The following is a 112,500-nucleotide window of genomic DNA, read 5'->3' as shown; positions in this document are numbered from 1 at the left end:
GAAGGTCTCTAACAATACAAATGATGTATAATCACTCAGTTGGGAGGGGATGTTTTAGGCTTTTGTTAGCCAGTCTTTTTCAGAATAAATGTTTTTCAGTGCTATGGGGTCATCCCGGGTGCAGCGTGATATATGATTTCTGCGAGCAAGGAGGCAGTTCTAATGGCCTTCGGAGATTCCGAGATTTGGGATGATTAGCAAAAGAAGGCTTTTTGACTATGCAAAATCAGTCAGGATAAAGTTGCCGCTTAGCGCTCTATACCATCTCCAAATGCTGTGTGCCCACTTGCGTACTTTTGGAAATGAATGTTTTACGCACAGGATGTGCCGCCACAGGTGTTTGTTATTGCATTATATGAGCATCTTATTCACTCTTGTAGCTTGTGTATGTCGTCTTTTGTGGGTCACTGTGGACAAAGGCGTCCTCTAGGTATTTGCAGTGAGATTTAGGCCATACGATGTGTGATTGCTTTTTCAGATTCAATTATTTCATTTACCAAGAGCATTGTTGTGGCAGCAAGTGTTTGTATAAAGGCCAAGATTTATCTTCGCTAATGGTAAGGTTATATCTGAATTATTGATTAGTTAGTGCGCCTTTAGCGCAGAGAAAATGGACTGGTACAGGCATTTTCCGCTTTGTCATTTATTTATATCTCGTTTAAGAACGCACACACGCGTCGTTGGAAATAGCATCTCGACAAAACTCAAGGACAAAACATGTTTCAATTGAACAGCATGCGATAATATTTCTTAAAGTAAGATTTCACTTGTATCGGTTATCAGATGCTCATAACATGAGATGTGGTTCTAACAGCTGCATGATTTCAGTGTCTGATGAAGCATGGAGTGGAGTTTATACTGGTACTCGCTGTTGCATTGCAGTGACAAGACTCGGCCGGAGAGCAAACACCTGCACTGAGAATGGGACAAGCCCAATGCCACTGAATCCTTCCGTTCAGGTCCTCGGTGTGTGCGGCCGTGTGTGTGTGTGTGTGTGTTTGCTTCTCCCTCCCTGTGTCTTTCACGGGCCGGTGGGGAGGGTAGAGGGGCTGGGTGGGTGCTTGCATTGTCACCGCGCGAAGGTCAGCCCTCCACCTCCACCTTCTTTTTCCCTGCTATCATTTCTCTCATCTTTGAGCATGAGACAATCTGTAGCTCTTCACTCCCCCGCCCGCAGCCCTTCAGCTCCCCTCTCCTTTCAGCCCCCCCCTCCCCTCTCTTGTCCTCTCCTCCGCAGCCCACCTCATCCACACACGCTCATACCCTCCTCCTCCCCCTCTCTCCCCCGCCTCTCTCACGTTGCCATTGACATCCAGCAATTGGTCTACAGAGTCGACAGCCGAGTCACGCACGACGTAAACTTTTCACCCCTCAACTCTGTGACCCCGCTCCTCTCCACACAGCCATTCTAACGAGGATAGATACACCTCCATTGCCGCAGGGTATGCGTCTATAGGAGCGAGAAGACGTTACAGTTACACGGCTACACTCACGGCCATTTCGCCTTCTGCTACGAATTACTGCCCTTCATCTCTGTTACTAGAAAGAGGACACGAGCAAGATTTCCGTTGTGTGTCGTTGTCCTCTCCTCTAAAAAAAACCTCTTGCTCTTCCTCCACCGACTGATTATGACTGAATTCTTACACTGCTACCACTGCGAACTGTGAATCAAAAACGTCTTCAGCTACGAGAAGCATAGACATATTTCCCATTGTTCCGGGCGCCGAGTGACCAACAGCATGGCTGCAGGAAGGTGAGGCTGCTCTGCAGGCGGCAGTGGAGGCTCCTCGGCTGGGAAGTTTGGTCTAAAGCGGGCTCTGCTGGTCATATAGGAGCGTTGCAGTCACTTCTTTCTCCTCTTCTCCTTGCCAAAAGGGCGAAGTCGAAAACGAAACAAACTGGTCTTATTTAGCTCTGGTGGCCTCGGTTGCACGTCTTCGTCTCCAATGATTAAATGTGACAATTATTATCACTTCATGGTCATATCCATGGATATAACACCTTGCCACCGATGCTTATATTCAAAATGTATACCCTTTTTACGCATGCAGCCGTGGGCTTGTAATTAGTCGTACAACTGTTGTAGCTTATGTGTGTATTTTGCCATGTCTACATAAGCCTCAAAAACCGACCAAAACCTGCGGGGAAATTTTAAGTAGGCCTAGTTTAATTGGTTTAATTAATTTAATTAATGTAAGGCATGAACCACAACTCATATACCATACAAAGGCCTAATTATTCCACCCTCAACCAAAAACAAAACCTGAAATATATTATTATTATTATTATTATTATTATTATTATTATTATTATTATTATTATTATTATTATTATGTGATTGTACTTGCACCTGCAATATTATTATTATTATTATTTTCAAGCCAATAGTGTAAAGCATTCATCATCAATAACAACTATGCCACTGTATTCCCGTCCAAGTGATCCATGACTACAAGTAACCACATAAGCTAGAATTAGATTAGAAAGATAAAAATATATATATAAGATAATACGAATGCAATTTAATACCATCAACAAGGTACATTGAGTGGTGTGGATTTAATCTACAAAGATTTGGGAATGTGTGGCATTAATTAGAAAAAAACAGTGCAGTTTACACGCGACAAAGGAAATGGGTGAGATGGTTATCTGGGTATGGGTATGGCGCGCAGTATGATATTATTGGGGATGTTTTTGTTGTCCTTCCACGTGCATGTAACGCTGAGCGAATCGGAAGCAGAGGAGGAAAGAGAGAGGAGTAAATAAATACATTTTCCGACAGGCAGCCTCCCTTTCTCCCCCCTGGACGGATAAACATCGACCAAGTGATGAGCTCAGCTCGCTGTTTTGCGGGAGCGCGTGCGCCGAGCCGGCCGCGCGCGTCTGCTGACCTCCGAATGCACCCGAGCTCATGCATAATGGATGAGATATACGCGCGAAGATTACCCCTATCAATATGCACAACACATTACGAGGTTGAAATGGCAATTTAAACGTCCGAAACGGTGGCATAAAAGTCTGTTCGATCTGTCCCGGAAATTCTAAGCTACATCAAGTCTTTTTTTTTTTGCCTGACCGAGCCATACTCATTTCATATAACAAAACATTGAATCCAGACATTGCGGTCGCAGACCAATGTATTTTTTCGATATTTTCCACAGGTATATTCTGCTCTGGCTGTTTACAATGCTGACAGGATACAGTGGAAATAGACAGGGGCAGCCGAGCAACACCTCAACAACTGCTGACGTGAAAACACAGTAATACCTTTTCTGTCCAATAAATTCGTTTCTCCCGAGTGTGACAAGCATTCTGCGCAAACACAGGTCACCTTTCGGTGTGTTCCCAGAGAAAACGGTGCCATACCTGATCCCTAACCCACCCAAGTTAAATACAGTCTGACGCACAAACACACCTTACATTGAAAACACCGTCGCCTAGTTACTCGCCGACACACCTAAAACACGCCTGAATGGGACCGGTGAGCTATAGATTCAGGCGCACAGGCAGAGCTAGTTTTGTGTAAACGCGTGCAGTGTATGGAGAGCGAATGACCTCCAGTAGCGACTCCAAAGGGCCTATAGTCAAGTTGGTAAGAGTGGACTTTGAGTCAAGGCCCTAATCCGCCCCTCCATATCACTGACAAAAGGAAAAACATGAGAAAGTATAGAACGCGATGCCCCCTTTCGCATGCAGAGATTTGGCTTCCTGTTTACCCCGTGGAACTTCCTCATTCTATCACACACACACACACACACACACACACACACACACACACACACACACACACACACACACACACACACACACACACACACACACACACACACACACACACACACTTTCGCGCCCTCTCCCTTTCTCATTCACGAGCCCTCTCTCCCTCACACACACACACCAAACGGTTATTAAAACTGGTTATCATTTCGATATTTCTATCAGGCTCATTTCAGGGTACACTGTACCAAATTTACACAATATTGGAATAACTGATTTAAACGAGGAAAGCGTATTTTTTATTATCACAAAATACTGTGTGTGTGTGTGTGTGTGTGTGTGTGTGTGTGTGTGTGTGTGTGTGTGTGTGTGTGTGTGTGTGTGTGTGTGTGTGTGTGTGTGCGAGCGCGCGCGCGTGTGTGTGTGTGCGTGTGCGTGTGTATGGGTGCGATAGTGCGGTCACACGGCAGCCGTAAACTCTCTCTGACCCCAGCAAAGATGAATTGATTTATTAGCAGATGGTACCACGTAAGATTAACCCTACATGCATGCCGTGTCCCTTGGACTTGTGGACTAGCCAACACTCAATCTCTACAAATGAGCAACAAATGCAAAAGTTGTCACATCGAATGTGTGTTTTAAATACACGTTTTGTGGTATGTTTCCGTACATATTTATCCTTTTTGATTATTTATTTACAGGCGTATATTTGTGCGCGCTGTGTGGTAGGTAACTCGCAGAATGCAAGGAAATTAGCAGCAAACGAAAAATGGAATACAAAATAATTCCAAGACATGTCCTTGCTTCTAGATTATGAGAAAGAATATAGGCGCAAATACATAAAAAGGCGGAAAGATGGTGCACAACGAAATGAGAGGAAAGAACGAGAAAATGAAATAGAAAGCTCTGTGCGTAAGTATGGTTGCTGTATTTATGTAATGGCTTGTAGATAAGGGAGATAAGCTAGTGAGGGCTGGCCGATAGACAGTGTGTGTGTGTGTGTGTGTGTGTGTGTGTGTGTGTGTGTGTGTGTGTGTGTGTGTGTGTGTGTGTGTGTGTGTGTGTGTGTGTGTGTGTGTGTGTGTGTGTGTGTGTTTGGCCGGCCTTGTTCGTCTGGCTCATAAAAGTGGCGAAGGGGAAACCACAGACGTTCACCCCCCACACTTGTTGTTAATGTTGGATAACATTAATAGTCAGTACAGTGACAGTCGTCTGCTCTTACCACTGCATGGTTAGCACTGGAGGAGAGGAGGGCTGTTTCTGAAGAGGACTCTCTTTACGCGGCCGCAGAGTGCAATCTAATGATATACACTTCCTAACTTTACACTCCCTCTGAACTCGCCACGTCCTACACCTAAGCTTTATGATGACAAAAGCATTAAACAGTTTATGATAACTGTAATTAAATCATATACAGCCCCAGTGTGATCTGTGGACGCCTGTGCTAGCTTCTTTGCCTTTATTCTATGTGCCTCAAACGGTGAGCTTTCTTCTCGCGCACTGTAAAACAGTTCCATTATTGCAAATGTCGAGTGTGGCTGAATCCAGTGTGTTGTTATTCACACGTTTCCCGTTTGGAAATACTTGGGCGGAGTTGGAACAAAGATGTGCTTGTCGCGTGTGTGTGTGTGTGTGTGTGTGTGTGTGTGTGTGTGTGTGTGTGTGTGTGTGTGTGTGTGTGTGTGTGTGTGTGTGTGTGTGTGTGTGTGTGTGTGTGTGTGTGTGTGTGTGTGTTGTGGTGAATCTGAGAGGGGAAAGTGTTTTTGTGTGCGTCTGTGAAGAGACTGTAAGGAAGTAGCCTAATTTGCAAAGACTGTTTTATTACTCTGCGAAATTGCATTTCAATAACTTCAGCCAACAGCTAAAGAAATTCTGTCAACAACACAAACACATCGAACTTTCTAATTAACCTTGCTTCTAGACACAACACACGCTCTATTCACCATTTCAGGAGACCAAACTACACGGATAAAAAGCAAGCTGAGACAAAAATGTTATATTTAATCACATTAAAATCTAAGTGATACAAGTGTTACTGAGCTAGTATTCCAAAGGTGTCTCCAAACGCACAGCCCACAGTGTAGCCGCCAAATCACCAAACGATGGGACATGGGAAGGATGTGAAATATTATCAAAGAAATATGAGGATTGTTAGCTATTTTGGTGATTGCGCTTGACATTTCAGATATTATGTTATGAATGGAAGAAAGAACCAATGCCGTCTGCGAATGAATCATGTTAAAACACACAGCCAAGATATGATTACGCACAAGTCAACAGGCCAGAGCGAGGCACGCCAAATTTCGCCATTATATGGGCGCACATAATATGCCTACCTATCCTATTATTTCACTTAATTCAGCCTGTTGGTTTATATCCAAATGTGCATGGCTCTGTACATGGCTCTGTACTCAGTAGACTTGCAGAACAGCCCTCTTCGAACAGTGACAGTAGACTAGAATTAATTGACCCCCACTATCTGGCGCGCACTGTCCCTCTCTCCTCGCAAGATCGCCCTGAGAACGAGTGACCGAGCAATAGGCTTAATCTGGACTTACTGTGTGTATGCATAATCCATATTCCATATTTCCTTGACAGAAGAAGCCAAAGCAGAGAGAAGACATAGCTGGAAGCAAGCGCGGGCACAGCAGTGGCCTAGCCGACTGCTCTTACCAGCACAACTGACCCTTTAGAATCCCTTCGAAGCAGTTAAACCGTCACTTGCATTCTAGAATGTGAAATATATAGTACATTGTCAACTCCCCAAAACCATAAAACTAACTTTATGGACCCCACGTGACTTTTGAGAGCCAGTAAGGGGTATCTGTCTGTGGCCTGGGCGATTTTTACGATCTAACTTCAAGATAAAATGCTCATCCGTTTGACATGTAAATGTCATAGTGACTTTTGGTATAGTTTGGTGAAAAGGGAAAGCGGAATTGCTAAAGGCAGGCGACAAAGCGAGTCGGGCAGCTAGTCCACCATGACAGGATTCTTACACAGCTCTCAAAAGTCGTCTAGACTTAGCCAAAACCACTGGACACACGTTGGTAAGTTTAAGAGTTCGGTGTCTGTTTGTTTACTTGGAATGAGATGTAAATGCTATCCGGGAGAGGCCGTCTGACTGATAAACATGGACATCACGTCTGAGCTAATTCTGAGTATTTTATATTTTGTTTGTTGGGGGGAATCCCCTGGCGTGTTTTGTAAACATAACTTAAGGTTTTTTTGTTTGTTTCTGGCTGTGGTGGTCAGTTGCGTTATTTTTGTCGCGTTGGGTGCTGGGCATTTGTTGTTGCGCATTTTACGCATAAGGCTGTCATGTTGTATAAGTTTTATTTTTCTATGACTACATTATTCGTAAGAGTCTGTGTGTAATCTTAAAGAATTTAGAAAAGCCTACCACTCCAGTGACTTAATTGTGCGAGGATGTTACAAGACAGTTTTAACAATGTTGAGACAAATCGATAGTTGATTATTGTCGAAGTGGGGTTGGTGGTCGCATTTACCTCGGCGAGGAAGTTGGCAGTGTGTGTCTGAGATGCGTTTGACCCACAGATACCCTGGTCATCGGGTACACTGCGAGGTCACCCATACCAAAATGCAACAGAGGCGCACCAGTTTGTTGGTCTGAATATGATGAACTTTATTTTTTACTCCAATTGAAGCTACAAACAAATACAAAAAGCGTATTGGCAAAATGCGTACAGGCAGTCGGACAGAAGTTGCGAATTCTTTCAGCTTTCACACATTTGCCATCCACTCTGCCTTCTACGAAGAGCTAATTGGTCACATTAAAAATGTCTAATATGTACATCCTTGTTGGAACATAAACATGGTCCAATAATATACAATTACATTTGTTTGAATATAACTATACACATATATGAACTGAAACAGCGAACTCTATGTACAGGTTTTCCCCTTTTGTTTTCTCTCCAAAACAAAATATTGAAGGATTTGAGCATTATGACGAGAACCTAAAGGCATTGTGCAGACAAATAGTTGGTAAGCATGAGGGTGGGGGGCATGAAACACACTGGGGGGGTCTGCAGAGGCAAAGCAAATCACCACTATACTACAGCTTCACTTCATATGGGGCAGAGGCAAGTCTAACTTGTAAACTTAAAAGTATACACTTGTTATAGATCGTAAATAAGTTATAACATTTAAGAGCTGCATGCTAACTCTCGAGAAAGCATTTAACATAGCACTTGACACATAAACAATATTTATAATAACAAGGACATCAGGCGGCATTGGATATCTTTTTTTGCTTTCCTTCCTGTCGAAATAATAGTCACCATAGTATTAAAAACATCAACATATGAACGCTAACCTTTTTTTTATTAATTATAACAGTACCACAGTAGATTTTTTTTAAGTTGCCTAAAACATCAACATGCCGAAAAGTGCCGCACTGAACTGGACTCTGTAACTGTATCTTGAAATCTATTTTATGTTTTTCATTTTTTGTTGTATTATCTTATACCCTTTCAAACAACTCAACGATGATTTTGTACGGCTGCTACTAGGGCTGGAAGGCGCTACCTGCAGTAGCCAAACTCATGCTCTTCAGCTTATTGTCCTTCTTCCATTTCATCCTTCGATTCTGGAACCAGATCTTAATTTGCCGTTCTGAGAGGCAGAGCGCATGGGCTATCTCTATCCTCCTCCTGCGGGTGAGGTACCTATTGAAATGGAACTCTTTCTCCAGCTCTAGCGTCTGGTAACGGGTGTATGCGGTTCGGGCCCTTTTTCCGTCTGGTCCCGTCATATCTACACAGCATCAACAAAAAAACGCAAGGGGGAACAAGCGTTAGAGATGTTTGCAAGGGATATAGCAGTCAGTGAAAAAGCAGAGAACCACAAACAACTTGTTAGCATGCATACATTTAACACACATACACACATTTAGAAGGCACACACGAGAGCCTCGCTCTTGGTTAGGTTCCTAGCCTGACATTATGAAGTAATGGGCAGGGGTAATTGTACTCACATATCACGCTTGCTGCTGCTACCACTACTAGCTTTATGGTTGTTTATCCCCGAATCCTTTTGAGGGAAACGCATTCCTTTGGAGGTGCCTCGATGGTTTTTACACTTTACTATTGTGTCCCTTTCCACAGCCTCCGTTTCTAATGTTTTCTCTTCACCCCCTTCAACTTTTTTCTCACCAAGTCGTTTTCATACCTACTCGTTTTATGACCCGTCTTCGTTTTATTGCCCCCTAGCCTAATCAAGTTCCCACACGAAATAAAGCTTAACTTTCCAAAGAAGCAACTTCTAAGCCTCACTATCCCGTTGTCCTTTCTGCCACCCCACTGCCATTCCCTCGCCCACAGTTTGTAAGGCTCCACATTTGAAAGATTTATGGCGCTTTCACGGAAATTAAGACACAGGCTGAAACACAACTTCTATTTGTTTTTAGCACGAGAAAAAATAAGGTCACGGTGCAATAATAGATCAGAATGCACAAACAGTATACATTGAAATACAAAACTGGCTTGTACCATGGCTTATGTGCAGTTTCCGCATCCAGGGGAATATCTGCGGTGTCTGGCCATCGCTCGACGCCGACGAGGTTGAGGTGGCTGTGGACTCCTGCTTCTGCTGCGTCCGGGGAGCGGGGTTGTTTGATCTGTGGCTGCTTTCCTCGGTCTCGGAAGAAACACTAGCCTCGTCGATTTCTGTGAAATGTGTGCTGCTGTTGTTGAGGTTACTGGCCGTCGTGGAAGCGCTCTGGTCGGAGGGGGGCGAGGAGCTTTTGGATCCCAGGCTCTCGCTGTTGGTGCAGGGAAGGGGCTCCGCGGAGGCGAGCGAACAGCTTGACGGCTGCCGAAACCGCGTCTCCGGGGTCGGGGACTGGAAGCCCCGGGAGTTATCCCCAACAGCCCCAAAGTGGCCCGTGTTGGTTGAACGATTGACGCTTAGGTCCATCCCATTGTAGTTGTAGCCGTAAGAGCCTGAATGCATGGTGCCCGAGTCCCTGTACGAAGCGTTCATGGCGCTGCCGCTAGTTCCATAATTTAGTAACTGATAGTCGGGGCCATTTGGGTAGCGCCCTGAGAACGAGTTTACAAAGTAAGAGCTCATTTAGGTTGTTTTAGAGGGCTTGATTTGTAGATCTTGGTCGTTATAACGCTGTGCTTGACGATTTATGATGTATTAATGAATTATAGCAATGCACTGTACTTCGTTTTTGCTATGTATGCGGCCAAATATGGGGGTGGGGGTGCGTTTCGGAATCACGTGCTTTTGTTGACCAGTCGTAAATTCTCACTGATGACTTCAAGAGGTAATTCATGCTCTATGGTTACAAATGATGACGAGATGGGAGTCGTTAGGCTCGAGTCAACGTGTGCCTCCCCACTCCGAGGAGTGCTGGCGTTGGCAGACAGCGTCACCTACTGGACATAGAAGAGTTTGCAAGAATAAAATGTTTCTCCAAGTGCCTCTGCTCGTTTTGTGCAAATTTCCTAAGATAATAAAAGCTATTTTTTAATCACAGTTATGTTTCACTAGTCGCGACCACAGCACCAATAATGACATATAATGACCACATTCTGGTTGGCTTGTTGCGGATGGCCATGGTCATGATTATGATTATATACACATCTGAGGGAAAAATATCACATTCATAGTACTGATAATATCTGTTTAACCACCCCTGGGGAACTGAAATATCCTGTAACAGCGCATGTTTTTGATTTAAAAAATACAAAAACAACAAAATACAAACAAGGATGGATACCATAGCCTATAAATGCCCATATCTTTTCTATGGTGTAAAATAGTGTTCATTTACAGATTGGAATCGTCAATATTCCTACTAATATCAGCAGCAGTATGAACATTCATTCAACATTCATCAATATGGCAGTGCTTATTTTTAGATCATTGCAATGGCAATGGGCACGCAGATTATGATGATTGTTAGCCATGCAATTTCCAAAACCCTAGACGGCAACGTGGATGGCATTGTTATGGGGACGCAAACAAATTGCCTCGTCGTGTGTTTTGTGACAAGGGTTTCAGTTGCGCTTTGACTGCATTTACATGTGGACTGACATTGTAGGTGAACATTCCCGTCTAGGCCTCAGCTACAGGCTGCAAACGTTTGGGGCTGACCGTGGAACGCAGTGCGCTGATATATGGTGTGGCCTGATTTACGGTTTGTTGACACAGAGACATAACTTACTCCATGTATGTGCGCAATAATATGTAAACTTCCATTCTGGCATTGGACTCCTTGCTTAACTTATGATATTCTCGACAAAGAGAGGAGTAATGTGTCTGTGTCAGAATTTCATATCAGAACATATTTTTGAATTTGTGTAAGTTTGTCAGAGCAATACATGTCCACGAATTGGCTCGCTGAATTCAAGTTTCAACATGACATCCCTATACACAAAGAGAAGCTTTAACATTTCAGGATTTTTTCCACACTTGACACACCAGTTTTTGGCATTATTTGTAGTCTATGTGCAGTGTTAGTGCGTAACCATACCACATGATTGGTGAACTGGGTACGCATCATCTCCAACAATGACTAGGGTGTTGTATCTTACACAATAGCAATTTTTCCAGATCTTAAAAAAACACATGTGGCAATACCTCCTTTTAAAGAGTATTCGTTTTTCGTCCACATTCAGACTGTTAGCATGCAGGCTAGTGTCTCTACCTGCTGGCATCAAGGGGGGACCCTTCGGCTACTCAACACCTTGGAGAGAGTGTCCGGCTCGGACAGGTCAACTTTCTCCTTGTGTCATCAATTAAACTACCCACGAGATGGCCACTGACATTTTTGGCCTCTCTGCCCCAATTAAGCTAAACCCACACAACGCTGGTGCCTCTATAGACCACTACACCCGGGTGTCACTATTTTTTACAATAATGTCTTGCCCTGATACAATGTCGTAGAAATATAGAGCAATTAAGTAACTCATGTTGTTTGTTACAACTAAGTAGCTTATGTTGCTCGATGATTTCTCAACATCTCCGTGATTGGCGCTTGACATGTCACTGCATTTACAGAAGTTTTGGATTTTGGTTCCTGCCCACAGAGCAGGTGTGGTTTTTTTGTTGTTGTTTTTTACAGCAAATATCAATTGCACCCATTTTGCTCTCTAAGCAGTCTCTTTCTTGGAAAAGTACTGTCAATTCGCAGGTATCAAATGTTCTCTGCGCATAGTTATTGTCTATGAAGCCCGTACACCTATTGTTGTATTTCTGTCACTTTTGTCGTGGGTCAGGCGGAACCTTTGGGAAACTATTACAAACGTGTTAAACCACGGAGGAAATGGAATCCATTGGTTTGTACAATGAGCATTTCTTTTTTATTTTAATACATCTTAAATACGAACACGAATATGACATATTCAAATAGCTCGTTAAACACAGTCATTTTCCTTATAAGACTTCTAAGACGCGCGTACGAAGAAACACATTTAATCGGTATTCAGCATTAATTATACAAAAGGATAAACATAGAAAATAACAGCAACAATTAAAAATGCAATATTAAGATGAATCCTGGAATGCTACAACGAATTTACCAACACAATTTCACTGGTGAGAACGTTTACATACGAAGGAAAGGGAAAAGTTTTCAGTTCTTTCATGAGAGAGAACTGGTGTGCCCTCTCTGCTATTTTTCAATCTACTGTCCTTTTTTGTTATTCTGTCCTCTTCTCCTCCTCCTCTTCCCCGCTTGTCTGGGAGGAGTTGATAAGTTTGTTTTCCTTTTTCCACTTCATCCTCCGGTTTTGGAACCAAATCTTGATCTGGCGTTCTGTCAAGCAGAGAGCGTGCGCGATTTCGATGCGGCGCCTCCGAGTCAGGTACCTGTTAAAGTGAAACTCTTTCTCCAGCTCCAGCGTCTGGTAGCGGGTGTACGTCTGCCGACCCCTCCGGCCAGGGTTACCGAAGGCGCCTATTCAGAAAAGAAGAGAAGGGCAAGAGAAAGCAGACCATTAACGTCCACGCAGTGTTTATTACAATGACATATATGAGAACAGGCGAATAGCTGCAGGGGAACATCATGAGTGCCTCCTCGTGAGCCTCGGACATATATAATGAGAACTATATGCATATTATGCTCTTCATGTTGTTGGGCTCAACAACAAGTAGCCCATACATTCAGCTGCGTTGCTGTACTGTACTGTACTGTGCTGTGCTGTGCTTGTGCTGTGCAGGAAAAAGATGGGGTAAAATACTGTTTAAAGTGTGTCTACAGCTTGGGTATCCAAACCTACCCAAGCAGAACAGAGGACAACAAACGTTGACAATTTAACAAATGATGAATTCTATTTGTGTCCACACGCACTTTGGCACAGAATTTCGATATAGACCATCCTATCAAAGTTCACATCCGTGCATAAATCTGCAGTGTCTAGTTACAGATTGGACATCTGACACAGTGTTCCGGCACTAAGGCTCAATATTTAAAGAATGGTCAGGGCTCTTCTATCTAGCTTGGACATCAGATCCCATGTACTGACCACCTCCCTCGGGGAATGTGTACATTTAAAACACCCACCAAGAATTCCAATAAGTTCTGATGATTATATAGACTGATGACATAAAAACAGCAAAACGTCTAAGTAGTCTGTGGACACAAAACGCGTAATTTGCTCTGTATGTGTGTTGTGTACATGCGATCATACTTTAATATGGATTAGCATAGTGTACACGTGTTCCTTGGCATATTAATTTCTCTGTTATCATATAGACTTGACGGGCTGTGTAGAATTGTTACTTAGCTCCACATATCGCTATCATGAAGTGTATTTGTCTTGTGATTGCTCCTGTACTTGGTGTACAACAGGGCGGCAACAGAGGGAGAGCTTGTCAAAACAACAATACGAGCCATTTTGTGATAAGAGAAATGATTGGAGTCAACAGCCTCGCCGTGGTTAAGCGGGGTTGTACTCTGTTCTTGTTGCCTTTAATCTACAGCTTGATAGATATGAGCCTTGCGGCAATTAAACTCCTCTTTCAGCGCTAAATGAGGGAGAAAGTGCAAATCTTGTCCGGCCAGTGTAAAGTGTTGGGCAGACGACGTGTCTGCGTCTGAGTCCTGCCTGTTTGTTATGGAGCAGCACAGGCGACATTATTTTCCTACTGTAAGGGCTTCCGGCACTGTACAGTAGCCTAGGCAGCAGCGGCAAGTCACGTATCAGGCAAGTGAGTCTGTGTGTGAGCGCATGTAAACAGCAGCCCCACCACAGCAGCTGAAAAACTTGACAAAACAAAGCTTGGACTCACCGTTGCACGAGTTCATCCGCTGCATCCAAGGGTAGACTGGTACCGACGGCTTCTGCTCGTCGCTCTCGACGAATAAGCCCTTGTTGTGTGTCCCCGTGCAGTCCGTCTTGCGGTGGTCCTGGCTTAGGACAAGAGAATGGTCTTCTATACTGGCGAGAGCGCACGCGGGGTCCTTGTCCCTGTAAAAGCCAGCTGCTGCATAGTCGCACGCACTGGCGGTTGAGGAGCGGCTATAGGCACCATTCGTCTGCTGGTAAAAAGAGGAAGAGTACGCCTTCTCTTGCACGCTGGAAGCTCCATAAGCAGCTCCAGGATAGTGTCTTAAAGGATCGGTGTATCCGGAGGAATATAACGGTATTTGTCCCAAGAAGGACTCCTGTCCACCAGCCAGAGTCACTGGGAAAGTTGAATTTACAAAATAGGAACTCATTGGGAGGGCACTGTTCTTTTCCTGGGTTTATGATTTGTTGTGTTTTATAGTCCAAGTGGTTTAGCTATTAGTAGTTTATCGGAGATTGGGTTTTAGTTGAGAGGGGGGGTGCTGGGTGGCGAAGTGCCAGTGTGGGACAGAGGGAAACTGTACCATCTGACCAGACGCTGACCAATCGCAGAAGCCCTCGCCTGCAAAATAGCACCCTTGAGGGGGCTGTGATTGCATGCGCCGGGGGACCCCGGCGCGAAGCCCTGCGATCGCCTTCTCTTTTTTTCATGCCCTCTCCGTTGCCTCTCCTTCCAATAAGATTGCGCTATGCGAATCGCAATGGAATCTTAAGACACTAAAATTGAATACATCGACACTCTCTTTCTCCTTCTGTTTTGGCGGTGGTGCGCTCATGTTGCCAATATGCGCCACGGCCTAAGCCCGTCAAACAAAACCCAACACATGAATGGCCCTAAATATGTTGAAGCTATCGAGTTTCAAAACATGTCAAAGTATAATTTCAGAATAATAAATATCTGTGCACGTACATGCAATAAATGGATACATACAATGTAAAAAATGTGTTTCGCTTTGTTGGAAGCAGTTTCTGTGTGGATACACGTTATATCAGTGCTTACCACATTATTCTATGGTGCTCAGAATGGCACCGGAGATATCACTAGTTGCTTAGAAACACAAGTGTGTCTCTGAAATGTAAGATGGCTAGCAACAGGTAGTGTAGCGTACCGAGCGTGTCCATTTGGGTTTTATTTGATCGTAACTGGCCATCACCACCTGCGTGCAGTGCACCTCACATGTGACATACAGCATACTGTAATTATCAGCTGAAATGATCTGTTCATTAATTCTACACAAATGCGCGGTGTCTGTATGGTGTGTCCGAGCGTGTGCGTACGCGAATCTGAGTCTTGAGTGTTGACCCCATGGCTTTGCATCGCCATAAAAGTTACTTATTACAGCAGTTGTTTATCCAAAGCATCTATTTAGACACACGGCTTCCTCAATACGTTTCATAGCGGCCTTTTGCTCGAGAGCGCACGTGGAATTATGGCCCTATTCCTAATGCCCTTTAACGACAGCCTTGTGGCTAAAGAGAACATCTCCACTGACTTAACATGGTACCGGTTTCACTTTTTATTCGGCCCAGTTTTTCCTTGGATGCTGGATAGCACGGGTAATAGCGCTTAGTGTAACAAGTGGATTCCAAACTTTGTGTGTGCGTGTTTGGTGTGTTGCTGGTTTGCTTCCTATGCGGCGAGGATGCTGCATTTCCTTCAGCCCCGACTGCTTTTGTGCAGACGGGAAACTGCCATTGTGTGTCTGGAAGAGAAAGCAAGCAGATTTGCTATTCAAAGGCTTGGATAATTATTTATTAGGAGGGCATGCGCGCTTTGAAAGTCCTATTCAAAGCGGACTACTCTGAAGTAAAACAAAACACGGTGCCTGTTAACTGAAATTATATTATCTGTATGCATTTAACTTTCCAGAATGTTGTGTATGCTTTTGCGCCATTAGCACGCGTCTCACATTTGCCTGTTTTATATTATCTGTTTCAGGTAAGGCTCGGGTTTCCTGCATGGAAGGCTCGCCATAAAGAATGAAAAATCCCAGTCCCTTCTTCTCCTCCAACTCGCGTTGGCTGCAATAAAAGTGCTCCAGAAATACAGTTGAGAAATGACCCCGGGGACAGTAAATCACGGGCCAGCAGCAGCACAGGACCGGTGGAGCAGGAGCGGAAACCTCAGCAAAAGGCAGCTCGAGGAAGAGCAGTGTGTGTGTTGACTCAGTCTGCGCGAGAGGAAGCGAGTGTTAGACACTTTTGTCAAGTGCACTGTAACTACTAGCCTCTCCAGTGAGTCTGCCCACGATACTGCTCATGTGTGAGTACTCGTATTACTGCTAAAAAGTTTGTCTAACAAAATGTAAATATGAATCTGTTGTGCTACTTCTTTTTACTTGACATAAATGCCATACCTGTAATTACTCTACTGCACATAGCTAATGTATTTTCAGATCACAGAACTATAATACAAGTTTAGCTTCACAGCTACATAGAATATTTGTGGAATATTTGCACGTTTACAGAACTGTAACTTTATTTAAGAATTGTGGTGTGCACATATGTAATATTTGTAAGGCTGTCAATAAACAATTTTAATTAAAAGTTTTCCCTGACAAGAGTATGTGATTTTATGTGGGTTAAACACTTCTAGTGTAAAAAATAAAATCCCATCTGTGTGATAATTATTGTGAACTGGTGAAATGAGAGTGGTGGATAGACGCAGAAGCATACGGCCTGAAATAAATTCAAATTTAACAGAAGTAATTAAAGAATGTATTTGTTTAAATCATATCAATGTCCTACTTTTGAAAGTGCCATTTGGTTTCATGTGGGAAAGATCAAATCTGTTCAAATGCTATGCGCAAAGGCGCACGAGCGTCATTAAGTGTTTTACCCGAAAAGGCATCAAAGTGTGGAGTGCACATGATTTTCACATTAAACACATCAATGTAAAGGAATATGGTGTGTTGATATAAAATTATGTAATCTAAAAAATACAAAATTTGACGTAACATATCTATTGAACGTTGTTGTTATTCATCTGTTTGTTGCGTTTCCAAATCGAAAATTACACTCTACCTATCCAACATTATCACCATACCTCACAATGAACACCGCATTGATTTTAAAGTTTGGTAAAGGTAATAGCACAATATTATATCATATATTCACTCTGCCAGACACAGACTGCGGCTACTGTTATAGGATGGCTTTAAATAATTTAATTAGTGGTGTGGGCTGTAAAGGTAAAATAACTTATGGCCAGCGCTGCGCTCTTCACGCAGGAGAAACAGTATACCCCGCCGCCATTCCACCGTGCGCCATGAAGCTTATTCCCCTCCGAAATTTAACACACAAGCTTCTCCTTTTCCACTTTCATTATGGATAATATTATTGATAATTAACACCACACTAAGGCATATTTTGCATGTTTTAAAGACGCTAATTTCTGTGCTTATTGCAAAAATGCCCCAGCCTGTTACATGCCTGGCCCTCAGGCTGTTTGTGTTTTGTGTAGACGGGCTTTCTAATAATCGCATTATCCTCGCACAAACCAACTTCTTTTCTGGAGGAAAGTAAAGACAATCATTAACTCCAAAAATGTAATCTGACTATTCATTATCACTCATGAAATGGTAAAATTATCACACATAATGTGACCATAATGCGAGCAAATTATGCAAATGTTACAACAACTGCTCTGGCAAATGTGTTCCTTCGGAAGTGTGCAGTAAACGCGCAGGGTGGCGCGGCGTCTCCAAACTGGGGCCAGATGCTAACTGTAGATTACTTTCAGCGTGTAACCTGACCGAGCTGCACATGAAGGGCAAGTCTTAGCACACAGCCCGGGCCTCACTACCGCACAGCCTGCCGACCAGCTAGCCCGTGTTCACCGCCTCTGCGCTTTGGAGAGGTCCGAAGGAGAGGCGCGTCAGTGCGACAAGCCACAGCACTGCTTCGGTTGCTGAAGGCCCTTGGCATGAATTTGACAAGAAAACAAAAAATACATCATAACATTAATAGACGTTTCCTGGAAGGAAATAGAGAAATGGCTTCCATTGGAAGAGGAAGTGTGTGTGTGTGTGTGTGTGTGTGTGTGTGTGTGTGTGTGTGTGTGTGTGTGTGTGTGTGTGTGTGTGTGTGTGTGTGTGTGTGTGTGTGTGTGTGTGTGACGCCTAGATCCATGCAGGTTGGCAAACATGGCGCAGAGGCCTGCACGCCTGAAACAAAAAGTGCAATAACCTTGGAGCGGTCATCTGCTGGGCTCGGTTTTTCTGGGGGGGAAATGGAGGATGCACGAAATCTGGGGCCTGTAGGCCCGATCTGCTACGTGTGTGCCACAAATCTCTCCCGAACGCAGGCACTTCAAAGCGCACTGGCGCTCGGCAGCCAAGAGAATTTACAACCTCTGCATTCTTTTAGGTTGGAGTGCCGCAGGGTCGGCCGCCCCTCCCTGCCTTCCTGTTATCTCCAACCGCAGTGCCTGTGTCTGTGTGCCTGTGTGTGTGTGTGTGTGTGTGAGAGAGAGAGAGGGAGCTTTATTGCGGGCAACATTGCAGAAAGGTTCTATTAGCATTCGAATATCGCGTTTCTGCTGGCCTGTGGGAAAGTGGGCCTAGCTAGCAATACATTACGCCCTCCACCTCTGGCGTACACGGGCACACGCAAGCAGGCGCGCGCCCATTACGCATGCCCACGTAGGTAACAAGGCTGAAGGTAGGGAGGAAAAATACACGTAGACAAATGTAGCTCCAACAAATATCACGCACACGCATAAATACAAGCACACACACCTCAACCCCATGAACACAGAGGCATAGCCAGGCACACAGGGGTGTCAGGGGCGCGCAGTCTTTATTTTTCTGCTGCAAAGAACGCTCCTGACGCTTTGGAGACGCAGACACTAGATGGCGCCAGAGAGCCTGGAATGAGCCGAGGCGACCTGAGGTGGGCCACATTGCGCCACTACTGGCTGCATGATCAAATCAACAAACAGCACAGCACAGCGGATACTGCAATAGAGCCCTCGCCTCATCACGTTTAGCCTGCGTAATTAAAACGACAGAATGGCAGCATTGACACCCAATCCAATCCACAAAAACAAAGATGCTTTTACAGGGGGAAAATCGAGAATGAACAAAATAGATATACTGGCCAGGCTTTTGCCAGATAGTTGCTATAGCTTGCTAACATTGATAGTTATATTTTAACTGTATCGAATGCGTTAGGGATAAGGGGAATATAGTCTAGAAGGTTAACGCCAATGCACCAACTACACGTTGACATAGACAAAGGCACCCATGGACGGACAGACAAACACATAGCCAGACAGATGGATATCATCTCCCAACATACAATATTATATTATATATTGCTTTTCCTGATATTTCAGTCCACCGTGAAGTGAAGGTAGTCTGTTCAGTGTTTTGTGAAGTCTCTGTAAATCTATGGTGGTTTTATTGGCTGCAGAAGGTGTTGGAGTCTTGGGCTAACAAATGGGCTCCAAAGGGTGCGCGCGTGTTCCAAACGCTCAGCAGACTGGCCGACAGGAAATGAAAGGGGAAATAAAGCCCTAAACGTCCGAGAGACCCTCGCCCAGCTGTACACACATGCACAGTCTATTATGGGATGCAAGAGGGGGATGAAATTTGGGGGTACAGAGAGCAGGGGTGTTGAAATGCGTAATGAAAGGTTTTGAACTAAAAAAAATGACGTTAAATATAAGGAGTGCTTTGCTTTTGTCTAAAGTCAAGGAATCCATCTTAGAGGCTGGGCTTGGGTCAGGTTCTTCCGCCGAGCAGCCTACAGCAGGCGGGTGGAGGAATGTCGCAGAGCAGCAGCGTGCGTCCTGATTAAGAACAGCACGTAAGAGGTGACCCCGCACAGAACTAGCTCGGTTCCCATTGGCAGCCCCGGAGCTCCGTCAAAAACCTCAGCTTCATCGATGCTTACTTTCATCCACCTCTTTGCTACACACATTTTTCCATCTACAACAACCAAGCTGTACAAAATCGATTAGCAGAATTCCATACATTGGTCCCTGACTCCGTTACTTGCGGTCAGCAGTTGGCCACATACAACAGGTAAAGAAATCCATCCTCGGTCCTAACAAATGCATTGTATTAAATAAATGCCACGACGGCGAGACACGTGCTGATCAGGCTTAGTCGTCTACTGTAGTAAAATTAGCTCCAACTGTGAAAGAGCACGGTTCCGAGTCCCAAAAAATGAAGCAAACGCCAGATAATGACAGCACGCCTTACCTTTGTTGATAATTCGTCACCGAGTCGGTGGACAGCCCAAGCCTCGCGCCGCTGGCAGGCGGGCGTTCCCGGAGCTCTGTTCGGTCCCGCCATTAGCTCGCCAGCCACCGTAGTGTCAGTGAAGCCACCACAACCGCTTTCCACCTATTTCTTCCACTTTAGTGTATTGGAGATGGATCCCCGTCTGAAAAATTAGATGGGATCGACAGTCTGTCCAGTATCTCACTCAGTCAGTCAGTCTCCACGGCAGCGGAAATCCCAATCACAGGCACATACACATTAGCATAGCTGTGCGTAGGGAGGCTGGTCCTGCGGTGGGCTACGGCTTCCAATACTTACCGAGCTACGCGGTTTGTCTCTAAATGGTTATTTTGATAAAGTTCTAACAGCATTTTCTTCTCAGAAGCTTGAAGGAGCACAGTGTTGCAACAGAAGGTGCGGCGGCCAAAAGAATGCTGCAATATAACCACTTGGGAAATCATAAAAAGTTCATGTTCACGGTTAGCCGTCCACATGACCATCCTCGGCCAATCCCAGGACCCAGGCACTCATAAAGTTCTATCACAAAGTTGTAAATTTTCATAAAACAACAAGGAATTTATTGCATTTCTTCATGACTGCTTTAGCAGCAGTGGTTCTTCGTCGCCATCTTTTCACCTACAAAACCGAGGGAAGATTTGGAGTATTTTTCACGTGTTTGACGTAAGATCTTTAGATGTATTTGTCTATGATCTGTCCTAAGCCGAGGGGTACACGTGTTGTTTTCTTTTATGTTTTTGTAGGCTTGTAAAAGCTTTAGTTTGATTTCAACCGCACCCCTTTAGCAAATAGAATCTATCTTGATGACGACAGTGAAAGAAAGAGTGCTGTATTTGCATCCGAATGCAAACCGCAAGCTCTATCCTGTAAAAAAATAAAATAACTGTGATTTCAGATTACTGCTTTATTGATACATGACAATACATTTTTACCATTATTCGCTTTGCATGTATAAACGTAAAGCTTGTTTAAGTCTTAGTATGTATTCTTTGTGACCAAAAACGAATTTCTGATAGCTTATTTGATCCATGGCGACATGAAGGCCTTAACCTATATTAGGCTATGTATGCTATTTTCAGGTTTGGTTAAAATTGCCTACGATGAAAACGATGTTTTGCAAAATAACATTTACACAGAGAGCATACGTTTAGGTAGATCTTTTAATGCACCTGTAGGCCTATCAGAGGGCAAACTAGCTATTGCTTTTGGCTTAGAAGGATAGATGGAAACTATGGCGCACACCCAAACAATGCCCATGTTTCTTGAAATAGAATAAGGATTCCTTAGTAGTCCATGTCCAAATGCATTATTGAACGAATTGAAATTTGCCAACTGCTACTATTTAATGCTCTGGAAGTCCAGATTTCCATCAACAATGAATATGGAGTCCTGCATTTCGCAATGCGACAGTGAAGATCCGCATTGCCGTGAGCATCCCAACGAATAGTATACTGTTTGTAGTGCTTTTAGCCTCGCACCGTTTACAGCAAAGCCATATTTTTTGGTCACCACACCCATATATCGGACAGTGGGGCCTGTTACTGAAAGAAATGGTTAATTTTTAAGCCAGAACGGAAGGCGCCATTGTTTTGGCAAATCTGAGAGGGCATATGGACAGACTTTGCGTCTTTTCGGTTACTGGTAAAAGCACGTTTCCCATTCTGTTGATTTTTTTCAGCTTTTATGGTGGTTTCCGGCATTTCATTGAGGCAATAAAGGCATTAGTTGTACCCTGCTTGTGTCACTGTGCTCTTCTTCTCCGTCTGGGGTCAAAATCAGTCCATGGTGGAGACACAGGCCGCAAACATATCCAAAGAAGGCACTACTACGACAGACTAACTACGCAATGCCTGAAAACACGATGCTTTGATAGGCTATAACTGTTTATAAATGTGCTCACAGGTCAGCTGATCGAAATTAGCAATAGCTGATAAAGGTCCGCGGCAGAATTTCCGACACACTCTCTCGATGTCTGTGAGCTGTAAACAAAAAATAAAACTAGAAATAGGCCTACATTATTTTAAGCACTTTTTTTTGCTTCAGTTGCCTATTTTCAGTCTGTTTTTCCTATACCTTCGTTAGGCCGCGGTGCTGTGTGTGGACAGGATACGATATTCTACTTTATAAGTAGGCATATAGTCTATATCTTAAAATATCAATGAAATCTTAACTTCAGATACTTTCAACACTTGGATGGTTGCGCTTATACTTTTATATTTTTATTTACTTATTCGTTTCAGTAAAGGTTTTTTTGCAACGCACAGTGACTTTTAAAAACGAGACCCCCTTTATATAATAATAACAATAATCATAAAATAAGAGCACAATATCCATTATAATATTATTGGCTTAGATAATTTGTCTGATCAAAATATAAATGCTATCTGAAGAAAAGCGCTTTGATAGAAACAAACACAATTCATTGGTACACAAAAACAGATTTGTTAAGAGAGTAATGCAGTACAGTATAAAATGTCCCTTTTTCCACATCCCAGAGCACACAACTATTCTACACAATAATAAACACAGCATCGAATGAGTTGTTTTATAGGACATAGGCTATATGTGCAAATCCAAACATATACCTCATCACTGCTCACAAAAGGCTGCGGCACTTTAACCTGCACAGCTCCGAAACACCTAAGGAGATTTTATTAGGTAGTATGATTGTTTTTTACTCAGTGTTGCACAGATGGAGGTGAAGTAATTTTCTCCATTTATATTTAGAGTTTGTCTGGATCCCCGCTCCATGCGCCCACGACGCGTCACCACAGCCGTCACTCTTCCTCATCCTCCTCCTCGTCGTCCTCCTCCTCTTCCTCTGCGCCTGTCGTGCCGGTGGTGGGAGAGCTGGACTCCGCCGTCTTGTTCTCCTTCTTCCACTTCATCCGTCGGTTTTGGAACCAGATTTTGATCTGACGTTCGGTGAGGCAGACAGCGTGCGCTATCTCGATGCGCCTCCGCCGGGTGAGGTATCGGTTAAAGTGGAACTCTTTCTCCAGCTCCAGCGTCTGGTAACGGGTGTACGTCTGCCGGCCCCTCTTTCTGTCTCCACCTGTCAAAAGAGCAGTACGCACACGGAGAAGACGGGGTTATTACATTTACAAAATGTAGGCTATACAATAGTCCTTCATAGACTCGCCAACAGAACCATGCTGACCAGTGTCACATCCATTGGTGTAGGAATGCAGGGGCCTTCGGCATATTAAAGCATGAGAATTGTACCAATAATTAATACGCCGTTCGCGCCATGCCACTGGTGACTGAGTGCAACATATTTTTGGATTTATATTAAATTAAAACCAAACCTATGGTAGAGAGCCATTGATTTCAATTTCGACGCAGTCAGATGATGTGGACAGAGTATAGCAGAGGAAGCATCAGAAGACCAAATATAGATATAGGCCTACGTTTCATAAAGGACAATAGGGGATAGTCTGTTTTTATATTTAGCAAACTGTTTTCGATTTTGTTGGCTGATATTTTTTTTTTTTTACTTAGGCCTATTGGCCACCTAGCCTACTACCCTACCACAGGACATAGGCCTACATATTCGCGGGGATGCAAGCATTTTGTTATCTTCGACTGAGAATTAGAATTGTTCTTCCATGAATTAAAGACTTTCTTTCGAATAAGTCACACGCACCTTTTTATTCAGTGGTAACTGTTGGTAGCATTGCGCCACACAGCACACTCACATAAAATAATAATAAAAAACCCTATTGAACCCAACATTATTAAATGTAGGAAATAAAATCACCATTTGTAAAACACATCTCTGGTCTCTTTTTTGGTGTCATTGTATGATTTTGTGAATCTTATAATTCAAATCTGTGTTGTGTAAAGGCAACCAACCAATAGTGCTTTAATCAGTACTCTAAAACAAAACACACCTCTTGCCAAGTCTAAAAATACCCAACAAACACCACGCGAAACAAAGGAAAGAAAAAGGAAAACAAGTTGACGTGAGAAAGGGAATAAGGCGAGGGGAATGGTGCTTGGCACACAACCACTGCAGAGGTCTATATGAACTTGGCTAGTCTCGGCCTGAACATACATGTAGAGGCAAAGTCATCCGTGAACCCTAAAAAGGAGCAGAAAGGGGAGACTTCTGCGATGTTAGCCAAGCAAGGCAGAGGAGGTGTGTACTCATATCACGCACAACGCCATTTTTGTTGTGTGCAACTGTGTACAATCTCTGTTGCTGTTCTTTTTTTGCACACAGCTGTGTGGTCCTAGATTCCTCTCTAGCTTTTTTGTAGGACACCAAACTCAGATGAGACAGAAATGCTACAACACTGTGTGTGTGTGTGTGTGTGTGTGTGTGTGTGTGTGTGTGTGTGTGTGTGTGTGTGTGTGTGTGTGTGTGTGTGTGTGTGTGTGTGTGTGTGTGACAGAGAGAGAGAGAGAGAGAGAGAGAGAGAGAGAGAGAGAGAGAGAGAGAGAGAGAGAGAGAGAGAGAGAGAGAGAGAGAATTCTTTCTGCTATTCCCCATCCATTAGTGTCTGAAATGTAGAAGGGTGAAAGTGGACAGTACTGTGGACAGGCCAGAGAAGAGACCAAAAGAGCGCGACAAAGATGGCTTTGTGTCGCCAACACTGCCCCAGTAGTGCCCAGGCCTCACTGAAGGAAGACAGAAATATATAAAAAGAGGAATGTGTATCTGACAGACATTCTATCTCTCCCGTACAATGCTTTTAGTTATTTGCGTCTTGGAATTGGAAGTGTGGGTGGCTTCATGCTGGCGGGCACGAGATATAGCGCGCGTGGGCTACATGCGCGTGGAGGACAGTGCACTGCGCACAACATGTGAATGGTTTAAAAGCAAGAGCGCGCACCGTCGGTGTTGAGGGTGTCACTTGACATCCAGACGCGGGCCTTGCTCTTTAAAAACACACCTAGATCCGAGAGCTCGACGCGCCGACAATTTTCCTTTACAACTGGAGCGTCATTTGTCATAATTGAGCGCGCGCACTTGAGATAAGACTGCTCCGATTAAAAGCTCGTGAGTCCACATCCATCTTACAGACTAGGGGCTCGCGTATAGGAAGACGTTGGTTTGTATATTCATTTTTTATTCTCTGGTCAAGTAGTCTGTCGACAGAAACAAAATATTAGCCCTATCCATCTCCTGGCTGCGCCAACATGCACTGTAACTCCAACCCGTTCAAAATGCAGGTCGCATAATTCCTATCCTCCTACCCAGTGGAATGGCCTAGCTTGTGTGTGTGTGTGTGTGTGTGTGTGTGTGTGTGTGTGTGTGTGTGTGTGTGTGTGTGTGTGTGTGTGTGTGTGTGTGTGTGTGTGTGTGTGTGTGTGTGTGTGTAAGTGTGTGTGTGCCAGACAGGGATGTGGGGGGAGATAACTGCTCATGAAGTTCACATTTCAGTCAGTAGTAAATGTCTCCAGTGTAGCCACTACTACAGCCTGCGAGTTTGTATTTCTGCTGGCCCATCCATCTCCATATCTTTAGGGCGAGACTTCTCACTAAATCAGGCTTCATTTCACTACTACAGGAGTAGTGCGCTGTGCGCTGCAACCCACTAAAATGCCCAACAGAGAGAGCCAGCCAGACAGAGACGGGGATAGTATAGGCCACGGATAACCCCTCTCAACCCTGCGCGCCGCTGTTAAGATCCAAAAGAAAGCGCGCTAATTTCACAAATGCGTTTCCTCAAACAACCTTGAACCGGCTGCCAGGAGTTTACAGTATTACATGAATCAACAAATACCTGCTTGTAAATGTCAGGCGCTGCCGCTAATTAGAAAGTATCTCTTTCAGAAGTGGCCGGCTGTGTTGTTCTATTTTGACGCCGGCGGCTAACAAGGGTAGCGGTGGCGCAGGGCTGACGGGTGATGGATAGGGGAGCCGCTGCTCTCCTCAGCCCCGGCCTGGAGTGAAAATCATTACGCAAAAACTTGTCAGCTACTATTTCACTGAACCTGCTCCAGGGAGACAGCAGCCACATTACTACAGGCTAAGAAATCCCGATGGGTTTTTACTTGAAGGCCTATCTCGTGTGTGTGTGTGTGTGTGTGTGTGTGTGTGTGTGTGTGTGTGTGTGTGTGTGTGTGTGTGTGTGTGTGTGTGTGTGTGTGTGTGTGTGTGTGTGTGTGTGTGTGTGTGTCAAACTCAAGCTTTAATGACAGAACATATCCACATAGGTACAAGGCCAGATCACAAACATGTTCTCTCTCTCTCACACACACACACACACACACACACACACACACACACACACACACACACACACACACACACACACACACACACACACACACACACATGCCGATGCATATTTACGCAAATGTATCTGATCCTGACAAACACTCATCTTTCATGAAGCCTAATTTTGGTTGACCGCGACTCACACTCTCTTAAACTAATGAAGAGTCATCACAGTCATTGGTCATTGGTGATAATTCTTGACGCGGGCCAAAGCACAGTAGGAAATTTTCAAAAAACAAACAACGTGAAGCATTCCAAATACTTGTCGATTCCAAAACGGTTGAACAAAGAAACAATTAGACCTACAACTCTTCCAGTGGAGTATAACTTAGCCCCATATTCCCATGCTCCAACTTTGCAAAGTTGGGACAGGTTTATATAACTTTTGTATTATAGCAACGATCCCTCTTTTGGACACCAATGGATATCCCGACATTTTAATTTATGGCTTTATAGCGGCCATATAGCAATAAAAATAGCTGCGAAAGCAAAACACTGTCCAGAGACGATAAGGAAGTTAGTCTTCCACTTCCCTTGGAGTTTGTCAAACGCACTTTAAGGGAAAAAACAAATTAGTTCTCAACTCAACTCTCTGCACTTATCAAAAATAATACTCCGACACACCTGTGCTTCTCATCCATGGGTAGATTCTGTAGTTGTCTTCGTCTTCCTGGCTGCATGTCCGCTGCTCTGGCTTACTGCATCCCCCGAGTGCCTTGGACGGATCAACGGCGCATCTCGATGCCAGCCCAGGATACTCAAAGGCGGAGCAGTGCATGTTCAGTGGGCCGGTGGCGAACCCATAGCCGGCGGTGTACGCGCTCTGCGTCTGGCTGGACAGTGGCGCTCCGGTGCTGTATACGGCCGGCAGTGTGGAGGCTGAGGAGGTAGAGGAGAAGGAAGCACCGCCAGGACAAGAGCCATAACTGCTGGCTCGCTGGGAACTACTGGATGCGAAAGCGCAAGAAGTTTGCTCGGGGAAAACCCCACTTGGAAACATCGAGCTCGCCGTTTGATATTTGGAAAACAACGCATTCGCATAATACAACGAACTCATAATTTGGCCAGTGATTTGTTGGCCAGAAGGTTCAAATGTCGTTTTTACGAGGTCGTATGATATATTGCAGAATTACAGTCTAGATTTACACCAAAAATCACCCCTTTTTCCTAGGGGGCCACGTGACGGACAACACGTGACGCATGGTCCTCCAATGGAGGCAATGCTTCCCACAGACCTTCTAATGTGGAAAAAGTGCACAGCACTGGCCATCCACATAAAATACTTTAAATTATTCACTCACAGACAAAGGTACGTCCACTCTACCCAAACTAACATAAGCGAAAAAACACAATCGATTGAATAGATATCTTCTATAATCACCAGCTGCACAACCAGACAATAAAATACCTACAAACGTTTAAAGGTTATCTGCAAGTAAATATGAACTTCCATATATTAGCAGCGCTTCTCTCCGCTCGATTGACACCTCACAAATAAGAGGAAGAACCCAATTTGCTTCTCTATCGACCCTAGAGGAGTCTTTAGGGGTGTGTTTCCATGTAGCAAGCAACCCTTGTCCCCCCACCTTTCAGTCTTTCTTCTTTCACTGACTTGTATGTCCCTGTCCACGGTCTGGATACCCAGGCAGGGGTGCCTGTCCTTACACGCTGTCTCCAATGTTTGCGTCACAACTTCGTTATTTCCCCTAGAAACCATATAATGTGGAATTTAACGCCCAAGCTGCGAAGCAACAGCCCGACTACTTGTTGTGCGCGAAGTCGTTTGCGCAATTTACAACAACCCAGTGTCACAAAATTAGGCATCATGATGTTTCAGGGCTTCTAATGTGAAAAGGTGTGAAAACGTTTATGATTTGATGTCCTCTCACAGCTTGGGGGTTTCAGCCACATTTTATGGACAGCAGCACATGAGGGGAAACTCGGTGTTTTATATGAAGTGACATCAGAGGCCTAATATAAATATCTCTTCAGAGTCTACTCCGAGTCTACCTCAAGCCATAATGTCAAGCTGTCAGAGTTGTTACGAGGCGTTTAAATTGCGGTCTAACATGTCATTTTCGTTGCTTCCACTTCTTGCGCTCAGTTGTAAATTTTAAACATAACCCATATGGCTCGAGCCCGCGCGCTCCCCTTTAAACGTAATTCTTACTGTTATAAATGAGGCTGGTGACAAAATGCTTCCAGACTAAGACGGGTTGTGACGTCTGATAGTTTTCTGAGTGAAATGTATGTTTGTGGTTGTGACTGTATTGGTCGTGAGTGTGTCATATAGATGGCTTAAAGATGACAGAAGAGGATCCCCTTTTCCGCACCTTCTCAGGAAATGAGGCGGACACCTGTGATGTCATGGATTCTCGCTTGTAAACTTTATTGTGCCCCCTCTTCCTCCGCTCCCCCTCTCCCCAGCTTAGACAATAGAACAAAGTGATGAAGAACAATAAAGCATATCATCAAGTCCTCATAAACTAATTCACGAGTACAGTACACATTCTGTTTCACAGTTAAAACGAGGGGTCACGTGACATCATTTAGGGTACTTTTATTCATTTTTTTATTTTTATTTTTTAAATTCATTTTCTTCAACTGTGCGCATGCTTACCCGAAAAAGGAAGACAACAAAATACCATCAATTAAACCAAACTAAGAGTGGACAAGTGTAAAAGAGAGGAAATCTACGGCATAAATAGGCAGTTTCATGTTGTTGGAATTACTCTGCTACGTCATCATAACATATAGGCTACGTGAGGACAGTCATAAGTGCACCATTTAACTTAAAAGTCTGTACAGCTGCCAATTAAATTGTTAATGACAATAGTCTAACAACATAAAATCTTTTTTTCCCACGATCATTGTTCCACAAAGTCAGGAATCTATCTTAGACACTAGGCCTATAACATTTTGTGAATGTCAGGTAAAAAGTAGGCTAGAAATGTTTGACCCCTTCCTGCCATCATGATTTTGTGGTAAACACAACATGTTCATGTTTATCGTCCTGTCAGACGCCATGTGAGGCCATCTTGTCGATTGAAACATGTAGTGACCACCAGAAGACTGTCACGTTTCCAACACCCCAATCCCCCTCAACATCCAGAACCCAAATGTCTCTTTTTTGCGTCCTTCTTCTTTTGTTACATCTGTTTAGCTTTGTCGCCATCCTCCTCTCCAGACTGTGATCCAATGCCCAGCTCCTTTTCCCTCTTCTCCTTCTCGATTGCCTCCTGTTCAGATTTGCTGCTGGGAAACTTGTCCTTATTGTTCTCCTTTTTCCACTTCATCCGCCGGTTCTGAAACCAGATTTTGACCTGCCTCTCGGTCAGTCCCAGGGCGTGCGATACCTCGATGCGACGCTTGCGGGTGAGGTAGGGGTTGAAGAGGAACTCCTTCTCCAGCTCCAGTGTCTGGTAGCGGCTGTAGGTCTGGCGGCCTCGCCTCCGTCCGGCAGCTACTGGCGAGAGAAACACACACACATGAGCCTGAGATGTCTGCATGACCCCACCACCACCACACTGTATCCCGCTCTAACACTGGGCGCCATGGTTTAAAATAAACAGTGAGGCAAGTGAATTGAGATGGTATGTAAAAGAGGAGAGACATTTCTAAGGCAGGGGCAGTATGCCCACTATAGACAACTGCTAATACGCCATACTCTTGTTGGGCGCTCTGCCTTCATCCTTTGATGTCGCTGTGCGCTAATGTTATGTCAGCCTAATATACGCCGATGAGATATTACGTATAGGCCAAGTGACAAGTATATGAAATGAACTGTAGTGTTTATATGCACAGTGTTTGCATAACTGCTCTCCCTCCCTCACCTCCGTTCACACACACTCAACGCATTAGGCGACGGCCATAAACCATAACCTGTGTGAAGCGGCCACCTTGTAGCGAAATAATCCCCGCCATCACTGCAAGTCGTAAAAGCCCGCAGTAAAACTTTGACCAGGGTGAGAAGTGAGGATTCAGCTGTCGGCCAGTGCCTCGCACATTGGAGAAGCAGGAGGAGAATGGAAGCTTTTTCTCTTCCCACCTTCTCAATGCTCTTCTCTGGCCGGGTCGTTAAACTGTAAAGTGATTCACAGGTTTTGGACACCATAAAACCATAAACTACCGATTGCCCCTTCTCTTTCTCTCCCTTTTTTTGCCTCACAGGAAATGTGGCTTTATGACTCCAAAAGCATTGTTTTGCAACGCGCAAACTTCCCAAACCCAGCACTTCTTTTAAAACACACGCAACGAACAGAACTCATCTTTCCGCTGTGCCAGGCAGCTGTGGCTGCGTGCCTGGGCTATGAGGGCTCACCTTGTGGCCGCATCCACGGGAAGAGTTGCGTCGGCGAGGAACTCTGGTCGGTGCTCTCCGTCTCGTCTCCCATGCCAGCCGCGGCCAGCTTGCAGTCGCTGTATTGGACCAGGTCGGCGTCCTGGGCACCGAAGAGTGTCTGCCTCTGGAGGGCATCGTAGCTGTAGAAGTTGCCTGGGTCTCCATGGCATGTGACGGCACACGGACTCTGTTGGTAGGGGGTGGCAGACAGCGTGGACGCGCCGTGGTGATAGAAGTCCTGTATCTGGGGAGCGTGTTGGAAAGTTGCTCCGGTGCCTGGTCCATATACCACGGTGGGTCTACTTCCAAGGTCCTGTGCAAAGCCACACTCGTAGTAGTTGGGGCGTAATGTGTCGCCACTTTTATATTTCGAAAACAGAGAGTTTACAAAATAGGAACTCATCTTTGTTTGACGACGTTGCTGCTGGTGTTGTTTTGTTGTTTGTTGTTGTCAGTGATGATGAGGGTTATGACTCTGGCTGTGGACGAGAACAACAAGGCTCGGCGAAGCTCGAGAAGAAAAAATAGACCATGCGTGGCTCTCCAGAGGTGAATGTATATTTTAGCCGCTTTGATGCACTCTTTTGAAATAGTCGCGTTGTACTATAGCAGCCACGCTCAGATTCCATGCAAAGCGCGTCGGCAGTGTTGCTCCTGCATCACAGTTCCGGTACAGGCTGCCAGTTCACCAACACTTTTCCGTGATTTACTCCGCAGCAAATGAGTTGTTTCATATTTTGCCGTGTCTTTTCACCATCATCTGCATCTATTACCCGCTCCTCGTCCCATTGGCTTCCTGCATCCCAGCACGGGCACGGCTCTCTGTGCGAGACTCTGACATGGAGCGAGTGAGAGAATGAAAAAGAGAGGGAAGACAGGGAGGGAGAGAGAGAGAGAGAGAGACGGAGAGGGGGCGAGGGAGCAGACGAGAGAAGGGGGGCGAGAGAGAGAAAACGAGAGAGAGAGGAGGAGAGAATATGCGCATTAATATATTCAAGCGGGGAAGTTAATGAGAAATCTGCCGCTTTGCATCAGATCAAATACTGATCCCCACCCCTCCACCCCGACTACCCCACGCCCCCTCTCCCCCCACAGCTTCTCCACCTCAGACCACACTTTGAAAGATTGATTTTTAGGATGCTGCTCAGAGAGATGCATATTTAATCGTTAATTTCTAAATTCAAACGAGGTGGGGTCCCCATCCACCCCCTCTCTATTTTTTTCTGTTTTTTTTTTCCTTTTCTTTTTTGAAAATGTCAGGGTCGCGCTGGCAAATTGTGAAAGTACACTGGCTAATTCAAATCAGTTTTAACAAGTCATATAAATATAATTGCCGTTCTAAACCAACCTGTCAAAGGCCTCATTTCCAATGGAGTCAGCCGCCGAAAATAAATGAGCCGGTCATATTTAACATTTTGATCATCGTATTTTTATCAATATCATATTTATAAAGATGTAAAGACGTCGAAGAGGACTAGCACGCCCAGGGTAATGGGCAAAGTGGCAGTAAATGCTTTAACAAACTATAAAATGCAATAAACGATGGGGCTGTTTGTTGTTTACACCGTGCATCAAAAAAAGCAGTTAGGATTTTATGAGCTTCCGCGATCAGCGCTGTAAACGTCTCTCTTGGAGCAATTTCTCTCCGACAGAAATATTCAAGTATTTAATTGTCATTTTCGCTTTGTTCCCCATACGGTCAGCTGTGATGTTAACCATTAGACACGACAATGACTTCAACGTTGTCTTCTGCAGATATAACTAATCGCTCGCCACTTTTAGGGGAAAGCTTGTGGTGACCTTATTGTGCTGTGCTACTGTGGTGACCAACAGTTGTTGTTGGCGTTTTGGCCTTAACTTAAAATGGGACTGTCATATTGTCAGTAACACAGAGCAGGGGGTGTTGGCATGGGCCTAAATCATAACATGTAGGCCTAGGCCTGTGAATGTTTTTGTTACCTTTTCACAACTTTGGACTTGGCTCGACTTGTTTGCGGTGGAGATGTTGTTTTCCGAGCTTAGGGCTCCTTTGTGCGCCCTGTGCGTTATTAGTTCACAAGGTGGTCTTGGGCCAGTTATTAATGGACTGTATGGATACGCAGGTACTGCGCGCCCAGCTCTTCTGTGCTGCATTCCATGGTGACTTTTTCCACAGGCGTATAGTCTGATGCTTGCTCATCAGTATGTTATATTCAGACAATTTATATTGATACTGCAAATCATTTTCTTGCTTGCACAAGACATTCAGGGTAAACTTAAAATAATAATAATAATAATAATAATAATAAGTTTCTAGCAAGAGGAGATTATTACAGGAGACAAAGCACGTGTTTTTCCGTGTTTCCAAACAAATGAATATTCATTTTTAGAAAGTGTTGGAACACGGGCTCACCTACTTTACGTTTCTTTGCTGTGCTAGACAAGAATTATTAATGGCCGAAATACTGTTCCTGAACAACTGGTGTTCGCAGCTCAGAATGTATTACAAGTTGATAAACATGAACATTAGGAAGTCATATAATTCCTTTATGGTTATGTGCATTTTATTTCTTTTCCATTTACTCTTTGGATGTTGGACTAGGGGCTTATATGTTCAATGTTCCATTTTTGAGAGAAAAAAAAATGATAGTTAACCTGTAAATATGATTATGTAAATAAAGGAAAGTGTTTTCACGTATTTGTCTTTGTGTGTGCGTGTGTGTGTATTTTCAATAATTTAGTGTCAAGACCCATCGATGGTCTTCTGCGTTTCACAAGTAGACACTGAAATAAGAATTTGACTGTGCCACACAAGTTATGCATTAAGCTCAGGTAAATAAAGTCAATATAACCCATGTCAAATCTTAAAATATTTAGGCTAAACTCGTGATCAAAAACAAAATCGTACGACCACTGCACTATACAAACAAAACAACATTGGAGATGTCATTTTTGGAGAACCCATATATTCACAATACTATGCATTAGGCCTACTGGCTAATATGGTGTGAGAAATTAAGAAACAAACAACTTTTGCTAATCAGCATCTATACTCAACACTTCCTGGTGCGCAGTAGGCCGAAGGTCCGCCAATCAAAACGTATTCGGTTAGAGAGGCTTAACGACTATTTTCCCTTTTTCCACTTGAAATTCCTCACGCGCTTCTACGGACCGAGGCATGTGTGTTGCTAATTTTAGTCAAGTGTACAAAAAAGCCTTCTCGGACTCCACCGGCTTCCGGTTCATCCAACTAGGCTGCAAAAACTGTGCAAGGGGCTTTCTTTGGTGGACCAACATTGCCATCAAGTGGCCATAGGGAGACATAGCAAGAGGAAACTGAGCTTTTATGTGAGGTAGACGCCCATGTTTACAACACTGCCAACAAAAGAGAACAACAATATAACGATTGCTAAACATACATTTGAATCATTTCACACATTCGTTTATCATTAATATTATATTAAATAAACTAGAGTTTGTAAATTCATACTTTGTATTTACCAGAAATGTTGCTTTTACAAACAACTTGTAATATAGACATATTAAATGCCAAGATGAATTTCAAACCACTAAAATCAACCTGCTTGCTGTTGATGAGCCACAAATAGCGTACTTGTAGCCTACTTTAATATTGGTTTTACACACATGATAGTCGCCTCATTAGTTGGAATTCCAATAACAATGGCATGGTATTGTAGGTTTTGTATATTATCTTTCAAATATGTTAACTATGTCGATTACAGGACGTGCTCTCCATATTGCGTTTATCCTATAAAACCTTGTTTTTTTTTTTACATAGGCTAGTGAAAACTGCAACAGCAGAGTAATTCACTTGTATATGATCGATAACATTCCAAAGCGCAGGCAACAAAATCCAACTTTCTAATTCCTCCTTTCATTTTCATCAATTATTATTCATCAACAATTAAAATATGAACAAATACTTTGAACGCGGGTGGTCTGGAGGAGGGCAAATATACGACATAAACAAAAGAAAGACAGGAAACAAGACAGAAAAAACACAACATAGCCAATAGGCTACAAGACCGCAGCAATGTTATTATTATTAGGCCTATACTGTATTATGTTATTGGAGCCAAGGCATTCGATTATTGATTAAAAAACACACACAACTCGACAATAAGGTGACGTTACTTTGTTAGTAGGCCTATTTGTGCTGGGCCTATAGTTTTTCGAAAGGTAATTGCACTGCTATTTAATAACATTATAATCTAAAACAAACTATGGTTGCAATGTTTTTACGTCTATTTTCTACATATGCCGACTGTGGCCGGCGTCAGGTCTGATGCAGTCATTATTCTTCCATGATTTTTTTTCTTATAAAGCCAACGAAGTAGGCTATATTCAATAGGCCTACACGAGCATATATATTAATATTGGGCAGTGTTATGTGTCTATGTCTATGTGATGCATTTTGTTTGTTTATGTACCAAATACACGTTATTCATAAACTGTACATAGGCCGATCCTTTTAATTAATGTTCTAACCGAATAACGACCGGCCGAGCTCAAAACGACAACAAATACAGGCAGCATTGTTTAGCACAGCGAGCTTAGCCTACTGCACACATACACAACCCTTACCCAGACACCGCTATAAAACCGCACCCTTGTCTTAATTCAGATAACTAATTGCGCGCTCTCCTGGTCAACTCCCGTAGCATATTTCCTCATATTAATACCCCATTGCGCGTGTTGCGTGAGCATAGGGTAGACTGAAACTATTTAAATGTTCTTCAGTTTAACTGATAGTGGTTTGCCGGATCACTGTATTATTTAAGCTATGTTATATCTGTGAGGAGGCCGTTTAGGCCCCGGTCGGTGTTGTGCATACTGATGAACTGAATATTTAGACCTTTTTATGGACACAGAAGTTACCTTGTATGTCTCTACAGCAATCCAAATACATCATCTGAGCACTTAGTGGTGAGGCTACTGTTTTGCGCGTAAAAATACAGCCCGGGCTATGGCAGATATTTAACTACAGTCTGAAAAATGATCCACACGGCTCCACAAGCCTTGGCGCATGAAATAAGAGCAGTAAGGCAGTGCAGTGTGTGAGAGGCCTGTGGCTAGTAGCTACGGCTAGCGGTGTGGCGTATCAGGGAGAGTGGTGTGCGTCAGGGTGAGTGCCATGAGTCTACCGCATCTCAGCCGAGGAGTGGTGCTGGAGGCCACTGCATGGCTATCCTGTGTGTCGGGTTTATTGTGACCCTAGTCCAGTGCTCCTGATTCTTACATGGCTGATTCGCTTTCGTCCTTCTCGGCCTGCTTGTCCTCCTCGATTGCACTGTCTTTTTCTTCTTTAACAAAAAGCAGACGTGCTCTGTGGAACACAGCTATTGTACGGCCTATTCTCTGACAACACACAATCGGAAATTTGGTCCCAAACTGGGGGGATGGCGCGCAAGCAAGGGTGCAAGGGGTTGTAAACAACTTAAAGCTGGCCATCCCAGACGTCTCGCCAGAGATTCTTTTCTGTGACGTTTTATGGCCCGCTATAAGGCGCGCGGGGTGAGCTCGGAAATGGAACAAAGGGAGGCCATGAGAGAAAAAAACTGGACTGCGAAGCGGTCATCTGGAAGTCCGGATCACACCACTACCCACACCCCGCCAGCAATCTGGAGCCTCCTCAACAAACGCTGTGAACAATAAACGACAAATGCAGAAAAAAGAGGTGCCGGCTACCAGTAGCCCAGTCAGTCCAACGATTTGCCCAGGAATTATCCCGTGACACCTCGAAACAGTTATTGTGGAGGACTTGAAACTTTTCCCTTTTTGCGCCCATGTTTGCTTTACAGCCGTTTAGTTCTTAACCTTCAGAAATTTATACCCTATAAAGTTTTATTGCAGTCATATTCTTTTATTGCGGCACAGCACATTGAATTTTCTTTCTCTTTTATGACAGTCGACTTCCCACTCCTCCTTCCTACCAAGAGCTCACATCCTTTGGCAGTTTGTTTCCTTTCAAAATACCCCAAACATAAAGTAAGCCAAGGCATCATGAGTCCCAACGTGGCTTCGATATTGTGGCGGGTCGGGGTGAAAGCTTTCATGCAGCTCTGATACATTCTGTTGATATAATTGACGAGTCAAGCCTATATCAAAGCACACATGTGCGAGCCAGTGCGCCTGGCAGGGCCTAGTCCCCAAGATGGACGGTTAATTATAACAGTATGTTGAGCCATCGGCTTGTTCATTAGGACAGTGTGCTGATGTATCGTGCATATTCAGAAGACACCAAAGTGGTGGAAGAGGAACACTTACCTTACTGATAGTTATTGTTATCGGCTCAAAATGGCATAAAATTGTGTAACGTGTCATTTACAATAGGTTTGAAATGTGAACTGTCTATGTTCAATGGTAATTTGTTTTCGTTGGTGACGTGCCAGCTCCTCCAATGTCCTGACCCAGCCTTTCTTACTTGTTGACGAAAATATGCGTACTGTAGCCAGCATATCACTATGTTGAAACACACGTGAGAAGGCGCCAATACAATCTTCACATATTCCCACATCTCTGTTTGCACGTTGCAAAAATACCAATAAATAAAACAGAATACTTGTGAGTTAGGTAAGGACAAACAGCCAGTTGAAATGTGGTGCGTAAGAGTGAGGCCTAGGCCTACTTCTCTGTAGTGGTGCTGACAAACAGGCCCTGTGAGGCACGAGAGTCTGTTCCAGACATATGCCGTTGGTTAGGATGAACGGAAGTCCAAAAACAGATTCCATTTTGTTCCACAGCTTAGTTTGGGCTGGTGTCGGCAATATGCGCAAATACACAGTGTCATCAAAGTAACGACGTTTGGTCTATAAGTACTGCTTGTGGAACTTAAGGTTCAAATTGAGTAAGTGGAAAAAATGGAAAGGGGGAGTTGGTTAGGGGTTGGCTATGGACATTGCAAATAGTCTCAAAACCATAATCAGAGGACAAAATTAGTGTTTGTGTCTGTCACCCGGGGGTGGTGGTTGGACTGCTTCAAGAAGCTGGCTGGGATACTGCAGCACAGCTAGTCGCCTTGTGTGTTAAAAAGCGACAACGACAACAGGGAGACGCGTGCGTGGCGCCCCGCGTAAAAATGTAGCGCCAGGGCCTTCGCAAGCGCACGGCGTCTTCTCTTCTCTTCTCTTGGCTGTGGAGTTGTGACGCCTTGGCCGCAAAACTTAAACACACACGAATACACACACACACACACGAGCGCGACACAAGGGAAACAAAACAAGATGTGAAGATCCATCAGCACCTCACCCCAGCATCCCCCAAATAATATGGCTAGCACATCTATCGCCATGCAGGGCCCACGCGAATGAAGAAGCTCAGCACGATAGCAAATACAGAAAATGCTTTATTGGACAATACAACTGAATGTCAGGACATTCTGGACAATTACACGTAAACAAGAACTAAAAATCCAAAAGAGTGTGTCTATTTTTTTCTCATTCAAGTAATTCCTTCCCAAAAAAACACCCGCCTTCTTAGAAATATAAAATGCACTCCTTAAAAAGAGACAGGGTTATTCACGTAGGCCTATTTACAATAAGTTAGACGACATATCTGATCATATAGTATAAGGAGGACTCTTCTGGTACATCTATAGGCTAATAAGAACAAAAACACGCACATGAGGACAGAACCTAAAAGATGACAGAAATGAGCATGCGTTAATGTAAACATTTTGCTCGTAACCGATGGGAGAACTGTTAACGGAGGGCATTCTGGACAGTTACGCGTTCCCTGGGTCACTGACACATTCATGTCTGTAGCAACAACACTGGATGATCTCGTTGACATAAAATTTGGGTTAAAGTATAAGAGCTAATACTACATTTCAGTAGGCCTAAATGTGGTGCGCAAATGTCGATTGGATCAAGCCAGGTAATCAAACTTCTAAAGAAAAAGCACAATTTGGACACCCCCAAATTCCCCAAATTCATAAATAATTCCCCGTATGATATCGATGCCCCTTGAAATAAAATAAGACACACAACTGTATCACTTAGATGGGAAAGAAAATGGACAGTCGTTTTAAAAAATATATAGGCCTATTGTACCCGTACAAGGTCACTTTATGGTGAAGAGGCCCGTTAACAGTTCTTCACACAAGACAACTTGTTTTAGTAAAAACATCATTAGTATTTTCCAGTTTCAGAGTAGATATCTAGTCAAAATCATGGGCAGATACACACTTAAAGTATCCGCTATCACGCAAGATTGCGACACTGTTCACGATTAGCTGCGTTCTTATACGAGCTTGAGCAAAGTCGCGAGGAAACCTTACTTAATAATAATAACAATAATAATAATTATTATTATAATAATAACAATAATCATAATCATAATAATCATAATCATAATCTACGTAAACTACAGTTGACGTATTCTGCCAATTTACACGCAACAGCCAAAGAACATCTATAGCCTATAGACAAAAAACTAACTCAAATAAAACTTACACAACCTAACGAAGAGCGACATAATTAATTTACACCCACTACAATTTATTTAAATAATCGCCAAATAATCACGGTTTCACTTCACTGTTGTTTGTAAATTATAAAACATCACAAAAAATATGATTGGTGTTAAAGCAGAAAAGGGAGGAATGATTAAAAAAATAAAACATCCAGGGATAAGAGACAGAATACAGGTAGGTTACAGGCATGGTTAGCATCCACCATTCTTTTCATAAGTATTCGTGGTCACATGAAACCCCAATGTTTCAGCGCCCTTTCCGCCTGCTTGCCTGCCTGTCTCTCTGTCTGTCTGTCCCGTTGGAGCGCAGGCGCAGTGCGTTAGAAAATAAATAAGTAATAAAAGTCGCCTTGTAGAGCCTGGGACCGCGCGACGTGCCCTTGCGTCAACCCTTCCCGTTTTCAACAGTTGGTCTGCTGCCCGGCAATGAGTGTGCGTTTTATTATATCAAAAGAGCCAAATCAAAGACAGACACCCTATGTATCATCACCATCGAGAAACGGGCCCGACTTTCTGCAAAGGCCCGTGTGTGTGTGTGTGTGTGTGTGTGTGTGTGTGTGTGTGTGTGTGTGTGTGTGTGTGTGTGTGTGTGTGTGTGTGTGTGTGTGTGTGTGTGTGTTGAGCGCAAGTGGGTACGCGGGGCAGACTTTGCTCCTTAGTCCTTGGGCTGATCCTTATTCATTTTCTTCATCTTCATCCGTCTGTTCTGAAACCATATTTTCACTTGTCGCTCCGTCAAGTTCAGCAAGCGAGCTACCTCGTGCCTCCGGTCCCTTGTCAGGTACATATTAAAGAGGAACTCCTTCTCCAGCTCCAGGGTCTGGTATTTGGTGTAAGGGCAGCGCTTCTTCCGTGATGAGCGGGCGTGTAACCAGTTGGCCGAAGGGTCATCTGCGGAGAGAAAATATCGAAAAGGGCGTTAAAATGGTGAAGTGGGCACGTTGCCCTAAGTTGCACTCCCACATAGATTACACATAGATTACACAACGCTCCTCCGGACAGCGCTCCGCCTTCCCAGGCCCTAGAAGTGAGGTGTGAGGAGTTATGGTTTTGAGATGTCGCGCTGTACTGTAGGCTACACTTTTTTAGGCAACTTTGATATGTGGTGTCATGACACAGCACTCCAATGTGACCTTGGCGCGCGCTTTGATGGCACTGCGCGAGCACTGTACATTCATAAACATCTAATTTGAAGTTGATGTGGAAGCACGCCATTGACCCCCGCGTAAGGGCAAGCCCATATCATACACATGCCACTGCCCAGCCACGGTTAAAACGGGATCACAGTGCCAGCGTGCGCGCAGTGGTGGTTTTACGCACCGTGGAGCACAGCAGTGGTATTTGTGTGTATGTGTTTGTATGTCTGTATGTATGTGTGTATTTATCCCAAAACTAAAAAGACAAATGTGATATTTTCATCCAGGGTTAAGGGTTTGTCTCAACGCTTCAATTATGGCTCTTGGTGCTCCTCTGCTGTCGCCTGTAGCTCCGAGCGAGTGTCCATGTGCAGGCAATTACACCCCAAATCACGCACGCCTTTACTGGGGATGCACATTTGCCTGCCCGGGCCCACTTCCAGATACGCACCCACGCTAAACCCACAGGCCCTGAGCTTGCATGTGCGTTATACGCGCTGGTGGTCTGTGGGGTTGGATTAGCTCCCCATTAAAGCTTTAATGTGAAGGAAATTAAACTCATATCAGTCTGTGGGGAGAGAGACCGCTGTATTTGAGTTTTGGGTGGTGTGTGGGTTATATTCCATATGTTCTTTGCTCAATTTGCTATGAGAATAAACCCACAAGCATGTGTGCACATAACTAAAATTCTATGTCTAAGTGCGTGCCAGAGGTGTTTTTGTTGTTGTTTCGTTTTCTGTCTCGAACAAGAAAGCTGTGGGATCATGTGCAAGTGGACCAGGGGCGACAGGACATTCTACCTGCGCACAAGGGCGTAGTGGGCTTTTGTCCTGTGCAAAGTGGCCCTTCACCGTAGCCCCCAGCACAAAACCATCACGTCCCATTCACAGCACCCAAAACGGTACCCAACCCCTCCTGTTCCTTGTAGTCCAAGGTGTTGATGAGGAGTCGTGTAGGGTGTTGTGGAGGGCTCAGTACAAGACACGGGGATAAAGCGCTGACCCATTAGGAGACGCGCTTGCTGTACACATATCTCTTCCGCGCCACCCTGTGTGCAGAAACCCAATCGTCTGACGCCCGGAGACACGGGCCCCAGCGCCACATCAACTGTCTCCAATATCCTAAATCTTATGACGCAACATTACTCCTATCATGAAAGGCTAGATGTCTGCTCGGTAAATGATTGATTGATGTGCCGTGTCAAGATGTCTGAGCCTGAGCGCAGACACACATGAGATCAGTGTGCCATCTTGACTGGGAGCCAGGAGCCAAGTGACGTGTGAGCTATAGGCACAGCACAGCACACCGCTGTGAGGATGCAGGGGGATTCAGCTCCTGCGAAAGGTGTGCATGACAAGATGCTTCTCCTCCAATAGCTAATCCACCCTTCCAGAAACACAATACCAAAGTGTCCTTAAAATACACCTCTTTAAATGTACCGTTGTGCACGTCTCCATCCCAACCCCACCTTAAGCAGATCCTTAAATGCGCTGGCTTAGTCCTGAGCAAATGATAAAAGTAGGCCCTATCATTGGTTCCCAACCAGCAATCACCAGTATTGGTGAAAAATATGTGTCAACAAAGCCCAAGATAACGGGTGGTTGAAGAGGTTAGTGAAAATGGTGGGTGATGTGAAATTATGGGTAAGACTACAATAAAGACCAGGAGAAGCACGATTTTACTCAGGAAATCACATACAATATGCATCACCCGGGGTCTAGGCTGTTTTTAAATAAGGTGAACAGGAACACAGGATGAATGTGAGCGGGGCAAATTGTCCCGTTTGTTAGACTGTCCTCTTGAAATGTCACCTTATTGCTGTTGAAGATGAAGCTTTCATATTAGTGGCCCCGTTATTACCTCTCTGCACGTCGAGACATTGTCGTATTTTATCTCTTCTTTTCCCTTCCGCTACTGTCCCAGAGAGCCCACATACAACAATTAATGGGGATGTTGGCTGCTCTTATAACTTAATAAACTTCGCGGGCAATAACTTTTTCCCCTCTCGCGTATACCGCTGGAAGCACAAAGAGGGAGGTGTAATTCCCAACTTCATTGCCTTTGCCAGTAGTTTATTCTGGAAAGCCGCCCGGGGCAACACAAAGGGGAATTCTATGGCGTACCGTCTATTAGACCTCACGTTTGGTGAGGCTATTCTGTGGATTAAAATCAATGTTTGTTTCCACAGAGTGAATCGAAAGTGACCATCTGTCAGAATGCTGACCAGTCCTTTTTGGAGAGGAAGCATCATATCTAGTCTATATGGGTGGCATAATTTGTTTTATTTTTTTGTTTTGTTTTTAAAGAGGGCTTCGATGGGCGGGGTACAGTCATTGCTACAAGTAAACAAGGTCCTTCTTCTTCACGGGAGCTTGAGAAGCTGTGCAGATGAATAAGTGCTACAACTCCTAGCCAGGCAGGCAGAGAGTCTGATGAATCATCCCCGGCTCATAGCGTGAGTCTGTGCTCCACCAGAAGGGCAAAATAGCTCCCTTTCTTAGTGCTGAGCTCCCCTCGGTCTCCCACGCTCCGCCATGGACACGGGAGACCCGGGGTTCAATGACTAACATCCCGGCGATAAGTCTTCGGGCTCAGACAGACGAATCTACTAGTCAAAGGCCAGAATTTGCGTTTCACTGGCAGCCACCCTCAGATTTATTCTGTGGTATTTAAGGCAAAACGTAGCCAACATACGAGTCATAAACTGTCAGCAATATTATTTCTCTCCCTAATCATAATTCTTGGTGGGCCAGGGTAGACAGGTTGCTTCTTTCATTAACCAGCTCGGTGAAAAAAATGGATCAATGTGCTTTTAGTTTTTGGTGAGATTAGGCTATGGCACAAATCAAACCAGCCAATGTCGAGAAATGCTATTCCAGACAAACACGGCTTCAAATACAAAGTGAAAGACTGGGCAGCACTCGCCTAGCGGTGGCATGGTCACAGTTATTGCTGAATTAAAATGCGCCTCAAATAAAAGGGACGTTTAAGGGCATTGATGCGTGAATAACGAGTCCTTGCTCTATTCCAGTTTCTTAGTTTACGCACACCCTGTTTCACACATTGCTATCTCCTCCACACAACGCTTACTTTCTTTCTCCCTCTTTCTCTTACACTCAAACATACATGCTCTCATGCGCGTCTGCCCGCCCGCACAGCAACACACACACACACACACACACACACACACACACACACACACACACACACACACACACACACACACACACACACACACACACCACGCCAAAAGTCACAACTCCAAGAGTTAAGAACACTGCCATAAAATCCCATTCACTGCCGGTTGGTGCCCTAAAATCATGGCACACGTGCAATTGATGTGCACGTATACACAAGGCGTTAAGGGGTTCAATCCTTGCTTTCTAAAATCATACTTCGGACTGATATCAAATGCATCAGTATCACACTAGATGCCAGAGACTTCTTATCTGCCACACAAAAATAGCATCAATATAAAGAGTGTAGGGGCAAAGTTAGCAGCCACGGCGCCCTGACTCTTTGTTCCCGTTTTATGACAGCATTAAAAGCTTTACAGACTGTTCACTTCCTCGTTTTATAACTTACTTTGATCTGGCCCCTCTTTGTCCTCGCTACCTTCGCAAACGTCCTTATTGTCTTCGAACCCGGTGCCCTGGCCGGGGTTCAGCTCACGAGCCGAGGACGACTCCAAAATGTATTCGTGCCCTCCGATTTTGGTGGGTTCCCCGAGGTGTCCCAGCAGCGGCTCCATCTTGACCTGCCCTTGCCCGGGCAGGGAATCGGCGGTCCTCGGAGCACAGTCGAGCCATGAGCGGAGGTATCTGCTGTCGGTGGACGGGACTGGCTGAGTCGGTATGTAAGGGTGATACACCGCCGGGAGGCTGTTGGAGGCTGAATGTGGGCTGAACGGGCTCCAGGACGAGCTGAACACTGGAGGTTTGGGCTGGAAGCTGCACGAGGGGAACTCGGGATGCTCGCCGTGTCCCGGTTGTCTCGGGCTGGAGTACTGCGCATTGGAGAAACGGCCCGAGGTCGGATCCTCACTCTCATGACTTATGATGGAATCGACAAAGTAGTTGCTTAGGGTTCCAGAAATGGACATTCTCGGACATTATACAAAGCACGGTTCATTGAAGGGAAAGCATGTAGTAAGACAGAGCTGGGGATTTTTTTTCCACGCTAGTCCCCCCTCAACTCTCGCCCTCTTTCTCTCTCTCTCGCCAACAAAGTAGAGCCGGGCTGCTGTGTTGTGAGCACCGAGCTAAATGATTGGTCAGACTTTTTTCACGAGCCTGATAAAGCGTCAATGGGGCGTAAATCACTCCGCCAGGGGGCTGCGCGCGAGCTCTCCTCCTCTCTCGCTCTATCCATATTTCCCCACTAAATAAATTGTCTTGTTTATGCAATATGCAAAATGAGACTGTGTCTATACATCACAGTATATCTACGGCGCTCGATGAAATTTCCACTTCAATTTTGCATCGCGGTGACATTATGCGAGCGTGCATATGCAGGAACAATAGGTGCCAAATAAAAGGGGAAATGACCGTATTTTGGCGACCAGATTTGCATATCTGTGTACATGCGAGAAAGAGCCGTTAGGATGCAGACTTTTTTTAATACATCCATCTTGACGTCCAGGACATTAAATTATCCGCAGCTTTTCATATCTAAAACATAAATTAAGCATAAGCAAAGCCAATGGCCTCCCCAAGTTCATCTGTCTATTTCTAATGACGCAATGTTATGTCATAACACCACTTTGATGCGTTTTATCCTTGGACAATTGTTTATTTTCTCGTGCTAATGTCGTGGCCTATTTCAGCGGAGGGGCGTCAGGGTGAAATAGTGCTTTATTGGAAAATTAACAGTAATTTTTCTTAACGAGGGCATTAAACACCACCACGCGACAATCCCGTGTATTTATGGAAGAAACTACTTGAACTTTTTTGGTCGTTTAATACTATAATAAAATAGTACATCAGGCAGCTTTGATTTTTATAGACCTGATATACTGCCTGTGGCGGAGACCGTAAACGCCACTGCTTCAGCATTCCTCCCACCACCAGAAACGCGCTCACCAGGCAGCACGTAATAGGTAGCCCGAACACGGAAGAAATTCAACAGGAGAGGAGAAGTTTTAAAGAAATTATGAAACATCGTTGGGACGTCTCAAATGGGTGTCATCCGAGGAATTCTCCGTGGCCATAATTTGGAACCGGTGGAGTATATTTCAGACATTTTCAGCGACCATTTTGAATGACTTGGCACCCGGCAACGGTGCTGTGGCCTCGATACAGACTTGCTGTTACCACGTCGCGGAGAGCAAGCAGTTTGCCTCACCGAAGAGAAACTACAAATCGTCTTCTATTCAGAGATTAGACATATCTTCGGTGACTACGGATTGAGTCCTTTATTCCACTTTCATGTGGACCTTTAGAACTGTTAAACTTAAAAAGCGCAAGCTTCCAGGGCAAGCGCAATGACCTATTTCTTGCTGCGCGTGTCTAGTAACAGACTGCACTGGTATGGTGATAGTTTACATGTGCACACCGAATAGTGTTGACTGCTGTCGATAATTTGACACACCCCGTCCTATTACGACAGCAAAGTGAGCCAAAAATATGAGATACATTTTTCTGTAAACCCCACAAGTATGTCCTCACACCACAAACTCTAGACCAGCAAATATCCAAAGTAAAGAGGCTTCGAAGGCTCATTGCAATTATCCTGACCAAAACTATTCTGCTTGGAAACAGGAGGCATCTTAAAATACTTACAATATTTGTTTTCCATTCTAAGTCTGTCGTCAAAAGGGCAGCCAGTGCGGATGAAAACAACAACAAAATGGATCATTGCCCAATTTAATATTTTGGAGAGGGAAACAACTCGAATCTAGTCACTGAACCTTGACTGCAGGCGTTGTGCATGTCTACAACGGTTTGCCAAAGAATAATTCACAATATCAGTAAACAATATGTGTGCTGAATGGCAATAAGCACTGCCAATCTCTTACAGCAGTGTAATTACATGGACCCCGTGTGCGTAATGGGTTCTATGAAGTAAAAGGAACAGAGAAGAGAATATGTTGAATATGTTTGAATGACCATTATGAAAGTATGTGTAGCCTATATATGAGAATATGCTATGTTTGTGTAGCGAATAAATGAGTGGGCCCGCGTAGTCAATGTCCTTGGTTTAACTTTGCAACTTGCTAATGTTTAGGCCTACGTCGACATTACAACGCTTTAAATAGTTATTTGCAAATGGGTTGTGAGGATAATACAAAAAAATACTGCATATTGTTCGCTTGTTTTGACAGTTCTATTTACTTGTCTAACGCACATGCTTAGATTTCGAGCACCATTCTCTGAAGCGCATGTCAAAAGGAAATGCTGTCTATGCTAGGTAGCTATATTAGAAAGCAGTCAACGTTCAAATATGACCAACAAGTTCAAAAGTTTACGACGTCTTAATCTCCGGTGGACAAAATAAATCTTCCCTCTACAAGGTAGGCTAATGCATACAGGCTAGTCAGATTTCGTTCTGATAAGCATAGCAGAGGTGGAAGAATTTTTCACAGCCAAAAAGAGATTTCAATGCCAACACGGTAGTGACGGAGCCCCTTGCCCAAGTTATACATTTATATGGAAAGCAACCACTAGCCAGTGCCTCATATGGTAGCTAAGACTTTGTGTGGCACTTATAAATGTTTTGAATAGAAATGCGTACTTTAGTATGCTCTCTTATTGAAAAAATAAAATAAAAAAAAATGCTACCACTGTGCCAATACGCGCCGTTGCGCACGGCCTCCACACCATACACTGACATATTTTTGCATTTCCTGTAGTTGTGTGAGGAGTCTGGGGCCTGGAGTCGAAATTGACATGTTGTTGTTAGGGCACAGAGGGCGAGAAGACAGGAATGTAATCAGTTCGGTGTGTGCCAGAGCCGCCATGGTCTTCCTCACCGTCACTGGCTTCGGCCCGCGTCTGTTGGGTCACTCACGTTCACTCAAGGCCGGTGCTGCTTTGGAGGAAGTGTCCATCTTCATAACAATGATCTTGTCCATCTCATTTACGCTTCCCTTTACCTGATGTAATTGAGAAGTGGTTCCACTTGGGTGATAACATTCAATTTACCCTCATGTCAAATAAAATAAAGCAAAACAGTGGCGATTTCGAAACATTTTGACTTAGCCAGTAATAAATTGTCAACGTTTTCTGTGATGTTAAACGGACCAAATTCAAAAATGGCAAAGCTCTGTATTAAGGACATACTGTATAGTCTGTAATTCTGTTTCAAATGTCGAAGTAGATAACTGCAACGTGTGCTCTAATATGAAATACATTTCAAGACATCTCAGGGCATTGAACATCACGTTGCGTTGAGACAAGAGTATAACCTAAATAAAAACAAGAGCTGTAAAGATGGTTTGTACGGTGTGATTTCATATTGTTCATATTAGTCCCTTTTTCTTTTTTCCCAAGGCAGGCGACACCGGTGCTATCGAGAACAGTTGTTTTGTTTCCTCACTGAAAACATATATATTTTTATTATTATTTCGACCACTAGACCCCATGTTTATTGTTTCGAAATATTAAGCTACAATAAATGTTATATTGACTGGAATTCTGTTGGTTGGTTTTAATTTAAGTACGAATTGTGGTCATGGTTGATATAGTTAATATTTTAGGATATATGATTGAGTCTCAATGCACAACACGTGGACATGTGGCGAGTAGCATACACATATACACCTTAAACCAAGGGCTGAAATAAAAAATGTAATCACAAATACGCAGAGAACCGTGTAAAAACACACGCGCGCGCACAGACACACCGTAGGGTTTTGACGTGTGGCGAGTAGCATACGTACACCTCAACCCTAGGCCTGAAACCAAAAAAGTAATTTCTCTCTCTCACTCACTCACACACGCACACACACACACACACACACACACACACACACACACACACACACACACACACACACACACTAGGGCTTGAAATGTGGAGAGATATGGACATTCTAACCCCTGGCCTGACAAAAATATCAAATTAAATCTGCAGCTCTTTTTCCCTGTCAAACACACGCGCGCGCACGCACACAGCCATACACACACACACACACACACACACACACACACACACACACACACACACACACACACACACACACACGCGCGCGCGCGCACCAAAGGCCTTCATATGGGCATTACATAGAGTAGAATTCAATCACGCCAAGGCTAAATTGCATTTAATAATATAATTTAAAACAAACTTTCAAGACACGAATCCATGCTACGGAGTATATGGATGGAGACCACGCCACTACTAATGTCGATGAATGTTTAGCCTCCTCTCACTCGCCAGAATATATGGAGGGCTACACAAATGACCTACCACACCTCAGGAAGATACCCGCGGATAAGCCAGGCATAAGAAGACAACGTGGTTGTATTTTTAAATCGCACGGTGTATGTGTCTGGATCTCTCCTCTTTTTTTACATTTGAAACAATGTCCCTCTATACACTGATGGTGTGCATGAGTGAAAATGCATGGATGGTTACATGCACAATAAAATGCATCTCTGTGCGCACAGGCTCCATCGCTGGCGCAAAGTAAAACCAGGCCGGTGCGAACATGCAGCTGAGCTCCAAACTGGGTTTTTGGGTGCCCTGATTTACAGCTAGTGTGTGCGCGCATCCATAGGGGCCTTAGGACTGCATATAAACCAGTGGTAACAAAGCAACGCTGGAGTGGAATCCTTCTCCATGCGCCCAATGCAACAGGTTGGGATGTGCAACTAGAGGCAAGATGGCGACGATACAAGCCCAAAAGTAAACATATCGTGGCAACACAACTGTAGATAACTATTACAATGCCGCCACTGTTTCTTTATTTGAACACCACTTACCCACGCACAAGTTCAAGCCAAGCGTTGCTGGCGTCTGGTTGATCCCGCCTCGCCTTGTCCGCTACGCATGGGCTTTTTGATGCACGTTCCACTGGAGTGATTCAGGCAGTTTCAGGTTCCTGCGATATTAATCGTCCAGCCCAACAACTTGAAACTACCTAAATCACACAGTAGCACAGCCCTCCCCGTGTTCAGTGGCAAGAGTTTGGATGCAGGCCATTGGAGCGGCCTAGCAAAAACTGAGAACTTGGTGACAACTCGTGAGTGAATTTATTAGAAAAGGATGCTTCGTTACGTTGACCCAGCGTTAAAACTGGTGGGATGGTGAAATTTCGGGCGTAAACGCAAAATATCTGTGGAATAAACAGAGGAAAAGACTTTGGATCAAGTGTACACCAAGGGGGGATTGCCTGCGTGCTGCAGACACTTACGCACATAAATTTCCTCCCTGGGGTCATTTAAGAAAAGTAGACGACAACGCTGTCTGATACAGTAACACAATCCTATAAGTGCACCCTGTGTTGGTGTTGGGACTGTAAACCCCGGCTGTCGAATGCCCCCATTCCACAACAGGCACCAGACGCCCTGCTGACGTTGAACATTGTCTTCTCAACATGGCCGTTTTCTTAGCTTTGGCTGTGCGACCTCTTCCTCTCGGTGGAGTAAAAAGTACCATATGCTTCCTCTGTCTGGCATACCCCCCATACACATCCGGTTTGGGAAAACTTGTTAAAAACAAAAAAATCACGATACAAAACAGGGATTTCGTCGTTCAATACACAGGGATGGTTTGGACGATTAGGCCTACCCTACCTAACGCAGCATCTTTCAATTACAGTATTTGGTTATATCTAATGTTATGTTAATAGCAACCACAATTCCCCAAACTATTGTATTATCTAAATGTAAGCAAATCCATAATCAACGAGGGCACTAATCCGTATGCATCACATGCGCCGCAACAACATGGATAGCATCGGCAGCAATATGTTTTTGGATCATTTTCTGGCTTACAATCATGACTGCCACCAAACCAAAGCTGTACATAAAAACAATTTGTGTTGGCCATTGTTTTTTACGAATAGTCCATTGAAGGTAGTCACTGATTACACCACGTGTAAACAAATTGACTCGAGAGTAATCCATAACTTTCAGTAATCCATTGAATATAATTTCCCTTCATACTGGGCCTTGATAAAAACATTGTCCACCACTTTACCCTGGTGAATTTCAAGACCATGAATTCTACTTACAATGCCGAGACAAAAATACACAAAGACATCTAAATTAAAAGTATAGCTGCTGTGTCCAGGAAATGTAGAATTATTTATTCAAAATGCACGGATAAAAAACACAAGACAAGACTAGCTACCACAAACATAGAAATACATTCAATCATGCTCCCTAAAGAACACAACTCGCTGACCCAAAATGTACAGCAAAATTCACCAAGACTCTACTAAATACTGATGTATTCAGAAGTGAAACTCTGAAGACTTCCTTAAACATTACATTGCTTATAAAACTCTTACAGGCTTTAACACGTTGTGCTCCTTGTTGACGTAAGCGTTTAGCTTACCAATACATCTAGGTTGAGCATGCATTTGCGAATAAATAAAATAGTGCTCACGTGATAAATTAATTCCTTTTTAAGTGTGTCCAAACGCCAGAGATTGTAAACAGCACAATCTTCATATCAAAGGCATTTTCTGGCGGCTCCACAGAGGAATAGGCTACGTCCCATCTATGTGCCCAACATGAAAGATGGATCAACTCATATTTTGTTGCAGTAGGACATAAAGTGCATTTTGTAAGATGCTGTTGAATAAACGAGTTAAAGACAAAACAATGACATTCTTCTTAAATATTCTATTGAAATAAATGTTCAGGTCCAGTCAGATGGAGTCAGGGCTCAGATTCTTGGGCTGCCTCCATGCACGTGCGCTGGATCCCCCTTTCGTGTCATTTCAGCCGTTCCATCCTCCTTGTTGTGAATCCTTGGCTGCTATCCACCAAAGCATGTGGCGTTCTCACTAGCTCAGATGCTGCATCACACTGCATCGCCTCTATAATGTGTGCGCTTCAAACGGACTACGTGTTAGCAGGGAGGACTAGCTCCGAGGAGAGGGCCTGCAAGACTGCTTAGATGGGGAAATGGGATGGGATGTCCCTGGTCCTGTGCTCCCGCGACATCTTTTTCTGCTTCATTCGGCGATTCTGAAACCAGATTTTCACTTGTCGGTCGGTGAGGTTAACACTCCGACTGATCTCCAGGCGGCGCTCGCGAGTCAGGTACATATTAAAGAGGAACTCCTTCTCCAGCTCCAGGGTCTGGTGTTTGGTGTAAGGGCAGCGCTTCTTCCGGCCAGCTTTAGCGCACAGCCAGCCACTGGCCGCGTTCCTGAACTTATCCACGTCTTCTGCAAGAGAAAGCAAAGATTCAGGGGGGGTTCCTCCTACTAGTTTTCAGTGCATGCAATCAGGTCATCACAACATGAGGCTAAGGCTCAGACACATAGCCGCTGCTGCCATTACAGGTAATAAGGATGCCACAAGCCCAAGTGTGCGACACTCAGAAATAACAATAATAATAAAAATGATAAGGTAACACTTTATTTTAATGGTTCACTGTTATAGTGGATCTACGTACCACATTAGTGTAATAACCTGACACCTTAATTTCCCTCGGGATCAATACATGACACTCTACTCTACTCTCTACTAACCAGTGTAACAATATTTAATGCCATGTAATACAATGTAATACCTAACCCTAATCCTAGATGTAAGTACAAAATTGGAACATGGTGTTACATTGGTATTACATGTGGTATATCAAATATTGTTATTATGGTTATTACACTATACCTAATGTTTCCCATACATTGAGGAAACTATGGCGGCCCGCCATAGTTTAAATTTGGCCGCCATAGTTTACGAAAATGTAAAAAAAAAAAAAAAAAAAAAAAAATTTTTTTTTTTTTTTTTTTTTTTTTTTTTAACGATATCCGTTTTTGTTAAAACGATTTGAATTACGATTTTGAATTTCCTTCGCATTTTCCTCCTGGAGTAAATACATCCTATAGACTCTGTATTGGTTAGATAAGTAGTCCCACGGTGACACAGAATGAGGGGAAAGCATTAGGAAGTGACCGTAAGGGTATTACAGTTGATTCATGTGTGCACACGTGTAACATCGGGTGAGTAACAGAACATGTGCGCAACGATGCGTTATGACACGCCGATATGCGAGGATCTTCGTCCAAATCGCTAGTCGCATGCATCATCGCTAACTGCGTTTACATCGCGTGCCGCGTGTAAGGGAAATGTTAGTTGTTGACATGTATGGAATTCACTTCAATTTGTGCTCTTTCTTGCTTCAGTTGTGGACAAAACGATTGGCCAAACTCACAATAGAAAGCCTTTGCTGTGCTACTGTCCCAGAGAGCTGAAGAAAAAAAAAACCTTCATAGAAGAAGTCACACTTAACAGGGGTGTTAACCAATCCAATGAGCTCGCTCGCTCGCGCTCTCTCTCTCTCTCTCTCTCTCTCTCTCTCTCTCTCTCTCTCTCTCTCTCTCTCTCTCTCTCTCTCTCTCTCTCTCTCTCTCCTCTCTCTCTCTCTCTCTCTCTCTCTCTCTCTCTCTCTCTCCTCTCTCTCTCTCTCATAGTAGCCCTCTAGGCCTATTTACCCATAACAAATGGTGAAAATTTCTGAGCCCTTTTTAATTTGTAGCCTATCCACTGAAGGCATGATAATGCTTCATCAATATTTTAGAAATAGGGCCTATGTGCCTTTTATATACCAAATGTTCATTTTGAAATTGTTTCAGTTGTTATGTGACTTTGTGTATGACTGAAATTATCTCTGCATACTATCAGTGCTGCATTGCTTTGTAAAGATGGGCTATTCAACACACTTTAAAAACACACTGAAAAGATACGGCCATAGTAGCCTACTGAAAACATTTTGTTCATAATAATGGTGATTAATAAATGGTGGTCTTAAATTTTCATACTGACATCCTTGAATTTGGACTTGGTAGATCACGGCAGGACCATCAACTTCAAAAGTAGATCTTGGTTAAAAAAAAAGGTTGGGCACCCCTGCTATAGAGAGAACCACAAGTGCTTGAAAGACAGGGATCAAAAGCCTAGTCAAGTTGTTGTAGTTTACTTGGGTTTGGGAGCAATATAAAAAACCTTCAGAGAAGGGACAGTTGGGGATGAGTTTACTAACACTCCCTAGGCTTTGTTTTACAGTTGTAATGAGTTTGGTGACAGACCTTCATTGACACAGCAGAGGAGACATCGGGCTGCATATAGAAATTAATGTGTAATGAATGTGAATATAGACATAAATGTGTAATATGTTGTTCAGCCCTTTTAATGGGAGGAATTTGGAAAAAACTGGCCCTGTGACCAGCACCCCTCATGTAGAATGTGTACGCCTACAGATATGTGTGTGGGGGAAAAGGCATAGCCTACCCTCTAAGACCCTTTTTGTCTATGCGTTAACAATTTCACAGTGCTCTTAAATTCTTATCTCTGCTCCTATTTTGTTTTATTATTGTTTCCCAGACCCCTGCATGAGGGACGAATGAAACTGTGTTGTAAAACAGAAAAATTATTCACTGTACTGCATTTTTTGACAATGACAATGTACTACTATTATACAAGTCATGGGTAAAATCTTATGTAGCCTTATTTCTCAAAATATAAGTGGCTGAAATATAGGCCCAGGCCTACAGTTTCTCCATGCGCCAATGTCATACTGTAGTCATTGTTTTGCCGTTTTGCATTTACGCTGCAAGAATACACCCCCCCCCCTCAAAAAAAAAGGCCCATGTGAGAAGACCCCCCTCCCCCCGGACAAAATAAACCCCGGCTGCCCCCATAGTTTCCAAAATTTCTGTGGGAAACACTGCTATACCTAATGTGTAATAGTAATAGTGTAACTGTAATAGTGAGCCATTAAAATAAAGTGATACCAATAATAATAATAGTAATAATAATAATAATAATAGGCCAAAATCAACTCTTTTTGTCTTGTGTTTTTCAGCCTATAGGAGCTGTGTGAAGTGTGTGCTATGTTTGTGCATACTAGCAGCCAGCCCTCCACTATATCTGTCCTCCAACTGCCAGTTTAAAGCAAACCATGTGTGTCCATGTTTCTCACATAGGCCTACAGTGTACATAGGAAGGCACAGCCATATGCATATGGCCCAACGAAATGTTATAAAAACAAAAACGTCATGATGTTCTTTTTTGGAAAAAAAACTCGTCAATAATAACGGTCTGAGTCAGACCGCGTATGCATAATAGCCTAATCTCGCATACATTCAAAACTATTTTTATTTTCGTTTGGCTGGTCTAAGTTTTCTTCATTGGGCTACCCTGCATGGCTGAGCTAAACTATAGTCATTACTGTAAAACCCAGTCTAGATCCGCTTGACAGCTACTGCGTCGCCAAAGGTCGATAATAAGTCATTCATTACGCTGCTAAGACCGTACTTTTCAGACTCAACCATGTTAGTGTGGGCTGTTTCTATTACATTATGTATTCCATTTTAACAGGCCTAATAAAACAGTGTTGTTTGGAATAGCAAAGTACGTTTTCCTAAACACTGCACCCATGAAAAGGGGACACATATCTTTCGAAGGCGTATTTCTCTGGACGAATGGATTTGCATGGATAGACATTAAAAAAAGTAACAGTAAAACTTGGTTCGAAAAGTGATGATTTTACAACGTTAAAATATGTGAGAACACAAAATGACGTCACCTTATGGGGGAAATCAGTGTTTTGAAACAGTATGAGGCTCGAGCTCGGCATTTCAATGATTACATAACGGATAGTTTCCAAAAACCTAAACCATAACCTTTTCCAGTGTTCCTGATTTGGAAGAAGCTTCTGCCACGTACCATTTAAAATGCCACTATGTCTAGGCCATCAGATTTAATTTCACACATAGCGCCAGTTTGCCACTACAGTGCATGCTATTGCACACCTGGCAGACGACTGTTCCTATGGCGCACAAAGGCGCCTTCCGCTTTTTTGATGTTCTTAAGGGTGCACCGTAAAAGGGGAGCAATTTAGCTGGACTGGGGCGATTCGGTGCAATAAATTAATCAGGAGACTAGGCTCCTTTCATGGCATGCCTTGCCCTTCCCTTTCAAACGGCTTTGTGACGGACATCACCTTGTTTTGGTCGGGGGGAAAGGCACATTACCCTAAGGCTATTGCCATGGACGCTGTTTTATCTTTGTTGAGGTTTCTCGCCCCCTCTCTCCTTTAGAGGCTAGTCTCTCGTTCTCTCTCTCTCTCCTCTTTGCCTATTCACCCACCTTGTATGTCCTGTCTAGGCGTTTTTTCCGCCTCGGAATATTCTGTGAGGGGGTTGTCTCGTCGTAAACAAGAGTCTGCGTCGTCTGAGTTGGTGTGACTACCGTTCAGAGTCATGTTGCTGCTGCTATCGCTCCGGTGGCTTCGACATTCACTGCTGTCGACCACTAAGTTATCGCTAACAAGCTTGCCGTCAGAGTTTGGGCTGGGCTGCGCAGGGAAATTCAGGTTGTACAACTGGCACGACTCGGCGAGGGGTGCCACTGGCGAAGTGGTGGGGCGCAACTCTGGGTCGGCATACTCGTGAAGTTTAAGAGGCTGGTGGTAGGACGTGTCCGAGCGAAAGAAGCCCTGGATGGGACCTGCGCTGCCGCCATTCACCGAGTTCATTCCTGTCATGAGCCTGGTGAAGGTTGGGACATCTGCTAGCGGTGTGGAGAGCTCGTCCGACTCCAAGGGGAAATAGGAGGAGTCATCTTTGCCTTTGGAAGCGCCAAAAGGGCACGCGCTCACCTGCAGAACACGCAGCGGGCTCAAGTGGGGCTCCCGCCAGCTCACCTCTGCGTCGTGGAAGTGGTGCCGCGGCAGAGCCATGGACTCCTGTGGCGGCGACGGCTGCTGGTGGTTCATTGCTCCGGGGAGGGCCGGTTCTGGCACAGGAGTCCAGTCCGGTTGAACATGGCCAGCCGGACTGTCCTGGACGTCAGGATAGCCGACGCGAGGGGGATTTTTCGGACCGAGGCTCATGAAAGAGTTAATCGTGGACGCCGTGAAAACGGATCTTTGGGAGCATGACATTGCGAGGGCATGTTTTGGCGAAGGCAAAAGGGTCGTTCTCAATTGGCTTTTCAAGCAGAAAAGCATTCTTGGGCTGCTTCCTGTGTGGGGGCCAATAGCGGCTGGGGTTCACGGGCAAGCTCCGCCCCTTGCGGCGCAGTCTTCATTCAAGTGCTACAGTCTCCCAGACGAACCCTCCTGTATTATTGATTTTTCAAAATATGTTGCAGATTCCGCTTCTCCAAAATATATAACCGAGCACAAATTGGAAAGGAAAAACATTCAATTTGTATGCCAATTGGACTACTAAGTCCGGTTTCACCAGACAGGTTCGATGGTCGTTATATTTTCGAGGCCCTTGTCCACTGTGGCATAGTATTCTGCAGATTTTGAAGGACGGTGTATTCCTTACAACCAACCTCCCATTTCAAAGTATGCGATTATAAACCGTATTTTACGCGTGAAAATGTAACTCTTTAGAGAAATTGGGTCTTTGGGGAAAAGTATTTGGATACGCCCAATAAGCTTAGGTTCCGGCTTTCTCTTGTTTCTTCTCATAAGGGGCCTCGACATGGATGCAATATTAATAAACCATTATCACTCACCAGAATAACGTCATACATACCATGTAAGTGGGGAAATGACGCACCACTAAATACCCAACAACAACACAATCAACTTCACAGCGACCGGCCACAATTATTTAAGCTTTACTATAGGGCCTAGTGCTGCCCAAGGATAATATAACTGCAGTTAATTCAAGAGCTATCCATGATTAGTATCCTTTGTTAGGCCTAAAATAGGACAACAATACCATTTATATATTGGCACATACGGATACTACTGAAAGTAGGCCTTAAAATATGTTGAGAATTCAATCATCGTAACATGAACCAAACCGTCTCATTGTGAAATAATTCATTTCACTTCATGCGATTATTTTTTAGCAAACCTATACACACCCAATCCTGACACTGTCCCAACATTGTCCAGCCAATGTGTATTTGCACTTTAATCAATATCTCTTTGTATTTTCAACGCATTAATGTGCCCACTTGGAATATGGAACCTGCACATACACGCTGAATAATGAAGTCTGTATTTTACGCACAACATTCCCAAGCAAGTCTTCCCTAATTGCATGCATTTCAAAGCATTTAAAGACAAGAATTTCCATATATCCACACACACACACACACACACACACACACACACACACACACACACACAAACACAGTTCCTAATGCCGAAAACCCATGTAGTGTGAATGAACAAGTTACCATGGGCACGTAGCTTCCAGTATTGAATTGGTTACCATATTTACCCTATGTGAATTTTAATTGTAGGACGTACACTAGGTAATACGATCTTAATTCGCTTGTGCTGGAAAATAAAAGGCCATGGACGTGTTACTCCACCACGAACATAAGCGAGACTATCCCCCTTCGCCTGAGCTCGTCTGTAGTGGCCTGCTGAGAAATAAAAGCGCACGCTGTTCGCCGAGAACTTTTTTTCAATGTACACACTAATGGCTTATAATAATTCTTCATTTAATGTCACAATGCACAATGAAAGTGAACTTAAACGAACCCAGTTTTCAATATAACCTCTAGATGTCAGTGTGCAGCTTGGCATTTGGCACAAGCTGTGCCCAGGTTCACGTGGAATCTTCGAAGCATTTCTGGGACTGTATGTCTACTCTAATAATATCAATTCAATACATTCATTTTTTTAATAATACAAACAATTCTCACAGTTTAACTCAGTCACGTCGCTGCCCAGTGCTGCGCGCTAATACCATTGGAGACGGCAATACCCATCTTTATGATCACGTGTAGGCCATTTAATTAATCCAAATTTAGGCTTTTTGAACAAGTTAAGTAAAGTAGCCAGAATACACTTAGTGCAGACTCAATTATGGATGCAGGTTTCACATATAACAAAGGAAAAGCGCATGGAAATTTTGATCTGGATCATGCGTAAATTAAATTGTTCTGAAATAAACACATAAAGCGCATATGGAGCACCACAATTTGGAAGCCCTTTGCTGCTAACAAAAGTGCCGTTTTCAAAAAACCCAGTCTCACACAATCCCACATAATTACGTGTGGTACTAGGCCAACATAATTACTTTTCGGTTATTAACAAATTAGACACAGCGCATTGTATTAAGACGCTGGGGTACACGCTCGGGTTAAAGAAAAAAGTCCAGTGTTTAAGATTAGGCCTACAGGCTGTTCGAACAATTTCAGCAAGATCGAAGGTGATGCTTTTTACAAAACAAACACTCACTCAACAAAGACTCTCTTAAGCTATTAGAAGAAAAACTTAAATCATTAACACACACAAACACAGCATAATACAAATGGGTAGGATTATCCTAGATCTCATCTTAGGTCAAGCATCATGTACACCAGGCCTCGCAACAGCTTACCTGTGAGAACTGTGACAAAGTATGGTACCACATCTTCATCCTCGTCACAAGGGGATGAGGCATTGGTAGTTTCTGTGTCCATTGATGAATATAATATTTTAGTATTTCCAAAGTTCCAATGCGAGATGCGCGCGAGGGCCTTTGGCCTTCGACTTCTTCCCAGCTATCAGGCTTGCAACAGTTTTGACGTTGACAGCCCCTGCCTCTGCCGCCTGTTTACTTTTAGTCTGGCGAAGGAAAGCACTAAAGCCATTAAACATTTGCAGGGCAGACTGTAGCTTTGAAGGGTGTCGTCTGTGAGGAACTAGCCTAGTTCTCTCCTTACCTCCAAATCGCAGTTGGCTTTTTTTAATTTGCCCGACAGAGAAATTCGCCAGAGAGCAGAAAACGGAAAACGGCTGCATTATATATATATATGGGCCTATTCTTCGCATTCCTTTTCCATAATCACAAACAGAAATCTCTGGCCTCTGCAAATGGTGAGCCGATCTTCGGTCAGACTCGTATAACTGTATCCATGACAACAGAGCCCCTCGGTTGCTGTAAAGTTTTACAACCAGGAGAGCTTCTAAATGCCTTGCCTCTGCTTTGCTTGAAAACAGAATCAGCCCTGTACTCTCCAAAACAGTGCAGTGTTTTGCACTTTGATCGAGAACACCATCTACTACTATTTTCACGTTCACATTATCTAACCGAGTCTTAGCCTAGGTAGGGTGTGCTGTACCCAAATTGACATACAAAATAAGTGAAATAGCCTACACAAGAACGTGCTTTACGCAAGGCGCTTTTCCCTCACTAAACCCTCCACATCTTCAAGCACACACGGCATTAGATTGTCTTGCCAAACTAGAGAACTAGTGAAACTCTGTTCATGTTAAATCACAGGAAAATTCCTGTTTCATTTTTCACAAAACTCAATTAGCCAATATCCCTCTAGTTCATGCTCGAGTGTGACGGCAAAAGCTGCACTTGATTGAGGAAAGAAAGCAACACAGGGTTTATCCCAGCACCGACGCTACACCACGTTACAAATGTACCATGTGCGAGTGCACACCAGATGTTGTAGCCCAGGCTGTCGCGCGTTTTTGATAACTCACATCCTCAACAATAAACAGCCGTGATCGCATAACGATTTAACATGGTAGAGACCGAGGCTGGTGATTTTGGATGGAGAATATAGCCAGGCGTTCACCTTGACTCGCCAACAACTTCCCAAAACATATTTAGCTCAATGGCCTTGTAGGTTACCTCAACGACATGGTTTTTATAAAGCAAAGCACCCAATGCAGCCTATACACATGCACTTGAACAGAAACGGTAAATAACTATTAAAATGCTTAATTTCAAGTTACTTGCACATCATTAGGGCGAGCGCGCATCTACGTGCGTGTGCACAACACTGATTTAAAAAAAAAAACATTTATGCAATAAACAAACAGTACTTTTGGAGTGACCCAGTTTGTGGAAAGGTAGACAGACTAGGTCATTTACAAGCCTGCAAACGCACATGGCCATCATATTTTGTCCATTTTGGATCCGACTTTATGGTTGTGGATGTTAGCCTACTAAATTAACATTTTCTATGTTTTTAGCATAAAAGAAACAATAGCCCAAGTTCTATTTAAATCCATCTTGATAAAGAAACAACAGAATACATATCGAAATAAACCAGAATATTATTGCAGCGCATAATTTAGCAGACTATTTCCAGAATAACATACATCGCATACGGGAACGTAGCTACAAAATCGGCTTTTGTAATAGAAAAAATATATGTGCAAAACACTATATAGGAACATTAATATCACCCCAAATTTGTAGATTATTCAGCATTGCCTGGCGTGGTGTGAGCATGTATGGCGACTCATTTGCGCAAGTGCAAAATTGGGATTTTCTGGGATGCAACAATGCAGAAATGTACGCAGAGAATTTCATTGGGCCAGCTTTTTATAATGGACCGTTTAAAACACATGATCTGGCTCGGCCTGTCAGTATCTTACATCTGGAAAACGTAGATGACGTTTTAATCAAATGCACGTGAACCTGAGCGCGAGAGAGAGATCAAGTGGTTTGGGTCTCAGATGCCTGGCAAAGAGAAAGCCATCGCCTTCACTACAAATCGGATGCCCTTGTGTTAACTCTTTGCGTGCGCATCTGCGCGGATGAATATATTTATTATTCGCATCCAACGCTCCGTCAGGGTCGCAATGCCAGAAATGTAATACCACCAATGTGACTTGTTGTGTGGTTAGTCGTTTATAGTAGAACGGAATTGACATGGAACAGAAACACCACCCTTTCAAGAGGCCTGGGGCTTTGCTAAACAGCATGATTTTGGATCATATTTCGAGAGATAAGGCCAAGGACAGGCGATCGCAAATAATTTACCATTAAGCCCGTGTCGTTTTTCATACACTAAAATTAATACTACTCCTTTAAAAAAGCTCATGTCATGAATTCTCTACTATATTTTTCATGCACTAAAATGAATACTACTCCATAAAAATGTAATGCTAGCCATTCAAGTTCAATTTGGTGAGGTATCAGGCCTACTACAAGCACACAGACTTCCCCGGACGTGACTCTTGCCATCTCCCGGCTCCAAATTAAGCCATGGCAGCTTTGCTGGACCACAACACCAACGGATGGTATTATTCTTGTAGTGAAGAGGTGGCATATGTATGTTGTGTACAAATGGCAGTTGGTGAATTTCCTTTGGCTGAAGCAGTGGGGGCTTGTTCATTTATTCAGACATTATTGCCTACTTGAAATTCCCATTTTGCCAAAGACTGTGATTGAGTGTGTGTGTGTGTGTGTGTGTGTGTGTGTGTGTGTGTGTGTGTGTGTGTGTGTGTGTGTGTGTGTGTGTGTGTGTGTGTGTGTGTGTGTGTGTGTGTGTGTGTGTCTGGATTAGACATCACTGACACACACACACACACACACACACACACACACACACACACACACACACACACACACACACACACACACACACACACACACACACACACACACACACACACAAATGGACAAGTGTTTTTTCCTTGGGGGATGGGTTAGCCGGTATGCCATGTAAATAATGCTCATGGAATCATTTGTGTTTTAAAAAAGAAGAAAAATACCTGTTCAATTCAGTACAGCAATTTGTGTGCAAATGTGAATCCCATTGCCAATTCAAAATGGCATTGAACGCCACTGGGCATGGGAAGGTGAATGCCACTCAGGTCCAGCAGCCATGCTTTCACATTAGAGTTAATATCCACAGACAGCAAAGGTAAGCAGTAAGCAGCCCAGCGTTGAAAGAGGAGTAAATGTCAAATGAAAACAAATTAACACATTACCATTTTTTGTTGCTGTTGTTGCTTGTTTTGCATTGGCTACGAGGCCAAACAAGCACTTCCTGGAGTGGAAAGTTCCAGATGAGGTAAGGTGAACTTTGACCTCCCTTGCGTTGTCACTGCGCAGCCTTCCTGCTTTATTGGTGCTACCTTAAATTGAGTTGGATCGCAGCCTTGTAAGCCAAATTAATGGCTGGTTTTATGACGATTGCCCGGCTTGCTTTACATTGGAATCATCTCAGGGCCCCTTCAGATGTAAATTGATTTTTTTCTTTTTTTGTGCCTTTTTCATTATTGTCAGATGCTGAGTGGGAGGGTTTGAGGAGAGACTTGGCCAGAGCTGAGGATTAGCTCCCCCTTCCAGAAACGTTCCCTTGGCAACAACAGATGGAACTGTTTACATAGGGAATAGAATATTCTATTTCCTATGTAAACGGTTCAAGATTCAAGAATCTTGAATCTTGAATCTTGAACTGTTTACATAGGGAATAGAATATTCTTTCAGGAATGTTACTGAATTCCGGAATAAGTAGATCATAATCGCTAGCATTTATCCCAATTCCTTACTGAATCTAGCTTGCATTTTACCGTTTACTGGATTTAATGTTAAAGTTTAGTTTTCTCAATATCAAATAACAAACAACAAAGATGACTACAACAGACATAGGATGTAATAGAGAGTTTGCAAATATCTTATAAGTTTTTAACGAACCTCTACTTCCATATCAAAAAAGAAAGAGAGAGACATGGCATGAGGATACATGTAAGACAGTTGGGGGGGCACTGTGTTGTTCTTACCAAGTCACAGACCAAGTAATAACTGAACTACATAATAATTGCAAACAGCCACAGCTGTTTACTAAATGTGACTTGTGTGGATTTCCTACTGAGTCTTTGTGCATGTGAAAATCTGAAAAGATATATTATGCACCACTTTAAAGAAAATAATAATCAGATCCATCAATGCAGGCATAAAAAGGTTTTCACCCACATTGCTCCGATTTAATGTGAAATTAAGATGAAATAGTACATGTGCACTTAACAAGATATTAGTATATCCAAATGTTTGTGTTACGTACAGTATATAGCTTTTTTGTATGTAACCAAGCTTTATACATGAGGCCTCAGAGTCAGCACGGCACAGTTTTGCGTGCCAAGTAAAGTATGACATTCACATATCTGCTTATTCATTCATTCATTCCTCCATATATGCGCACACACACACACACACACACACACACACACACACACACACACACACACACGCGCACACGCGCACACGCGCACACACACTACATTTCCTGCATCCAGCATTTGCCATAAATATACTCGATGGACTATATTTATAGAAAATGCTGGATGCAGGAAATGTACAGTGTGTGCATGTATGCGCGCGCGCGCGTGTGTGTGTGTGTGTGTGTTTGTGTGTGCGCCACCGAGCGAGCGAGCGAGAGAGAGAGAGAGATCCAGCCCAGTCAGCACAGGGTGCTTTGCCTCCATCTCATCTGCCTGGCCACACTATTCAGACACCAGAGTCTCTTTACAATCATTTCTCGCCATGTGCACATTTTTACTCACGTCAGACTTGTCTGCTCTTCAAAAAGAAAAAGAAGGCAGAAATTGGTCTCGACAGAAATTTGGTTTTGAAATTGGCCACTGCAGAGTCTCACTATATTCGTTTCTTGCCATTTGTACATTTTTCCTTTAAAGAAGAACTCCTGCCAATTTCGAGATGCAGTTGTATTGCTCACAGTCGACAACACAGCATTGTTTTGTGTTCAGCACTTTTCCGAAAGTGTGAGCAATACACCTGCATATTGAAATTGACAGGGACTCTCCTGCAATATAATCCTTAAGACATGCTTTAGTCTGCACTGTGCAGGAAATGGTCAAAAAAGGTACTGCAACTGTGCTGTTCATTGAAACTTGGTTGCCCATTGCCAAATTTGATATTTTCGTTAAAGTTTACGAAGCAATAAACTAATATTTTCTAGTATGGCCCAAGTACAGTCATTTTTGCAGCTAAAAATGGCTAATTATGAAAATTCAAAATGGTGGACCATGGAAAAGATCCCCCTTTTCATGTATGAGAAGTGCAATTTTCCCAGTCATAATGAATACTTAGAATTTGATGGTGGTGGTAAGTATTCATGAAAAAGGTAACATTAGTGAATGGGTAGCATGAATTCTGGAAATAAGCAACTACAAATCTTACACAGTGCACCTTTAATTAAGATATAAAGGCAGAAATTGGTCTGGGCAGAACTTTTGCTTTCAAATTGTCCCCTACTCTCTAGTGCTGTCTCAGCTGCCCCCAGGCAGACTGATGCACTCTCAGACATCGCCATGTTCACCAGTGTCAGCTTCTTCCTCTTCTTTTAGAAATATCATCCTGCTTTTCATCACGCTCACATTTAAGGCACATGTGACGCTGCTAAAAGGGGTGTGAGATTTCCTTTCACAGGGTGGTCGAGTTCTTTGCACACCATTCTCACACACACACACACACACACACACACACACACACACACACACACACACACACACACACACACACACACACACAAGCTGATAGGGGGGACAAACAGATCACTTCTCCCAGGGCCCAGGGGGAGAGGACACCCAGCATTGGTCCTGATTACATTGTGTGCATTGGGTGGGGGGGCCTTTTAGATGATTTCAGCCTGGGCCCAGCCAAAGCTGTCATCGTCCCTGACCAGACACAAACACACACACACACACACACACACACACACGCACACACACACACACACAGAGTTGAAGCTGACAAATCGGACCATGTGTTGGTGTCTGTCCGTCTGTCTTCTTGCATGTTGCTGAACACATGTGATCTGCCAGCAGCCTGGTGAGCCAGCCCCTCGTACAGCACCGCAGCACTGCTCTCCCTTCATGCCTGTCTGTCTGTCTGAGGATCCCATGTCAATTAAGCTCAAGCCAGACACCCTGTGCAAACTGAAACCAGCATGTTAGCCCATGCAGATGTCCTGCCTGAACTGCCAGAGCTATATTCCTGTAATGACTCAATCCTGAAGGTAGTACCGTACATAAAATGCAGCCATCTTGAACTTTTGAGGCCACCAAAACTGAATCGGTTTGTGTAGCTATTATGCGAGTGAGCACACACGATTCTGTGCAGGTGTGTGTACAAGTCCCAAGTTATATCAACCAAACAAAAGGTCAGCCATCTTTGAACATTAGCCATCTTGAATGAGTTGGCCTTGTAGCAATCCCATGTGAGTCAGTGTCCCATGAGAGTCGCACCTGCGCTCTTGATGCAAACATGAAACACTCGTGCGGCAGTAAGCTCGTTTTACCTTGGCCAGGATGGTCAAACTGAATTGAACATTTAATTCAGCATATACCATGACAGACAGCATGGCCAAACGTCCCATGTGAACTATACTGCCCTACAAAGGCAAAGTTCAGTAACTACATATTTCGTCAAAAATGAGTATAGACCGGAAATGACATGTAATTACATCTTCATTAGACATCCTTTATCTTGTGGCAAAGGCTTAAGGCCCGTTTACCAAGGCTTTGAAGGCATTTTTCTCAGTTTCAGTGTTGGCGCAGTTACTGCACTTAGCCTTTGTAGGGCAGTATAGTTCCGGAGTAAGCCACTTTCAAGTATTTTTCCTATTACCTGAGCACTACGTGAAAAGTGGGGTCCCATTAAGCAGAGATGTAGGCCTATAAAGTAAAAGTAGAAGTACTCTTACAGTGTATCTATCTCATCAGATACAGTGGAATAACTGGCGTATAAAGTTTGTAAGATTATGTAGTGTTGCAATTACATCAGCTATTCATACACCTCTGCTTCTTACAGTATGTCAACGTGTAGCATGCAATACTATGTACCTCCAATATATGCCCAAATGCAAGGTAAGTGTAAACACATCATCTTAAATTTTGCTACACCGTTTGTTGCACTGTAGCTAATTGATGTATAGACAATAACAAAGCATAACCTAAAATATGACAGCAAGCTAATGCTGATCGTTGTGTGGATGTTTGATGGCTGATGCTTCTTGTCGATGTGCCCTCTTTTTCAGCTGTTTCTCCAGGGTGCCAAGTGCCGTGTGCCAACCATTGACAACATGCCAGTGCTGCTACATGCTAAAGCCGCATCGTTGTCTGAAAATGGCTGCCCCTCTGCTATATAGTACTTCAAACCAGAGGGTTCCTCTGATCATGTTACGATTGCCTGCCATTTGACAACTGCCATTTGTAGATACCAAAGTCGCATTATCCATTCACTCTGGACGAGCAGCATTGTGATGGTGTGTTAGCCAAGAGAAGTTTTGTAGAAAGCTGCCCTGTCCTCCTGTGTGCTGCCAGCGTTGCAGAGCGAGGATGGGAGCTGTATTCAGGGTTGCCAGATACGACTGATGCATTCCAGCCCAATAAATCGCTTGGAGGCACTAAATCCCACCTCTATTTCAGACAAACTGCATTGATGATTTCTACAGTCATACATCCACAGAAGAAAAAACAACATTATTATAAACCACAGGATGTCCATCCTAAACAGCCAAATTGGAATCTGGCAACCCAGTGTGCGTTGGTCATGGTGGTGTCCAAATTGGAATCTGGCAACCCAGTGTGTGTGTGTTGGTCATGGTGGTGTTTGCCTCTAGTGTGGAGAATGGGAATGTGGGAGCCGTTTTCACACCTCCCTCCCCAGGCCCTTCAACGTGCCTGGATTAAGGGGACATGGGCTGCTGCGTGTGCATCTCCACATGCAGTCTACAGAGCAGGGGGGGGGGGGACCTTGTTCATTTTAAAACAGATCCCACTTTCTCTTGGTCCCCTGAATGTGATGGGGATGGTGAATGATCATGATTTTTTCACAGACCTCATAAAAGTACTCTCCAACCAATATTACGTGTAAATTCAAGCATAAAACCAACATTCAACACGCACTTTAATTGTATTGCAAATGCATTTTCTAAAATTCCTTTACAAAATATGTCATATTTCATGTGAAGCTGAATAACATTCAAATTATATCGGGGGCCGGATAAAATGGCCTCAAGGGCCGCAAATGGCCCTCGAGAGACATAGGTTCCCCACCCCTGGTCTAGAGAGTAGAGGTGTCAAAAATAAAAGTAAAAGTACTTTTGTGTTGTAATTACAACACTTGCACATGGTATTACATTGCTGTTACACCATTTACTCCATTGTAACTAATGGAATAGATAGACTGTGTTGTTACTAAAAAATACTGAAAACCTAACAAGGACCCACCACAAACTTGATCCAGTGCACAGTTAGCTGATCGTAAGACAAGTACACAGATCTACTGTTACTTTACAGATAAGTTACTTGTGTGGGAAGGAAACTGTGTTTCTTTTTTCACTTTTACTTTTGACACCTCTGCTATAGAGGAGAGGCAGAGTTTCCCAAAAATGTTCTGCTGGGACCCCATTTTAGGACCTAAGGATATTTCCATGACAACCCCTCACCAGTCTAACTCCAAACGCCAAAACAATTTTTTGTCCCTGCAGTATCTGCATGCCACCCCTAGGGGGCCCACATCCACAGTTTGGGAGTAGAGAGACTCTCTGTAGTGGAGAGACAGAGGAGAACGAGACAGCATGTCTTGCTAGGGAAAGGAAGAAACAAAGGGAGACAGAGATAGAGAGGAGAAAAGGGGGTAGAGATTAGAGAATGGAGAGACAAGGAGGGGGAGAGAGGTGTAGATTGAAAAAGAAAATGAAGACGGTGCACAGAACTCCACATGCAAGAGAGGGAGGGAGGGGGAGAGAGAGGGATGAGGGGGAAGAGAGGGGCATTGAGGGAGAGGAGAGAAGGAGGGAGGGAGATAGCAGTAAGGAAGAGAGAGGAGGAGGGAGGGAAAGGGGGGAAAGAGGGGGTTAGACTGAGAGACAGACAGAGAGAAGGAGATAAAGAAGGGTAAAGTGAGGGATTCCTTTCTCTGTCTGCATGGGGACATTTTTACACACAAGCTCCCCAAGTGAAAGGGGTGCATAGAAAGAAAGAAAGAAAGAAAGAAAGAAAGAAAGAAAGAAAGAAAGAAAGAAAGAAAGAAAGAAAGAAAGAAAGAAAGAAAGAAAGAAAGAAAGAAAGAAAGAAAGAAAGAAAGAAGAGCTAGTCAACATGAGAAAAGTACAGATTAACAAAACACACAGAGAGAGAGAGAGAGAGAGAGAGAGAGAGAGAGAGAGAGAGAGAGAGAGAGAGAGAGAGAGAGAGAGAGAGAGAGAGAGCACACCTGTGGGTCTTCAGCAGCTGTCTGGTGTGTGTGATCATAAGTCACATGGCCAGAGGCCGCCGTCAGGGAGGCTGGTCCCAGAGGGAAGCGCGTGGGCACACACTCAAATCTGAGTCTTCATTGTTATGTGTGTCTGTCTGCTGTACTGCTCTCCCATGCCCCTTAAAGTAGTGTTTCTCAACGGGGGCGGTACAGTCCCCCAGGGGCTGTTGGGGAGCCCTAGGGGGGCCTTGAGAAGGATGCAGTTGAAAGGGGGCTGTGCTTAGTTGTCATTGGGGACATTAGTCTATTTATTTTTTTAATAGTAAGGGGGAGTTGGCAGGCTTATAATGTCAAGGGGGCATTGGGAGGCTCATGATGAGGTCAAGGGGGCGTTGGGAGGCTTAGGCTGAAGTCCAGGGGGCGTTTGTTCAAAAAAGGTTGAGAACCACTGCCTGAGAGCAACAAAGCGTAGCCAGCCCACACATAACCAGTGCACACCCCTCTCTACGTATCTTTGTCTAGTCAGTCCCCAACAGCCAGACATATTAATAACACATAAACACAATGCATATTGGGGTTAACAAAGCACAAGCACAACATGACTTAATGATCCGTCAACATCATAGTATTGAGAAGACAATTGTTTAAAGTTGTAATTTGTTTAAAATTGTTTAAAGAATGTAATTAGATAGTAAGTATATGTAATTGCAGCACTAGTAGTATGATATTACATAGTTACAGTCTTGCAATATCATACTACTGGTCTTGTGTAATTACATCTGTAAGAGTACTTCTACCTACTTTAAACAACTCTGTTCATGAATAAGATAAACTTAAACACAAAGCATCCTGATAATTCATTTAGACTGAAGGAAATAAAAAAAAACATTTCCACTGATGGTATGAATGAAACTGCAACAACAAATCACAATCCCTTCATTTTTGTCCCCCCACACTGGACACATTCATATTGCACAAGCTTTCATGTGAGACTTTCTAAAAATCTGTTTCTCATCTTGGCCCATGCCAAACTATTGCCGCAACCCGCCCCCCCCCCCCTCCCCACAACCCTTCTCTCTCTCTCCCTCTCTCACACGCACGCATGCACGCACGCACACACACACACACACACACACACACACACACACACACACACACACACACACACACACACACACACACACACACACACACACACACACACACACACACACACACACACACACACACACACACACACACACACACACACACACTCGCACACACACACTCACACACACACACACACACACACACACACACACACACACAGCATTGCTCAGCAAGCAAGCATTTTTTCCAGCGCAGCTATTTGTGGCCAAGATCACAGTGTTGCTCACATCACAGCACTAATGGATGAGGTGGCTAAACTTTACCATCTGATTCAAAGCTTTGAGCTGAGAGAGGGATCGGGCCAAGTGCTTGGTCAGGATGAGGTGTCTGTACATCACAGTATGCTATGCATGCTTCAGAGAGACCCATAGAGTATGGAAGAAAGCAGACGCGCACACAAAAAAACGGACTCCCAGCCCAACAGCCAGTGAAGCCGACAGGCTGGGGAGATGGCGGGGGGCTTTCACATGACTTTGTACCGGGCCCGGCCAAAGCCATCAGCGACCCTGCCGGCAGCACAAAGTAAAGCAGTCTTAAAGATGTCTGGCATACGGTACTCGCAGGTGTCACCAACGTTGTGCCCGCGGGTGCCAGGTAGCCCTCCAGGAGCTTCCGAGGTGCCCTCCAAGGATGTTAATAAATAGTGACGACTACCAGATTTTAGTCACAGTTAGTGTTTTTCCTCATTTGAATATAAGATTATTTCTTTATAACCTATAAGCAAATCATCATTCAATCATTGTGTGATTTGGGAATGATGTCAAGATATCAGTGGAGGATTTTGAACAAAAGTAGCCCTTGGGTAGCCCTTGGTAGCACTCGGGTAGCCCTTGGTAGCCCTCAGACCCAGAAAGGTTGGGGACCCCTGCGGTACTGCATAGCTGTGGAATCCACCTCCCTTCCAGTAGGAAAGTATGGCTGCATCTCACTAGCCGGACAAAAAAGCGCCAAGGGTCCTTCACTGACACATGCTGGAGGAACGTAACCTTCATCACTTCTGATTGACTTTTGGAGAGGGGGGTTGTGTGTGTGTGTGTGTGTGTGTGTGTGTGTGTGTGTGTGTGTGTGTGTGTGTGTGTGTGTGTGTGTGTGTGTGTGTGTGTGTGTGTGTGTGTGTGTGTGTGTGTGTGTGTGTGTGTGTGTGTGTGTGTGTGTGCACGTTTTATTATGTGTTGTGACTTTTTTTTTCTGAAGTGTGATGATGTAAGGCCTTATCGATGATGCAAAGATGATTGATTACCAACACATGCCTTAATGTCATCACGTGAAACAATTAACCCACAGACTAGTTTTTCTCTCTCTCTCTCTCTCTCCCTCTCCCTCTCCCTCTCCCTCTCCCTCTCCCTCTCCCTCTCTCTCTCTCTCTCTCTCTCTCTCTCTCTCTCCCTCTCCCTCTCCCTCTCCATGGCGTTCCTGCTCTGCACTGTGTAAGTTGTCAATAGAGATCACATCTGAAGACCCGCTGATGTGCTTGACTCCAACCATAATTTGTGTCCCCTTGAAAATCACTAAATCATCATGAGTTAGGAGAATGCTTTCTGCAAGTAGCTCAAAAAAGTATGTGGTGGTTTGACAAGCAAATGCACCCTTGTGTTAATAGAAGCAGTTCGTATCAGATCTGTGTATCTGTTGCTGTTTCACAAAATGTTTACTTGTTGCCATGACACCCAATAGACGCAACACATAGATACTGTGGTGAGATGTCAACACCAAGACCAATGCGGGGAAAGTTATGGCTGCGCTGCTTAAAGGGATACCGTACCCCCCAGGTGAAATTCAGGGACCCCCCTTGGAAAATTGAGCAAAAGTGTTTTCCAGGCAACACAGCCAGGGCCGCTGACAGCTTTGGCTGGGCCCGGGACAAAGACATCTGAAATGGCCCCAAACCCAATCAATGCAATGTAATGTGGATCCAATCCTTGGCCCCATTTCTCCCTGGGCCCGGGACAAGTGACCCCTTTGTCCCCCCCCCCCCCTGTCGGCTTCCCTGAACACAGCCATGCTCTAAATTGGCAGCATTGGAATTTTGAAACGGGGGATGCAGAGCCCCTGTTGAGAAACAAACTACTTAAAATATTACACAGTGCACCTTTAAGTTGATCGTTTGTTAACTCACACCCAAAGTTGACTTTTAATCCTGAATACTGTATACTTGTGCTTATTACCCAAGACAACCTACTTTATAAAGTCTACCATGCCAAAACACACACAGGCTTCCATATCTTGAGCATGGTGACGCCTCCACAAACTGCTCCCTTGACATATCTTTCTGCCACCTGTTTATGTATTGTATGTGATGTCCTGCAGGCTTGGACCCCTTAGTCATGTGGTTCAAATCTACAAACTTGCCCCTGGAATGCCTTTAATATGGCTCTCTGGCCATAGCTATCGCCTGTGCACCTTACTGTGTGTGTGTGTGTGTGTGTGTGTGTGTGTGTGTGCGTGCGCGTGTGTGTGTGTGTGTGTGTGTGTGTGTGTGTGTGTGTGTGTGTGTGTGTGTGTGTGTGTGTGTGTGTGAGTGAGTGAGTGAGTGAGTGAGTGAGTGAGTGATCATAATATTAAAGGGGAAGAGTGATTTCAGCCTCCTATCCGCCAAGACCACAGGCAGGCCCCATATTTCTGCACCGTGAGATATACCGGTACTGGCATTCTAGACCTTGATACAAGTGACCGTGATCGCACAACCAAACAATTCATCCAAATTCAACAGGCTAGAAAACCAGACAGCCTTAAACGGCTTTTTCATGTAAGCCGTTGTCTTGCTTTAAGATAAGTTAAAAGAGGTAGCATGTCGCTAAGCGAGTGAAAGTCAATGGATCCGTGTAGCATGCTACATGCTACACGGATCCATTGACTTTCACTAGCTTGGCTACATACTCCCTTTTTTAACTTGTCTAAAAGCAAGACAGCGCATAACATGAAAGATAAGACACTTTACCACCTGTATAAACCCTGGCCAACGATTTTAACTGTATTAAGCCCCAAAATAGTGGCATACCCCTTTAAGGAATTTAGGTATAAGCAGAGACGGTTATGTCTTCATAGCCCACTGGTCCAGACAAAAAGAAAGACCTCTCTCTGCATGAAATAGCAAGGTTCCGAAAGATTTAGGTGTTTAGCCAAGATGTTACAGCCTTTTTGCTGAGGGTTCAGGGGTTATTTGAAAATATGGTAGTAAAAAAAGTGCAATTTAACACAATATCAAAACATAGCACTGCGGCTCGGGCTTCAGGGCCCCCTTGGCTCTTGGGCCCCTGGCCTGGGCCCGATAGGCCTGTACAGTAATCCATCCTTGGGTATAAAGAGTTAGAAAGTAATATTCTTAACACGAATGTTCTGAGCATGTTTTAACAAAAGCATGAAGTGAGGCAACTACACATAATACATGCAGAGGCGATTCTAGGGTCAGGTGGGGCCCTAAGCGAAAATGCAAAAGAGTGAACATTTGAACCAAAATCACCACTACTGTGGTAAAGTGTGGGCTATTATTCACTATCTCTGGGCTTGGGGGCCCCAACCGGCTGCCTGCCTTGCCTGGTGGCAAGATGCGCCTCTGGATACATGGGAGGCCCAGGGAACTGGACTTAACATCGATTGTGTAGTTCACTGGCCACTGTGGCTGGCAATTTCCCCTGCCCCAAAGTCACTAGCCATGCGCTCCTGATTGGTTCTTCTGCATTTTGTTTTGGGACCAGGGAGAATCCTATAGGTCACCCAGGTCCTCGTGGGAGCTCACAAAGCTGAGCGGAAATACACGAGTGTCTGGCAGGAGTCAGACTACAGAAGATGAAGCCTGCTTGCTTTCGGGGAGAAGCCTAATGTGTATTGTAAGACTGCAGTGATGATGCTTTACAATGATAATAATAATAATACATACAGTATAATAAAAATGATTAAATAAAGACATGTGTAATGAATAAATGAATATGGACACAAAGGTACTCTGAGTACAGATGTGCTTTTGCTTGCAGTACGTCACCAAAAGCCACCATAGTGCATGTACCTATTGCACATAGGACTGCACATAGTCCTGCACGGTCCCTTCATGTAAATTACACACGTTATACTAAAGTAACAACAACAACAACAACTTTTACTACAACTACTACTGCTGGCAGCTGTGGTGTAATGCTTAAGGAGTCGGACTGTAGATCATAGGGTTGCAGGTTCGATCCCCACCCATACCAATCCCTTTCTCCCTCCATGGTTTAAGTGGCCCAGAGCAAGGCAACTAGCACACTACACCAGGGATTGTAACCAATACCCTGTAATATCTGTGAGTTGGTTGCTTTGGATAAAAGTGTCAGCTATGTGTAATGTAATGTAATAATGTATTACTACTACAAGAATGGAACAGAATAGAATAGAATAGGAATAGAATAGAATGATTTGGGCGTATTAGGGCTGGGAATCGATCCAAATATCATGGATCGATTTGATTCCGATCCAGAAGGTCATGATCCAATTCGATCCACAATCCGATCCGATTCGATTCAATATCTATCTTCTGTATTGCTGGTTTGTTACTTCAACCCATTTATGCCTAGAATTCTAAGACCGGCTATAAAAACCTAAATATCTCAGCCGTAGATGCCCACACAAACATGAAATACCATACAGGATGTGCTGGAGAAAATAGCGCCTATTATCATCTGCAAAAGATCGATCCACAAAGTTGTGAATCGATATCTCATTTTTCAAACATGAATCGATATTGGATCGCGATTAGATATTTTGAACCCAGCCCTACGTATTACAACCATTCACATGTGCAATTTACATTATACACACTGTGACAATGAGATCGAAAGCAACTCAATTGGTGCAGATATTGAAATGAGATACATAAAACACAGAGGGATATTTACTGCACGGAATGGGAAAAAATTAGGAAATATGAGTACTGTTCAACAAAGACACTTTTGCACACCTCTGTAGTTGGGCAGGTGCGTAGGATGTTATCCCAGTGGGGTTGTCAAGTTGTCAAGTGTAAAGAAATCCTGTACACTGTCCATTCCACCAACAAACTTTAATACAACGTTTCGGTCATCCGACCAGGTTTTGCATAGCAGTGCATTAGTAACTAGAAATACACCAAGAGTGCAGACCTCTGCCAAGTAAGCTGTTTGATAGAACATTTTACTATGTTACACCGTCATTTTTTTTCAAGTCTTTCTGCTTTGTTTTTGTGGGGTTAGAAACTGGAATGTCAAAACTCTCCCTATCCAGCAATGATATACCACTTTTTAAAATAATTTCTGGATCCGCATCGTGATTCGGTTCACCACCACAATTTAATCACTTGTTCCTTTTGACATTTCCAACAATTCAACAAAATTTCATCCAAATCCGTCCATAACTTTTTGAGATATCTTGCAGACAGCCAGACAGACAGACAGACAGACAAACCAACACGACCGAAAACATAATCTCCTTGGGGGAGGTAATAAATAATGAAAACACAAAACAGTACACTGCAAATGAATGGCATACATTGGAGTTGCAACTCAGTGCAGTGGATTCAACATGTTATGTTCAGTTTTAACCAACAGATGGCACTGTTGTACAACTTTATGCTGTGGCCACAACCATGTCCCAGATGAGAATTGCCATTTGTTGCCATCCTTTGAAGCTGTTGGGCTGGAACACACAGGGAGGGAGAGAGAGAGAGAGAGAGAGAGAGAGAGAGAGAGAGAGAGAGAGAGAGAGAGAGAGAGAGAGGGAGAGAGAATCCTGCATTCCAACACTGAAAGGAAAACAGCCTCAATTTGCCATGTCTTTGCCTGTGAAGACACTATGCTAGGGGTAGGGGTGCTAGGGACTATGCTAGGGGTTCTCAATCTTTACCATGACAAGGCCCCCATAACCCATAGATTCGAACAAAGGCCCCCTGACATGGGAAGTGCACTATACATATTTTATATTTATATTCTATTCTATATATTATATTCTATTCTATATATATATTCAGTGCACACACCCCTTTCACAACTTGTTGAAATTGGTGCATCCCTAAAACCATTCAAGTGCTACAGGAAACATAACATACAATGACACAGTCACAGTGCATCCTCCATCAGCCTAGCCTTTTCATATCATTTCATTTATAGTGCATTCATTTATAATGGGAATATTTAGCCTGTTTTGGATCATTTTGGTTTACTGAAGTTATTCAATTTACTCAATTATTTATTTTGTTTTGCTATACTCCTACAAAATTTCCTGCATCCTCTTGCGACACCCCTAGTAGCCCCTCGCCATCCCCGGGGGTCCCTGGCCCACACGTTGAAAACCACTGTTCTATGCGATTACTTTACAGATAAAATGTTAGTGTTTACCATGCCAATAAAGCCCTTTTGGAGGTAATTGATATGACATGGTTATGACAAAGTTTCTCTATACATTTTATGTGATATTATTACCCAAGTTAAACACCATGAGCTTTCTGAAATTAGAATTATGACTTGTAATCTTGTGATTGTGTAAGTGGTTTTTCCATCCAGGTTGTGAACGCTATCTGCACCAGACTTTTGGCAAAATCTAAATTTCATGTTATCATAATAGATAGACACCAGTCATATTATTCTGTTATTTAGGCCAGGCACAAAAAACACACAACCCCTATGATTTCTACAGATGTGTGTCTGCTAGGCAGAGGCAGATATGGCACAGGTTATTGGCTACAGTCTTGCCTCTTGTCCCAAATAAAGTAAACCTGATAACGGTGGGTGGTATCATGGAGGCTCTTTTTCAAATAGTAAAACTACAGAATTGCACGATTCATTTTTGCAAAACACCTTGCAAATCAGATTCCTGTATTACATTTTTGAAACTTTTCTCAATTAACCCAAACATTTATAAATTAAATAGGCAACTAGGAGTGGATATTCTTAAATTGATTAGTCAATGGACAAGTTACATAAATCCTTGCCTAAAAGTAGAAAATAGGCAATTGGATAGGATCAAAAATGTTAGTAGTTAATCCCTATCCGATCAAAAAACACAATACTAAATAATATTAAACAACACAGCATTTGCCCCCCATCTCCCCCCTTATTGAAGAATATATGAAAAAGGGTGGGCCAATTCTGGAACCTCTCAAACTCCATTTTGGTTTATATATGAAATTGGGCAGTCGGGCTTTATCATTGGACATGTGTGAAGTCCTTTATAGTTGTGTATTTCAGTGACTTTTTACAGCCGCCAACAGACAATTAAGCGGAGAAACACACGCTTGGTGTCCCGGGTGCCTATCAGAGCGAGAACAATTCAATAAAGGGACTTCCTGTAAAAGAGGAGCTGATGCCGTCACCACGCCACCGCCGGCTTTTCGGCATCGTAAAAAAACATGGGTCGTGCTCAAATCAGTCCTTCTTGCCTAGCGATCCGTTCTGCCCTTGTGAGTCCTTGAAGGTCAAACAGGCCCGAAATCCCTTCCCAAGAGAAACTACTCTTTCTTTTGTGCCGTTATCACTAGCTGGACTTCTAGAAACGCTTATCGGTTTTGACAAATGTCTCTTCTGTTCTGCCCACATAAAATAAAACCAGGCACTGTCCATCCTAGCTCGGATTTTTAATTTTCCAGATAAAATCTTCATCTTGCAATGACGGCTAATGAACGCCCGGTGGCGACAAAGAGACTTCGACACATCCACATAAGAAAGAGCTGAATATGTTCATTTCACATGGAACGACACAATTATATTTAACACACCAGTATACCCACTTTTATTGCTCAACTCGGGTTACTACTCATTGCCTATATTTCTTTGAATTGCGCCTAAAATCCCCAATTTACTCCAGCATTGGACTTGCAGCCACACATCTGCAGACATCAGTGTTCTCTTTAAGGTCATTTAGCACCAAAGCGTTTATATATGTGCCATTGCATAGATCCCCTCGTGCTGTCCTGAATGTCGCGCAAAATGCGGCACAATGTAAAGCGCGAAACACAGAATCATTATGTTACACTATAGGCCTAGGTTTATCCTGATTAAAAGTACATATTCTGAACATTTCAAGAATAGAAAAGTTGTCAAATATGAACAATTTCTGAATGTCACAGTAATTACAGTACTTTCAAAGACATTTCAATTTATTGTGTTGATTGCGGAATAATATCTGACGGTTTTTGGAGTTCTCCTTAAGATAGAGTGTGCAGGCCTAGCCCTACACATAGATTGGCCACTGGCAAAAATGCGTGTATATGATCTTCCCTTTAACACTTTACTAGGCCAAACACATTTTGTTTGGAATATGTAACCCATGCGTAAAGTCTCCAAATCTTCACCTGGCGTCATAAACTCCTAAGAATGTGTGGCCTCCTTAGGCCCTCGCCATCCCTGCTACTTCGCCTTTGTCCCCCTACACCTGGTGTCAGCTTTGGCTGGTCAGGGGATGCCAGTCAGTGGACTGCGTGACGAGAGGTGATGATAAACCACCCACACGATGATAGAACCATTGGCGTTTACTGGCGCCCGGAATTGGGATTCGGCATTGCCGAATGTGATGGAGGTCAATTGGGGATCAATGTTCGGCTCGCCCCCGGCTCACCGGAGGGCACCGAGGCAAGTAAGGGCGCGCGGCCTCCACACATCTGGAGCACATTCAGCCAGTGCCAGCGGGCTCTCGCTGCGGTCGCTAAACAACATTTGTCCGCCTTTACTGCACCACGATACACACAACTCCCCCAGATGTTCGTTGGATTTCAATCACTGGCTAGGCTTTGGTTTAAAATGTTTCGCTCGGGTATGCCTGCTGAACTTTAATTTGACTAAATCCAAGACACGAATCTGTGAGAACAATGCTTGATTGTTCTGGAGTCTATAAGTAGGCTACAGGCCTTGCTTGCGTCCACACCCCTCTGATATAGGCTGTGGAGTCGACTGTCCATCCAAGAGTAGCTTGGCGGATCAATCCGTTATTAGTATCGTTAAGCACCTTAATATTGGGGATCAGTGCGTAAATGAATAAGATAGCCGTACAAATAAGAACCCGCATATCATGGAGTCTCCATTGCTTCCAAAAACAGCTCGCCTTTATAAGGTCAACATAATTGTAGTGCCCTGTAAAATTTCACACATGAGTTGTGTGTTGCATGCCAATACATTTGGTTATTTTACTGCGGCAGTCTTAAAGTTATGTTGATCTCAGTTCGAGAGCGAGAGAGCCGTGCGCATTCCTTCTCGTGCGTTATGATGTCCTGCCATGGCGCGCGGGTGGGCCGGAGCTCATTAGCGCGCGGGAACCTTCCCAAACGCTGTTTCTGTTTGTCAACACTTACACTATCCCGCTGTTTCCCATTTCCCACACGACCCAACGTTGGTAAATCATTAAAGAAATATTGTCTGAAGTAAAATAAAACTCAGCCGTAACTCCAGTTGGTATTCTTTATTGTCAACGACCAAACACGGACAACAATTAGCTTACAGCTTGCAGGTGAGCCGAACGATTTAATTAACTCAGATGTACACTTAACTTCTCAAGTACCACGTATCAAAGGCATTTCTGATTACCTTTGTGTTTTTATTTTGGTGTTGGGTGGCAGAGCTATATTTTATTACCGTCCATTTACATGCCGTGATGGCGCAAAAATGTTTGCCATCGCCCGACTTTTTTGTTTTATCCTTCAAATTCATGAGGTCAGCATGGACTACAACTGGTCTGGTTGCATCTCCAAAATGCTCTTGCATTTCCTCAAATGGTTGTGCCGACTGCCGAGTAGCCTTCACCGAGGAGTCACAAAAGGCCTAATATGGTACAAGAACAAATCTCGGTTGTGTAAACATATCAGCCCAAGCACTTGAGTCAATTTTTCACTAGCAGACCCATCTCTATGTAAACTGATGGAACAACTGAGAAAATGGGAATACATTATGGTCTATTCTGAAAAACAGGCATGGACAATAGGCTAGGCAATAGGCTGGAAATATGGCGCCTCATTGCCGTCATTTTTCATGACTGATGAAACAATGTTTAGGAATTTTGAGTTCAAATTCAAGTTTTTTTTTCTTCATTGAACCATATAGTCCTGTAAAAATGATTGTATATCAACTGTTATTTTATAGCAACGTGTTGATTTGTTTGAAATAGCAAATTAAACGCCTCTAAAACAAAGAGTCGTCTGTTCTAAGTATAACTATACATATAGATATTGCAAATATACAACACGTGCAATTTTTGTTATGCGTTTCATACATGATACAATCTACATGACATGCTACATTTCGTTCGGACGATCCAGAAAAAAAGAAACATCTGAATTACTTTCCCAAACATTTCCACAGACCAACTAGTGATTTAATGAACATTTTCTGAAAGACAATAGACACACTGATGAATATGTAGGCAATACTGGGTCAGAATATAAATACATCATGATAAGCCACCATTTCTGTTCCATAGCCTCAATTCTTGAGTCATTCCAATTCATTTGTGCTGCGACAGTGTCTTTTTGCAACACATTCACGACATCTGATACGGTCAGGTGACTAAATCCGTATGCTCGCTATTAAACCCCTCGAAATTCAACAGTAACTTACATTTAGCATGCTAGTAAATAATAATAATAATAATAATAATAATAATAATAATACGTGCTATGCATGTGTATATTGACTACATATTAAGCATATGGCCTGCATATTAAGCATATTCCAGAAAACACGTCGACATTAAATCTCCATGGATAAATACTTTTGTTTGAATGTGCGATTAGTCTGAATAAAGCCATAGAGCCAGCAAGAAAAATCTTCCTTGCAATATCTTGCAAAAAAAAACCTTTTTTGGTCGTGTTTTATTCCTGGGTAGTTTTTCATTATTCTTGAGTGTGCCTGTCTGATTCAAACAGATGCTGTAGCTAGGCTACAAGACAACTGTTAAAAGGAAGGGACGTTGTACAAAACCCCTTTTTCATTCAGCTCTGGCAGAAACGCGCCATGTGAGTTGGAATACAATGACATGTACGTGAAACCCCTACTTTTACAATTTGAGGGAGGAGACATCAGTGCACTGGACATCCAACAGTTTTCATGCTATTTTCTCTTTCCTCCAGTCAATTACTACAGGGCTCTGTTTGTCTTGACCATTGCTGCTCATGCATTGGCAACAGCAATGGGGTCGTGTGTGTGTGTGTGTGTGTGTGTGTGTGTGTGTGTGTGTGTGTGTGTGTGTGTGTGTGTGTGTGTGTGTGTGTGTGTGTGTGTGTGTGTGTGTGTGTGTGTGTGTGTGTGTGAAGTCGTTTCCCAGTGTATTCTCTTCCTGTATAGAGAATCTCCTCTTTACGCCACAGGTCCTATTGACCACCTCCGTCCGTCCAGACAAGGCCCAGACTACTTACTGTTTACAAGATGTCTCAAGTTCAACAGCAAAGTCCTCCGGGTAACAAAGGACTGTCCGAAACGCAGACGTGGGGGATGGAATGGCCAGAGTGGGGGATGGGTATAGGGGCCGAGGGGGTTGAGGAGGACGACGGGGTGGCTGGACATGAACTTGAAAGACGTGGAGGGCCGACACCAACATTCCTCGGCCCAGGCTGACCAGCTAGATAGCTGTCCAAACGAGAGTAGATCCTCGAATGGCCGCGTCTCCAGTAGTCGCATATTTGGCACTGGAAAAGAATGGCCACGTTTCTTAATGGCGCACACGGACGAGGCTCCTGTGCAGGCGCAAATCTCTCTCTCCAAAGTGCGAGGTTTTGGCAATTAGTATTAAAATTTGGAATGGCATCCTAGGAGCACTGAATAAAAAAGCAAATATGTACGGAGAGGCTTTGCAGTTCACAGATAGGAGCGTATCGCCAGTTAAACAGGCAACACAGCTGTGTCATTGCGCACGGTTAAAGCGCCCCTGGAAAGGTCCTATCTATCGGAACAGTCCAGTTGTTTATTTTCGGATATGGTGTCGTCTTCTAGGGTCTAGAAAATATACACCACAGCCTCTTGCAACACCCTCTAAAAACAATTTTGTTGGTTGCCAATTTTGTTGGGTTGAGTTCCATTTCAGCAGAAGATTGGCACAGTTTGAGTATAGGCCTAGATTGTCAGAATGTTCTGGGAAAGGCGTTGTGAGCATTACCAAATATGTCTAGGCTACATAACCTAAATCACTCCAAATACCCAAGCTACACGCACCACTCCAATAAGTACAAAAAGCGTGTTTTGGCACAGGCGAAGACATCGATCCTATTTCATTATCGAGACATGCAGATATTCTGCTGGTCTCTATGCCGTCATATGACCCCTGTTTAATTTTAGAACGTGTGATCAAATACTTGGCGCGGGGTTTCCTTAGTGGACGCCTAGGCAAAAAGATTGTTTACGCTAGCAGATGTGCTTGAATGAAACACGCGTATAACCATTTTATTCAATCTCATCTTACACATTGTGGAAGGTGCATCTTTAACAGGTTCCGTTAAAAGCATAGAACCATGAAAGAAAGATAACTGTAACTGTCTGTCTTTCTCGCTACTGTATTTGCCTGTCAATCACCTTGCCTACAGAAAATGTAAAACACAAAATGTCTTTGTCCTCACATCCCTGGGCTATACTTAATTTTAAAAAGATGTGCGCAGCTTCAAAATCCATACCATGTTTCCCTAATGACACGATTTAAAACAGTTATTCCGCTATAATGTCAACGTGGAGCTGGTAAAACTGTTTTTGCTTTTTTGGGGCTTAAGACGACATGGCAGCTTTATTGTGCGGCCGAAGGTAGCCGACCTTCATGGTGGGATGGAATCCTATATTGTGCCTTTTCTATGGAGGCCGAAAGACCGCCATTAAATCAGAGTGTAAACACGCAGCAGACGCGCCGTTTGTTAGAATGCTTTTGTCAAGTTCAATGTTAACTACAAGTGGAAGGAAGACAAGTCGACCTTTATGGCCCTATCTTGTCTGGTAGGTGCAAGTCTCGTCTGCACTCACGTTTTGTTTTGGGTTTTTTTCTCCCTGCGACGAGCTTTGCCTGGATCCAAGCACCGACCAGACCCAAGACTAAAGAATGGGCTGAAGCAACTGCAAGTCCTTATGAGTCATATTCACTCCCTCCATCCAAAAGTCAATAAACAATTGCTGGCAGTGTATGTATTACTTACTGGGTTATTACTCAGCTGATGCAGACATATTTAGCCTAATGCAGTGTTTCGTCTGGCCTATATTACGCAGACGCAGACACCTATATTACGCAGACACCTGTTTACCGCCTTCATACCAGCACATAGGCCTACTTGTAGAAGGGCCTCTAATCCTTAATTGCCCTGACGTCAACATGATACTGCTGATGGGGATTCCTATCATTACAGCAACAGGGGATGCAAAATCCAAAAGACAAAATGCCAAACTTAACGCAGGGTAATGTAGTTCTATCAATCCTCTCAAACAACTATTTGAATATGCGCGTCTATTGTCTTGTTTACCATTCCAATCTGGCTTGGTTACATTCTGTTGTGTTGTTGTGGTCATCTTGCAGCCTGGGAACCCGACGATGGGATAGGCATGTGTGAACCCTGGAGCTCACGCCGTCACCATCACGGTAACCACATACAACTATGATTGAACCCAAAATGGATTTAAGCTTAAACACTCACAGGTTATTGCTTTAGCTTGCGCCAGGTAGCCTATGTTATGATTCCATTACCTGAGCGGGGAGTTATCAACACTGTGTGTGTGTGTGTGTGTGTGTGTGTGTGTGTGTGTGTGTGTGTGTGTGTGTGTGTGTGTGTGTGTGGTGCGTATGTTATTAACTAGCCTACTGATGTAACGTGTTTACAGGAAGACAACCTGTCATTGTTGCTCCTACAAATAGGCCTATATAGCTTCTGAAATGTGTTAGTTGCCGATAGAGCTTCAAATGTAGCCAAAACTCTAGTTGACGTCTGGTTGTCAGTTGTGTGAATACGCAACACTCCAAGACTCAAGCTATCCATTATAACAAGCGCCACATCTGACCGTTTTTTCTGCGTGTTTGCGTTTTGCCATGAGGCATCTGCCTCACGAGAGAGCACAGGGGAGTGGATAACGGTTTGGTCAGATACGTAGGTGATGATGTGAAGGGCCTGAGTAACGACAGACCTTTTTCACCCGAACTAATCTAGAGCGCGCTAAGTGCAGGGTCCAGGAGAAGCAGCCGGCAGCTCTGCTTACTATCTGACAATTAAAGTGCTCCGACATGGACACATGCGTAAATCACGCCTCAAAATGACTATAAAGGAGATCATCGAGAGTAAATCTGTTCCACAGAATAAAGTTCTTTCGGGGAAGAGATTTCATCCTGCTCACAGCCTGAGGCCTTGGGCGCCTCTCGGAGCTCGAGGAAAACAGCGGTTTAGTAACTTTTTCACAGTTCAAACGTTGAATTAAAAAGTGATTTTGTTTAATGACACGGGGGTGGTTGGTAGGCCTACTGCATTTCAAAGAAGGTTGCGTGCGCGCGCGCGCAAAACCTACAGCCAATCACTTTGGCGTTTTCATGGCTTGGGCGAGACAAAAGTCTCCGGTCATTCTGACAGCACGTGACTGTCAAGGTCAAGGTTAAGGGCTGGTTTAGGGAATCTGTCCAGGGCTTACTTAACAAGTTCATAGCTTCACGCCACCAAAAGATTATCTTGGACTATCTAGTATCTACATGAAAGCACTTCACATTGATTTTACTTTTTTTTTTAAAGAATAATAATAATACATAAATAATAATAAATGTAGATTTACATTTAGGTCCCTGCATTAAGATATTTTAAATATGCCTATGGGTAATTTGTATTTGTAAACAAATAAATAAATAAAAACTCCACATATATATAAATAGGCCGATATATTAATATTTTGATCTCAAAATAATGCTACCGACTAAGCCGAACCGTGATTCTTAGCGAGAGGGGCTGTGAGGAAGAGTGTATGAGCGTATGAATTACATCAGTATGACATTTTATTGTTCTACAACCAGCCTTAAACAGACAATATGGCTTACTTTTAAAACACTTTGAAAATATTGCTATTTCTCCACAGCGTTCACGTGTAATCACATTTGGCAACAATGAATTGGTCTACACTGTTTTTAAAAGTTAACGTGTGGATTGACTTTGCAAACAATAAGTGCTTTGTGAATTTTCTGTGTAAAATAAAAGAAAGGATGTTTTCCATGCGTACAAACACGTATATGCTATATAGGCTAAACAGCAGAGATGATTGAGGGCTTAGGCCTATGCGACAAGACTATCAAACAATTCTTACATTTAGCCAGCTCCATATTGGGCCTTCAGATATGTTTATATAAACAGAGTCTTCATTGCTGGCCTAAAGCCCCTTTTTAAACCCAATGCATGAAGATTTCTTGAGATTAAGCAATTTATTATACACTGCGTAATAGTACTGTTTTACAGGCGTTATAAACAGTATAGATTAGGATTATTATTCATATTATTCAGACAATATATTTTCTACACTACTACATCAAGAACAACAACAACAATGGACGTATACATGACATTTAAATGCTGTAAAATACATGTTAAAGCACAATTTAAGAAGAAAACATTGTCATACATCACAACAGGCACGTGCTGTATGTACAGGCCTCTGCATAGTCTTTACAGGTTCTCGGTTTTTCGATATTCCATTCTTTCTTCTCCATGATACTCTACCAGGGCATCGATATATCAATTTTTAGCCCAAATTCGAAGGAGCACCAACGTGACTTTACCCCCACTTCGTCACTCCTTCAAAGTCATTAAGAGAAAAGAGTCTCACGCGCAATGGCCACCGGTCCTCCCCTGTTTACGGCGCGCTGGTCTTGACTTTGGCGACGAATTTCTTTTCTTTTACCCTCCTGTTCTGAAACCAAATGGTGATCTGCCGCTCGGACAGGTTGGTGACGGCCGAAATCTTTCTCCTCTTGTCCTTTGTGATAAATTTGTTGGCGCCGTACTCTTTCTCCAGTTCCTTCAGCTGCACCTTGGTGTAGGGTATTCTCTTCTTTCTGCCGCGGCGGAATGAGCCTCCGTCATGTTGATGAGCCACTACATCTGGAAAGAATAACAACAAAATAACTCATGGGTTTTAGGCCTTGGCAGCCCACAAACACCGTCGTCTAAGGCATCTTTATTTTACCAACTGGATTCCCCTCACGCGCCATCTTAATATTAGCACCCCTATACCAATGTCAGACATGTTTGAGAGTTTAGAAGAAGCCATGTCGTAGCAATGCATTTCTGAAGAGTAGGCCTCTGCAACCTTAGCTGGTGGTACCAGTTATAATGGCTAACAGCAAGGGCCATTTTAGTATAGCCGGTACAACAACAACATATAGACCTACAATATAACTTTCAATGCCGATTTAGAAAGAGAAACAACTCAAAATATAAGATAAAAAATGAAACCAACAATGCGTAAAACTCGTTACTGAGAAATTCAAAACAGAAAAGAGATGGACCGACTTAAATGCTGCATTTACCTGCTAGTGCAGATTTCCAGAGATGCCCGGCTTGACTCTGGTCCTTTGAACAGTACATCTGTCCGCCCCAGCCGTTAGTCAGAGCCCAGGGCTGATAGCTGTCCATCGGCAGCAGGGTGTCATGGCGCGGCTCTCCCGTCCCTAACGTCTGCACCACCGACACATCCAGGTAGCTGGCCATAGACTGGTAGGGGCTCGGGTAGCCGTGGTAAAAGGCGAATTCCTTAGCTCTGCTGGGGTATTCTTCGGATGAGACCGGGGTGTCCATGTATTTCTCCGCAGAATAGCTAAGTGCACTCGGCTGGGTGCAGGATTTGAGGGAACCCCGCCCCATTCTGCAGGGGTAATAGCCGTTGCCGAAGTAGCCGTAAGGCAAAGGACCTGTGGACGAGCCTTGTGGAACGCCCGGGCAAGGTGTGCACTGTTTGCCCGCATCGCTGGAGCCTGATCCAGGTACATCCACGGCGGAGTAGCTGGAGCTGTGCACCAGGCTGGACGGGTGACCCCCCAAGGCGGAGTGAGCCATGAGATTCCTGCACTGGTTGGCTGCGAAATTGCCGCTACCAACCAGACCCTCCATGTTCTTGTTCAGCTCATCCAAGTTGTTTTCATACACAAACATAACCGTGTCCGCCCAGCGAGGATTCAGGACCAAAGAGGTGGTCATATCACGTTCACCATTCGGGCGGAGAATTCTGTTGTAAAGACCGAGGTCCAGTTCAGGACACTTGGTTACATCCACTCCGCATTGACGCAATGGTCTGCCGTCCGAAACGGAGCGCGTTCATTGGGTAAAAATACTGATCACGTGACACTTAGCTCAAAAACCTTGACCGTGGACTCAGTCACAGAAATGTTTTCTGCACGGACAGACAGAACGCGACTTAAGGTGTGAAACCACAAACAGTTGCGAGTTTCCAATTAAGATCACCAAGACATTTAACTATAGCGACAGTGTTCTTTGCGTGTACAGCGCAGGGATACAAATATGGTTGCAACCATTTAGCCTAGAAATCATTAAGCTTAAACACCGCACCTTGAATGAGAATGCTCAATGCCTGCGTCATGACATGCAGACAGTGAGTCATATGGGCACCTAAACGCGGCTTTGAACACTTTTATCAGGCAAATTGTCGGATGATGTGCGCACTGGTTGAACATTAACATAAATGGTCAAAAATCATCTTGGCCATTAAGGCAATATTGATATCTAAAAAATGATCAAAATAAATATGAAATCAAGCGTGGTACTGTAGATAGATATTCATCGGACGCTGCTTATTGCTTTGAGTTCTGTGGTTGTTAAGAGTTTGGTCCACTTATGATTGACTGCAGTAAGGGAAAGTGTTTGGCTAACTCTCAACTGCATAGTAAAAAAGATGAAAGAGGAATATTGAATAATTTCTGAGTGGTCTATTTAATGGAACTATTTATTTACCTTAATATGCAGTAAGAGAACTATTTCAACCAAATAAACTGCGATACCTCTGCCATAATTTTGTAAGAGATGTCCTGCATTTCGAAATATCTGTTTTTACCAGACACTCGACGGGTTTTGTTGATCTCTATATCTTTTTGAGGTTGCGTTTGATAAGATTACTACATTTCTGAATATTTTTCAAAAGTTTTGGACACATTTAATGGCTAATAATAGCCCATGCCAGGAGCATAAATAAGATTTATCACCTTCATAAAAACGTTAATCATAACTCGCCATTTCATAAGTTTCTGCAAAGTATTTTAAAAGTTTTATTATATGGGCACGCCAGCTCTGTGACCAACCGGCTGTCCTTTGACATTAGGCTAAAGCATAAACAAGTTCTTAACTATAGCCTATTGTTTTGGAGACGATTTTCGCCACATGCGCCAGGTTCCACCAATATATTGGCCTGTTTAATATATTTTCTTTCATGCTCTACCTTTCCCGTCGACATTTTGTCTTATCCTTGAGAATAAAGCTAGGGTACTTTTCCATACCGATCATAGGTACCAAACTAAACTAAAACTAAAAGAAATCCCAGAATCACGCTTCCTCAAGCAAAACCGTATGAGCTGGATTGCGAATGTACTCCAAGTACCACCTAGATACCATTCCGTAAAAAACGACTCACTCGGAAATTATTTCAAGATATTTTGAATAAACACTGGATATTTGTGTAAGAATAGCTTTTCTCGAGTTGTTCTGTCTACAAACACTAATTTAATCAGTCTGACAATGTAGGCCTATCATATCACGCTTTAGAATAAAAACCTTATAACCTCCAAACATATAGGAGTTTATACTTATTATTATATTATTGTGTCCTGTTCATCTTATGGAGCCCCTTTCATCATGCTAGTTGGTCTCTGAAAATGTATATTACAAACCACCATTTGATTTTCTGAGCCCTAGCCTACATCATCTTCATCCGAGGAGCCCTGGCTCAAGATGCCAGTGTATTTGTGCCTCGGCGTAGTGCGTCACTGATTGACTGTCAAGTAGAACATATTGGTGGCTTTTCTGTTTGCTTTCCATGTAAACACCTTGCGTATGTAAGACAAATATTTTCTACATCCATTGGTATTAGCCTCTTTATAAATGTGTAATTCTCATCAACAATAAAACCCCCGAGGCGAATACTTGATGGGTTGGTCTACACAAGACGTCCACACAATACGCAAAAAACATATGTGCATGAACCACTGACGGCACGATCAGATGACAGCAAATACAACAGGAGCCATGCTGGGATGGTGGAAAATTGTCACTACTTGCTACTATATTGGATAGTGACAACCTCCCTCGCCACGTCCTTACTGCCATGCAAAAACAGCTACTCACACCACATGATGAGACAGGTACGCATAGTTAGTATGCGGCGTGGATATATTTACAGCATAAATATAGAAGAGAGAATCCGCTCATTAGCGCGGGATTTGCACATGGAATATGTTTACGGAAAAAAAACACCCCCACATCCCATCCACCCTCCATTCCTCAAGCAGCCAAACATGTCTCCTCTCTTCAACCTTTCTTCTTCTTCTCTTTCTCTCTCAGTCCAGGCAACGCCACCACACCACCCGCCCCTCCTCTCCCCACCCCAGACAGTCTTTCCACACAGGTCAGACAGGGCTGTGAGGGTCAAGGCCAAGTTTAAAGCGGATATATAGCCAGTCTGGCCCTCCCTGAAGGCTCCCACCGCGCCCAGGAGGCCCCGGAACGGGCCCCCTCCTCCCTCCTCTCTGCTCTCCTCTCTCCCTCTGCCCATGCCCTCCCCTCCCCTCCATGCATGCGCAAATGCGCTCAAGTTCAAGGTCTTGACACCGTCGGTGTCATCACAAACAAACAATGCGCCCTCATCTTCAGAGGGTAGCGCTCTTTATGCCAAAAAATAACCTTCAATAATGTATGAGGAGAGGGGATGGCGTGCAAGACTAGATAAACTGACACATTGTGCAAGTGTAGATTATAAATTGTGCAATGTTGTGGCTGTGTTTGCTAATGCGCCGACTGTAAAATGTTGGATGGAGATGAGGATGCTACTTGACACTGAGTTCTTATCAACAGTTGCATCGGGGAGCTCGAGCTCAAGGCTACGTGTATACAAAGCCCCCGTAGCCTGGTGACGCTGCTGCGCGCTAGCCTCGTCGTGGCACATGTTGCATTGGCGCGCGCCAGCTACTGTACCCAGGAAATGCCATTACAGTGTTATTGTTAAACTTCCTGCCCGTTTGCAAAGCCACTATGACTCCAGTTGAAACTGCTGCACCTCTCGTCTCGCAATCCAGTCGAGAGTAAAAGAATTAACCTCTACAAAAAAGACAAAATGCTAGAGCGGTAAGTGGCCAGGAAAGGCATCTTAGTTAGTTTTAGGAATTTCTACCTTTTTTCTCTCCACAGAGGAGGCAAACTAGAGCATGCGACTAATGAGTACTGTATGTGCTTGCTTAGGTGATAACATGTTAGCATTTCTCTAGCTAAGAAAACGTTAGTGGTATATTTGGTGTGGCACCATGTGCGTAACGACAAGCGATATCCCCATTATAAGAAACATTTTATATTGACTAAAGCAATACCAACTCTGTTTGATCGCTTTTATCGGTTTCGCACTTCTGATAACGCACGTGTGCCATTTCTGTCAGAGCATAGAACCACTTCCATGCACATTCCAACGAGTAAATAAATTGGCCCTAAATAAAGTAATGACGTGCAACTAACTTTGGCGGGAGCATCTCGATGTGGATTGGGGACAGAAATAAAGGTGCGCCTTTTTTAGGGTTCTGTGTGTGTGTGTGTGTGTGTGTGTGTGTGTGTGTGTGTGTGTGTGTGTGGGTGGTGGGGGTTGGACGCAGGTTGGCCACCATGGGCACAACTGTTCGGACATTCTTGGACCATTTTTAGAGCACGTAAATAAATGGGCAAATAACTCAGCTGACAGCATTTGGCGCGGTAATTCATCTAATGGCTATGTGGGATTCCAATAATAAGGGCCAACGTTAACTGACCAGAATGAACTACTTTTGACAACCTTTTTGGTAGATTTTGTTCAATCATTGTGGTGGCTACACTCAAGAGACAAGGCGATTGATGGATATCTCATTGTATCGTAGCCGACACATTTATCTGAACAAAACCACAACCAAAAACTAACTTATTTAATTAACAGAAACAATTAACCTACACAATATTTAGAATTGTTATTTCGCATATGAACAGAGTTTCCTCATTTTTGCAGTGATTGCGGGATAAAATTATGTAAACAGTGTGGCCAGCTTCATTGAAACAAAGTCTACCAAATAATCTGCCACATTCCTCCATTTTTGCATAAGGCGTGTTCAAGACCGAAAGCAGAAATTAATTTACTTAAATGTGACATTTTCTTCCAACAATCTCCCTTGGGCTTGTTATCCAAAGTGTCAACAGTGAAGCGGGAGACTAAGTTATTTTTTTCACTTTCAGTCTTCCTTTAAAATTTTCCAGAATAATTACAAATAGCCTTCATGTGTCGACATGGCAACAAATTACGAAATAGCAAAATATGACCATTTGCGAGTTGATCAGTCAGTGATCGGATGGTGCATAAATATATAAAAACATTTCCATGCATTTTAAACTAGGCCACTTAAACTGCTTTGAAAAGTCAGACTGGAAGGGGGATGTCATGACGCCATAGCGCATAAATAGTGTTTTCTCTGCAGGTCAGCGTATTCTACAAGGACACTCACTGCTCAATAGGCTTCGGGCATAATGCAATGCACAATTTAGTCCCCTGGCTCTCCGCTATAAATTTGATTTTGATTATCTAAATGTCTAAGTCAGCACGTAGCCATGCCAAACGTCATCAAATAGGGAGATAGTCAATGTCTACATAAAAAACTCTTACTACAAGTTAAACCCATCTGTTTCCCCCGACTCCATAACGAGTAGCCCGTTTACTTGGTGCTTGTCCAAGAATTTAGAAACTGGTGATGATGTTTTGTATTGGTCACGACATCACAGTGCGAGATGATGGACCTCATACAAATGCCTAAAAGATGTCAATGAAACATGAGTTTCATTCTCCATTAAGTCTTTAAATTGTCACCACCAGCAGTAGCAGCCTGACGCCAGAGGACAAAAACATCCCAGTGCTGCCATGGTAATAATCTTATGCACTGGGAACATCGTGCTGGTTATTAAGTTAGTTTCAGTTGCTGATCTTGATAAAGTAACCCATTGTGGTGAGAAAGAGCTGGAGTGGCATTGTTAACACCAAGAGCTGGTGGCAAGGGTAGTAATGACCTTGACCTTGAACCACTGTGTTTGTCTCAGAGTCCTCTGTGTCAGTGTGTGTGTGTGTGTGTGTGTGTGTGTGTGTGTGTGTGTGTGTGTGTGTGTGTTTGTGTTTGTGTTTGTGTCTGTGTGTGTGTGTGTGTGTGTGTGTGTGTGTGTGTGTGTGTGTGTGTGTGTGTGTGTGTGTTTCAGAGTCCTCTGTGTGTGTGTGTGTGTGTGTGTGTGTGTGTGTGTGTGTGTGTGTGTGTGTGTGTGTGTGTGTGTGTGTGTGTGTGTGTGTGTGTGCACGTTTTGCACTGGATCCATAGTGGTCAACATTCCACAGCCTATGGTCAAACTTATCATATTGACTTAACAAAATATTCCCAGAATGAAGTAGGCCTATGTATGCATGCTGTATAACAGCAATACTGCTGTATCGAAAGCAATAACCACGGGATTAATTGAAGTCGTTGCGATTCATCAGAGATGAAGAACAAACGCAACTAGAAATGGCTGCTCGTTAATTAGGACTTGTGAAAAGGAATAGGGCTATTTCGGCTGAATTTCCCCTCTGTGTGCCAGCACGAGTGTTAAAATGGTTAAGAGAAGGAGAGCAGCTATTTTGCGGTTGCATAAATGCCTCTAACAGTTTCCAAACACACCATCATTACGCCCGAGTTTCTGAAAGGAAAAGGGGACCAAAGTTTTTGCAGCTGATGTCGCTGAGAGAGCAGCTAGATCTGAGTCCGTCTCTCGACTCTGTTCTTTGCTCTCTCTTCCCCTCTTTCTGCCCTCCTGTCTGTCGGTCTGTCTCTTATTGTGGACGAGGCCATATAGCCTACTTCTCAACTCAACTCAACTTTAATAATATAACACATTTCACACAGGGCTCTAAATGAACACCAGCCTACCAGCCAAATGCTGGTGAATTTTCAGTTTGGCTGGTAGAAAAGACCAACATACTAGCGATTTTGACCAACTAGTGAGTGTGTGTTTGGCTAGTAAGATTAACATCTACAAGCCATTTTTCGCTGGTGATGAAAAAGGAACATTTAGAGCCCTACAAGTACAGACTCCAGGTGCTCTGATGGGCAAACACACAGATCTCCTTCACGTCGATTTTAATTCCACCCAAAGCCAGTCAGTGCTGAGAAACACATTTGTGAATGAATCCATGTGCCCCTTCACTGTCCTGGTGGGAATAAGGTGGGCTTCATTGGCCGTAATGCGCATAGTGGGAATAAGGTGCACTTTCATTGGCTGTAATGCACATCTGGGCATCACACAATGCCCAGTGCATAGGCCCCGCCGAAATATTTGTGATGCCCTCAAGACCAAGAATGCTTCAAATTATCTATTACGTTCTTTCTCGTTTTTAAAGTGCAAGACAACCACAGTTTCCATACTGTGTTCTCTGTGTGATTCTCACTGTGAAACTCCTCTCGACTCTCTTGTCAGATATTTTTCCAGACTTAGTATCTGAATCTTAGTAGACAGTATTTGAATCACATGAATTTGACAAGACCACACCCACACCAAATGATCCTTACACCAAAGACAAATTTACCATCTCGAAATAGCTACTCGAAGCACACATGCAGACGAAACGCACGCAAACACACACGCACGCACCCAGACACACATACACACACACACAACCTTGCTATAATCGAACAATCACCAGTCTAGTACCACAACTGTGCCTACTGTAGCCATTTGGTTTTCAAAAACCTTTTCAAAAGAAGTACCATAAATTAGCTACAACCATTTTAAATAGTGATACCATCAAAGTCTGACTTTTCTGAATGAAGATGTCAATATCTGCATATTATGAATGCTTCTTTTTTGTTGAAATTCATGTCTGTGCAAATGGAGGTGTAATGCAACTGTATGTAGGTGCCGTAACTGGTGTAAAGTCAAGTCAAGTCGGCTTTATTGTCAATTTCTTTACTTGCGCTGGTCATACAAAGAATTGAAATTACGTTTCTTACTTTCCCATGTAGACATACACATAGACTCTAGACTCTTGGTGTGGACATAGACAGTTAGACATAGACAGTACACACACATTACACCTAGAGTACCTATACAATACCCATACAGACATATAAAGTTCAGGGCTGGGCAACAGCAGACATACATAGAACATGTATTAAAAAGAGGTAGTGTTGTGCATTCCAGTTATGTCCTATGGTGACGATTCTGACATTGTGATAGTAGCATTGTGAAATAATAACAAATATAAAGTAAGCAATTTGTAATGTGCAGTATTTACAACTACTTGGTAGCTAGTTTTCCAGCACTCCAGTATTCAAGCAACAGGCATGAAGCAGCAGCTGTGTGTGGCTGTGTCTATTCAACAGAACAGGACTGTGTGCCGGCGTTGCAGGGCCGTCTCTAAAAGTAGACTCTAAAAAGACTCTAAAAAGACTCTAAAAGGACTCTAAAAGGACTCTAAAAGGACTCTAAAAAGCCTGAAACGGACATAGCTCAATGTGACTCTGCAAAAAGACTGTCATGTTGGTCAGTAGTACGGTTGGGTGCAATATGTCTGCTGTGGATCAGTGAGGTAGGTTAGTTGTCTAATAAATCAATGGTGTTGGTCAGTAGTGCAGTGGCGTCTATTCTTACAGCCGTGTCAGCAATCTGACTGTGCAGTGGCGTAGCGATGTTTGGGGTCTAATCAGACTGTGGTGTTGATGAGTGTTGCGGTTGTGTCTATTCAAATGGACTGTGGCATTGCTCAGTGGTGCAGCAGTGTCAGTTCGAACTGGCTGTGGTGTTGGGAAGTGTTGCAGACAACCTGATCTCACATAATTCTGTGAAATGGACACAAAATCTGTAGCAGTTTCACAGGTTTTTCCAACATTCCGCAATTGGGTCAGGGAAGTGCTTCCCACATCACTATATCCATCACCAAGTCTATCATTAGAAGAGTGAGAAACCTTGGGTTGACCTTTTCCAGTCAGTGATACCACATTCGGTTACTAGATGAAAGATAGAAATGTAAGGTGTGCCCAGACAAAAACAATCCCTAACCCTAACCTGCTAGGAGAAAAAAATGAGGAAAGTGTGTGAAAAAAGAAAAATCTGGACATAAACATCAACTGGAACATAAGACTGCGGAAATTTAGAGCTCTGGGAACATGGGGAAAGGCGCTTCCGTAGGTCCATCACAGAAAGCATTTCCGTGACCCCATCGCAGAATTTTGGAAAGACCCGTTTGTCCCAAATGGCAGCGTTCACTTGATGGAATTCTGTGAGTTCATGTTGGGTTGCAGATGTGTCCGTTCAAATGGGTTGGGCCAGTGATGCAAGTAGGCTGCCCCCTATCCGTTTTTGCTCCCCACTGGATACGTCTACTGTGGCCTCACACACACAGATAGCAGCGGACTGGAGGACAAGGTCAGACAAGGTCACATATAAACATGAAGAGGGGAGTGGATACAATCTGTGGTAGTCACTCACAGCAGGCCAGAGCTACTGTATGGTGGATAACTCGCTAGTCGCTACTAAGCTCAGCAGTCAGCACTCATTCCCATGGCTCTCCATGCGTGCTGGGAACAGATGCTATGTGCTGTGTCAGTGACTCCCAACCTTTTGTTGTCTTGTCTACCGTACCCCCTAAGCATTTTTGTCATACTATGAGTACCCCCTTGCTCTCATACTCTACATATTCTTCTATCCCAATATGATTATGCTCCATACATTTGTTTTTATTGATATTTTTCCACGTACCCCCTGCATTGTGTTCACGTACCCCTTGTAGTATGCGTACCCCTGGTTGGGAAACACTGTGCTATGTGATGTTGGCTATGATTATGTCCTCGATTGTAAGTCGCTTTGGTTATAAACCTCCTGCCAAATGCAATGTAATGTAATGTAAAAAAGATGCTGCACCCAACCACTGTCTGCACTGTCTGCAAACTGCCTGTTTGCACGGGAGGGGAAGTGATCCTATGTTATTGGCATAGTGCCTGTTGTCAGTTGAGGAGGAAGACTGTCCACATCCCTGCTCACGGAGCAGGACAAAGTCTAATTCAGCTTTTTTTTAGCAGGGAGCGGTCTGCACACACTTGAAATCATTTCCTTTGTTTTATTTTATTCCATGGCAGAAAAAGCAATAGTGCCCATTATCAGCCATATCTGTCGCTGTTCCACTTGTGAGGGTTTTACCGAAAAAGATGTTGGCATGAAATAGCAGATCAAGCTCCTGTATGCATTTGAGCAAAGGTTTGTTTTTTTGTTGTTGTTTTTTTTAAAGAAAAAAAGAAAAGATTCCGGATCCAGACGTGTCACTCAATACACTATAACTGATAATAGATTTGATTACACTAAATGTCAAAAGCATGGCTTCTTGTACAGCTACAGGGATGCAGAATAGAGTACATGGGAGAAGAAAATGAGTTTATGTTATACATGTGAAATAGTGGTTAGAGCTGCTCGAATATGAGAAAAATCAATATCACAATTATTTCAGTCAATATTGATATCACGTTTTTTTTAGAAGATATATCTGTATAAGACAAACAATTGTGCTAAACAATTCACAATCTTCACCTCCTTCAGCAGTGTGAGGGCCATAGAGAAACACACAGTGGTGCTCGGCATGAGTGTTGGGTAGCAAGTCTGCTCTGTGCTCGCAATGGCTCAAGTGGAGGGGAATGTATTACGCTTAGCGTAATCTACCTTTTGGCAGTATATAGACAAATGACAAAAATATTGTTTCAACTCGATATTATGAAATTTGATATTGTTTAACAGCAATATTGATTTCACGATATAAAGTCAATATATTGCACAGCCCTAGTAGTGGTGCACACATGCAGGTGCAGGGCAAACAAAGTCAGAATAACTATGAAGATGAAGATGAATGTCCGCACAGTGTTCCTGTGTTGTTTTTTTTTTCATTTTTCAAGTGAACGTTATTGAGGTAGTCTGAGGAAGAGCAAATAGCTCAAAAGCATTCATTTGAAAAGTTTAAATACAACACAGGATTAGTGTGCGGACATTCATCTTTATCTTCATAGTTTTAAGCTATACATGGAAATGTACGTAAGTAGAAATGGCCATCCATTAAAATGCTTCTTCGTGTCAGGCACATAATTGGGTTGCAATATTAACACAATTACACTAAATTATACAATGCTCATTGAGTTTGTGTATCCACAAAATGTGCACATATACAGTAAATACTGTATTAGCAGGTCTGTATACTCCGTATACCGTGGAACTACTGGTTGTCTGAGACCAGAGTAAGACAGGATGATTGACGTCACTATATCCATTTACACAGACTCAGTTTCAGTCTTGCCTATGTGATGCTAGGTACAATAATTATCATTGAACGTACATTTCTGAGCCTTATTAGTTGGGCTTTGAGGTGATGGATCTTGTAGGAGTTGTGCTGTACTTATATAGCCAGTTCTTATTACACTAGCTGAGCTCTAGTGCACTCGGCACTCCCATTATTCTGGCGCTGCAGGACTAGAACACGTCTTGCCAAGCGTCCATATCTCAGTCCTATGTTGCAATGCCAGAAGGACTTTCATCTACATCCCATTCATATAATATGCGGTATGCTTTAAAATTGCAATTCATTTTCAGAGACTGCATCTTCGGTGTGCATGTTAGTCATTTGCAATTATTATTTAAATATTTTAAATAACCTCTCTGAAGCAATCCACGTATTGTGCGAGTTATCCTACTGCAGTCAAAGATTACAATAGACACTGAAAGCATGACATCATGTGGGCTGAGGCATTCTAAAAGCTCCTTCTGTTCCATTGTCAGACTTGTGAAAGCTCAGACGCATACTTTTCATATAGTTGTGTGATAAGGTCCGAGATTAAAATTCATAATCAGGTGTCTTCAGTGAGTGCGTTTGTTACATTTACGATTATCATTTCAATATTTTAAATGATCCCTCCGAAGCAATCTATCCAGTATATTACCGTACTACAGCCAGAGATTACCAGAGATTCTTATTAGCATACTACAGCCAGAGATTACCAGAGATTCTTATTAGCATACTACAGCAAGGTATTACCAGATATTCTTAAAGTTTGACATCACATGCTTGTGGAGACGTTCTAAAGGTCCTGTTGGGAGAGCCTGAGGTTTTAAGTCTTTTTCGACTTTATTGATGGCAGGGTAGTATCAGACGTGGACAGGAAGTGAATGGGGAGCTAGATGGGGAGGGGGTGGCAAATGATCCGGGCCGGGAATCGAACCCGGGTCGGACGCATGGGAGACGAGTGCCCTACCGTTAGGCCATGGCGGGGCCGAGGCTTAGGATTTAGAAAGAGAATAATGTCCGTGGACGACGGAGACACACACAGGTATTTCTTGATGAATTGTGTGGTCGTGTGGTGGGTACCTGAACATGTTCCATCCCACTCCCTTACCATGCTGTCCGCTCACTGGTCTGTCACGATGCCGCCAGACATTTGTAGTATTCTGATGTAGTCCTGCAGCACTCCACTGAAGTCCTTAGCCTTTATGAAAAGGAAAACAAGAAAACGTTTTAGTCAGTAATTGAATAAATAGTCATAGTCAATAGAAATAATCATGATGTAAATACTGAATTTGTACCTGACCTGATTGTATTTGTTTAGCTTGACAATATAGAAACACTATGACACAGCAGATAATGGTAATGCTAATGGTTAAAGTTTTCAAAGACAGTGTGACATGTGACACCTATATTTACAGTAACGTGTACACCAATTACTGAACTGTAGAGAATTTAATTGTAGTGTTGTGGATAATGACCCTCTGTGAATACTATGATTTTCTCATATTGAACTGAATCATTTGACAAAGCCTTGTGCAAAGTATTCCCCTCATAGTTCTGAACTGTGTCCTTCATCCATTTTCCCAAGGCATTAAGGGCACACCCCATGTGAGGCGATATCGGTGAAAGTATGTATCCCACAGAGAAATCAGCGTGGTTATGAGACCAGTATAATGATGTAGGCCAGCCAAGTCATGGCTTTAATGGTTTTCAGCGGGCAAAACAAGACTGTACGCTTCTGTGTGTATACAGCCAAGATGGCTCCAACGCTATGTTGATACACAGCAAAGTGGACTATTTAAGAGTGCATGGCTTCAGTTTCTACACCAGTGTGTGGGCTTCTGCATCATAGATCTATAAAGGATTTAAAAAAATCAAAAAGGGAGAACAAAGTAGAAAAGGGAAAACATCAAATCCTCGTAGTTCTCATAAAGAGATTTTCATTTCGAAAATAAAACTAGAGGAATGGGATTAGGAAAGAAGTAAAGATTAAAATGCCAAAGTTGACACCATCGATGAATATTAAACAGAAACGGCGTGCCATAAATGACTGTGCGCCATGACGACTGCGAGATTATTGAACAATTATAACTGAAATACAGATTTTAAAATCTACACGGTTTTAAAAGAGATTTTAATATAACTAGTATAATTTACAATTAGGCTACACCATACAAAACAGATCCCCATTCAAAGTTGTGTTAAAAAAAATGTCGAGCGCAAAAATATTTATGGATATGTCAAACTTGTTTCTCTTACAATTCAGCATAACCCATGGGAAATATCTTCCGTAGAGCTCGATGCCAAACGAATGAAAACGACTAGCACAGAAAAAAAGAACATAGGCATGGCCTATATATTAATATTGAATTTTGAACTCACACGTTTCCTTTATTCAATATATAACTTTTACATATGCCCATACAACTGCGCAGTGGATATAGTGGGGTTTTTTTTCACAAATAAAAAATGGAGCCTATGCGCAAATTATATTTTATGATTGCTCACATGCATATTCTGAATGACGTAGGCCCTACTCACTTGATGAAGATGTGGCATTCGTTTGTTTGTGATGGTGTTTCTCCCCAACAGAAAACAAACACCATATCGGCTGATGTTCAATAATTCGATAGATGTAGATCCTATTTGCAATTTTGAGATACAAGCAATTTAAGTAATGTGTCTATATCACAGATGAAAGGTGGGCTATTACATATCTGCGCCACAGCAGAGCTATGCAGTGGAGAGACACCGTTCAAGGACACGTGGGTCAACAATCTTGTCATTGTGCAGACAGGACATTAGCCTACAGGCGTGCTGACAGTGACTTGTCTAATCACCTTATTAAATCACAGTTGAATGTCACGTGATAATTGGCCATTCATAGTGTACGATAATTGAGAATAAATATGCGCTCTAATTAGTCTGTGGCAGTTTAATTTAGGTCGTTTACATATTGGCTAACCTGTAATTAATGATAATAAACATTGCTCCTTTGGCTCTGCCTCGCTTTTGTCTCCCCGAGCCACATTAATTAAAAGGGTACTTGGTTGGGATGCTGAGGTAGGCAGGTAAAGTTTGTCTCTTTGACCATGGGCCTCTGAAGTCAAACGGCAACTGCCGTGAGACAAAACGATTATTTGAAAAAAAAAAAACTCAGCAAGCGTATGTAAACAATGCATTAACCTATACAATAAGGCATCGCTCGGTATCCGATTGACGGACATGTAAATGGAATTCCACCTTATAAACAAAGTTTTATGACTCAAAAATATCCCACAGATCTAGGGGAAAGACTCGGATAAGTTTTGGAGTGCCCCTTAGTAAATACCATACACTTTCATCTTGTTTTTATAATGCCAAGTTGTATTAGAGCTTTCTATAACTATTGGTTTGGAGGGCAAAACGTGCCGTGGTTCCATAAACCCAACTTTATGAATGCAACTCTGTGCGCCCGGGCAGGTAACAAAACCATTACCTGAAATCTAATCGGCCCGTTAAAGGCGTGAGCACCACTTATATTCTGCGCCATTCAGATTCTCACCGTGCGTTTGGAACCAATCATTAAGGATTGCTGAAACTACATACTCCAAAATGCTTTCCCGACAATTGCACTGCAACCTCACTTTGCCAGGTAAATGCTGAGCCAGGAATGACCCTGGCATAACGCACAGGGCAGAATATTCTGTTATATAAAGCAAAAACTCCATATTGTGCACGATGTAATCTTAGACATATATATTAAGTACAGGCCACTCAGGACTTGATTTTTTTTTAGTTATTCTGACTCGTTTTCTGCCATAAACACAGCACAAGAATGAATAGACTACAAATGGAAAATAGTGTATTGACAAACCGAAATGCTTGTCAAGTCCAAAACATTCATGTTCAGATTCTGAAAAAGGATGTTCCGCAAGCCTCATTGCGCACCTTGAGGGTGGATACACATTGGTCATCATCTGATGGTCTGACGTACTCGGGTTATGGGTTAATTATAGAAAATGGTGAATGTAGCTATCCATTTGATGATTTTATAAAATCTGTCAAAGTTGTGGTTAATTCATTCAATTCAATTCATTCAATTCAACGGGGCAGGTTTTCAAATAAAACTGATATATGCGTGTGTATTGGCTTGAACGTTGCATTGTGCCGTTTCCTTAACTTTTAATTTCTAAGTTACACCATGGCCTCTATGAACTTGGGGATGGCTAAAGCTTCTCTTTCTCTTCTCCTTCCCCAAAGCCCACATCTCTCCCTTATTTCCTACAGCACTGGATATTTCTGAACTCCTCTGATGTGAGCTGGTTGGCAGTAGCGGCGCGAGAGCCAAATAGAGCAGGTGATGTCAGCGGTTCCAATATGTCACATTGGAGAGCGCGCTATAGTCCTGTCACCAGCCAGAATAACAACTCGTCAGTATTCGCGTGTGTGCGCGCACACATCTGGTCTGGCCGGGCAGAGACGGCGAGGGGTATGGATGCATGCCAAGCGCTGTTAAATTAACAAACTACAGTTGCAGTGAAGGGAGAAGGATTGGCTCCGGATCAAGAATCCTTTGCCACTCTTCCGTACACTGCCAGCGGATCGGCCTGCCATCGCACATGGCGCACACAGACTAGTGAGGAACAAAATAGCATTTGGAACGGTGCCGCACCTGGATGCGCAAAAGTTGCGACCATCCAGCAAAGCGCATGCGTCATGACGCGCCGACCGCTTACTTGGTAGCTCTAATGTAATGACATCACCAGGCGCTTAGAACCATGATATTACACAAGATGCACTAATTAATCAATGTAAAGACTTGTCTGCACTGGACATATCCAAAAGGACTCGTCTAACCCCACCCCCGTAAAGGAAAGGGAAGAGCTGGAGAGATGGAGGTATACTTTAGGGAAAACATCTCCAAACGCACTTCTACCTTACTATTAAATAACAAACACAGAATAGTTAACATTTGGGGGAAATTCACAGTTTATGTTGTGTATGAGGTCGATAAAGCCCAACCCACTATTAATTTAATGCGGATACAGTTTGGAAGGGGGAGAATGTATCATTTACGCATGCGCAATAGTTTGCGGTCTGTTATAGTATCCTTTTGCGCGTATTCTGGACGATTACATAAATGCTTATGGGGGTAAATGCTCATCATCAATATTGGTGTATTTATTTCTCGATTTAGAAAATTCACCTCCGGTGTGATTAAATCCAAATTAAGATGCAATCATCTAGGGCAAGAATTATTGACATTTTCACGTTTAGCTGTTTTCAATTTTTTGTTTGTTTGTTTGTTTAAGCTGGTGTATACATCTGTGATGTCAGAACTTAAAATCAGGGGAAATGCTTGCTGTGAGCACGACAGTTGATGTATCATGTAGGGGGGCAGATGGACAACTGGGCTCTCATTAATATTGTCCATCATTGTTGACCGCTATACCTCAACATGGGAGTTCGGAAGATCGCCTCTCACGGTTCTATCAATATTGCACCATAATCACGCGTCAGGTCAGGTCAGGAGTTCTCATGCGCGCAGAATTGACATAAAATACGCACGGCACCGCGTTCGTGCACGATATGTGTCCAGTCCACGCATGTGTATCCTGCAGCAAACATCTCCCGGGCCTTATTAGAAAACAATATGTAAGGTCCTTCCTGTGGCTATATTGTGCATTTTTCTATATAGGTACGTTATACATCCACTGCAATAGCTCTCATACCAATCCCTGAACTGACACCATGGATCACTGTCACCTTTGGGGGTCCTTACTTCAGGGGTGTTCTGGTGATGTCACTTGTTCGGGAGGAACGGGTGGTCCTGCAGAGCGTTGATAGTCGGTGGCAACCATTCAATAACATAATCTAGAAAAACGTGTTTCATATCTGCAAACAACCGGGTTTATACAAATATATATATTAGCCTCAGAACGCACTGAAGATTAAATGCAAACATGACAGAAGAGTCGTGCACAATACTAGTGTGCTATATTTGACCAATTTTCTCTGTACCTGATAAAAGTGAAACACGCGTAATGTATGTTTACTACATTATCTGTTTTCCATCATTGTCATCGAATCAGTTCAAATTAATCTATAGATTACCATAAGGACTAAATGCTATAATAGTCAAGTTTGACTAATATGCCATCACATGGAGCTCCTTAAGACGTTTAATTGAAGTGAAGTTTTCATAACAAACGTAGCCTTTTTTAATTAAAATATGTTGATATTTCGCGACAGAATTTGTTGAACGTTTGTCCGTGATGAGGGGTTTTCCTTTTGTATGTTTTTATAAGTATTTCACAAGTTCAGTTTTCACTGACTGCTATATGCATAACCTGTCATTTGGTTTCTTTGCAAGCAGGGTGCACCATTGTGGCTAGCGACAGTTTTGTCACCCCTTCTCTCATTTCAGTCTGCGTGGAGCCGTGTCGTCGCCAACTGAAATCTATGATCAAAGCGTCAAGGAGCGCCACTGTATAACAATGCAAACATCGACAAGTTATCGGGAAAAAACAACAAGCCATCGTCCACTTCACCGCGCTCTGTTTCCATCGCTCTCGACTCGTCTGGGACGAGGACAGGACTTGCCCATGTTTTATAGACCGACCTGTCGCAGAGTCGTCTATCATAGACGGCCACTGAGAAAAGGGACGTTTATTGGCGTTGGAGGAGCAGACAAAGCGGCACTATGTCGCAGCCGTATTGCCCCACAGTCTTGCCGCAGGCAATGCCTCAGGCTCAGCCATATTTGGGTTCTTAATTTGATACATGAGAAACTGACACTTCCGACTAATACATCATGACGTAAATGCACTTTACAATGCGCCTCTAGACGGAATATTATTGCGGTATTAGACACAAACAGGTAATTGGAGTGATTTTGGATCTTCACCTTTCCCCCTTGGTGCTCAGTGAAGGGGCTCTCAAAGTTGGTCCAAGTAAGCAGATGCTGAGGCACTCAAGGTGGCAATTTTTACTTTTCTTTATTTGGCTACAATGCCAAATAATAAAAGTAAAACGCGTAACCATGAGTGCCTCAGCATCGATACTTGGACCAACTTATTGCGGTATCATTCTGTTACCTGTGCCAGGTCCAGCAGTCCTGAAAATGTATTCGATATTCCAGGTGGTGAACCTTGTGGTTGTCTCATCACCTTTTACAAATTAGACTGTCATTAAATTCATACGCTGAAGTTAGATTTTGGCTCAGCTTTGGGGTCGATTGGGACTCCTGCAAGTTCTGTAATGATATCGGAGGTGGTGTTGAGTCTATTAAGCTCATAATCAGGCATGATCCACACCATCCACCCAGACACAGACCAGACACCCTACTTACAGGCGAGCGGCCGGGCGTGGCAGCCTTTTCACAGGTATAGGCCTAGTGACGGTGTGATTGTGCAGCCATATCGCTACTGTAGATAACAGAAAGACATACTGTATAATTGGGCACCTCATTATAGGTGAAGTCGCGGTGCCCCCCCCCCCCCCCTCTCACACGCACGCGCGCGCGCGCACACACACACACACACACACACACACACACACACACACACACACACACACACACACACACACACACACACACACACACACACACACACACACACACACACACCTATTTCGTTTACAAATGGGATAGTAGACATGTTCAACACATTGTTTTGTCCACATCGTATTAGGATGCACTAAATGGGTTCTCGACGTTGTGCATATCACTACAAGGCTAGCGTTATGTAGTTCAATGCAGGCCCATGGTCCTCAGCCCACAACGTTTCCAAGACAACATCAAAACGTGAAGTGGTGCGTCACCGTGCCTGTCTGAGTGATCAAAGGCCTCCAGAGCCATATTAACATGTTTACATTGTCCTCAACAAATATGTACGGGGGACTCTTTAACCAGGCAGGCAGACATGGCCCAAGGACATAAAGTGGTAGCAAACAGTTTAACTTGGAGGATGCGGGCGCGTAGCGCAAGTCGTTTATTGACTTGTGCATGATGACAAGTCTCACCAGTGGAAGAAAACACATTAAAATGGATCGAGTCAAATCCCACTCCACTCATGAGTCTAATGAACGGCTCCACAAAAAAAAACAAGTTTTCTACAATCATGCTCTAATTCTTTAACACTAAAATGGCACACAGCTTGGGTGAGCAGCAATCTCCAAATTATTACAGTATCAGCCTGAGACCATGGGCTTTGTAGATAAGATCTGGGCTCCATGCGATAGGTGCGCTCTGCTCTCTATGGCCGCCATTTAGGAACATTAGGATTCTAATGATTGACTTCCAAAAATACAAACATCAAACGACGCGGAACAATACAGGTTGGTCTATCTCGCCAGCGAGGCCTCTGTCGCACTGAGCAAAGGGAGGTCGATCTTAATTCTCCATAACAAAAGTACAAAGGCAGGTCGGAGACCAAAGCCCGTTTTAACACCTCATTCGCCCAGCGCGCCCAGGCGGCGCCGTGGCGGATAGACCAGACCTTGTCTCTCATTAGAAAAGATGGGACGACCGAGGAGATATAAAAGACAGAAAGGAAGGAGGGAGGGGAGGGTTAAAACAGTGGCTTCAAAACAACAACTCCCGTCTCATAAACTAACTGGTGGAAGCGTGGTTTGTGCTGCCGTTCAGGAACTTTGGCCTTGTCAGCTGTGCTGTAATGAGTGGAGATTTGGGCTTCTAACTTATTTGGATTACTGCCTCTACTGGGTCGCGTAGTAACAGATTGCTAAAAGTCAAGGTCGAGGCGATATGCACACGAGTGAGTAGGCTGATTTTGTTGAACGAGTTCGAAATATTACCTATGTGTGTACTGTAGCCTAATGTCTGTCAGAGGGCACAATTTGCCTAATGAACGAAACTGCTGATTCATTCAACGTGCTAAATTTGGTTATCTTCATTAGGGCGCGAGAATGTGTGGATGCACGAGGATCACATTTATTAGTATTTTGCGATATACTTATTGTACATTTCTACTTTGAGACATTCAGTCAGTCAGTGGCTAATTTACCCCATTTGCCTTGTGTAGTAACTGAGGGTCGTGAATCACCGGCTGGGCCAAACACGAATCCGGACAGCGACCAAGGAGAAGATGAATCCAGCCCTCGAGGTTCTCTCCTCGGGGTAGACCACAGTCGAAGACATCGCACCGCCTTCACCCGAGAGCAACTGTCTCGCCTCGAGCAGGAATACTGCAAGGAAAGCTACGTTTCTAGGCCCAGGAGATGTGAACTTGCGGCCACACTGAATCTCCCAGAGACTACCATTAAGGTAAGCGAATTGCGCGTGCGCAGATGAGTTTTGCTGTTTTTATTATATATTTAATTTCCGGATCATGCAAACTGCTGTGACTTTGTTAAAATTAATTGCATTTGAGAAATTGCTGTTCAAAATAAATCTCGTTAGCCTGCAGAGACGTCAATATATAAAGTCAGCAGAATTGGTAAAATAACATAAAAACAAAATAAATGTTAACGAGGTGATGTGGATTCTTTTATGAGGTGGAAATGATTGCTTCCTTTATCAGATTGCACAGCAGTCTTCCCTGACCTGTTGTACTCATTACTTCCTTGTCCTGTTGTACTCATTAATACTATTTTGAATGTATGTAAGAGTGAGCAATATATGGTTAATATAAGTGGAATGATGTGTGTAATGTCTTGTGTGTGATATCTTCTGTATTTATGTATGTATGCTACTTGACACCTTAATTTCCCCTCGAGATTAATAAATTGTACTCTACTTTACTCTACTCTTCTCTACTTTTTTGTGTACAATAACAGGTCTGGTTCCAGAACCGGCGCATGAAGGACAAGAGACAGAGGCACAGCCTGAGCTGGCCCCACCCCCTGGACCCCAGCCTGTGTGCCCTGATGGTTAGCCAGGCCAGCGCAGCAGCAGGCCTCACCTACCCCGGCCTCCTCCCACACCTCCCCCTGCACCTCTACCCTCACCTGGGCTTGGCCCCCGCCGCCGCCACCCCCCTCACCGCAGCCTACGGCCCACCCTTACGACACCTGGACCCCCTCCACCGTCTCTCCCAGTCTCCTTACCCCAGGCTGGGGGGGCTGCCTCCACCAGCGGCGGCAGCCCTGTACCCCCATCATGCCCATGCCCACACCGCCACCATGCACCACCCGGCTGCCTGCCCCTGTCCCCACTGCCTGCACTGGGGGGCCGAGCAGCTCCTGAAGGCCAGAGGGGCCACCTCCTTCACTCTGACCCCAGCCAGCAGTCCCAAGGCGGCAGGGGTTGCCATGGACCACAGGGAGGAGGTGCCCATGCCAAGATGATTGGCTGAGGACACTGGGAGTCTCATGCAACCAGGGCCGCTGACAGCTTTCACTGGGCCCAGGACAAAGTCATCTGAAAGGGCCCGTTACCCTATACATACAATGTAATGGGGAACCAATTCTGGGCCCCCTATCTCACTGGGCCCGGGGCAACATACTCCTTTGTCCCCCCCTGTCTGCGGGCCCGCTTGCAACTAACGTCAGGAATCCCTTTACTCTTGCAACTGACAGTCCCTTTCTCTCAACTGAATCTCTTGCAACTGAGTCCCCCTTTTTTTTTGCAACTGACTACTCTCTTGACTCAACCGAGTCTCTTTTCTCTTGCAGCTGAATTACAAGACACGTCTTCAACACATTTTATTGTCATCATTATACCGTTTTTTAGAACAACAAAACTATGTAGGGAGGCAAGGTCACAGAAGTGACAAGTGACGATTGGAAAACCATGATTCATTTTGGTGCGTTTAGAACACAGACATTTCCATTCCGATTTTTTTATATGCAAAGTGTGCCACACGAAGTGTCTGTCTCTGCTCTGTGTTTTTCTTTTGTCCGCACCGCAGGCTGAGAATCGATTACACAAGAATAACTCCAATCTTTTTTCAGCATGGACATGACTTTTTTATGGACACAATGTCTTGTGTACCAGAGGGCCCTTTTTACAGAACTGTAACCTGAAGTTAAATAATAGCTGTGCGTGCAATAGGTTTGAAATCATGTGACTGTTTAATGTTGAATTGTTAATAATGTTGTGTGGCTACATATGGTAAATATGTAACATGTGCACACATACAGTTTGCATTAAGTGACAGGGTTGCTTTGTGAAAAATGTGTTGAAAATCATTGTGACCAAATATGTGAAAATGAGATGTAAATACACAAATCTGTATTAATAAATATTTATGAAATAAGTAATCACTTAGTATGCACCTTTTTTAAAATACGTAAAGCACATAACTCTGGAGGTGGTTGCAGCATTGTACTTTTTAAATGGGCTAGTAAGATCATAATACAATAACATGCATAATTTACTTTATGGCTTAACTAAATGGCTTTGACTGGGACACGAGAACGGCTTTATCACAAATAGAAAATGCTATTTTTGGAACAAGCCTAGAACATTAAAATACACAACCTTTACTTAATCAATACTTATCAACTCAACTTACTCTACTGTATAATGTACTGTATTCACCATATTCCTCCTCAAGGGAGATAAACACAAGACCCCTGTCTGTGAGATGAATTAAGCACTTACTATAGAGTGGAGATGCTCTATGGCTCCTGATGGGAAGGACACTTGGTGAAAAAGAGTTGAAGTCTGCACACTGTGGTAGCTCCACTTTGACAATGTATTCAGGTCATACAACGTTTCGACCCAACAGGGTCTTCATCATGCCTGATAAAGACCCTATTGGGTCGAGACGTTGTATGACCTGAATAACTTGTCAAAGTGGAGCTACAATGTGCGGACTTCTACTCCACCACTATCGGACACACCTTTGTCCTGCACCTGGCCTCAGATAGGTGGGATGTGTATACTCTTACTCTTATGAAGATTTTAAGGATACGTGGTGAGGCATAACAATTACTAATGTTAAGAAATAAAGAGTTGAAAAATGTTGAGTTCTCATTATTATGTCACAAGTTCTATGGGAGCTGTAGTGTTCAAGTGCAATTCTAGAAGAAGTGGGAAAAAAATTATTACTCCTCAAAGGATTAGCAGCCATAGACGACACACAACCACTGTGTGTGTGTGTGTGTGTGTGTGTGTGTGTGTGTGTGTGTGTGTGTGTGTGTGTGTGTGTGTGTGTGTGTGCGTGCGTGCGTGCGTGCGTGCGTGCGTGCGTGCGTGCGTGCGTGTGTGTGTGTGTGTGGCAGCCATCTTGCTGCTAGATCACATACCCCTCATTACCATGCTGATCCCTAATGACACGGAGGGATCTGCAGAAATATAAACACAAAGTCTAGCAGTGTCTAGGCTAGTGTACACTTTGGTGTGTGTGTGTGTGTGTGTGTGTGTGTGTGTGTGTGTGTGTGTGTGTGTGTGTGTGTGTGTGTGTGTGTGTGTGTGTGTGTGTGTGTGTGTGTGTGTGTGTGTGTGTGTCCCTCCCTCTGTCTGGTGAAGCAGAGCGTTCACTCAGAACAAACTCAAATTAACCAGCGAGACAAAACATGGAGACAGGTGCACTTCAGGTGCAGGTATCGGGCCAGACATTAAAAGGAGTGGCTATGGTCTCTCTCTCTCTCTCTCTCTCTCTCTCTCTCTCTCTCTCTCTGATTCTTCCCTTCATTAAATCCCCCTTCCACGCCCCTGATATGATCAGTAGACACTCCAGTAGCCTGTCTGTGTGCCTATCAGCCTGGCAGAGAGAGGAGAGGAGAGAGACAGGTGAAGTGACTGGTTAACCAGGGCAGACCCAGCTCCACTGCTCCAGATGGAGTCTACAGATACTGGGCCCATGAGCAATGTTTTACCATGACATAAAACACCATCCATTTCCATGTCCATCACCCATGCATAACAACACTGATGGGGTGGGATGGGATGGGATGGGATGGGATGGGATGGAGAGACCGACATTCAGGCATTCTGTGTGTCTGTTAAAAAAAACACACAAGCGTGCACGCACGCAAGCACACACGCACACACACACACACACACACAGATATGCACAGACATGTCCGCGTGCACACACACTCACCCATTCCCACACACACACACAGTCACACTCACACACACACATGAAATGAAAACACATGAAAGAACACATGAAAACTATTGTAACTCATATTCTCCCACTTGTCATGGACTGTCACATGTCTTGATATTGTGGCTTGTGTTTAAAACTCATTTTGACATTTTAACAAGATGGAAAAACAACAGAGTTTGACATAGCTTTTCACAAGTGCTTGGGGTCAGACACTGTGTATTGCACTGTGTCTGATCTTTGTTCTTGTCATTATTTTAATGAATTACAAATGGTTTAAATGATGTTCAGTTGGGCTGAAATCTCTTCCCATGTAAAAACAAAGTACGTTTGTTTCTTTAAAAGGTATGAAATATATGTGCTTGTAATCATCTGAGAGCAACAATATCTGGATCCTTTTTAAATATAATAAAAGTAATACAATTATTTTTGGCATGAATTCAACTAACTATAATGTAGGCTTTATGATGCATAAACTATGATGCATAGATGCACCACACGTTACTGGTCATATATATTCCTCAGTCTGAAAGGATAATGAATTCCTTTATCTAGCCGGCCAGACCTGCCATTATGAGATTAAAGAGCATTTGTGCCTCCTGTGATGTCTGTGGAATTACGCCCCACGCACGCGCACACACACACACACACACACACACACACACACACACACACACACACACACACACACACACACACACACACCTGCTCAGGTGTTCCCCAGCAGACATCAGGTGCAGGCTGGCTAGACATGCAGCAAACCGATGATATGACGATAGGTAAACGCTGAAATCAAACTCAGACTGAATTGCTGAGTCTCTGTTCTGTGTTGGGGAGCTTTGTTGATAGGACACTGTTGCTATCGAAAAATGTACAGTTGTAAGGTAAGCCAAAAATGTTGAATGTTCAGAGGAGTAGATGTTGACCTGAAGGTCGAAACGTTGCGCTCTTGCCATTACATTTTCACAGAAGACAAGCAGTGTTTGTGGACTTAATTCCTTTTTACCTGAAGCCAAAAATGTTGCACATATTATCAAAAACATATGTTGTGCATATTTCAAAAAGTAGACCTACTTAGTGGTGTTTTGACTCAGTAAGACATGCCCCCTGTTATAAATTAGCTGTTACCAGAATGGTAATGACCAAGTTGTGATGTATTACTAAAGGCCCGGTGTACTGTCATAGTGGTGTAGTACTGTGGTAGCTAAGTTTTTCAGTGACAATTACAGTGTTCCACTGGTGGAATGGCGTGCGTTGAGGGGATACGCATTGTTATGCAAAGTGAAAAACCTTTAACATAATGATTGGACATCTTTTTTTTTACCCTTGCCTCCAAACTGCATAACATTAAAATTAGGCTGGGGGCCAGGTAAAACTGCCTCAAGAAATACTGTAGATTCCCCACCTCTGGCCTTGGAGGTTATATTTAAGAATTAGTTAGGGATTTCCAGGGATCCACTGAAGGACAAAAAAAAGTTCAGATAAGTTCTATGGATTTTCACGAGGAGGGCATCATGATCGGAGGTGGTGAGGATGGTGGCACAGGTCCAGATTCTGTCACAAAGAGCCGATCCGCTGAAAAGCAGAGTTGTCCCTCTCCATGGAACTGTCTGGGTATTTAGACCACAAGGGCTTCACGGGAATATGGTGACTGGTGGTGGTGGTGGTGGTGGTGGTGGTGGTGGTGAAGATGTCACAGGTCTGGCCCGGCCGTGTCTCTAACAGCTGGGCACTGGACTGCTACACGGGCGACCCGGATTTGATTCCCGGAGCGGGTCATTTCCCAATCCTTCCCCGTCTCTCTCTCCCATATTGTGTTCTGTCTGAAATATAATAAAAATCCAAAAAAAAAGATGCAACAGGTCCATTGTTGTGGCCTAGAACAACATTTCCCAAACAAAATTTGAAATTTAGCAATACGAATAGACCAAGACATGTTTGGCCTTCGGGCATGAGGGGTGTGGGGGGGGGGGTGTGGGGGTGGGGGGTTGCAAAAATATTCTAAGATTCAAAAGGGGGGCTCCAGAAAAATAAATGTGTGAAGATGGCACAGTTCCATTCCCTGTAGCCTAGAGAGCCTTCTGTCATGCAAATCATCCCCGCCCAGCAGTCTGCAGCAGGCGGCCATAACACAAACAGGTGACTAGCACCATAAAACAGGAAGCCAGGAAGGTACGGACCGGCCGTAAAACATGGTGGGAGGGAGGGGAGGAAGAAGAGATGGGGGAGAGAGAGAGAGAGAGAGAGAGAGAGAGAGAGAGAGAGAGAGAGAGAGAGAGAGAGAGAGAGAGAGAGAGAGAGAGAGAGAGAGAGAGAGAGAGATGGGCAGAGAGAGGGGAGGGACA

The 112,500-nt window shown here is 43.6% G+C and overlaps 8 protein-coding genes and 1 long non-coding RNA gene across 10 annotated transcripts; 1 reads left to right on the top strand and 8 right to left on the bottom strand.

Moving 5' to 3' along the window:
- Window positions 1–7,126: 7,126 nt before the first annotated feature.
- hoxb5a (homeobox B5a) lies at window positions 7,127–10,328 on the bottom strand. The gene is made up of 2 exons (XM_063187998.1): window positions 9,231–10,328; window positions 7,127–8,496 (listed from the first exon to the last, which is right to left on the bottom strand). The coding sequence occupies exons 1-2, from the start codon at window positions 9,811–9,813 to the stop codon at window positions 8,249–8,251; spliced, it is 831 nt and encodes a 276-aa protein (XP_063044068.1). The 5' UTR covers window positions 9,814–10,328; the 3' UTR covers window positions 7,127–8,248.
- A 1,710-nt stretch (window positions 10,329–12,038) lies between these two features.
- Window positions 12,039–17,523, bottom strand: hoxb6a (homeobox B6a). The gene is made up of 2 exons (XM_063188042.1): window positions 13,987–17,523; window positions 12,039–12,652 (listed from the first exon to the last, which is right to left on the bottom strand). Exons 1-2 carry the CDS (start codon window positions 14,414–14,416, stop codon window positions 12,396–12,398), a joined length of 687 nt encoding a protein of 228 aa, XP_063044112.1. The 5' UTR covers window positions 14,417–17,523; the 3' UTR covers window positions 12,039–12,395.
- Window positions 17,524–22,711: 5,188 nt separating this feature from the next.
- On the bottom strand, window positions 22,712–27,998 carry hoxb7a (homeobox B7a). Its single transcript, XM_063187946.1, has 2 exons — window positions 27,147–27,998; window positions 22,712–23,348 (listed from the first exon to the last, which is right to left on the bottom strand). The coding sequence occupies exons 1-2, from the start codon at window positions 27,577–27,579 to the stop codon at window positions 23,071–23,073; spliced, it is 711 nt and encodes a 236-aa protein (XP_063044016.1). The 5' UTR covers window positions 27,580–27,998; the 3' UTR covers window positions 22,712–23,070.
- Window positions 27,999–28,909: 911 nt separating this feature from the next.
- hoxb8a (homeobox B8a) lies at window positions 28,910–31,873 on the bottom strand. Of its 2 annotated transcripts, none has more exons than XM_063187929.1 (2): window positions 30,844–31,873; window positions 28,910–29,988 (listed from the first exon to the last, which is right to left on the bottom strand). In XM_063187929.1, exons 1-2 carry the CDS (start codon window positions 31,265–31,267, stop codon window positions 29,672–29,674), a joined length of 741 nt encoding a protein of 246 aa, XP_063043999.1. In that variant the 5' UTR covers window positions 31,268–31,873; the 3' UTR covers window positions 28,910–29,671. The 2 variants fall into 2 exon arrangements, with proteins under 2 accessions (XP_063043999.1, XP_063044005.1); XM_063187935.1 differs by having other exon boundaries at window positions 28,910–29,985.
- Window positions 31,874–38,189: 6,316 nt separating this feature from the next.
- Window positions 38,190–48,411, bottom strand: hoxb9a (homeobox B9a). Its single transcript, XM_063188020.1, has 2 exons — window positions 44,058–48,411; window positions 38,190–40,227 (listed from the first exon to the last, which is right to left on the bottom strand). Exons 1-2 carry the CDS (start codon window positions 44,572–44,574, stop codon window positions 39,992–39,994), a joined length of 753 nt encoding a protein of 250 aa, XP_063044090.1. The 5' UTR covers window positions 44,575–48,411; the 3' UTR covers window positions 38,190–39,991.
- Window positions 48,412–50,680: 2,269 nt separating this feature from the next.
- hoxb10a (homeobox B10a) lies at window positions 50,681–57,637 on the bottom strand. Its single transcript, XM_063187983.1, has 2 exons — window positions 55,742–57,637; window positions 50,681–51,813 (listed from the first exon to the last, which is right to left on the bottom strand). Exons 1-2 carry the CDS (start codon window positions 56,601–56,603, stop codon window positions 51,536–51,538), a joined length of 1,140 nt encoding a protein of 379 aa, XP_063044053.1. The 5' UTR covers window positions 56,604–57,637; the 3' UTR covers window positions 50,681–51,535.
- Window positions 57,638–79,098: 21,461 nt separating this feature from the next.
- On the bottom strand, window positions 79,099–106,257 carry LOC134438488 (uncharacterized). Its single transcript, XR_010032593.1, has 3 exons — window positions 106,163–106,257; window positions 98,263–98,352; window positions 79,099–79,427 (listed from the first exon to the last, which is right to left on the bottom strand). It is a non-coding gene; the product is annotated as an uncharacterized LOC134438488 (long non-coding RNA).
- Window positions 84,576–86,838, bottom strand: hoxb13a (homeobox B13a). Its single transcript, XM_063215360.1, has 2 exons — window positions 86,122–86,838; window positions 84,576–85,693 (listed from the first exon to the last, which is right to left on the bottom strand). Exons 1-2 carry the CDS (start codon window positions 86,786–86,788, stop codon window positions 85,446–85,448), a joined length of 915 nt encoding a protein of 304 aa, XP_063071430.1. The 5' UTR covers window positions 86,789–86,838; the 3' UTR covers window positions 84,576–85,445.
- Window positions 105,836–108,306, top strand: eve1 (even-skipped-like1). The gene is made up of 3 exons (XM_063188010.1): window positions 105,836–105,913; window positions 106,181–106,422; window positions 106,935–108,306. The coding sequence occupies exons 1-3, from the start codon at window positions 105,904–105,906 to the stop codon at window positions 107,442–107,444; spliced, it is 762 nt and encodes a 253-aa protein (XP_063044080.1). The 5' UTR covers window positions 105,836–105,903; the 3' UTR covers window positions 107,445–108,306.
- The last annotated feature ends 4,194 nt before the right edge of the window (window positions 108,307–112,500 follow it).

This window comes from Engraulis encrasicolus, chromosome 2, assembly GCF_034702125.1.
Source record: "Engraulis encrasicolus isolate BLACKSEA-1 chromosome 2, IST_EnEncr_1.0, whole genome shotgun sequence".
NCBI classification, from domain to species: domain Eukaryota; kingdom Metazoa; phylum Chordata; class Actinopteri; order Clupeiformes; family Engraulidae; genus Engraulis; species Engraulis encrasicolus.
The sequence above is the reverse complement of the archived record's forward strand: the minus strand, read 5'-3'. Positions and strand labels throughout refer to the sequence as shown.

Coding starts and splice junctions, on each gene's coding strand:
- hoxb5a (XM_063187998.1), bottom strand. CDS start 9,813: ATGAGCTCTTACTTTGTAAACTCGTTCTCAGGGCGCTACCCAAATGGC. Junction 8,497..9,230: donor GAAACTGCACATAAGCCATG/GTACAAGCCAGT, acceptor GATGCTGTGTAG/ATATGACGGGACCAGACGGA.
- hoxb6a (XM_063188042.1), bottom strand. CDS start 14,416: ATGAGTTCCTATTTTGTAAATTCAACTTTCCCAGTGACTCTGGCTGGT. Junction 12,653..13,986: donor GCGGATGAACTCGTGCAACG/GTGAGTCCAAGC, acceptor TTTTCTGAATAG/GCGCCTTCGGTAACCCTGGC.
- hoxb7a (XM_063187946.1), bottom strand. CDS start 27,579: ATGAGTTCGTTGTATTATGCGAATGCGTTGTTTTCCAAATATCAAACG. Junction 23,349..27,146: donor CCCATGGATGAGAAGCACAG/GTGTGTCGGAGT, acceptor CTCTTTTGACAG/GTGGAGACAGAAAGAGGGGC.
- hoxb8a (XM_063187929.1), bottom strand. CDS start 31,267: ATGAGTTCCTATTTTGTAAACTCTCTGTTTTCGAAATATAAAAGTGGC. Junction 29,989..30,843: donor CCCGTGGATGCGGCCACAAG/GTGAGCCCTCAT, acceptor TTCTCTCGCCAG/TAGCTGCCGGACGGAGGCGA.
- hoxb9a (XM_063188020.1), bottom strand. CDS start 44,574: ATGTCCATTTCTGGAACCCTAAGCAACTACTTTGTCGATTCCATCATA. Junction 40,228..44,057: donor CAAAGAGGGGCCAGATCAAA/GTAAGTTATAAA, acceptor TTCTCTCCGCAG/ATGACCCTTCGGCCAACTGG.
- hoxb10a (XM_063187983.1), bottom strand. CDS start 56,603: ATGCTTTTCTGCTTGAAAAGCCAATTGAGAACGACCCTTTTGCCTTCG. Junction 51,814..55,741: donor GCCTAGACAGGACATACAAG/GTGGGTGAATAG, acceptor TTTCTCTTGCAG/AAGACGTGGATAAGTTCAGG.
- hoxb13a (XM_063215360.1), bottom strand. CDS start 86,788: ATGACCACCTCTTTGGTCCTGAATCCTCGCTGGGCGGACACGGTTATG. Junction 85,694..86,121: donor CTGGAAATCTGCACTAGCAG/GTAAATGCAGCA, acceptor TATTCTTTCCAG/ATGTAGTGGCTCATCAACAT.
- eve1 (XM_063188010.1), top strand. Junction 106,423..106,934: donor TCCCAGAGACTACCATTAAG/GTAAGCGAATTG, acceptor GTACAATAACAG/GTCTGGTTCCAGAACCGGCG.